Source organism: Crotalus tigris, unplaced genomic scaffold (genome assembly GCF_016545835.1).
Source record: "Crotalus tigris isolate CLP2741 ecotype Arizona unplaced genomic scaffold, ASM1654583v1 scf7180000018670.1062102, whole genome shotgun sequence".
Classification (NCBI taxonomy): domain Eukaryota; kingdom Metazoa; phylum Chordata; class Lepidosauria; order Squamata; family Viperidae; genus Crotalus; species Crotalus tigris.
In genome coordinates this window covers 427,014-571,192 of record NW_024097136.1, presented here as the reverse complement: position 1 = coordinate 571,192, position 144,179 = coordinate 427,014, and the positions used below count along the sequence as shown (strand labels likewise).

General features: G+C 41.0%; 2 protein-coding genes across 4 annotated transcripts; both read right to left on the bottom strand.

The window, feature by feature from the left end:
- Window positions 1-35,312: 35,312 nt before the first annotated feature.
- Window positions 35,313-138,501, bottom strand: SCAF11 (SR-related CTD associated factor 11). Of its 3 annotated transcripts, none has more exons than XM_039355310.1 (15): window positions 138,101-138,492; window positions 110,190-110,270; window positions 101,649-101,809; window positions 89,549-89,626; window positions 89,101-89,192; window positions 88,133-88,197; window positions 86,588-86,634; window positions 83,707-83,813; window positions 80,124-80,210; window positions 79,357-79,448; window positions 75,443-78,250; window positions 67,782-68,122; window positions 59,802-60,008; window positions 59,053-59,172; window positions 35,313-37,696 (listed from the first exon to the last, which is right to left on the bottom strand). In XM_039355310.1, the coding sequence occupies exons 2-15, from the start codon at window positions 110,248-110,250 to the stop codon at window positions 37,568-37,570; spliced, it is 4,395 nt and encodes a 1,464-aa protein (XP_039211244.1). In that variant the 5' UTR covers window positions 110,251-110,270; window positions 138,101-138,492; the 3' UTR covers window positions 35,313-37,567. The 3 variants fall into 3 exon arrangements, with proteins under 3 accessions (XP_039211244.1, XP_039211245.1, XP_039211246.1); XM_039355311.1 differs by lacking the exon at window positions 138,101-138,492 and adding an exon at window positions 111,084-112,081; XM_039355312.1 differs by lacking the exons at window positions 35,313-37,696; window positions 59,053-59,172; window positions 59,802-60,008; window positions 67,782-68,122 and having other exon boundaries at window positions 78,108-78,250; window positions 79,344-79,448; window positions 138,101-138,501.
- Window positions 104,239-108,757, bottom strand: LOC120313406. Its single transcript, XM_039355313.1, has 2 exons — window positions 108,028-108,757; window positions 104,239-105,137 (listed from the first exon to the last, which is right to left on the bottom strand). The coding sequence occupies exons 1-2, from the start codon at window positions 108,593-108,595 to the stop codon at window positions 104,854-104,856; spliced, it is 852 nt and encodes a 283-aa protein (XP_039211247.1). The 5' UTR covers window positions 108,596-108,757; the 3' UTR covers window positions 104,239-104,853.
- Window positions 138,502-144,179: the final 5,678 nt, after the last annotated feature.

The following is a 144,179-nucleotide window of genomic DNA, read 5'->3' as shown; positions in this document are numbered from 1 at the left end:
ATATTTTATGTTGTCATTTCTGATAACCCCTACTGGACCTTTACTGTTTAATAGGGAGGAATGAAGTTTTAGAGATGGGTTTATAGAAACTAGGGGAAGATATGGAATGAAGAATATTGTGTAATAATCTCTGCCTGTATAAGGATCTGCCTCAACTAGATCTCCCAAGAAAGCAGAACTCTTGAAACAGGTATCATTTCAAAAGAAACTTTTATTGAGAGTTAGTGATGGCTAGAAAGCAAAGCAAGGTCTAAAGATCTGGTGCGCAAAGAATTACATCAAAAAGGCAATTCAGAACTCACCCCAGTGTCCAACCTTCCACAGGTAACACAGTGTTATGAAAAGCTGGAGATTTAGCGCCCTTCTCAAGGTCTCTCTCAGTTTTACTTCCCAACGATCCCAGGCTCCGTTGTCTGGAGATAAGGCAGATGTTTTCATGTCACATTCTTCTCACCCAGAGGGAGGGCACCCCATGCAGAGCAGAGCAAGGCAAATCACAATCCCCCCATGCAAGCAGCACTCCCAACAGAAAGGCAGGCCCTGAAGCAAAAGCAAAAGCAGAAAAGAAATAAAGAGAAATGAATAAATGAGTATTTGAGGGGTTCTGACATACTTCCTCCCCCAATAGAAAAAGAAATCTACCTGCAAAACAAGAACAGGAAGGGGAAAAGAAAACAAATATGTCAATCAGGTTTATCAGGATAATGCTCATGAAAATGTTTGAGCAATCTAGGAGTGTGAACGTGTTTTTTATAAACCCATTCATTTTGTGAAGCAGGTAAATCTTTCCAGGCTACTAAATACTGTGTGGCCCCATGATGTTTGCATAAATCTAAAATACCTTTAATTTTGAAGTGTTGTTCACTTTCTACCATAATGGACTGAGGTGCAGGAGTCGTGGCAGGTCGTAGTTTAGATGTGACCTCAAACCTCACAAACTGCAGTGGAAAACTGGGTGGATTTGTCTCACACTCTTAGGGAGTTCTAGCTACACCATGACAGGATTGATAATGTGTTTAATGGGAAAAGGACCAATATACTTTAGCCCTAGCTTCTTCGATGGCTGTAGCAACTGTAAGAATCTAGTAGAAAAGTAAATCCTGTCTCCCACAAGGAAAGGTTTAGGCTCCATTCTTTTTTTTTATCAGCCTGTGCCTTTTAAGCTTCTCTGGCCTCATCTAAAGCTTATCTAAACACTGGCCAGATGTTCTGCAGCTGATGAACCCAGTCCTTAAGGGAGGGGATAGCAGGCTCATTGGCAGGTAATTCAGGCATAGGGATGAAGCTCTGGCCATTAGCCACTTGGAAAGGAGTGAACCCAGTACTGGAATGCACTGCCTTATAAGCCACTTCAGCAAAAGGCAGCAATTCAGTCCAATTGTTCTGTTGATAATTAATAAAACAATGGAGGTACTGTTCTAGAACTGAGTTCATTCGTTCTGTCCCCCCATTCGTTTCAGGATGATGACTAGATGACAGTCCCTGATCAGAACCTAAGAGGTCCAAAAAGGCATTCCAGAACTTAGAGGTGAATTGAATCCCCATATCCAATATTATGCATTTTGGGGCACTGTGGAGACAATAAATATGCTGCACAAACAACGTAGCCAAAGTTGCTGCAGTTGGGATCTTCTGACATGGGATAAAATGGGCTTGTTTAGAGAACAAATCAGTGACAACCCAAATGACAGTGTTTTCCACACTTTTGGTAGCTCCACAATAAAATCTATGGAGATCTCTCTCCAGGGTGCTGGAGGGCTCGCTACTGGCTGCAGGAGGACAGGTGTTTTTCCCTGCCTCCATTTGACAGCAGCACAAGCCAGGCAGCTGGCCACATAGCTTTCAATGTCCTTTAAGGATGGCCACCAAAATTGCTGCTTAAGCAAGAGTATTTACAAACCCAAGAAGAGTGAAGAGTCTTTACAAACCCAAAGTGTCCAGCTATTTTTGAATCGTAGCAGGCCTGCATGATTCTCAGTTACTTGCAGGCACATACAGCTTCCCCCCAACCCAAGCCAAACCATCTTTCATCGAGCAGAGATTTTTATATCCTTTGAACCACTCGTCCTTATCTAGCGCCTTTTTGAAATCCCTAACCACTGCATTGTCTAATGGCAGGGTTTTCTTAGCCTGTGCCTTCATAGTGACTGGGGCCACTGGTTGCTGTGGGTGAAAGGAGAGGCTTAACCACCTCTGCCTTCACACTGTTTTATTGTGGCATTCTTGACAAAGCATCTGTCAGAGGTTTTTTCCCCCTGGCAGGTAGTGGATGAAGAAGTTAAAATGATGGAAGTGTTGGGCCCAGCATGCCTGTTTCAGAGACAGCTGCCTGGTTTTTTTTAAAGCTTCAAGATTCTTATGATGAGTCCAGACCTGGAAAGGGATTTTACTTCCCTCCATGAAATGTCTCCAGGTTAAGATGGCCCATCTTACTGCATATGCTTCCTTCTCCCAAGCTGCCCACCATTGTTCAGTCTCAGACAGTTTCTTGGATGTGTAGGCACAAGATTGTAGCTGATCCTGCTGGTTTTTCTGCAGTAACACCGCCCCCACTGCCACATTGCTAGTGTCTGCCTGAATCACAAATGGCTGTTCCAGATCCAGGTGTTTCAGCACTGGTTCCACGGAAAAAAGCCTCTTAAGTTTCTCAAATGCTGCTTAGCATTCTTCTGTCCATTTTAATGACTGGCTAGGCTTCAGCTTACCCCCTCCCTTAGTCTTCAGTAAATTTGTGATAGGGAGTGCAATTTGAGCAAACGAGGGGATAAATTGCCAATAAAAGTTAGCAAACCCCAGAAAGCGCTCTAGCTGTTTCCTGGTGTGGAAAGGGGTCCACTCCATGGCAAGCCACACTTTTTCTGGGTCCATCTCCACCTCCTCATGGGAGATGCAGTAGCCAAGTAATCAATTCTATCTTTATGGAATTCACAGTTTGAGAGCTTGGCATACAGTTTGGCATTGCAGAGCTTCTTTAGGATCACCCTAACTAGTTTTACATGTTCAGCTTTGGTTTCAGTGTAAATCAAGATATCACCCAAATAAGCAGAACCCCCTTATACAGGTGCTCATGGAGGACCTCATTGATTAGTTGCATGAACACTTCTGGGCCTCCCTATATCCCGAATTGAAAGCACCCTAGGGGGCAATTGAAAACAGTTTTCCATTCACCCCCCTCAATCCTGACACGATAATATGCTTCTCATAGGTCTAACTTTGAGAAGATTTTTCCTTTCACTAGCATGTCCCTCATGAGAGGCAGGGGATACACATTTTCCATGTTTAAGCACCTATAATTCATGCAGAAACAAAGAGACCATCCTTCTTCTCTCAATAGAACAGGGGCTGCCACATGAGGTCTGGCTGGTTGGATGAACCTGGGGCTAAATTCTTGTTGATGAATTTGTGCAGCTCATCTAGTTCTCTAGGGGTCATCGAATAGAGTTTTGGCTTAGGTAACTTAGCCCCTGGGATGATCTCAATGGCACAGTCCATTGGTTGGTGAGAGGGAAGCTCATCTGACCTCTTTTCGCTGAAAACCTTGGCTAAATTGTGGCATTCTCTTGGAATGCTCTGAAGCTCTTGCTCATTCAGCACAGATGCTAATTCTTGCTTTGGACCCTCCACTCTATTATTAGGCAGCCCCTGGGGAGGAGCTCTCTTGTTTGGGAACTTTAGCTACCCCTCTCTCCAGTCGATTAGGAGATTCCATTTCTTTAAACAGGTTAGCTCAAGGACAAAGGACCATTCCGTGCCGGGAGACACAATGAAGGCCAAAGTCTCTGAATGGCATCCCATGGTGGGTCCCAGGGGTTTGATGACAAAGCTTGCTGGGATGCCCTTTACCACAGATGCATCGAGCTGAAAAAAGATGATGGATTTTTTGAGTTTCCTTAGGGGAACCCCTGTTTTCCCAACTAGGCTGGGGCTGATTAAGCATGGGGAGCACACCAAGTCCAGCAGTGTCATTAGGGTCATTCTCCTGCCTATGCCTGGTATTGACATCTCTATGGGCATAGTTATTGGGTTGATTGGCCCACTTACCAATGGGTTGTCATCATAATTGCTCTCCTACATCCCTGACTCGTCATCCAATGTGGTCAGAGCTCTCACCCTCTACCTTTGGGGCTTAGTAGAACTCCACAACCTCAGTAGATTTCAGGACTCTGTCTTTCGAGCACTAGGTAGATTAGCTTGGCTTCCCCCCAGAGGGGCAATCCAGTTTCCTAGCCGGAGTCTTGCTGTGGCACTCCATGGCCTGATGCCCTTATTTGCTGCATTTGAAGTAAGTGGTGGAACGCAGTTGATTTGCAGAGGTTTTGCTGACCTCTCCCCTTCTCTACGACTGGCTCCATCCCCTGGATTTCGTAGGATGATACAGGTTGTAGGTTTGGTCAATTTCCACTTCTTCAGCCAGGACACACCATTTGTAAAGGCGGGCTGGTGCTCCACGGACCACACAAGTGTTATACAGGTCGTTGTTTAGCCCATCTTGGAAACAGCTTATCAGGATGTCTTCAGGCCAGGACTTCCAGTTTGATGTTGTGGCAGAACAGGCACAGGAACACGGAGCCCCGTCTTTTGTGTTCAATTTCACCCCCATGGGGACCCTGGAAAGGGTTGAAAATTGCTCCATAGAGCCAACAAGCAAGGAGGGCACCCTCGTTGATTGCGGGAGGGCGATCCAAGGAAGCCCTCTAAACAGGTGGGGGAAAGACTGGCTACATTTGTGTAGCCAGTCAGAAGTTGCTGACAATGAAAGACAATAAGCACTAACAAGCAACCTTTCAGCAATGTGGATGAAACTGGGTGAGACCCTATCCTCTCTTTATGACTCTAATACTTCTTTCTGGAAAAAAATTCCCAAAGCACTCTCCCCAATGAGAGAGGGAAGGGGAATTTCCACTCCATTCCCTCAGGAAAAGAAAAGTGGTGAACTAATTACTTGGGGGAAACAGAGAAAATTATAAGACTAATTTGGAATTAATACACATATATGGCTTTGAAATTTGGGAACTAAAAGTGTTTTTGAGACTTTTTAAAAAAATAAAAGAGATTTGAAAAGTTCTATGTAACCCTAACTAGAGAGCATGTATCAGTATGTTAGAATATCTGGCAGTTATTGGGTTAAATGCTAGGTATGTTGATGAGTCAGTGGAAGGAGTCTCAAAAGGTCATTGGTCATTGGGAGACTTCCTGGACACTTCCAGATGGGAATGACTTTGTTCATCCAGCCTCATGTCTCCTAGCCACACAGCTTGGAGATCCTTTGCTTGTGAAGAAGAAGAGGGGAAAATTCAATATCAATTTACCTGTGGAATGAACCCAATATTGCAAAATATGTTTCTGGACGTATCTACATAACAGTGAGTTATTGTTTAGGATTCCTAGAAATAAAGCAATATTTTCTGTTTATTCTTCTGAGTTATCTATCTGTTTTGGATTGGACGGAAAGCAGTATGTTCTGTCTGGAACAGAATAATATATATCACTGAATTACTAATGGACCCAGACAGCACATTGTCTATTAACTATTTGATTGTAAAACTAGAAATTAATAAAATATTTATATATAAAAAAGGATGTCTTCAGGCCACTTGAGGTGCAAGCCAAGTCGTGAAACTCCTTCATGTGTTCAGCCGCTAGTCGACGCCCCTGTTTTACTATTTTTATCTGATCCCGAGCCTTCTTGTCTGCCAGGCGATCTTCAAATTGGCGTCTCAGTGCAGTCATGAACTGGTTAAAATTTTGGAGCTCGGAAACATTGCAGTTATATAAGGTACCATCCATCTGGCAGCAGTTCCTTTGAGGGTTAGGGTGATGACCCTGATCTTAGCTGTATCATTGGGTAGAGACCTTCCATACACTTGCATTTATGTGAGGATGTGAGCCAGGAAGAACCCCAGCTGTTGAGGATCCCCATTGAATTTAACTCCAAACAGAACTAGCTTTGGCTGATCAGGGAGAGTCCTCTCTTGGGATGGTTATGTGGTCCAAGTCCTCCAGGGGGTAGCTCGCTGTCATGCTGCCAGAGTAGCTGCCACCATTCTCTGTCGACCCTGCTGCCCTGCCTGCCTCCTCAGTGATTATGGTCCCTCCTTCATCGTGCTCACCCTCCTTAGATAGTTCTTCCTCCTTTTCTGGGCAGCCCAGGGATTTGGCTTTTAGGTCCTTGAAAGCCTCCACCATGTAATGCAAGGCTCACTTCAAGATCCCCTTCATCAGGTCCGACTGCCCGCCCTGTTCCTCATCATCGGAAAGCATTTCTGCCCTTTTCTTTTGAGTCTTTTTCTGACCTCCTTGGGTGAAAGTTACTCTTAGGGTTCTTTCCTTCCAATTCTCTTTCTTCCTGACATTGAGTGACCATCTCAGCCTTGAGGAGTCTTCTAAGGCAGGGCTTTTCAACCAGTGGTACTCATTCCAACAGTGGTACTTTAGCACCTGGCAGGTGGTATGCCACCCCTAGCCAAGTATAGCGGGGGAGGAAACCAGCTAAAGTGGTGCTTCACAGACTTGGAGGAGATCAGCTGGAGCTGCAGAGCTTGGCAGAAGCCCCAGGATCGGCGTGCACAGTGACATGGTAATTGGAGCTTCCGGCGCACACAGAAAAGGTGGAGGAGAGTGGAGAGAAGAGAAGCTATAAAGGGGGTGGGTTTTGGCGGGAGAGGGAGAGAAAGAATGAGAAGAGGCTTTTCTTACCAAAGCAGTGAGGACAGAGCGAGCGGCCTGTTTTTGGAGGAAGGGTGAGTGATCGAGTGGCCTGTTTAGCGAGTGGCATGTTTTGGGGGGAAGGGTGCGTGAGCGGCCTGTTTTCAGAGGAATGGCAAGCAAGCAAGTGACCTGTTTTCAGGGCAAGAGCAAGCGGCCTGTTTAGGGGAGAGGAGTGAGCAAGCGAGCAGCCTGTTTTGGGGGGAAGGGTGAGCGAGTGAGCGTCCTGTTTTCGGGGGAAGAGCAAGCGAGCAGCCTGTTTTCGGAAGAAGGGTGAGTGAGAGTGACAGAGAGAGCAGCCTGTTTTAGGGGGAAGAGTGAGCAAGCGAGCGGCCTGTTTTTGGAGGAAGAGTGAGCAGCCTGTTTTTGGAGAAAGAGTGAGCAGCCTGTTTTCAGAGGAAGAACAAGAGGTCTGTTTTCAGGGGAAGAGCAAGTGGCTTGCTTTTAGGGGAAGAGCAAGTGGCGAGAGAGTGAGCGGACCATTTTCAAGGGAAGGGTGTGAGAGAGAGAGAGGAGAAGGAGAGAGGAAGAAGGGCTGACCAGCCACCTGACCATCAAGGTAGTGGTGCATATTAATAAATATGGAGAAATACATCATATGTTCATCAGTGCAAAGGGAAAGTGATTCAGCAAAGGAACCATCACCGAAGAAATTAAAACTGGCACTAAATCGAAAATACAGTGATTATTTGAAGTTTGGATTTTATTTCCTGGAAGAAAACAATCAGCAGCTTCCTGTTTGTGTTATCTACAATGAAGTATTATTCAAGCATTCCATGAAGCCTTCTTTGCTCCAGAGACGTGTTACAACAAAACACAAAGAACACACCAAAAAGCCAGTAGCATTTTTTGTGACAAAGAGAGATGAATTTATAAAATGCTGTGCTGCTTTTGTGAAGTCCACAACCATCTCGAAAAAGTGTATGAAAGCATTTTATGAATTGTCCTTGACAGCAGTTAAACAAAATAAGCCTCACACAATCGTTGAAGAAGTCGTGGTTCCCTCTGCCATTGCAATGACTTTAATTCTTTTTGATGGAAAAATGGCTGATACTATTCATAATATTCCATATTCCAAAGACGAATACAAGCTATGGCCACAGATGTTATTCAACAAGTGGTGGAAAAACAGCAGCAGAAAAATTAGCATTTCAATTGGATGAAAGCACTGACATCGCTGGTGAAGTGCAATTAATTGTCTTTGTGCATGTTCCTGATTTGGACGATATACTGGAACACATATTATTTTGCCACCCACTACTTGGAAGAATGACTGGGGAAGAAATATTCACAATAGTCAACAATTTTTTTCAGTGAACATGGAATATTATGGGCTTGATGTGTAAGAATTTGTTCTGATGGTGCAGCAGTTATTACAGGAAGAGCTTCGGGGGTGATAGCAAGAAACAGTTCCATTGTTTCAAATCATTGCACCTTGTATAGACATGCACTTGCTTCTAAACAGACGAGCCCAGTGTTACATGAGATTTTTGGGGATGCTGCAAAAATAATAAATTTCATCAAAAACCAGCCATTGAATGGACATAATTCCAGCAATTATGCAAGGATTTGGATTCTGAGCACAGCATTCTTCTCTTTCATATAGAAATACATTGGTTGTCAAGAGGTGAAACATTATCAAGCTTATTTGAGCTATGAGATAAAATGCACCTGTTCCTGACAAATGTTTCATCACCCCTAGCAGAAAAGTTTGAAAATGACTTCTGGGTATTCTGCCTTGCTACTTGACTGACATATTTAAAAAGTTAAATGAACTTAATCGGTTGCTGCAGGGCTACAATCATAATGTGTTTGTGGACAAAGTTTGTGCCTTCCACAAAAAAAATCTCCCTGTGGATAGGACAAGTAAAAAACGGAAATATTGCATCATTTCCCAATGTATCAGACTTTATTGAACTAAATTCTATTGTTGACACTGAAGACATTGAAACTGCCATCAAAACTCATTTGAAAAAATTGCACACCGAGTTTGCATTGTATTTTCAATTCGTGTCAAGAGGATGTGATACTAGAATTTGTTGGGTTGCATCGCCCTTCATTATGGACAATGTTGTGAACTCTGACCTTTCCTCCTCAGAGCAAGAAACATTTCTGGAATTGACATCAAACTGCAATCTGAAGGAACTTTTTAATGAAAAAACACTGACCGAGTTCTGGAGCCAAGGTGCAAAACTTTAGCCGGAAGTGGGGGGGAAGCTATCGTAGCGCTGCTGCCATTTGGTTCCACATACTCATGTGAGAAGGCATTTTCTTTATCAATGTGTATAAAAACTAAGGAAAGGAATTGTCTTCAGCTGGAATCTGACTTAATTCAGTAAGCACTCTCCAGCCATGAGTGCAAAGATTAATGACAGAGAAACAGGCACAAGTTTCCCATTAAAAGTGTGGTAAATGTATATCATTTTTTTTCCTTTTTTTTGTTAGTCATTAAGTTTTTGACATCTTGCTAAGCCAATGGTGGTACTCAAATATTGTCATGTCCTAAAGGTGGTACAGTCTGTAAAAGGGTTGAAAAGCCCTGTTCTAAGGCAGCGGCTTCCTCCAGCCAGGTGGAGGTGCCTTCTCCGGGATAGATCTGGACGATTGACTCACTGCAGTCTTTGGTTCCAGCTTCTCCCGTTTTGCTGCCATGCAAAGACATGTTATACACACACACCTCGATAGGACAGATGCCTCTCCAAGTTGGGCACGGTTGCAGACCTTGCTTTATGTAAGGATCTGCTTCAACTAGATCTCCCAAGAAAGCAGAACTCTTGAAATAGACATCGTTTCAAAAGGAACTTTATTTGAGAGTTAATGATGGCTAGAAAGCAAAGCAAGGTCTAAAATTTGGTGCGCAAAGGATTACATCAAAGATGCAATTCAGAATTCCTCCCCCCCCCCAGTGTCCAACCGTCCAGTTGAAATCCAGCCAATCCACAGATGCCACAATGTTATGAAAAGCTGGAGATTTAGTGCCCTTCTCAAGTCTATCTCAGTTTAGCTTCCCAATGGTCCCAGGCTCCATTGTCTGGAGATAAGGCAGATGTTTTCATGTCACCCAGCAAAATGGCAGGCCCCAAAAATGAATGCATAAGTACAAGCAGAAAAGAAATAAAGAGAAATGAATAAATAAGTATTTGAGGGGTTCTGACAGCCTGATTGCCATACTCTCTTATAGAAAAGAAGTTAGGGCAGAACATTATCAGCTTCTTTAGAAACTCGTATGTGGCTATCAATTAAAATCTTACCTACAAGTAGGTTCATAATTAATTGGTAAATGATAATAAATATTACAATACTGGTTTTAAAGTAAATGGTGGAATAAAGCTAATAGTATAGCCTAAGATCTAAGGACAAAGTGAACATGAAAAGTTTAAAATCCATATTAGCCCAGGTCAAACATGTTTAAATGAGCAAAAATACTGTAAACTTCATATTATAAACTTAAGAGTTAGTAAATTTTAAAGAAGTGACAGTTGCAGAATGTGATCCAGAATTGGTCTTAAAGGCAATTTCTGGGAATTTGTTTAATTTTTCAATCGTACTTTTAAGGAATTAAGATTGAGAATCTAATTAATGGAAATTGATGATTGTAGTTTGACTTTGAAATGTTGATATTTCCATCTGAAACTTCACACAAGCAAAAACTGGCTAGTTTTTTAAAAGTATTTTGGGGGGAGCAGGAGTGAAGATGATGGGGACTCAAATAGATTATTCAGTAGAGATCAGAAAATGAAGAAATGCAGTCCTGTTGATCAGAATGCTCCACATGAATAGGAAGTGACCATTAATAATTGGTGTTGAATATATCGGTTCAGATTAAATAGGTTTACTGTGCAAGCAAGACATTAACTAGAGAATATGCAATCAGAATATAACATCAATGTAAGGAATAGGTTTAATACAGATAGTCCTTGATTTACAACCATTCTATCAACTTGCCATAGAAAAGGGGGAAGGGGTAGAAAGTGAAGGGGGGAAATGGAATTCCAAGCAGTCATTCACGGACCGTGAGAGCCTGCAAGAATGCCAAGGTCACTAACTAAGGTGCTTGATGGAAAAGTGGACTGTTCCCATAACAAAAAATATATTACTATTGGACAATGTGAACATCTGTCAAGGGAATATATTGTTTAACTAAGCAAGCTTTCGTGTGGGAAAACCAGAGCTGGTTTTGCTTCTTCAGTTCCGAGATGGTGTATCCAATATAATTTTACTTTTTGGGACTTAATTACCTTGCAGGATCCTTTCATTGGGTTTGCTAATTGGACTATTGACACATTCACTTAGCAACTGTTCGCAATTACAGCAGCACCCCAAAAATGACTTATAAAGGAGAATTGCTTATTTTTTTGCAGATGTTTCATTACCCAAATTAGGTAACATCATCAACATGATCTGTTGATGTTACCCAGTTTGGGTAATAAAGCGTCTGCAAGAACACAAGCAAGCTCGGAGAGCACCAAGGACCAAGGACTTATGACTGGTCCTCCCCTTATGATCATTGCAGCATACACACAGTCATGTATACCCACATATATTTACAATGGTTGCAGTGTTCCAAGGTCACATGATTGCCATTTATACCCTTTTCAGTTGGCTTCTAACAAATGTGACAGCAGAACAGGGTTTGCTTAATAACTATGTGATTCACTTAACAACCCCCTCACTTAGCAATGGAAATTCTGGTCCCAATTGCGGTCATGTGTCAATTTATTTATGCACAAGAGTACCTGAGATAATATAAAAACATAAAGGATACTGTGAAAACCAAAATAGAAAACATATCCCTGAATGTTCAAAGAAAAAATGTTCCAAGTGGCTTTCAGAACATACTATAACTATGGGAAGAAAAGTCTAAAGAATAAAGCTTTGGTTAGCTAGGACAAATGCCTGAATTCAGACTTCCCAAGAAAGCAACAAAAATTGATAACTGTGGCAGGAATACTCAATAATACACACCTGCTTGAGGCAAATGAGACTAAAGGAAGATGGAAGGACTACTCTGAAGCCCTTTCCAAATGGGGTTATAGAACTATAGAAGCATTTGTAGTGAGAAAATACATTCAGAAACTCATTCTGTTAGAAAGCGTAGCACAACAGCAATAGACCAGTTGTGAAAAGTGGGGTAAAAACTAGCCACAACAATCCAGATAAACTATTGGCTTATCATTTGCAAAAAGAGAAAGAGCTTATTACTTCTATTTTGAATAGTATCAGGTATGTTTGAACAAGGCAACAAATCAGTTTGTTAAAAAATAATACTAGATTATACAAGAAATATTGAACAAAAGTGTATTAACAATATGAAACTTATTGATCAGCAAAAGGAAACAGAAATTGAAATTGAATAAATCTCCAGGAGGAGGTGAGATGGCTCTGTAATACACTGTTAAGACTTTCCAAGAAATTTTAATTAAACTATTAACTAAGTGTCAGGTCCCCAAAGAAATGTATTAATATTCTTTCTAACCTATACATGTTTCTGTAACCATTGTTTGGGGCCTGCCATTCTGTTGGGAGGGGGGATTCCAATGTGGGGGTATACAATATGCTTTGCTTGCACATGCCACATTGCCCTTCCCCCAGGGGAAGGAATGCGTCAGAATACCATCACCCTTATCTGGAACAGTTGGCACTTGGAGCCGGAGGGAAACAAAACCAAGAGAGAACTTGAAGAGCACACCAACCAGCCAGTTACCAAAACAATATACCTGTAAGGACCCACCCCACTTTGCATCTTATATTTCATCTTTAATTATCAAATATAGAAACTCCCAATTCTGCCTTCTCTGGATTCTGCCATAAGAGGGAGAGAAGGGGGAGAGCAAAGGGGCTTTATGGCCCTCACTTCCTTCAGTACACTTCAAAGGGCTGAATGATGAATGTGTGTTTATTGTGACCTCTAAGCGTTAGCATATCAAAGAAGGGTAATTGCCTTTCATGTAGTTATCTGAAGTCTCCATCCAGACGGAAGAAAGAAGAAAAGGGGTGGAATTGTGATACTTGAAACTATCACTGGAAGGGGGTTTGATTGGGTGGGACTACTGTGGAACCCCTTAAAACCTTGAATGGGAGAGCTTGAACCCCAAGTCCTGTCTAGCATGCCTGCAACCACTTCTCTTAATAAAGGATTCCTGTTGGAAGAATTATTCCAAGAGTTCTGTCTTCTTAAGATGCAAAGTGGGGTGGGTCCTTACATTAGACAGGACTTGCAAAATTAATCCACCTGGAAGGGAGACCCTTGCCGGGGGATTTTGCAAAAATTTACCATGTCAGACAACGAAGCAAGAGAGGGGGAAAACTCCCTGGAAAGAGAGCCGCTGACCCAGTTGGAACCTTGCCAGATGTTGGGATCCGAGAGGCCAGATTCCTCAGGAGAAGAAGTGGTGGAGACACAGGACCACAAGCCTCGCTGGTCGATGGGCGTTGGAAAGAAAAGTGAGTGGGGAAAGGAATCAAGAAAGGTGACCCTGAGACGGGGGACCAAGCAACCAGAATGGAAGCAGGAGATGGAGAAATCCCTGCACGCAAGTGAAGAGGGAGGAAGCTGGGCACCGTACTCAGACTGGATCCTAGAGAAAGCTATTGACCTGATGAAGAGAACTCTCAGCTTCCTAGGAGAGGAGAATACTGAGCCCTACGGCCGCCCCAGTTCCTGGAGCCGCAAAGGGAGAGACACCGAGGGGGACATGGAACCTGCAACCCCAGGGACATCTACTGATCCAGGAGCCCCCACCCCCTACCGGACCACAGATGGTAATCTGGACGGAAGACACTACCACCCACAACGAAGGCACCGATCCATTCCAAGACGTCCACCGTTGGAGGTGAAATTCAAAGGGGAGCCAACACGCTTGGGGTTTTTCCTAACCCAAGTACTCAGCTACATGGAGGAATATGGGCAGGACATTCCCAGCAACAAAGCCCGCATCCGGATCGTGCAATCTGCCCTGGATGGACCAGCTGCAGATTGGGTAGTGAACTTGCATGACTCCAATGCCCCAGAACTCAGTAACTTCAACCGTTTCATGTCCTCTTTGAGAAGACGATTTGAAGACCCCCTGGCTGATCGCAAAGCCCGTGAAAGGATAACAACGATGAGGCAAGGCAAACGCCCAGTGGCTGAGTATACCCAAGAATTCCGGGCCATTGCCAGCAAACTGAATTGGCCAGAAGACATCCTCCTTGGCCATTTCAAAGACGGGCTAAACTATGATCTATATGATGCTTGCCTGCCCCGAGGGGACCCACATCAACTTGAGGAATGGTACGTCTTGGCAGAGGAAGCAGAGATCGACATATTGAAGAGGCACCGCCGAGGAAAACAATGGAGCCGCCCCCCGCCTGAGCTGACACACCAACCGGTGAAATCATCGGATACAGCCAAGAAGCAGATGGGGTGTTTCAAGTGCGGAAGAGAAGGGCATCGAGCTGTAGAATGCCGCTCAAAGGCCCCCCAGCACAACCCAGACAGATCCCCAATCAACAAACCGGAAAGTATTCAGCTAAGCCAAAAGAAACGGCCATGAAATGATGGAAATTGCAGAAACCCCACCTCTGCTCACCAAGGGGAAAGAACTCCAGCCTACACCACAGGGCCGGTGGATGCCTCAGATGACAGCTCGGAGGGCGAACCCCTGGTAAGTGGACGCATCACACCCATCTTCAAAACAGTGACTATATTAATCCCCCCCATGCCCGAAGCTGTGAAGGTGAAAGCCTTAATAGACTCTGGCTGCACCCGCTGCCTCATTAGCCCAACACTAGTGGGGAATCTGGGCATCCCATCCAGGAGACTGGAACAACCAATCTCATTTGGCCAGCTAGATGGATCCATAGCAGGGGGGGTGCCAGCTACCCTAGCCACTCTGCCAATACACCTCTCCCTGGGCAACCATGAAGAGGACATAACGTTTGTGGTGACCCCAGGTATGGAATGCCCAATGATTCTAGGGATGGAATGGTTGAAAAAATGGAACCCCTGGGTAAATTGGAGGACGACAGAAATCAAATTCCCGAAGGGGGACCCTATGGACTTAAAACCCCAAGGGAGGCTACCAGAATCAAGAATAGAAAAAGCATCCATAGGGGAGGAAAAAAGATTAACAGAAATACCAGAGGAATATAGGGACCTTGCTGAAGTCTTCAGTGAGGAGAGGGCGAATGAGCTCCCCCCCCACCGACCCACAGACTGTACCATTGAATTCAAGCCTGGGGCAAAACTCCCGAAGCCCAGATTATACTCCATGAGCCCAAAGGAGAAGGAGGAAATGGAAAGATTTATAAAAAAAACCTGGAGAGAGGTTTCATTGAGCCAGCCAAGCCTAAAGTGGCTGCCCCGGTCCTTTTTAGAGAGAAGAAGGATGGCTCTTTACGTTTATGCGTGGATTATAGGGCCCTGAATACAATCAGTGAAAGCAACCTATACCCGCTGCCCCTCATGAAAGACATGCTGTCACACCTATCGAAAGGGAAAATTTTTTCTAAACTAGACCTAAGGGAAGCTTACTATCGCGTGAGAATCAAGGAAGGGGACGAATGGAAGACTGCATTTAACTGCCCCATGGGGTGCTATCAATTCAAAGTCTTGCCATTTGGATTACAAGGGGGCCCTGCAGTCTTTATGCAATTAATCAATGACGTTCTAAGGGAGCACCTGTTTAAGGGGGTCCTTGTTTACTTGGACGACATTCTTATCTTTACCGAAACAAAAGAAGAACACGTCAAACTTGTCAGAGCGGTTTTAAAGAAGCTGCGAGCCGCTCACCTATATGCCAAACTCTCAAAATGCGAATTCCACCAGGAAAGGATAGACTACCTAGGCTATCGCATATCCCCACAGGGCATTGAAATGGACCCGGAGAAGGTCAAAGCAGTACTAGATTGGGCACCACCCCGCACAAGAAAGCAACTACAAAGTTTCCTGGGCTTTGCAAATTTTTACCGCCAATTCATCCCCTCATTTGCACAGATAGCCTTGCCCCTCACTAACTTACTAAAAACGAAGGGAACATCCTCAGTAAAACCTAGCCAGCCACTAACATGGACAATGGAGTGCCAAGCAGCGTTTGAGAGACTAAAGAGACTTTTTTCTGCCGAACCAGTACTAAGGCACCCAGACATGGACAAGCCCTTCATAATACAGGCAGATGCAAGTGATGTGGCAGTGGGGGCTGTGCTATTACAAGAAAATGATGATGCAGTATTGCAACCCTGTGCATATACATCCAAGAAACTCACGGAAACAGAACAGCGCTGGCCCGCATGGGAGAAGGAGGCTTATGGGATACGTTGGGCATTACTCACGTGGCGACAGTTCCTGGAAGGCAACAAAATCCCTTTCCAGGTGTGGACTGATCACAAAAATTTAGAAGCCCTGAAAACTTCCAGGAAACTCAATCCCAAACAAGCCCGCTGGTCCCAGCATTTTCACCAATTCCAATTTAAGCTCAAACATTTACCAGGAAGAAAGAACTTCCTGGCAGATGCACTATCTCGCATGCCCCAATATAACAGCGCACGAACCACAGACTCTAGACCAATAATGGCAGAGTCACAACTGGCAGCGCCAGTAACCACAAGAACCCAAGCCAAAATAAAACCACAACTGGACAGCCAAACTGGGATTGAATTCAGAAAAAGTTTGGAAACAGATGAATGGTTCCAGAAAAACAAAAATGTGTGCACAATGAGAGACGGGTTGCCTTGGGTAGGGGAAAAGTTATATATACCAACAACTCAAAGAGTAACTTTCATGCAGCTTTGCCATGACACAAAATCAGCAGGGCATTTTGGATTTGTAAAAACTTTACACTTAATTAAACGGCAATTTTGGTGGCCATCAATAAAAAAGGACATAGAAAGTTATGTTGCCAGCTGCCCAACCTGTGCATCGGCAAAGAGGTTGCAAGGGAAGTCGCCAGGGCTATTACAACCAGTGGCAAGTCCCTCAGCCCCCTGGAGGGAAATAGCCATGGATTTTATAGTGGAATTGCCAGAAAGCAATGGGAATACTGTTATCTGGACAGTCACGGACCTATTTTCCAAACAGGTGCACTTTATCCCTTGCCAGAAGATTCCCACTGCAAAGGCCTTAGCAAAACTTTTCATCCAGCACATTTACAGATTGCACGGGGCACCCCAACGCATCATCTCTGATAGGGGAGTGCAATTTACGTCTGCATTTTGGAAGGAATTTTTATCCCTCTTAGGGACCTTAGGGATCTGTTGATTGGCTGAGATTCAAATGGACAGTGGGACCCTGGGGTGAGGAGTAACGAATACTGCTTTGATTTCCTTGCTATACTAACTCTCAATAAAAAGTTCCTTTTGAGACAATGCCTGTTTCAAGAGTTCTGTTTTCTTCAGAGACCTAATTGAGGCAGGTCCTTACATAAAGTGAGGTCTGCATAGTGCCCAACCCAGAGAGGTGGGTGCCCTACAGAGGTGGGTTGCAATCGACCTGTCCCTTCCTGCCAGTGGAATGGAAGAGGCGGAAACAGAGACCTGGAGTGAAGCCATCACCCAGGCAAATCCCAGGAAAGGCACTGGGAGAAGCCAGACCCTCTGTGGAAAGTGATTGAGCTAGGTGGATGCTCAGGGTCAGAAAAAAGGAAGACTGGGAAGGAAGGGCTCAGAAAGTAACCATCACCCGAGGCAGTGGCAAGAAAAAAGGTGAAAAAGAAAAATCCAGAGCCTACTCCCAAGGAAGGGAAAGTGAATCCCAAATCTAAACTGGTGGAAGCAGTCCTGAATCTATGGAGTAGAGGGAGTCCTTTGAGGAGCTGAAAGGCCAGCTGCGGGGACACCCAGGGTTGGAGGAGGAAGCGGAGGAAAAAGCTGATAGAGAGGAGCCAGTTATGACTGACGCAGCAGTGCCGGCTGCCCTGCCATGGCAGCCCCACAGTGAGCACTCCTTCCCCAATGACCCAGAGAGAGGCCGCCCCAGCCTGTGGAGGTGAACCTGATACTGTTATGTCCTGAGCCTGCTGAAGCATTCAGCAGACTCAGAAATGTTGCAAAGGGTCCCAGGTAGACCCAAAGCTGCCCGGGACCAGACTGGCTATCTCCAGCCTTGTGTGCATACACAAGGCGGGAGACAGCCTCTGCAATCATTGGTTGACATTGTCCGGGTCTGGGACATTATAAAAGGCCTGCGTGCCATTTTGGTTGTTGTTGGTAGTAAGAAGAGAGTAATAAAAGAAGCTTGTTTACACAATGTGTCTCCGCTTAATGCCTCAACCCTGCAAACATAACACTGGCGACAAAGGTGGGATCGCTGCAGGCAAGAGGAAGATCTACCAAACAATTTAGGACTCACAGAAGGTCCTAAAGTCTGGGAAGTTGGCATCCAGCATAGCCAGTACAGCATCGCTGGAGGTGAGCTTGGCAAATAGACCCCTTCCCCCAAGACAGGCTTGCGGCAAAGGCATTAACGAGACTGTAAGACTTAAGATGTCTAAGATTGGCCAGTTATCTGATTTTGATATGTCCCACCCAGAGAGCTGGAACTCGCATGTGGCTCAGGTGGAAAACTATTTCAGGGTCAATCAGATAAGGGAAGACAGCCTTAAAGCAGCAACTCTGCTATGTGTCTGTGGACAGGAAACATTTGACATAGCAGAGAATCTGGTGGCCCCTACGCTTTTGGAGTCAGTAACTTATGCTGACTTGAAGAAAATGCTTAAAGATCATTTCCAGCTTAAACTTTCTGTAATTGCTTGGAGGCACCTGTTTGAGCAGAGAGACCAGAGGCCGGGTGAGTCTGCCACGGACTTTATTGCTGCCTTAAGACAAGTGGCCAGGCCTTGTGAATTCAAGGACCTGGAGGAGAGGCTGTGAGATCGTTTCGTGTGTGGCCTAAGGAGCAGGGAGCTGCAACAAAAGATCTTCGCCAAGGAAGAAGTTTCATTCCAAGATGCCTTGCGAGAAGTTGCAGCTGAAGAAGCAGCAGGCAGTGCTGTGAAAGCTTTGCGGCTTGCCAGAAACTCTCCAGTCACCATGACCGTCCATCAAGAGGTCGCTCGAGAAGATCCAGCAGAGAGAAGGCCGAAGGAGCATCCAGATAAGGCCCCAGCATCTCGTCAGTTCTTCGGATGTGGAGGATGCCACAAGCCCCGACTGCAGATTCCGCTCTGCCATTTGCCGGACATGTGGCAGGCAAGGCCACATTGCCTCCGTCTGTTTGGGTCACCAGAAGGTCTAACCTTGGGAAGAATTGCTTCAGAAAGGTACCAAGGTCCCCGGCCAACACAGGGTGGGTTTCTGTGCATCGCACAAGAGTATTCTGAGGACAGGGACACACAAGCCCCTTAAGAAAAAGCTTCGCATTGACATGAAGTTGCAAGGGGTTCCCTTGTCAATAGAGTTGGACACAGAGTCTGCTCTATTGATCATTTCACATGACATCTTCAAAAGGATTTGCAGCAGTAGTGGCCTTTGAGTAAACTCAGGCCATCGAACTTAATTCTCATTGACTTCCAGAATTCCAGAGTCAGCATGAAGGGGGATGCTATGCTCAAAGTGCAGCGTAAGGCTTTTGAAGGCCTACTAGATGTGGTGGTAGTTGGGGGTGATTATATGAGTCTCATTGGACTTGATTGGTTCAAGGCCCTTGGAATCCAAGTAACTGGGCTTCACAGCTTGCAAATGTTAGGCCTTGCAGAAGTCTGCAAGGAGTTTGCTGATGTGATTAGCACAGAGCTTGGTTCGTACAAAGGGTCTCCCATTGCCCTACGCTTAAACCCAGCTATTAAGCCTAGAAGGGTGCCTTTTGCTCTCAAAAGCAAAATTGATGCAGAGCTGGATAAGCTGCTCCAGCAGGGCATCTTAGAACCTGTGGACTCTAGCCCATGGGAAACCCCCATTGTAACACCTCTAAAGTCTAATGGAGAAGTCCGAATTTGCGCGGACTATAAATGTACATTGAACAAAGCGCTGCAACAGCATGCATATACAGTGCCTGTGGTAAGCCACATTCTGGCCTCCCTCAAGGGGGGGGGGGCGAATTTTCGCAAAGGTTGATTTGGCACAGGCCTACCAACAGTTACCTGTTGATGAGGAAACAGCTGAGGCTCAAACAATTGTAACACAGAGGAGACTTTAAGGTCAAAAGGCTGCAGAAAGGGATTGAGTTACTTGGCTATAAATTCACAGATTTTCTGGAGGAATATTTAAACTAAACAGTGGGGACAGTGAGCTAACTGATACAGAACATCCCTGTCCCCAGCAATCTAAAAATTATAGGGCTATCAGTGCATGTAACATAGATGTGTGTGTGGACAAGAATATCAACCTTGCTGTCAAGCAAAATCAAGCTCTTAATAGCCAGTGCCACACAAAGTGCACTAACCAAATATGTGGTAAGACATTAGGGGAACTCAGGCACCACACAGGTTATGTAGGAAATAAACACAGGGTCGGTCATAAAGGACTCAAATGTCTATACACAAATGCGCAGAGTATGAACAGCAAACAGGGTGAACTAGAAATTCAGGTTAATGAGGGCAGATATGATATTGTTGCCATAACAGAAACATGGTGGGACGAAACCCACCACACAGCTAGAGGGATTTAAATTATTTAAAAGAAACAGACCAAATAAAAGAGGAGGTGGAGTTGCTCTCTATATAAGAAATAACTACATCTCTACAGAAATAGAGCACAACAATGATGAAAACTGTCCTGAATGCATATGGATCAATATAAAAGGGGGGGAAAATGACATTGCCATAGGTGTATACTATAGGCCACCCAACCAAACACAGGAAATAGATGAACTTTGTGCTAGTCAGCTAACTAAGGTATGTAGGAAGCACATCACAATAGTAATGGGGGACTTCAACTACCCTGACATCAACTGGGAGACAAAATCTGCACCAAGTGGAAGATCAAACAGATTCCTGACAAACCTAGCAGACAACTTTGTCTCCCAAAAAGTAGAGAAGGGAACTAGGGGATTAGCCATTTTGGACCTAATTCTCACTAACAGAGATGAAATGATAGAAGGTGTTGAAGCCATAGGAATCTTGGGAGGAAGTGATCATGCAATATTGGAATTCAACATTATGGAAGCACAAGCAATAGAACAGAGTCAAACTAGAGTCTTGGACTTCAAGAGAGCTAATTTCAATAAACTTAGAGAGGGCTTGGGAAGGATTCCATGGATGAGAATCCTCAAGGGGAAAACAACTCAAGAAGCTTGGGAAATTTTGAAAAGTGAGATAATAAAAGCCCAGTCTAGCACAATACCAACAAAGAGGAAAAATAACAGCTCTCAAAAGAAACCAGCATGGCTGCATAAAGAACTCTCTGATCAATTGAAAGATAAAAAGGACAAGTATAGAAAGTGGAAAGAGGGACACATAACTAAGTCAGAATATCAGCACATCAGCCTGCAAAGATGAAGTGAGGAAAGCTAAGGCTCATAATGAACTAAGGCTTGCGACCAAAGTCAAAAATAACAAAAAAAAACTTTCAACAGGTAAAAAACAAGAAAAAAGTGAAGGAAACGGTTGGTCCATTAGTGGGTGAAAGTGGCAAGAAGGTGACAAGCAACAGGGAGAAAGCAGAACTATTTAACTCGTTTTTCGCATCTGTCTTTACACAAAGGGAAAAAACAGACCAACCTATCAAAAATAGTGCCATAAAAAACAAAATAGAAATACAAGTTAAGATAGGCAAAAAAATGGTAAGTGAAGACCTGTCCAGCCTAGACGAGTTCAAATCACCGGACCAGATGGATTACACCCCAAGGTTCTTAAAGAACTGGCAGGTGTGATCTCAGAACCACTGAACTATATTTTTCAGAGATCCTGGAGCATTGGGGAACTACCAGAGGACTGGAAAAGAGCTGATGTAATTCCCATCTTCAAAAAGGGGAAAAGAAGGACACAGGAAATTACAGACCTATCAGCCTGACCTCAATACCTGGGAAGATTCTGGAAAAGATAATCAAACAACGAATCAGCGAACACCTTCTGGCAAACAAAGTCATTACTAAAAGCCAACATGGGTTTGTCAAAAACAGATCATGCCAGACAAATCTTATTGCATTCTTTGACCAAGTGACAAAATTAGTGGACCAGAGGAATGCTGTGGATAAAATTTACTTGGACTTCAGTAAGGCATTTGACAAAGTAGACCACAACCTACTACTTGAGAAGATAGAAAAATGTGGGTTAGACAGCATCACCACCAGATGGATCCGTAGCTGGCTGACCGGCTGTACTCAGCATGTGGTCCTCAATGGAACCGCATCTACATGGAGGGAAGTGTGTAGTAGGGTGCCCCAGGGCTCTGTTCTAGGCCCAGTGCTCTTCAACATCTTCATCAACGATCTGGATGAGGGGCTAGATGGGGAACTCATCAAATTTCCAGGCGACACCAAGCTGGCAGGAATAGCCAACACTCCAAAAGACAGGCTTAGAATACAGGAGGATCTGGACAGACTTGAACACTGGGCGCTATCTAACAAAATGAAATTCAATGGTGAAAAAAGTAAAGTTCTACATTTAGGCAAGAAAAACCAAATGTACAGGTATAGTATAGGGGGTACCTTGCTCAATAATAGTAACTGTGAAAGGGATTTCGGAGTTCTAGTGGACAATCATTTAAATATGAGCCAGCAATGTGCTGCAGCTGCCAAAAAAGCCAACACAGTGCTAGGCTGCATTAACAGAGGGATAGAATCAAGATCACATGAAGTATTAATACCACTTTACAATGCCTTGGTAAGGCCACACTTGGAATACTGCATCCAGTTTTGGTCACCACGATGTAAAAAAGATGTTGAGACTCTAGAAAGAGAACAGAGAAGAGCAACAAAGATGATTAGGGGACTCGAGGCTAAAACATATAAGGAATGGTTGCTGGAATTGGGTATGTCTAGTTTAACAAAGAGAAGGACGAGGGGGAACATGATAGCAGTGTTCCAATATCTCAGGGGCTGCCACAAAGAAGAGGGAGTCAAGCTATTTTCCAAAGCGCCTGAAGGCAGGACAAGAGCAACGGGTGGAAGCTAACCAAAGAGAGAAGCAACCTAGAACTAAGGAGAAATTTCCTGACAGAACAATTAACCTGCCTCCAGAAGCGGTGAATGCGCCAACACTGGAAGTTTTTAAGAAGAAACTGGACAGCCATTTGTCTGAAATGATATAGGGTTTCCTGCCTGAGCAGGGGGTTGGACTAGATGACCTCCAAGGTCCCTTCCAACTTTATCATCATTATTATTATCATTATTTTAGTTTGGGGTTAACGTAGCCGCTGGCATATTCCAAAGTGTCATGGAGCGCACACTTCGTGGTATTCCTGGGGTCTGTCCTTACTTCAATGACATCCTCATTGCTGGGGAGTCATCTCTAAAGCTAGATGAAAAATTAAGGGCTGTCTTGCTTCATTTCTGCCAAGTGGGTCTGAAACTGAAGCAAGATAAATGCAAAATTTATCCTGCTGAATCCAAGCTTCAAGCAATTCAGCAGGCCCCAAGTCCCAAAGCGTGCTTCAGGCTTTCCTGGGACTCCTAAATTTCTATCACTCATTCCTACCTCACAAGGCTGCAGTGGGTGAACCGTTACACCTGCTTTTGGATAAGCAGGCTCCATGGCAGTGGACTAAGGTCTATGAAAGGAGTTTCAATGAGGTTAAGGCCTTACTCTCTTCAAATGCTGTATTAGCACATTTTAATGAGAAATTGCCTATATGCATCGCATATGATGCATCTCCTTATGTGGTGGGAGCAGTACTTAGCCATCTGAAGGCTGATGGAACCCAAGTCCCTGTGGCCTACTATTCAAGGACTCTGTCATCTGCAGAACGTAATTATGCTCAGATTGACAGAGAAGCCTTGGCCATAGTGGCTGGCATAAAGAAATTTCATGATTTCTTATATGGCCGCCACTTCACGGTCTACACAGACCATAAGCCTTTGCTGGGTTTGTTTACCACGAACAAACAAACACCACACATTATTTCCCCATGTATGCTGAGATGGTCTATTTTCCTGTCAGCATATGACTACACTTTAATTCACAAACCTGGAAAGGAAATGGGCCATGCAGGTGGCCACAGCAAATTACCTCTAAAACAGATAGAGGCAGATCCTGCTCCTGCAATTAACATTCTCTCCATTCAGGAGTTACCTGAATCTCCCCTCAATGCTAGGGACATGGCTGCAGAAACTGCCACTGATCACACGCTTACACGCGTGCTGACATGGGTGTTGTCAGGATGGCCTGACACGGGTCCAGATACTGAGTTTCAAAGCTTCTAGCAAAGGAAGCACGAACTTTCCACATTCAAAGGGTGCCCGTTATGGGGTAGTAGGGTAGTCATCCCAGGCTCATTGAGGTCTAGAATCTTGCTCTCTGCATGAGGGACAACCAGGCATAGTATGGATGAAAGCGCTTGCACGCAGCCATCTCTGGTGGCCTGGGCTCGATAAAGCCATTGAGGCCCAGGTGCACGGGTGCCAAGTGTGCCAACAGTCAAGGCCTGAAATGCCTCAGGCCCCAGTACATAGGTGGGAGGAAACACAAGCCCCTTGGACAAGGATACATATAGATTAAGCTGGGCCCTTTCAGGGTCAATTCTTCCTTCTCCTCGTTGACCGCCATTCCAAGTGGCTAGAGGTTGTTCCTGTTTCCTCCACTACTACTGCCAGGACCATCCAGGTGTTGAGAGGGATCTTTGCCTCACATGGACTTCCAGATGTCCTGGTTTCAGATAATGGCCCCCAATTTACCTCTTTTGAGTTCCAGGCTTTTGTTCAAGCCAACTTGATCCGGCATGCAACTTCTGCTCCATTCCACCCATCTTCCAACAGCCAGGCAGAGAGGATGGTGTCCACTACTAAAGATGCCCTCAAAAGACTAACTTACGGCAACTGGCATCACAGGTTAGCTGATTTCCTTCTTGCACACTGCACCACAGCTTGCACAGCCACAGGAACAACCCAGCAGAACACCGCTGGTGTCGCCGCCTCATTACGAAACTGGACAGGTTGCACCCAGACAGGGTGGCTTCACAGGTGTCACAGCCGCGGGCACCTAGGAGACTACAGGTGGGTGATCCAGTCTGGGCAAGGAACTATGGTCCTGGACATCTCTGGGTCACAGCAGTAGTATGCAAGTTCTCTGGGCTGCTGTCATACGAAGTGGCCTTGGACGATGGGCACGTCATTCGACGACACATAGACCAACTGCGCTGGAGGCTTTCCAGAAACCTTCCACTCCTGGCTCTGCTCTCAGGGGGGAGGACAACCATAACCCTAATTCTGGACTACAGTCTTCCAGCTCCAGCAGGAGTTCACATGCTACAGTACATATTCCAGTGTCAGAATGGGGACATTCACAGAATTCAGTTATTGCTCCAGATCAGGGGCCATCCAGGATTCCGCAAGTGCTCTAAACAGGAATTCTCCTGAAAGGGCGTTTGCCATGGAGGTGGCTCCAGACTTGGGCACCTCCGGCCAATGGGGTACGGGGGCACATCAGCCACTCAGGTCACTCCAGCTGCTGGTCTTAGGCTCGAGGGACAGTACTCCCGAGAGAAGTCCATTGTGGATTTGGGGAATTCCACCCCACCACTGGGCTTGGGGAATTCCACCCCCCCCCCAAGGAACCCTGGCTGGAATTCGGAGGATTCAACCAGTCAGCAGCTGGCTGGGGCATCAAAATCCTGGCCTGCCTAGCCTGGCAGGCAAGTTGGCATGCCAGGCACACTGACCGGCCATCAGAAGGTCACAGCGGGCCAAGGGCCCACCCAAACATCTTGAGGACTATGTGAGGTTTCTGTCAAGTCAAAGGGAACCTTACTAGTCCTTAAGACTAATGCGGAACGAACACTCAGCAAAAGGGGTGTTCTTCCCAGCATATTAGTTTGGTGCATTTCTTTTTCTTTGATAATTGTAAGGCAGAGTGCCCTGCCTGTGTGCAGGCATATTGCGCTTTACAATAACCTCCAATCCCTTGAATGCAAGTACCTGTGCTGTTACAGAGTAAGGTATTATTGTTTCATCCAGGGGGGAGGGGTGTTATGTCCTGAGCCTGCTGAATCTCAGAAATGTTGCAAAAGGTCCCGGGCAGACCCAAAGCTGCCTGGGACCAGACTGGCTGTCTCCTGCTGTGCGCATGCGCAAGGCGGGAGACAGCCTCTGCAATCATTGGTTGACATTGTCCGGGTCTGGGACATTATAAAAGGCCTGCGTGCAGTTTTGGTTGTTGTTGGTAGTAAGAAGAGAGTAATAAAAGAAGCTTGTTTACACAATGTGTCTCAACCCTGCAAACATAATAGATACCATTGGGGGTGAAGTTTGATGGAAATCCCAAGTAATTGGTGTTATGTATTGAATATATATAAAGTTGTGTTAATCCCCAGGATCCCAAAGTGCAGCACAGCTCCAACCGCAGCAGTACAGGCATTAACCAGGACCACAGGGGCCTCCCCAAAATGGCTAAATTGGGAAGGTTCAATGAGTTTGATATTACTCATCCGGAACAGTGGAGCTCATAAGTCTCCCGAGTAGACAACTATCTCCAGGCTAACCAGATCACAGACGATGGCCTGAAGGCGGCAAGCTTACTGTGTGTCTGCAGACAAGCCACATTTGATATCACTGAAAATCTGATAGCACCAGCAAGTATAGAGACTGTGGCCTATGCAGACCTCAAGAAAAAAATAAGGGAACATTTTGAGCCGAAACTCTTAGTAATCACCTGGTGACATGCATTCGAGCAATGTGAGCAGATATCCGGGGAATCTGCAGCAGAGTTTGTGGCAGCCTTTCGCCAAGATTCGCACCAATGCAAGTTCCCTGACCTGGAAGACCATCTCAGAGACAGGCTCATTTGCGGCCTGCATAATAGAGAATTACAGCAGCACCTATTTGCCATGGAGAAACTGACTTTCCAAGACTCATTGAAGGAAGTCATGGTGGAAGAGGCTGCCAGAGGGGCAATGAAGACTCTCTGGCCACCTAAAACACACACCAGCCCCACAGCAATCCACCAAGAGACCGCAGAAGGCTTGGGCGAGGCTAGTGAGACTGAAGAAATCAATCGTTTGCAGAGAGAGCCACCCAGATAGCCACGATCCACAGAGCAAGCAACTTCCCCACAGAGCTGCGCAAGCTGCAGGGGACAGCATGAAAGAGCAGAGTGCAGAGTCCGCACAGCAGTATGCCGTCCCTGTGGAAAGCAAGGGCACCTTGCCACAGTTTGCAGAGGTCATCAGCAGGAAATGAAACCTGCGACACAGCAGCACAAGTGGAAGTGGCCCCCAGGACAGAACAGAGTTGAATATTGCTCAAGAAGGCATAGCATCCAATGCACAGGAGCCCAACATTCCATCAAAGAAAAGATAAGACTCCAACTAAGACTGCAAGGGGTCCCATGCTCCATGGAGCTAGATACTGGATCGACCTTGTCCATTATCTCTTCCAGGACTTTCAATCACATTTCCAAATGTAGCCGATGGCAGGTCCCACTCCAATCATCGAGCTTAGTGCTAACGGACTTCCAGAATCGCTCTGTTCCTGTAAGGGGGGAAGCTGCCATTAAAGTACAATTCAGAGAGTTTGAGGGTCCCCTCAGGGTACTGGTCATAGAGGGACCGCGCACCAACCTCATAGGACTGGACTGATTCGAGGCCCTGGGCATCAGGGTAATGGGCATCCATCGAACACAAATAGCTAATCTAGCAGCAGTATGCCAACAATATGCTGACGTATTCAGCACAGAATTGGGACAATACAAAGGGGCATCCATTTCACTCAACCTCGATCCAACAATAACTCCAATCCAATTAAAACCGCGCAGGGTTTCTTTTGCATTGAAGCCAAAAATGATGCGGAACTAGACAAGCTGGTACAGTAGGGAGTGCTCCAACTGGTGGACTGTAGCCAGTGCGAGACTCCAATAGTGACCCCAGTTAAGCCTAATGGGGACGTCTGCATCTGTGCAGACTACAAGCGCACCATAAACAAGGCACTACACAAACATGCTTACCCTGTACCAGTAGTGAGCCACATCCTCACTTCGCTCCAGGGAGGCCGAATCTTCGCTAAATTAGACCTCTCCCAGGCTTACCAGCAGCGACTGGTAAATGACGCTACCACAGAAGCACAAACAATCGTCACATAGAGAGATGCATTCTGAGTGCGCCGCTTGCAGTTTGGGGTAAGCATAGCACCAGGGTTGTTCCAAAGTATTATGGAACAAACACTGAAGAACATTCCCAGCATCTGCCCATATTTTGATGACATCCTGATTACGGGAGAATCAGCGGCAGTCCTGGTGGAATGTCTCCGTGTAGTACTCCAACGTTTCTGCGAGGCAGGCCTAAAACTCAAGAAGGAAAAGTGCCAGATTGGCATGGAATCCACAGAATTCTAGGGTTTCTGCAGCAATGCTGCCGGAATCCACCCATCTGATGAAAAGCTAAAGGCAATTCAGCAAGCCCCCACACAGCATGAACAAACGAGATGATACGTCCTGCCTACTAGCCATTTGGAAACCCGTCCTTATTGACAAACGACTCCCTAACACAAAAAATGACACCAGACCCACAGTCACAAAAACCGCACAGGATGTCACCACCACACATCCATGCAAAAAGCAAACCCAAAGCCACACCACACGTCCACGCAAAAAGCAAACCCAAACCCACACCGATGATGAGGCACGACCACAAACCAGAAGCCAGACCACAGCTGCATCATTAGCCACTTTAAACCCCTCCAATCCATACATGAAGCAAACTGACACCCTCCATGAAGATGAGGCATGACCACGAACATGAAGCCAAAAAATAGCAAGGCAGCCCACCATCTTAAACCCCCCTGCAACTCAGACTAACCTGAGCACAACAAATCCCCCACCCAAACAGAACACTCCCCCAGCCAATCAGAGCACAGCCAATCCCCAAGCCAATCAGAGCATAGCCAAGCCCCTAACCAATCAGAACACACCTCCACCCAATCAGAACACAGCCAAGCTCCCACCCAATCAGTTCATACCCCCACTGGCAGTTAAAAGGAAGAAACAGCTAAGACCACACATTGCTCCTAGAAGCACGAAGCCGAAAGCACCAGCCTGAAGATGACGAATGAGATTTTGTTGAAACGTCACCAAGACACCTCCAATTTTACGTGGGAGAAAACCCGAATAACCAAAGACCTACACACACACACACGTCACCAAGACACCTCCAATTTTACGTGGGAGAAAACCCGAATAACCAAAGACCTACACACACACACACACACACACACATGCATATATATATATATATATATATATATATATATATATATATATATATATATATATATATATATATATATGTTTTCTGAGGTTTTCGTGGGTGTTTGTATGTAGGTCTTTGGTTATTCAGGTTTTCTCCTACGTCAAATTGGAAGTGTCTTGGCGACATTTCAATGAAGTCTCATTCGTCATCTTCAGGCTGGTGTTTTCAGCTTCGTGCTTCTAGGAGCAATGTATGATCGTAGCTGTTTCTTCCTTTTAACTGCCAGTGCGGGTATGAACTGATTGGATGAGAGCTTGGCTGTGTTCTGATTGGATGGAGGTGTGTTCTGATTTTTTAGGAGCTTGGCTGTTCTCTGATTGGATGGGGGGAGGTTGGCTGTGCTCTGATTGGTGGGGGAGTGTTCTGTTTGGGTGGGGGCTTTGTTGTGCTCAGGTTAGTCTGAGTTGCACGGTGAGATGGTGCGCTGCATTGCTATTGTTTGGCTTTGCGTTTGTGGTCGTCCCTCATCTTCATGATGGGTGTCAGTTTGCTTCATGTATGGATTGGAGGGGTTTAAAGTGGCTAATGATGCAGCTGTGGTCTGGCTTCCGGTTTGTGGTCGTGCCTCATCATTCAACTCTGCAGCCACCAAACGCATCCAGAAAAGAACAGAACTGGCCCTAATCAGAAATGAACTTCACACAAAAAGATTCCTCCTAGACCGAATCAACAAAGATCTCCTCACACTTCACCTCAAACTCAGCAACAAGATCCACCCCGCACTTTGGGACAAATACAAACAACTCGCCGTCTGGAGAGCCAAAACACAGACCACCCTCAAGACAGACACACACACCAACAAACTCCGAAGACTACAAGAACGCCAGAAACAAACCCCTCCTCCCTCACAGCCATACATGAAACAAACAGTGCATAACATCTCAGATAGGATCCTCACCAAAGCCGAAACCAATGTCCTTTCCAAAGGATTCAACTTTGTAGTTGCTCCCAAACACATCCCCACTGAAACCATTATATGCGGAGTTGAAACCAGCCTGACTTTAAAAAGACCAGAACTATCGCCAAAACTGAACACTTTAATAACAGAATAATCAGAGAAGCCATCGAGATAGAAAAATGCCCACACAGCATGAACAAACATGATGATACCTCCCACCTACCAGCCATTTGGAAACCCGCCCTTATTGACAAACGACTCCCTAACACAAAGAATGACACCAGACTCACAAAAGCCACACAGGATGTCACCACCACACGTCCACGCAAAAAGCAAACCCAAACCCACACCGATGATGAGGCATGACCACAAACCAGAAGCCAGACCACAGCTCATCATTAGCCACTTTAAACCCCTCCAATCCATACATGAAGCAAACTGACACCCACCATGAAGATGAGGCACGACCACGAACGCAAAGCCAAACAATAGCAATGCAGCGCACCATCTCACATCCCCGTGCAACTCAGACTAACCTGAGCACGACAAAGCCCCCACCCAAACAGAACACTCCCTCAACCAATCAGAGCCCAGCCAACCCCCCATCCAATCAGAGCACAGCCAACCCCCCATCCAATCAGAAGCACAGCCAAGCTCCTAACCAATCAGAACACACCTCCATCCAATCAGAACACAGCCAAGCTCTCCTCCAATCAGTTCATACCCCCACTGGCAGTTAAAAGGAAGAAATAGCTACGATCACACATTGCTCCTAGAAGCACGAAGCTGAAAACACCAGCCTGATAATGAATGAGACTTCGTCGAAATGTCGCCAAGACACTTCCAATTTGACGCGGGAGAAAACCCGAATAACCAAAGACCTACATACAAATACCCACAAAAACCTCAGAAAACAAATATTGTACCTCTACGGGGAGGATATCCACCATCTGACCAGGACCTATGAAAAACTCAAAGTCCAAAGAGCTTCCATTTTTTGTGACCTCGCATTCCTATGCAACTGCCGAGATCAAAATTTAATCCCCACAGGATTCCAATTGAAATTCCACTCCAACTCTGCAGCCACCAAACGCATCCTGAAAAGAACAGAACTGGCCCTAATCAGAAATGAACTTCACACAAAAAGATTCCTCCTAGACCGAATCAACAAAGATCTCCTCACACTTCACCTCAAACTCAGCAACAAGATCCCTCAGCAATTGGGACAAATCCAAACAACTCGCCGTCTGGAGAGCCAAAACATAGACCACCCTCAAGACAGACACACACACCAACAAACTCCGAAGACTACAAGAATGCCAGAAACAAACTTTGCAGTCGCTCCCAAACACATCCCCACTGAAACCATTATATGCGGAGTTGAAACCAGCCTGACCAAAATCAACCCCGACGACGCGAACAAAATCAGACTCGAAATCACCAACATCCTCTGCACCAGCAAGCCACCCAAAAGCAACTTACCCAAAGAGGAACAGACAGCACTACTTAACCTGAAAGAAGACACCAGCAGAATAATCTTACCAGCAGACAAGGGCAATGCCACGGTGGTTATGAACACATCTGACTACCAAACCAAATTAACCAACCTACTCCAAGACTCTACATACAAACCCCTAAACACAGATCCCACCACCTACCTGGAAAAAACCACCAGATCCAAAATAAAAGCCTCCCCCATTAGCGAAGAGATCCAGCAAAAAAATCATTCCCAGAGAGAAATCATCCAGATGCCCTAAGCTCTATGGTCTCCCCAAGATGTTGTTGTTCGTCCATCGATTTTGATGAAGACCTTGACATCTTGTGGGTTATGGGCCATCAACGATGTGTCCGTAGGTGGCTAATAAGACCAATTGTGTATCCCCAAGATACACATAGAAGGAACCCCACTTAGACCCATAGTCAGCTCCATAGGCTCACCTCTACAAAATCTAGCCAAATTTCTCGCTAAACAACTACAGCCCTATGCAGAATCCATCATCTCACACATAAAAAACTCATTCCATTTCTTAGAGATCATAAAGAAACTTACAGCCCAGCGACCTACTCGTGAGCTTCGATGTCATATCCCTCTTCACCCAAGTGCCTATCAAAGAAGCCTTGACAGCTATCCAAAACAAATATAACCCCCCCAAACACATCCTAGATCTGACCAACCACTGCCTATCCAACACATACTTCATCTCTTAACGGACAAAAATACAAACAAATAGAAGGAGCACCCATGGGATCATCCCTCTCACCTGTCATTGCAAACCTCCACATGGAACACTTTGAAACCCAAGCTCTAGAAAAATCTGATCACAAACCCAAACTCTGGCTCAGATACATAGATGACACCTTCATAATGTGGCCACATGGGAAAGAAAAACTAGACAACTTCCTCATACACCTCAACAGCCTACACCCCAAATTACAGTTCACCATGGAAACAGAAGCTAATAATCAACTTCCTTTCTGGATGTCTTAGTGTCAGAATCCAATTATATTTCATCTTTAATCATCAAGTATAGAAAACCCAATTCTGCCTTCTCTGGATTCTGCCATAAGAGGGAGAGAAGGGGGAGAACAAAGGGGCTTTATGGCCCTCACTTCCTTCAGCATACTTCTAAAGATTTGAATGTGTTTATTGCAACCTCAAAGAATGTAGTTAGCACCAAAGAACCTTACCATAACAAAGGGGCTATTTACCTTTCATGTAGTTTATCTGAAGTCTCCATCCAGACGGAAGAAAGGAGCAAAGGGGTGGAATTGTGATGCATGAAACTATCACTGGAAGGGGGGGTGATTGGGTGGGACTGCTGGGGAACCCCTTAAAATCTTGAATGGGAGAGCTTGGACCCCAAGTCCTGTCTAGCACGCCTGCAACCACTTCTTAATAAAGGATTCCTGTTGGAAGATTTATTCCAAGAGTTCTGTCTTCTTAAGATGCAAAGTGGGGTGGGTCCTTACACTTAGTTTACAAGAAATCCAATGGCTCCCTAGGTTATGCAGAGAAAACCCGTATAACCAAAGACCTACATACAAACACCCGCGAAAACTTCAGAAAACGTATGTATGTATGTATTTATATATGTATGTGTGTACATACATACATACATACACACACACACATATATATATATACATACACATATATATATTTCTAAAATTTGGATTGCTAGCAAAGAATTAAGGGAGAACTGGAATAGCTATTTCGAACTCTTTAGCTCTTTTCAACCAGACATACCCTTCTGAGATTCGAACCTGGGCTGTCTGCATGTTGGCTGTGCTCTGATTGGCTGGGGGGTTGGAGCACAGCCAACCCCCCAGCCAATCAGAGCACAACCAAGCTCCTAACCAATCAGAACACACCTCTATCCAATCAGAACACAGCCAAGCTCTCATCCAATCAGTTCATACCCCCACTGGCAGTTAAAAGGAGGAAACAGCTACAACCACACATTGCTCCTAGAAGCACGAAGCCGAAAGCACCAGCCTGAAGATGACGAATGAGACTTCGTCGAAACATCGCCAAGACACTTCCAATTTTACGTGGGAGAAAACCCGAATAACCAAAGACCTACATATGTGTGTGTGTGTGTGTGTGTGTGTGTGTATAGCCATCTTCAGCATCCATTGTTCTAAGCTGCAATTAGCAGACTTGGCAAAAGGCTAAATTTCCATCTATTGTTCCAGTAAGAGCACAAGTCCAAGAAGTTTGCAGGTCTACTTTCTAAGGAGGAATGCTAGTATATTGAGAGTTAAAAATTATATAAACTAAGAATCTGAATTAATAGTTTGGGTTGAGTCTGAATTTATTATTCCTCATCCAGGTTCTGATAGCCTCTAAATGCTGGATTAAAACTTCTACTGCATCCCCCATTCAGCCTAGTCAGAAATGTATAACCAGGTAACATTGGCAATACTGATAATATTGTACTTCAAACCAGTGGATGGCCTATGTTTCTGTGTAGCTTTTAAGTAGATTAGGGAATAAAGCCATGGATAAAGTCTGACCTGTCCCTCACGTGGTAACTGGAATCTCAGTAAGATAAGTAAAGCAGTACTTCCAACTCCCAGCTTCTCTCATATTTCATGAATTTGGGCCATGAAAGCCTAAAACAGGTTTTCAGTACTGCATGATTTAAAGAAAGTACGAGTAGCTATTGAAAGGCAGCATATTCTGAAGAGTATCTACAAGGCCATAAAAGCCTATACTGGACTACAAAAAAAGAAGATAAAACCAGGTAGTACTCAGAAGAGAATTGAGAGGCCTAGTCCAATAGAGAGAAGCTCTACACTGTAAAGAGATTGGGGCTGCCCTCAAAACTCTAAGGCTTTTATTACAAATGAGTTATGTACAAGCAAGAACCACCATAGAGCTAAGTACAGGTGGTTTTGACTTATGACTGGTCACATAGCAACTGCTTGAAGTTCTGATGGATCCTCCAAAAGGTTCCAATGGCTACCCTACTGTTAGAATCCAATTATATTTCATCTCTAGTTATCAACTATGGAAAACCCCATTCCTGCCTTCTCTGGATTCTGTCATACGATGAAGGGAAGGGGGTGAACAAAGGGGCTTTATGGCCCTCACTCCCTTCAGTACACTTCAAAGAGATGGATGTGGATACCATCAAAAGGACTAACCATAACAATGGGGCTATTAGCTTTCATGTACTCCTCTCTGAAGTCTACCTCCTGTCGGCAGTGAGAGAAAGGGGGTGGGAATGTAATGCCTGGGACTGTCGCTGGAAGAAGGGGATGATGGGGTGGGGCTACTGGGGAAACCCTTAAAACCTTGAATGGGAGAACTTGGACCCCGAGTCCTGTCTAGAATGCCTGCAATCAGTTTCTCTTAATAAAGATGCCTGTTGGAAGAAAGATTCCAAGAGTTCTGTCTTAAGATGCAAAGTGGGGTGGGTCCTTACACCTACAATCACATGACCTCATTTTGGGCCCTTAGCAACTGGCCTGCATTTAGGGCTCTTTGCTGCCTCCAAGTCACATGACCATATTTTATGCTTTTTCTGGAAGTGTTCATTGTGGCTGTAAGTCAATGTATTACTACATGTAACACATGTAGTAATATATTGCCATTAACACAGTACTATTAAAATAACCAATGTCATTCAATGTTAATTTTTGAAATGTTTCCCCATACTCCAAACCCCATGAAATAAGGTTTCCATGCTTGCTTCTTAGAAAAGGCAGTTTCCAAGGCACTGAATAGAGATGGGACAATACCTTAGTGTACACACTATTGGTTGGGATGTAGTGATTATAGTGATCCACTCAGTCATTGAATGTCAGGTGGGGTGCAAGATTATTAAATTATTATTAAGGGAGAAAACACAGTTTCTAAATAAGCACAATTTAAGAAGAGGCAGACTCGTTCCAGCTTAGTCAAAAGAATTTATTAGAAAATATTCTGAACTACATAAAACTCTTTAGAATATTGTTTTCAATAGATTTTGTTCCAGCCCTATGCTACAGACACCAGAGTCTGGAGTTACATCAGCCACTGTGATCCTGATTTTAATTTTCCTATATTTAAAATTATAAAACATTTAAGCCACATGCACAGCAGAAGATTGGAATGAGTGATCAGTGCACCACTTATCTCTCCCTCCATACAATTTCAAGGAATATCAATTATTATTTTTTAATAGCAATTAAAGCAGTTGGATTTGTTTTGTTATTACTGAAATTCTTGCAATATACTACTAAGAAATAATTTTTTCAGTCAATAGTCACAGGAATATAAAAATAACTTGGCTATTCGGACTAATCCTGTATATTCCAGTGCCCTAATGAATTAACCAATTGAATTTCCTCTCTCTGTGAGTAGGACTGAAATCTTATTATAATGAGGAAATGTTCTTAAGCTTGGTTACAAGCTTTCCCCGTATATTTGTGGTAAGGCCATTGTTGTTTTAATTAAAAAAAATAGTATAGATTGGCTAAATTCAGTCATATATATATATATATATACACACTTCATAAAGATGTCCAGCAAGAATCAGCATTTCAGTACTGACAAAATGATCAGAAAAGGGAAAAAAATGCTTGATGTAATCACTGCCCCAAGTGACCAGCCCCAGAAATACTTCAAGCAAAGCATGCTGACTTATGCTTGCAGTATTTAATCCAAAAATAGATGCATCTTGAAATAACAACTACAAATTACCTCCATTCACTGTCAGGTGAAGGGCTTGTCACAAGTCACAAACAAACAAACATCTTTCAATTCAGTGATGTGTGCCCGAACCATCATTAAAAGGCTGCATATTAGGGAATTTTAAAAAATATTTAAGGAAACCAACCAACAGCATGCTAGTCAATATCACTTTTAATTCAGTTTGGAAATTCAGTGAAGGTTTGCTACAAGTCTGCTGCTATTATACTGAAGAGATATGGGAATAAAACATTAAGCAAACTTCCTAATCCATCATCTCACCGGTAATAACAATAATAATGAAGATTGTCTCAACCTCAACAGGAATCTTCTTCCTCCTCTTATCAGCACTGAACTGGATCCCTATTATTTTTGCATCAAGAAGAAAATTAACTCCATGGTTAAACATAGATTTTTAAAGTCTGATCTGTGAATATTATATCTTATACAGACAAAAGAGATATATCAGCAAAGAAAAATTAAGAATGAGCACACAAGTCTGAGAAATTTCATGAATTTCTGAAGTAGACCTAAATTCAGAAACATTGAGAAAATAACACACATGCACCAAACCAACATATAATATATCTACTATCAATTCCCATCCCATCTTAAATGGTTGAGAAATACACGTAATTATAAAATGCAAATTGTGAGTTTAAACAAAATTGCATTCTACAGACTTTGTAAAGTGTCAGCAGCCAGTTTATACTGAAAATTAGCACATATGCTACTCTAACAAAAACTCTTTTCAGGAGACTAAACATAGCACTTGATTGTAAATAAAAACAATATCCACACTAATGAACCTGTAAGATAAATATTATCTTTAGTTATATAAACAATATAGGCAAAGAGTTCACCCTCTGAAATAGAATGTGAATTGATAACTGTGATAGTGCTCTGCTTTAACTTTCTGAGTGACCCCTTTGTCTTGGGTTTTTTGTGTAATATATTAACGGGTTGGTTCTCCAAAGGTGAAGCACTAGGTTAAAATCTACACTACACCTTTCAGAACTATATTGGGATTTAACACTCGCAAATCCTCAAGAGGAGAAATGAAAAGACAACATATAGACACTGAGACAATTTTAAAACATTTACTATGGTTTAAAAGAGTGGCAAGAAAATCAAAGAAAAATCTACTCCAGTCTTTTACTATCCTGCCCAAAATTCTGTATTCTTTCAGATTGTGTGAATCAAAAATGCTGTACATGTGGCATTCAACAAACTGTATTATTAATTGGGAATGGTGGGAGTGGGGGTGGTGTCTTTTATTCCTTTTATTTTCTTTTTACATAGCTTTTTTGCAAAAGAATAAAGTTGAAGCATTAATCTATATTTATTTATAAGAAAACATTATACACTATATTGAAAAATAATCTTATCAAAATCAGATTTCAGCACTATTTCTAATTAAAAGTTCAAGTCAAAATTGCACTTTGCAGTCATCCTGATGGCATTTTTTCATTCTGGATTTATTTTCTTTCCACAGAAAGCGTTTCATCTGGATTTTTCTTTCGCGAATGTTTGTATTTGTCCACATAAGCTTTTACCAGATTTGCTACTTTTGCAGAATTAACTTCCCCACTTTTGCTATGACAAACCTAAATGAAAAATTGAAAAAGAAAAGTTAAAAATATTATTTAATCTATGTTATTGTGGGTACAAATGAAGGTAGTAATTCCTAGTTTGATGGCCATTGCATGTCAGGCTCCAACAAAACCAAGAATGATGCTGGAAAAATTCTACATCAGAGTTCCCCAACCTTTCCAGTTTTATGAACTGGTGGGGAAGGGGGGGAATGATTCCGTGACAGCATCCAGCAAGCACACACACATGCAGCTCCATTTGCGTGAGTGGCAGGCAGGCACGCCTGCTACTTGTGCAAATGGAGTGTGCATGCATGCATTCACCCGCTGCTCGCGCAAGTGTAGCACATGATACTTCTGCGTCCTGGTTCTGAACAGCTTACGGCCAATAATGGGCTGCGGCCTGGAGGTTGGGGACACGTTCTATATAATTCTGAACAAATATAATCCAGAAAAAAAAAATCATGCTGGAAGGTTGGAATGAGATGAGATAACGCCAAATATGTAATTACACTATTCACAGATCCAAGAATGAATGAGAACGTTGATTTTGATGAGCATCTGCTTAGGAAAAAGTTTATTTCAAATACATGGGATATGTATGTGTGTGTTGCATGTACGTATACACACATGCACAAACACACACATATATACACACACGAACATATGCATATGTCGGAAATAAATGAATCAAAAGCACAACTGATCTGATTATTTATGACAGACACAGTATGAGACACAAATGTGGCAAGAGTCTCTTAATGTGAGATGGACAATCTTTGGTAGTCTCAAGATTGAATTATGGAGAAAAATAGACATGGAAGAAAAGAAAAAGTAAAACAAGAGTAGGAGCAGAATTAGGTTCAGGAAGAGAAATTATATAAAAAGCATTAGAAGATAAGAATGGACATAAATACAAATTATGAAATCTGCTTGGAAAAAATGATAAGAAATATGTTACAAATTGGGAAAGAAATCTTTCAGGTTACACTGAGCTTGGAAAAATGTATATAAGAGAATGCTGCAAAACTAAGGATGAGAGAAAATACAGCATAAAGATAAAATAGTTACAAAAAAGGAAGTCAAGGAGGAACAGGGTTAAGATTAAATGAGATGGAATTCAGAATCATTTTGATGATACAATTTTGAAGAACTATTTTGGAAGTGGCCAAGGAAAACTAAAAAAATTATTTCCAATAGTGAATACAATTAAAAAAATTGAATGAAACTGCAGTTAGGGAATGCTGGAAGTATATTTTAGAGATTTGTATAGAAATGAGAAATTATATATTAAACAGTGAAATTGAATGCTATAAATATTAGTATTTAAAAATATTATGAAAAGGAAAATAATATGTTGATAAATGGCAAGGATGCAGATGTACAGTAGATAGTGCAGTTGCTTATGGAGTGGCTGTCCAATTTGTTTAAAGATTATATATGTGACCTTTGGAAGAATGCTTCCCTTATAACTAAGTGAAAGACAGTAAATCTGCAAAACTGCAGAGGGATTAGTTTGTTTCAATTGCCTCGAAAAGTGCAGCCTAGCCATCTTTGCTTTCCTTAAAGCTTGCTGCCAGCTGCCATGGAAATGGTGTGGGTGTGTGTGTGTGGGGGGAAGCAATGGATATTTGGGAGGGGAAAACTAGAATTTCTGAGAAACGATGGGGAGGCCTGGACTTAGAGACACCAGCTTGGGTTGTTTAACATCTTCAAGGCCAACCATCCTGGGAAAGGCATGCATGTTGGAGCAGCGATGCACCTGGATCAGAGATGTTTGCAAAACATCTTCCTGGCCGATAACTGAATTCTAATTGCTTAGCTACTGAGGGGGTGGGCTCTGGGGTTAGTTTCAATTTGTCTCTTCACATACATTTTGCTTTAGACCTTGCTGGCTTTTGCTGAAATCACTTCTTTCCTAGTAAAATTACCTTTTCTCTGAATCTATGGAGTCAAGGGTTTTCTTTCCTAGGATTAATAAGAGGCAGCCCTGACACTGGCAAGGTCTGCTTTAAGTCAACCCGGAGACTGTAATCTACTGTGGGGACCGAGCATCTAAATGTCCAGCTATGAGAACGAATGGAGACTAGGGCCCTGGGCAGGACCCCTCCTAGACTGTGCCGTGTTCAAGATGAAGTGAAATGGCTGGAAGAGTTAGACATCGACGAGGAGCTTGTCAGGCCCAGATGGTTGTTGAGCATGGGGCAAAACGAAGATCAGAGGTTTCCAAAGGCAGGAGTGGTGTGAGGGGGACAGAGGTGAAGTCCTCCCTCTGGATGTGGACCCAGAGGATGCCATGCTGAGCCATGAGTCATGCCTTGTACCTGTTGCAAGAGACAATCAAGAATAGGAGAGCCCGGGAAACTCTCACTCATATGACCACTCAGGCTCCTTGAATTACCCCAAGCCAAGCTGTGGACGAAGCTGTTGTGCCAGTGGTCAGGGCAGCAGTTGCACCTGCTCCACCTGGACTGGCGCCAGTACCAGCAATGCCAGCACCAGCTGTTGCACAAGGCCTTCTCCCTGCAGGAGCTATCCCTAGGAGATGCCATGGCCCGAAGGTCCCAGCCCCAGGAATAAAGTACAGGGGAGACCCCAATCAACTAGAGTACTTTCTCGTGCAAGTCTGGAATTACATGCAGGAGTATGGGGCTGAATTGGGAACAGAGGCAGTGTAAGATGGGTGACCATGGCTCTTGAGGGTGCAGCCACCAAATGGATGGTCTCCCTCCACAATGATAACATCCCCCAGCTTTGGAACTACAACTTTATGACAGCCCTTCGCCAACAGTTCGAGGACCCATTGGCAGAATGCAAGGCTCGGACCTGGATAAAGACTATCATCCAAGGTCGGTGGCTGCGTACACCCAGGAGTTCCAAGAGTGGGTGTGCCGGCTAGCCATATGGCTTGAAGACATGCTGATCGTTTGCTTCAAAGATGGCCTCAAAAATGTCTATCACAGCTGCATCTCGTGTGGGGCCTCACACACCCTACAACACTGTTATGTGCTGGTGGATGAAGTAGAGATCCACCTAGTCCTAGCCTGGGACCTAGCCCAAGACTGACACTATGTTGGCTGCAGATGGCACAAATCCTCCTCCCCGGTCATAAGGAAACCCCGAAGTCAGCAAAGGGTGAATCCAGGCCAAGACCACAATCCATTGTGTGCTTCAAGTGTGGGAAGGAGGGGCACCAAGCCGTGGAGTGCCAATCCACTAAGCCCAGTCTCAAAGCAGCAGTGATCCTGGGGAGAAAGGCAGAGAAGCCAATTCCAAGACCTGTGAGACACCACTGAAAGGAAAGGAGGTCCTGATTATGAGGAGCTGGGAGTGAAACCGACTCCGATGATGACCCCTTAGTAAGTCGACACATAATCGCCATAACCATTCCTGTGGAACTAGTGGTGTCCTCATGAGGGACCCATGGGAGGAGGTTGGCTCTACTGGACTCAGGTTGCACCAGGTTTGTGGTTAGCCCTCAGGTGGTGGAAAAGTTGGAACTAAGACTCAAGCAGCTGAAGGTGTCAATCATTTTTTGCCAAGTGGATGGGATAGTAGCTGGGGGTGGGGGCAGATCATTTTATAACTGAGCCAGTGGAAATGAGAATGGGAAAGCACAAATTGAGTTTTATAGTTGCATAGTCCTGCTTGGACTGTTGGTTTCAGAAATGGAACCCTTATATGAACTGAAGGAGCGAGCTCTTAAAAATCTGGCATAGGGCGGCCAAAAAAGGAGAAGAGATTCCAATGCTTAGAGGCAAAAAAACCAAAGAACCAGGGGACAGTCGCACAAGAGCACCCAAAAACTGAGCCCAGAATCTCCAAGGAATACTGGGACCTACGTGATGTGTTTAGTGAGAAGTGCTCCGATGCGCTCCCGCCTCCTTGTATTGAAATCCTTCCTGGGACTAAACTCCCAAAACCTAAGCTTTACTCAACTCCATGAGAGCTTGAAGAGCTTTGCGCTTTCATAGATTAAAAACTTAAAATGGGAATTTATTCAACTGGCTAGACCGCGGATAGCAGCCCTGGTATTGTTCCAGGAGAAAAAAGATGGAACTCTTCATCTGTGCATTGACAATAGAGGATTAAACTCGGTGTTCGTAGAAAATGTTTACCCATTGCCCTTGATGAAGGATACGCTTGTATATCTAGCCAAAGGCAAAAATCTTCACTAGATTAGATCTGCAGGAGGCTTACTACTGGGTTCAGATCAAGGAGGGCGATAAATGGAAATTGCCTTCAACTGCCCTCTGGGATGTTTTCAGTTCCAAGTACTCCCCTTTAGTCTGCAGGGGGCCCCAGCTGTGTTCATGCAACTGATCAATGGGGAGTTGTATGACTACTTGTACAAGGGGAAGTTGGTGTATTTGGTGATATTTTAATATATACTGAGACTATGGAAGAACATGTGAAATTGGTCTGGGCAATCCTAAAAAGACTCTGAGCAACCGAATTGTATGCAAGGCTTTCTAAATGTAAATTTCACCAAGATAAGATTGATTACCTGAGTTATCATATATCTAATGAAGGAGTAGAAATGGACACAGAAAAGGGCAGTGTTAGAGTGGGCCCCTCCCCACACCAGGAAGCAATTAGAAGTTTCTAGGCTTTGCCAATTTCTACTGACAATTCATCCCTTCATTCACAAAAATCATGTTATCAATCACCAACCTTTTAAAAACTAAGGGCTGAAGCCTAGTCAGTCACTTAAGTGGACTGTGGAGTACCAAGTGGTGATCAAAAAACTCAATAGCTATTTGAAGCAGAGCCCATGCTAAAGCGCCCAGACCTAACTTCTCCCTTTGTAATTCAGGCAGACGCAAGTGATATAGCCATGGGGCTGTACTGTTTCAAGAGAATGCCCAGGGCCTGCAACAACCCTGAGAGTACACGTCTAAAAAACTTACTGAAACTGAACAGAGATGGGCAGTATGGGAGAAGGAGGCATATGCTTACTTGGCGGCATTTCCTAGAGGGGGCGAACAATGTTCGAAGGTGTGAACTGACCATAAAAATCTGGAGGCTCTGAAAACCCTGCGCAATTTATCCTCTAAACAAATCTGCTGGGCTCAATACTTTAATCGGTTCAAATTTAATCTGCGCTATATTCCAGGAGGAAAAAAATTATGGATGCTTTGTTTAGATTGCCTCAATACAATAGTATTAAAAGCCAAAGTGGTTCAACCGATCATCCCCTCAAAGCAGTTAGCTGCCACAGTGGATATCAGGAGAAAAAGGATCCTGAGATTTCAAATGAACTGTCTGAGAAGCTTAAAGAAATGCTAAAATTTGATGAGTGGCTCACTGCTCATAAAAATGATTGCACCATGTGTGATGGACTAGCTTAAGTTGGGACTAAACTGTATGTACCCTCAAGCTTGAGGAGCACTGTTTTAAAGGGGGCTCATGACTCTAAGTTGGCAGGACATTTTGGATTTGTAAAGATTCTACACTTGATCAAACAGCAGTTTTGGTGGCCTTCTTTGAAAAAATACATTGAAAGCTATATCGCCATCTGTCCAGTCTGTGAAGTAGCTAAGAGACATTAGGGAAGACAATGGGACTTTTGCAGACTGTGGCCAGCCCTCAGGCATCATGAAAAGGCGCAGGAAAGGCTGCCGGGTGAGCCAAGGCAGCCCAAGTCATCTCCAGCCGGAAAGGAAGCACTGCAAAACAGCTGATTATCAACTGCGTGCCAAGGCTGGGTGAGCCAGAACTTTCTTTCCTTTTCCTTGAATATGATAAATATTGAGCCCCTGATGGGAAAGAGCTGAAAACTAAAGACCCCCAGAAGGACAAACTTAAAGGCGGCAGGCAATTAACAAAAGGGGGAGAGTGTTCTTTTTAAGAATATCAGACATTGATAAATAAGCCAAGGAGGACATCTAATGGCAAAAGAAGAAACGACAGTATTAATAAATACTGAAAAAAGAGAAGGAAATGGAAAAAACATTTTCACAACAGTGACTTGAGGAGACAAATAACAAAGTGCCTTGTTGTGAGATTGTAAGGGAAAAGACTTTTAAAAGCTATTTTTGTTGACTTTGGCTAAACCCAAACAGATACTGTTTTGATTTTAGACTGTAAACTGTAAAACGAGTTCATCAAACATTACCAGACTTATGAAGAAAACCTCTTCTGCACCCTCTGTAGGACAATCTAGTCCAGGGGTGTCAAACTCAATTTCATTGAGGGCCGCATCAGCATTGCAGTTGTCCTCGTGGGGCCGGGTGTGTGTGGCCAGGGTGTGTGAGGCCTACTGGGTGGGTGTGCATGGAGTGGGTGTGGCCTACTGGGTGGGCATGGCCAGCTCTACATTGTTCGCATCAAGGGTGCCCGTGGGGGCCTGAGCAGGAGTGGGACAGATCTCAGGGTCTCTGGCAGAAGGGGGTGGAACCAGGGCAAGCGCCAAGGCATGATGCATTTCTTCATTCCTCACAAATGGTGACACCTCCCCAGCATGCACCCAGGGGGCTGGGCCAACACGGCAGGGGCTAGTTCCTTGCTGTTTCTAGACAGCCTTGTGGAGCTAAGACTGAATGCGTTTCAGCATAGATGGCCACCACAAAATTGTACATTGGCTCCCAGCCATCCAGCCTGGGCCAGGGCCAAGGCAGCAGGGGCCGTTCCCTCACTGTTTCCAGGATGGCTTTGTGGGCCACATGAAACCACTTCATGGGCCGTATCCGGCCCCCGGGCCTTGTGTTTGACACGTCTGATCTAGTCCAACAACACAGGGATCTATCGAGGCAATGCTGCAATGTGAGAAAAAAAGCACTGCTCAAAGTGAAACATAGACCTCATTAAAGCTGCTTCAAGAGATGATACAAAGGAGGTGCAGAAGCGTAAAGAGTTGGAAGATGAGATTAAATTAAAAGAAAAAGCTTTGATCTTAAACTCCACAGATGAGAAGATTAAGGAATCTATAAAATTGCTTAAATCACAATTTAATATGTTGTTGGCTGATCAAACCGCAACTAACTTATTGTATATGAAACAAAATACATTTTGTAATGCTAATAAACCAGCGAGATGATTGGCTTATCAACTGAGAAAGAAGCAGAGACAGAGAATTATAGACAAAATAAATTATAATGGTAAATTGGTATATCAGAAGGAGTTGATTAAGAAATCTTTTTTAGATTATTATCAAAAATTATACATGAGTACTAAAGTACAGGCTTTAGATATAGATAATTATTTAAAAGATGCTAAGTTTCCCAAATTAACAGAAGATCAGAAACAAGAAATTAATGGTTTGATTACCAGTGAGGAAATTGAGATAGTAATTAAAGAATTAAAATTAGGTAAAGCACCGGGTACTGACGGATTGACATCTATTTATTATAAAACTTTGGTACAAGAGTTGATTCAACCTTTGAGGGAGCTTTTTAATAATATATTACAGGGTTCAGAGACCCCCTTGTCATGGGGCAGAGCTTTTATATCTTTGATTCCAAAAGAAGATCAAGATCTCACTTTACCAAAGAATTATAGGCCTATATCCCTCTTAAATGTAGATTATAAGATTTTTTCGAAAATATTAGCCAATAGACTTATGAGGGTCTTGCATTATGTCATACATAAGGATCAAACGGGTTTTATAACTGGAAGGTATATGAAGAATAATGTTAGGCAAATTATTAATTTATTAGAATATTTAGATAAAAATAATCAAGTTTCTGCAGGATTGATATTTTTAGATGCTGAAAAAGCTGAATTGGCAATTCATGTTAAGACTAATTGAGAAAATGAATTTTGGAGAAAAAATTTTACAAGCTCTTCGAGCTATTTATCAAAAGCAAATGGCACAACTCATAGTTAACGGGGGTTTGTCAGAGGTGTTTTTAATTGAGAAGGGTTGTCCACTGTCACCATTGCTGTTTGTTTTAACTTTGGAAATTTTGTTGATTAAAATTCGAGAATCACAGCAAATAAAAGGAATAGAAGTTAATAAAAAAGAATATAAATTAAGGGTTTTTGCAGATGACTTGGTTGTTACTCTATCTCAACCAACTTACTCTGTAATAGAATTATTACATCTGATATATCAGTATGGACAGGTTTCAGGTTTTAAAATTAATAATAATAAGACTAAAATATTGCCTAAAAATATGACCAATTTGGATAAGGAGACCCTGGTTAGGTTGACAGATTTTGAGATTGTCAATAAGGTAAAATATCTGGGGGTTATATTATCTGTTTCTAACGCAAAACTGTATAAAAATAATTATGAAAGGCTGTGGGTCAAAATACAGAAAGATTTGGAAAATTGGGAGAAGCTGCAATTATCTCTTTTGGGGAGAATTGCAGCGATTAAAATGAATGTTTTGCCAAAGTTTCTTTTTTTATTTCAAATGATACCCATTTTAAAGAATGAAGTTAATCTAAATGAATGGCAGAAAGGTATCAACAGATTTATCTGGGCAGGGAAAAAACCAAGAGTAAAACTTAAAATTATACAAGACATTCGTGAGAGAGGTGGACTCAAGGTAACGAATTTGAAATTGTATTATGATGCTGCAGTATTAACATTAATTAGTGATTGGATTAATTTAACAAATGTAGAAGTACTCCTCTTGGAGGGTTGGGATTTACTTTTTGGATGGCATGCCTATTTAATTTTTAATAAAAAGGTTGATAGGGTTTTTAAATCTCATATTATAAGGACTTCTTTACTTCGGGTCTGGAAGAAATATTATAGAAGCAATTTTAAAATTCCATTATGGGCTATACCATGGCATGCGATAGAAAGGATAAGGAGAGGAGTCAAGATGGATAGTGTTTCTTATGCACAACTACTTAGATGGGATGGTAAAAATTGGCAATTAAAATCTTTGGAAGACTTAACACAGGAAAATATCATTTATTCTTGGTTTCAGTATAGGCAGATAATGGAGAGGTGGAAGATAGATTGTAATGTGGGTTTGCTTAGAGAAGATGAGAATTTGTTAAAACAAATAAAAGATCAAAGACGAACTCATATCAAAAGAATTTATGGGGTGTTAGTAGAATTGGATTCAGAAGCAGAATTAGTGAAAGAATGTATGGTTAAATGGGCACAAAATTTTGATGAACCGGTTTTATTAGATACTTGAGAGATTATTTGGGTGAGGAATGTTAAATTTACACAAGCCCAAAATTTAAGGGAGAATTTTTATAAAATGTTTTATAGATGGCACCTTGATCCACAAAAAATGTCTCGTACGTATCCTGACTTGCAGCCTAAATGTTGGAAATGTGGGTGTTTGGATGCTACTTATTATCATATTTGGTGGTTATGTAAAAATATAAAACTTTTGGGATTAAGATATGGTGGAATATTCAAAGAATTTTTAGAAGAAGGATAAAATTTACTCCACAATTGTTTTTGTTAGGTATTGTTTCTGATTGTGATAGTAAAGAGATTATATTAATGTTAAATTTAATCACAGCGGCTAGGTTGTTGGTAGGGCAATGTTGGAAGAAGGAATCTTTGCCTACTTTGCAAGAATGGTTTCTTAAAGTTTCTTATTTGGCGGAAATGGCAAAGATTTCGGCTTTTTTGAAAGATCAATTGCAAGAGAAGTATCTCTTGGTATGGAAAAGATGGATAGATTTTATACAATATAAGTTGGATATAAAAAATATTATTTAGTTTTTGAATAATATTTAAAGTTTAAGATTTTTGTTTCTTTTTTTTCTCTTCTTGTTTTTTTTATATTACTGTTGTCAATTATTTTATAATTTGTGTAATTAATGTATTCGGATATGTTCATGGAATATATGTTTTAAGATTTTTTTTTTTAATTTTAACTAAGCCTGTATTCAGCTCTGGGAAGGTTGGGGGAGGGTAGGGGAGGGTCGGGAGGATTCGGGGAAGGGAACTTTTTTTGTAAAATTTAAAAAAAATTCAATAAAAAAAAAAAGAGATGATGCAAAGGAACCAAGAGATGATGGAATGAAATTATGAACAGACACAAAAAAATCATGAAGAGACACAGAGTAAACTTGAGAAAGTAAGTCAAGAAATCCTGGATATAATGGAAAAATTTGAAGCTCAAAGTCAAATGATAATTAAAAATGAACAGAGAATACAGAAAGTTGAAGAAAAATCAGAGGACATTGATAAAAAGATGGAAATGTTTTTACAAGAAAATGAAAAATTAGAATAAACAAACCAAGACCTAGAGGGGGCAATTAGGATCCTAGAAATGGAAAAGGAGGAATATTATTTGAGATTTCAAAATATTCCCGAGGATAGAGAAGAAAACATAGCAGTGGTGATTATTGGTATTCTGGAAGAGGCTTTAAAGGCAGACTGAGGAGAAATCCAATTAGAGGTCGATGAGATATTCCGCATGAACTCAAGCTACGCAAGAAGAAATAAACTGCCAAGAGAAGTACATGTAAGGTTCATAAAGAAGACAATAAGAGATGAAGTATTGCGTAAAGTTAGAGATGAGCCAATACAATACAAAAATAAAGAAATTGTGGTTTTAAAGTAAGAGATACTCGAAGACATTATCATTTCTTGACTACAAAGCTGATTGCCAAAGGCATAAACTTCAGATGGCTGATGCCGGAAGGCATCTTAATAAATTGGAACAATACAAGATATCAATTGGGTTCAGTCTGGAAAGCAGAAGAATCTGAAGTAAGGAATAGAGCAATTTTAGATGAAGGAGTGAAACAAAGACAAGGGGAGAGTAAGGAGCAGAAGCAAACGTAAGAGATGACCCAAGGAGCAACTGCACAAACAAGAGAACAGAAAGATGACCAGGAGGGCAAAGGTGAAGGACTTTCTTTTGCTAGAGAACAGAGGATTACCAGATTGATTAGACCTAAATACAAATAATGGAAATGAAAATGGAGAAAGAAAATGGATTTTTTTCAGTAAATATAAATGGACTAAATTCCCCATCAAAAAGTAGTAAAGTTTTCAGGAAATTACTGAAATTGAATATAGATATAATTTGTCTACAAGAAACACATAAAAGAACAGCATTATAAACTATTGGAATATCCAAAAATTGGGAAACTTTACTATGCGCATCAGCACATCAGAAAAAAAGAGGGCTCGCTGTATATATTAGAGAGACAATAGGTTCTAAATTGGTATATTCAGATAAAGAAGGAAGAATCTTAATAGTAGAAATATTTCTGCACCAAAAGCAAACACTGCTAGTGGCAATTTATGCACCAAGTAACAATCAAGAAGAATTTTATAAAAACTTATACAGAAAAATAATAGAAATGGAATACCAAAATATTTGTTTAGTAGGAGATTTTAATGCAATAGTGGACGGAAAAATTGACTATAAAAGTAATAAAACAGGAAAAACTGGAAGAAGACTACCCAAGACATTTTTTGATATGGCGGAGGAAATTGGAATTCAAGATGTCTGGAGGGAGATTAACCCACAAAAATTGCAATACACCTTTTATTCAAACAGCCAAAAATCTTACTCAAGGATCGATATGATCTGGATGATGGCTGATGTGAGAATGAATATACAGGATATTGAGATAGAAATAGGCACATGGGCAGACCATACATAACCCTCTGAAAGTGACTTGGAAATGAATACAAAAAAAGACTAAGATGGACTTTAAATCAATCTATATTAAAAGAAAGATAATTCATAGAGTTAGCGAAAAAAGAAATGGAATTTTTCTTCAAAGAAAATAAAAAAGAAGATACAACATTACAAAATGTATGGGACACAGCTAAAGTATATTTTAGAGGCATAGCTATAACATATATGGCAAAGAAAAACAAACAGAAGACAACAAGAAAAATTTGGAAAGTTAGAATCAGAATTGCAAAAAGATCCACAAAAAAAGACTTTGAAAAGAGAAATAGACATAACAAGATATAAATTAAATCTGTTGGACTCAGAAAAAGTGGCAGGGCAGATAAAGAGAGAGAAACAGAACTTTTTGAAAATGCCAATAAACCAGGAAGATGGTTAGCTTATAAACTTAAAAAACAGAAAGAGAAGAAAACAATACATAAACTATTAGATGGGAAAGGTCATCTGCAATATAAAAATGAAGAAATAAAAAAGATAATCAAAGAATACTATAAGAAACTGTACGATAAGGAGGAAACCTCAAGAGAGAGAACTGTAAAATATCTGGAAGAAAATAATCTTCCAAAAATCTCCAGAGACATTCAAATCTATGCTAGATGAAAGAGTCACAATGACGGAAATATCAGAGGCCATAAAAAGACAAAAAAAATGGGAAAACACCGGGTCCAGATGGGCTTCCGGCGGAGTTATATAAGCGTCTCCAAGAGATACTAAGTGAACCATTGAAAGATGTTTGTAATGGACTTTTATTAGAAGCTAGACGCCCATCTACATGGATGAAAGCAAATATTACTCTAATACTCAAAGAACACTCCGATTTGACCCAGATTAAGAACTACAGATCGATTTCACTGCTCAATGTGGATTATAAAAATTTTACTTCAATAATAGCTGAGAGACTGAAAAAATACTTAGCTGAATTTATATATCCAGATCAAAATGGCTTCTTAACAAAGAGACAACTTAAAAACAATTTAAGAGTGATAATAGAATATTATGAGCTACATCCAGGGAAACAATTGGCACTAATATTCTTAGATGTCCAAAAGGCATTTGATAATGTCTCTGGGCAATTTATGATTCAGCAACTACAAATAATAGATTTTGGACAGAATTTCATAAACATGATAAAAACAATATATAATAAACAGACAGCCAAAGTGAAGGTGAATGGAGATTGTACTGAGAGCTTTGAGATAAAAAAGGCACAAGGCAAGGATGCCCATTATCTCCGTTATTCATCTTCACTTTGGAAGTCTTAAAAATAAATATTAGACAAGATATAGAAATTAAAGGGCTGGGGATAAAAGGTGAAATATATAAATTACAAGCATTTGCTGACGATTTAGTATTTGTTTTGGAAGAACCTCTGGAGATGATTCCTAAACTGTGGGGAAAGATAGAACAGCATGGAGAAATGGCGGGATTAAAAATAAATAGAGAAAAAACTAAGGTAATAGTTAAGAATCTTAAAGATAAGCAAAAAAAAAAAAATGAGTGTCAGAAACAATAGATGTACAGATAGTGAAAAAGGTTAAATATTTGGGTATATACCTATCAGCCAAATGCTCAACAATAAAAGAAGATAACTATATAAGGCTACTGAAACAAGTAAAATTAGACTTGGAAAAATGGAAGAATTTGCAATTGTCAATGCTGGGAAGAATTGCTATAGTCAAAATGAATATATTGCCGAAGATTTTATTTTTATTTCAAACAATTCCGATAAAACTTGAGAAAAGATTCTTTCAAGATTTAAATTTATTAATTTTGAAGTTTGTTTGGCAAGGAAAGAAAGCTAGAATAAAGATGAAAACACTACAAGATGCTAAGGAAAATGGAGGTTTTGGGTTACCTGAGTGGGCTTTGTATTATCAAGCATCTGTATTAACATGGGTGAAGGAATGGATAACTCTTAGAAACAAAAGGTTGTTATATTTGGAGGGACATGATTTACAACTGGGGTGGCACGCTTTTTTGTGGTATGGGAAAAATAACATTCATAAGTATTTCCAAAATCACTATATAAGAAATGCTTTGTTAACAGTATGGGAAAAAATTAAAACTAAAATATATGTAAAAATTCCAAGGTGGCTATCAATAATGGAAGCCCTTTTACATCCAAATTTGGTAGACTTTGAAAAAATCTGGACATATAGAGATATTCTAAATACTGATGGGACTTTAAGATCGAGACAAGAACTGGAAAATCAGGGTATCAACCTGTTGTGGTGGGCACATCTACAGATGCAAAATAGATATGAAAAAGACGTGAAATTGTATGGGTTTTATAAAGAACAAACTGTATTTGATAAGATATTGTTAATTTCTAATTAAGAAAATGTATAATTTTTTGTTAATTTTGGAGATGGAAAGTGAACAAGTTAAAGAAACGATGATAAGGTGGGCGGAAAACTTTGGTTATAACATAGAACTAGAAAAATGGCAAAAATTATGGGAGAGAAACTATAAATTGACAATGTCAACTTCGTATATAGAAAATGTATATAAAATGTTTTATAGATGGCACTTGCCTCCAGCAAGATTAGCAAAAATGTTTAAAAATATGTCAGATAGATGTTGGAAATGTAAACATAACTCAGGCATGTATTATCATATTTGATGGACATGAGGTAAAGCAAAGGCTTATTGGAAAAAGATACATGTTTGGTTAGAAAAAATGTTGGGAGAACATGTGGAATTTAAACCTGAACTTTTTCTAATAGGTATAACACCAGAAAAGACTAATAAACAAAGTTTATATTTGGCTTTACACATCATAACAGCAGCAAGAAGTCTTCGCGCAATATTGGAAAAATGAAGTAGTACCACCAGAGGAAGAAGTAATTACAAAAATATTGGAATGCACAGAGATGGACAGATTAACTATGAGATTAAAAAATAAAGAAGAAACAGAATACTACCAAATCTGGGAGTTATTCTACAAATGGCTAGAGGAAAGAACCAAAGATTAGGAATTTATTTATTTATGAGACTTATATACTGCTTTTAAGTGCAAGTACTCTCTAAGCAGTGTACACCAGTAAGCAATGTATGTATATATTTACATTGCCCCCAACAATCTGGGTCCTCATTTTACCTACCTCGGAAGGATGGAAGGCTGAGTCAACCTTGAGCCGGTGAGATTTGAACTGCTTACCTGCTGAACACAGTCAGCTAAAGTGGCCTGCAGTACTGCACTCTAACTGCTGCGCCACCTCGGCTCATTATGTATTAGCATTTTTGAATCCAGACAGCACGCTGGTTGAAAAATTAACACATATATGTAAGATAAAAACTAATAAAATCCTTATAAAAAAAAGATCAATGAACTTTATTGTGGAACTATCTAAAGTTGAGGGAGCACTGTTATTTGGGTTATTACTGATGTCTTTTTGAAACAGATGTATTTTGTCCCTTGCTCTGAAATCCCCTCTACAAAAATGTTATCCAAGCTTTTTGTGCAACACATGGTGCTCCTCAACGCATCATCTCAGAAGAGGGGGTGCGGTTCACATCACAGTTTTGGCAGAAATTTTTGAAGCTGTTAGGAACCGCCCAGGGCTTAAGTTCCTCCCATCATCCTCCAACTAACACTGTGTGTAAGAGGACTAATTTGGCCCAGGAACAGTATCTCAGATGCTACATTGATTATTAACAAGTCAATTGGGCTGACCTTTTACTATTTGCAAAGGTGGCATACAATATTTCAGCGCATACTGTGTTTTCCCAAAAGTAAGACCTATCCCGAAAATAAGCCCTTGCTTGATTTTTGGGGGTGGGCCTAATATAAGCCCTACCCCCAAAATAACCCCTAGTTTTGGGGTGAGGCGCACCTCCAAAAATCAAGCTAGGGCAGGAGTGAGGGGGTGGAGCTACCCCACACACCCTGCATCTGCCTACTATTGCAGCCAGGCCTCCCATGAATCAATACCTGCCTCGCCTTGCCGGCCCACTTCTTCTGCGGCGTCCTCTGATTTGCATTTTGCCATCAGAGACCTTCAGGAAATGCCTCTGCAGCTGAGAATGGAGCTCCAGATTCCCCCGGCTTGCAGAAGCCCTCCATTCTCAGCTGCAGAGACATTTTCTTCGTCTGCAGAAGAAGTGGGCCGGCTGGGCAGGGTTGTTGGTGCCGCGGTGGCGAGGTGAGACCATGGAAAAGAGCCCCTTGGAGGCAAAAAAAAAAAAAAAAAGACCGGGTCTTGTTTTTGGGAAAACATGGTAGTAGCACAGGGTTTATCCCATTTAAATCCTCTGATCAGAATTTTGTAGCTATGCCAGAGCTGCCTCAAGAAAAATCTCACATATCTTCCTTGGGAGAGTGAATAATACAACTCCAAAATACTTGGCCAGTAGCCAGTAAAACGCTGGAGGACACGTGTCAAGCACATAAGAAACAAGCTGGCAAAAAATGTGTGAAATCAAAATATTTAAAAGTTTGTGATAGAGTTTACCTTTTCACAAAATATCTACAGTCAACACAACAATCTAAGAAACTGTGTCCTAAGTATGTTGGACCATTCCCCATTGTTAAAATAATTAACCCAGTTACAGTACAACTGGAATTGCCTAAGAACCTTAAATGTATTCACCCGTGTTTTACTGCAGATTACTGAAACCTGAAACTGTTTCTCCACTTTGTCCTGCACCTGATGCCCCGCCAGTGCTCATCTTAATCGAAGGAGAGCAGTATTTTGAAGTTAAGGATATTCTAGATTCTAGGAAACATAAAGGGAAAGTCCAATATCTAGTTGCATGGAAGCATTTCACTCCCTTGCAATCTGAGTGGGTAGATGATAAAAATGTCTGGGTACCTAAACTCCTCCAAACCTTTCACAGAAAATACCCTGACAAACCCCCGATGGATTAGTGGTTTAACTTGGTTTACATTGCTTTACCTATGTGTATGTTGTTGTTTTTGTTTTACGGCTAACGCCTCTGTTATGGGGGGGCAAATGTCAACGTGGACATCTTCACTTTCCTTCAAGCTTGCTGCCAGATGCCATTGAAATGGTGTCTGTGTGTGGGGGAAAGCATGGGTATTTGGGAGGGGAAGCATGCACGAAGTGAAACTGGAATTTCTGAGAAGTGATGGGGAGGCTTGGATGACCAGCTTGGGTTGTTTAACACAGAGGTCCCCAACCTTTTGGGTACCACGGACCGGTTCCAAGGAGAGAGGTTTTTCTGCAGACTGGAGGGGGCATGGTTTTGTGTGCTGCCTGCATCCCGCAGACAGGGGTTTGCTTGTTTGTGTGGACTGGTTGCTAGCATGCCGTGGCCTGGTACCAGTTCACAGACTGGGGGTTGGGAACCCCTGGTTTAACATCTTCAAGGCCACCCATCCTGGGAAAGGCATGTATGAAGGAGGAGCAATGCACATGGATCAGAGATGTTCTCAAACAACTTCCTGGCCGATGATTGAACTTCCTGGCTACCAAGGGGTAGATTCTGAGGTTAGTTTCAATTTGTCTCATTGTGTATGTTTTACTTCAGACCTTGCCTAACTTTTGTTCTTTCCTAGTAAAACTACCTTTTCTCTGAATCTATGGAGTCAAGGGTTTTCTTTCCTAGGGATTGATCGGAGGCAGCCCTGACATCTTGGCAGAATTCTGATTGAAATGTTATGAAAAGTGACAATGAGCAAATTTTGGTAATGCAGTGTGGTTTTCAACTGAGCAGAGGATAAATGTACAGATTTTTGTTGTTTTCTACATCGCTGAGATAGCCATGGAGAAAGACACTATTATATATTTGTTGATTTAGCTAAATTTTATAATAAACCGAATTGTGTTTAATTATGGAAGGCTTTGAGCAAAAATGGAGTTGATAGTTGGAGGTTAAATGGAATAGGAGCTGCATATCAAGAAAGTAAAATGTGTGAGAATAAATTATTCAGCACTGAGGACAAGGTTCCTCCTTCCCTGATTCCCATGGCTCTCATTTTACAAGGGTTCTGCAAGTCTTTAAAGATGAGGCTTTGCTACCAGACATGGGGTTAAATCATTTGTTGAGCCCCTGGTGGGTTTTTTTTATAAGGTAATGGATTGTTTTGTCTGGACAGACATGTCCATTTCTCTTTTGTTTTTTCCTTTTTTCTAACCTATATAAGATGCCTAGATTCATTCTGTCAGGCAGCCTTCCAAATCAAATTAAATCAAAGAATGTTGGAAATGTGTTCATCAAGCACAGAAAAGCATACTGTATTTTTTATAGAGAAATGATGTTTTATTGACTGAAAAACCCAAAGATTTTTAGTGTTAGACTGCATGATAAAATGAGATGGCTCTTATAATTAATGTATCAAAAACCAAGATTGGTAAGAGAAATGGAGAAAACTATTGCAAGTTGCCCAAAATGGTAAAAAATGAGAACAAGTACAGTAGTGGCCAAAATTGTGGAAACCTTTTGAGAAAAGTATACATTTGAGGTTTGGTGGCTAATAACACCACTTTGTTTTGGAGTTAGTACCATAAAATTACATATCAATGTAAAATGGGCACAAAATATTCAAGAGCTGATTCTATTGGACACATGGGAGACAATTTGGATTAGAAATGTAAAATGTACCCAAGCTCAAAATTTAAGAGAAAATTTTTATAAAATGTTTTATAGGTGGCATTTGGATCCTCAAAAGCTGTCTTGTATGTATCCTAATTTATAGCCCAAATGTTGGAGATGTGGAAGCTTAGATGCAACTTATTTTCATATTTGGTGGACTTGTAGAAATATAAAAGCTTTTTGGATTAAGATTTGGTGGAACATTCAAAAGATTTTTAAGAGAAAGATAAAGTTTACGCCACAATTATTTTTGTTAAGTGTTATTGTAGATTTTGATGTTAAAGAAATTAATTTGATGTTGAATCTTATAACAGCTGCAAGATTATTGGTGGGGCAATATTGGAAGAAAGATTCTTTGCCTACTATGGAAGAATGGATACTCAATGGCAAAAATTTCCGCTTATTTGAAGGACTACTCATAAGAAAGATATATTTCGGTTTGGAGAAGATGGATAGATTATATTCAGAATAAATATGAGACTAAAAAGTATTATCTAGCTTATGAGTAAATTTTAGATTATTATTAATAGTTTAATATGGTAGAATTTATATTAGTCTTAGTTTTATGGTTTAATTATATTATTATTTTTGTATTTAATTTGTTAATATTTATTTTGAAAAGGAGTTAAAGTATGTTATGGATTTGATTGTTTGTATAGTTGGGTAATGTTAGTTAGATTATGATTGCTTATTTGTAACCCTATAATCAGCTCTGGGAAGTGGGGGAGGGGTGGGAGGGATTTGGGATATATATTGTATAAAATCTTTAAAACTTTTAATAAAAAAAATTACATATCAATGGAAAGATAATTTAATCAAGAATGTAATGCAATAACTTTTATGAAGGATTGCTATTAGAATAGCAGTTATAAAGAAGAAAAATGAAACACAGAAAAAATGAGATATACAAAAATTATCACCATAGAAAAAACGAGATATACAAAAATTATCACGTCAGTTAGTTGGGTAATCTTTAGCATGAATTACGGCCTTACAACGTCTTCCCATGGAGTGAACCAAGTCCTTTAGTTCTGCAGCTGTTATAATGTGAAACCAAGATTGAATGATTGCTTCTATTAACTGGGTTTTATTGCTGGGTTACTTCTGACTAACAAGTTTCTTTAGTCGGCTCCATAGATTTTCAATTGAGTTAAGGTCTGGGCTACTCCCAGGCCATTCCGGCAGTAGAATATGATTATCTTGAAACCACTTTTTGCACACAGCAGCAACATGACATGGAGCTGAATCCTGTTGAAATATAAATGCTTCATTGTCTTGGAAAAGATCATGTGCGGAAGGCTTCAGTTTGGGCTCAAGTATTTCATTAATGTATTTTTGGCCATTTATATTCCCATTAATCACACAAATTCTGCCCACAGATTTTGATGTCATACAACCCCAGATCATAACACTAACTGGATGTTTCACGGTACATGTAATGCAATCAGGATGCAAATCTTCTTCGATTCTTCTCCTTATATATTTTATGCCATCACTAGCAAATACGAGGTTTTGGTCTCATCACTCCAAATAACACTGTCCCATTGTTCCTCTGTCCAGGTAACATGGGTTTTAGCCCAGCTTAGTCTTTTCAACCTTTGTTGGAGAGATAAAAGAGGCTTTTTTCGTGGAATTCTAGATTTTAGGCCAAATTCCTGCAGTCTGCGCCGAATAGTCCTTGCACTCAACTTCACATTGCATTGCACCATTTCATCTTGTATACACCCAGATGATTTTCTTCTGTCACGTAGGCACAGTCTCTTAATTCTTCTATCATCACTTGCTGTTGTGCACCTTTTCCTGCCTTTACCAATGTGGTTTTGTAGTGACTTAGTCTCTTTATACCTCTTCAAAAACTTAGAAATGCTACCTTTGGCTAAGTTTCCACCAATTTTTCTTCTAATTTCTTTATGACTGTAGCCTTGTTCACTTAATAATACTATTTTACATTGCTTTCTGGGTGACTAGTCAACTCTTTGCATCATTACTTTAATTTTATTACGTTTTACAAGATCACTAAATGAAAGAACACAAAAAAACCCCAACTAACTTGATAGCGATCACATAACACACTGACAAATGTCCTCCTCTCAGCTTCAATACATATCAATAACTGAATCCTACTGTAATCTGATTGGCTCATTGCCAAAACAAGATGACAGCTAATTGGCTCTCTAAATACTCATGCTCACTGGCTACAATCAGATGAAGGAAAGCTACCTGATATCAACCTAAGCAAGTTGTGCTTCCTTTTTTTGGTTATTTGGCTAGAGCGTTTTCATAGAATTCAGATAACTGAACAAACTTTGTTGCATTATATTCCTGATTAAATTATCTTTCCATTGATATATAATTTTATGGTACTACTCCAAAAAAAGGAGTGTTATCAGCCATCAAACCTCAAATTTCCCAAAAAGTTTCCACAATTTTGGCCACTACTATAGATTATGTTGTGCACTTTAGTAGAATGTTTACTACAGGTGGGGAAATATTGGGACAAATGTTAAGAAATGCATATGTGGCAGAAAGTTAGTAGGTACTAGGTGACTTATTAGCAGAAATAAATGTCTGTTGAAAGCAGAGAAAAGGGCTGTGCATAAGAACAAAATTCTGCTCATTTGTTACATGGAAATGAAAAATGAGCATGTTAGAATTGGAGCAATGTGTTTGGGACTGGGTTCAAGAGGACTGGGTGGTAAGGCAAGTGAACAGACTCAAGAATGGCTGATAAATAAGGTGAACAATATAAATGTGAATGAAAACTTTGAAGAATAATGAAAAGCAATGTTGAATCAATTTGGTTATATAGGAGGATCAAATTTAAAAAAAAAATAAACAAGCACATGAAAGAAGAGAGAATGAGAGAAAGGGAAGACCAGGAAAATAGTGGTTCGATGGAGATAATAAGAGACAAAAGTTTAAGAACAAAAAAATTATGTACGAAACAGTGCACGGATGAGGTAAAAACAAGGATAATTCACAAGGATACAATTTTGCCTTCACACCTTATTTTGTACCACACTTTCTTATTTTACTATGCTCTAATTAATTATTCAGCCCCAAAATGAAGAACATGATCAGTGTAATGGTGTTTATATGTGAGAAACAACATCTGTTGTACTAAATGTCTGTAACAACTTTAGCTATATTAAAGAGCTGAAGCTATTATCTATGTCCAAAGTATTAATAAAACCAGACTGCTAATCATTGGTGAATATTATCCATGTTACTTACCTTATCTACTGCTTTTCTAACTATCTCTTTATACTCTTCTTTAGAAATATCTTTATTTTGATAGAAAGGCTTGATAGCAAGTTTTACTTCTTGTGCAGCTTTTTCTTGAATTAATAATTTCTAGAAAAAATTATTTAGGAAAAGAGCGCATATACACATCAACATTTTTAAAGTGATTAATACCAACTTCAAATACCATAAATGCTAATCTCCACAGCGTAATCCCTGACTACAAAGCACACATGCCCTTGTACTTTCTAAAATATAACATTAATATTAGAAGAGATATATGACAATCAACAAAAATATGTTACTCGGTGGGGAAATTTATTATGAATATTAGATTGTTCATGTCACCTCTAGCCATAAGTGGCTAAAGATTATTCAATAACTGACTGGAACAAAATATTTCTTTGTCTAAAGAAGGTTAACATGCTATTGCCTGCACAGGTACTGGTTCCAACATTTTAGTAAAACTTCTTTTACAGTACCTCCATCTTTTCCTCTTTTTAAAAAAACAAAACAAAAAACAAACAGCTAATATAGGTAGAAGAGTGGCTTGAGAACATAGTATCAAAGTAGATCTGATATGTATGTTTTGTATCAGGATACAAACTGTAAAATTCTTACATTCAATGAAAAAAATAACAGATTATAAAGATGACCGATGCAAACATTATTTTCAAGGCAATTTATCCCTATTTTTAATTATTCAAAATTATTCATGTTACTTTTTGCTTTGAACTTGCCTGGTCTTTTTTGGAACTATCTGCGCTGGCTTCCACTGTCACATTTATTTTTTTCTCCATCAATTTTACAGCCGCATTTGAGGATTTGATATTATTTGTTGATGCTGTGTTACCCGAACTCGGTCCTTGAATAGATTCCACAGTTACCAGAGCAGACAAGTGTGTTGTATTCATGCTGTTAACAACATGGGAAGTAGTTGGAGCAGCCTGTTTTAAAAAGTTAAGAGAATTTAGCGTCCAACTAGTTATATGCAGTACCATTGCACAGAATTCTAAACTGCAAATGAATTAAGGAGATGCCACTATCTCCAATATGTATACAACTTGCAGAATATACAATTAATGGGTAGGGGAAAACCCCTTATATTATTCAAGTTGAAAGAGCTCACAATGTGTTTCAAGAAGGGTGATGCTCAGCAAGTTGTAAATAGTAGAGGATCCTTTTTATATTATTTCCCCATTTTTCTTATTCCAATCATTTCAGAAATTTTTAATGGTGGCTTAATAAGTAATGGCCTTGTTTAGAGAGAAAATCAGTTATGTATGAGCACTATTATGGACAGTTATAAAGAAAGAAGAAATCCAATGATGAGGCTGATTCTTGATGTAATGGCAGCTAGTTGAACAGCTCATAAAACATCACAACAAGGCAATGTAATAAGCAGCAAATTTCATGAACATGGTTTTATACCCAGATCAGTTAACGAAGTTGGAAGAATGTTATTTTTTTGGTTTTACTGTCTTAGAATCCTTGACACATCAGCATTATGGCAAACATTTAGACCCCTTTCCCAAGATGGCTTAGATAGTCCCCCTCCCAAAAGTGTTTATGATGTGGCACAGTAAGCGCTGGCAAGCAGAAATAAGTTGTAGTGTAGGTCTGGGCAACTATGGCCCCTTGACAACCTGTGGACTTCCACTCCCAGAATTCCTGAGTCAGCCTGCTAGCTCAGGAATTCTGGGAGTGGAAGTCCACAGGTTGTCAAGGGGCCATAGTTGCCCAGACCTGCCGTAGTGGGTTGCTGTAGAGCAAAGCATTTCAACCGGTGGTACGCATACCACCAGTAGTACTTTGGCACCTGGCAGGTGGTACGTGACTGTCCTAGAGAAGTGGTAACAGGGCAGAGAGGAATGAGCTGCCACACAAGCCCAAAGGACAGAAAGCTGGAGCTGCGGGTCTGTCGGGGCTCGGCAGAAGCCCAAGGATTAGCAACTGGGCTCCACCTGACCGGCGCTTTCGGAAACTGGAGGTGCCCTGAAGAGAAAAGGAGGAGGAAGGGGTGAGAAAGGAGAGGCTATAAAAGGAGGTTATGGTGGGAAAGGGCCAGCGAGGGACTGCCCCCGCCCTGCCCCTTGAGCGTGTGAAGAGGAGGCGGCGAGTGCCCGGCTTCCCTGCTGACCGTCCCTGCTGACCACTAAGAAAGAAAAAAGACAAGAGAAGCGCTTCCCTTTCCCCCAGGATACCAGTGCTCGGGTGCTTGCCGCCTTTTCTGTGCACTCTCAGGGGGTGGGGCAGAGATGGTGGGGGGGGGCCTTGCTGGCTTCAGGGCTCCCTCTGGATGTAAGGTCGAGCGCATTCTGGCTTTGATGGCCACCAGTAGATCAGCGCCACGCCCGCTTGCTGACCTAGCCTCACAGCCACCAGGCTTCCCTTTCACTGAGATCGCCCCACCTGCGTAGGATAGCTACGGCGGGTGGCAGCATAGCCACCGGCAGCGCTGGCAATCTCTCCCCCTCCATCATCCCTTCCTGACTGCGGAGGAAGGAAACAGAAGGAAGGAAGGAAGGAAGGAAGGAAGGAAGGAAGGAAGGAAGGAAGGAAGGAAGGAAGGAAGGAAGGAAGGAAGGAAGGGAGGGAGGGGACTGCCTTTTGAGCACTTCTCAGGTTTATTTATTTTAGCTGCCCGAGGTTCCAGGCAGGAGATTTCCCATTCTGACCCTTCCCCCCATCGTTGCCTTTGCATGGCTCTCAGCTCAGCTCACCTCCTCCAGACCCTGCACGTGTGTGTGTGTGTGTGTGTGTGTGTGCATGCGCGTGAGGGGGGGTCTCACTCCTTGCAGCCCATGCTGTGACATTGGGGAGGAAAAGAATGGGAGAGATAAGAGAAGTTGTGATGGGAACTTCTTGCAGCCTTTCACAGAGCTGGGGGCGGGAACTGAGGGGGGCAGGGTGCAATGTGTCGGCAGGATGTTGAGAAAAAGAAACAAGTACTCCAAAAAACAAGTACTCCAAAAAACAAGCTTTCATTAATTTGCAGCCTGTCATCACAGGTCTCTGTTGAAGGTGCGGGGCTGCAAGGGGTGAGACCTTTGCTCGCGCCCCCCCCACACAAACATGTGTGCAGGTCTGGGAGAAGTGAGCTGAGAACCACACAGAGGCAACGACGGGGGAGTGGTCAAAATGTGAAGCCTATGCCCACCGCTATCTGCCTGTTGCACCTCTGTCCGGAGCCTTTGACAGTTTAAAAAAAAAAAAAGGAGAGGAAGGAAGGAAGGAAGGAAGGAAGGAAGGAAGGAAGGAAGGAAGGAAGGAAGGAAGGAAGGAAGGAAGGAAGGAGGCAAATTGGCTGGAAATGCCCCGTTTGAAGGAGAAAGCAATTTTGTGTGCTGTTTTGTCACAGACAGAACTTTGTTGTCAATCCAAGTTAACATTGATATTCTTGAATTGTGAGCTCTTCAGAAAGTATCCCCTCCTTGTGTGTTTCTAACAGCCATTTCCAGTGGGGAAAACAGGACAAAGCAGAGTGGGGAAAAATATTTTCATTTGCTTTATTTCCAGTCTGAATTAGACCGAGGCAGGGTCTACAAGAGAGCCCTTTTAAGGATTATGTATTAATAGAAAAGCAACTAAGCTACCTCTGTTCCTAAACGCTAAAGCTGTTGCACATAAAAAAAAGGAGGAGCTCTGATCAACTATCACAGCCACCATTTTGACAGTTTTGCTGTAATGTTATCTGTGTATGCCCCCATTAAATGCAACCACGGGATAAATATGAGCCTGGTTTGTTCTCAATCTTTAAAGTGGACACAAACTACTAGCAAAAGTGCATTTCATCACAAGGCAGGGAGGCATCGAGAAATATTTCCTCTTTTGTATTTGAGCATCCAAGAAGGGACAGGAAAGGAGAAAGGGAAAGAAGAAAGACAAAGAAAAAAGAAGGAAAGAGGGGAAGAGAGCAAGGAAGGAAAAGAAGGAAAGAGGGGAAGAAAAAGGAAAGGAAAATGAAGAGGGAGAAGGAAGGAAGAGGGAGGCAGGGTCTGAGGGAAGTCCTGCCATAGCACTTTGCCGTGACCAGCCCTGCTGCCCTTTTGCCATCCCCTTGTCCCCTCTTCCTGACTCTCCTGGTGGTCTCCATCCTATCGCTCAGGAGGCTTTGTCTCCTCGCATGGAGACCTTCTGACCCACACATTTTGCCCTCCCACACACACCATGAGCAACCTGGCCAAGGAGAGCGAGCCAAGCAGCAGCAGCAGCCTCGAGAAGGTAAGCGCAGCCAGAGGCCTCCTTGAAGAAGGCTGGGCTGAGTTGGAAGTCAATGCCTTTTATTTTTCCCTTCTCCCCCTCACTTTTTTCCTTCACCCTTCGCTCGCAAAAGCCCCCCTCTCTCTCACAAACATTCTCCCAGAAAGCCTTTCTTCTGTCTCTCTCACACACATTCTCCCAGAAAGCTTTTCCTCCATCTGTCTCACACATTCTCCCAGAAAGCCTTTCGTCCGTCTCTCTCATACACTTCTCCCAGAAAGCTGGGCTCCAGCTGACTGGTGCTTCTGGGGGGCTCAGCAGAAGCGCCACGATCAGCGACTGCTCAAGCTGATCGGCGCTTCTTCAGGGCTCAGCAGAAACGTCAGGATCAGTGCTGGGCTCCAGCTGATCGGCGCTTCTTGGGGGCTGAGCAGAAGCGCCTATCAGCTGTAGCTGCATGCACTGATCCTGGGGCTTCTGCCAAGCCCCCATAGCCCTGCAGAAGCATACGCTGATCCTGGGGCTCCTGCCCAGCTAACTTGCTTGCTCGCCCTTCCAAAAACACCCGCTCACTCGCCCTTCTGAAAATATGCCACTCGCTAGCTCACGTGCCCTTCCTGAAAACATGCCGCTCACTAAACAGGCCGCTTGCTCACGTGCCTGCCCGAAAACAGGCCGCTCGCTAAACCGGCCGCTCGCTCACATGCCCTTTGCCTGAAAACAGGCCGCTTGCTAAACAGGCCGCTCGCTCACGCGCCCTTCCCCGAAAACATGCTGCTTGCTCTGTCTCTCCTCACTGCTTTGGTAAGAAAAGCCTCTTCTCTTCTTGCTCTTTCTCTCCCTCTCCTGCCCAAACCTGCCCCTTTTATACTTCTCTTCTCTCCGCCCTGTGTGGTGAGTACTTGCCAGCCACTAGACCCGGCAGCTGAGTCTGGGTAATCAGAGGAGGAGGAGGAGGGGCCTGGAGAGCCATCAGAGTCAGAGGAAGGCTCTGATGAGCTCCAGGATTTACAATCTGATGAAGAGCCTGGCCCTTCCAGTCGTGCTCAGGCTAAGACTCAGCTGTGTGGGGAAGCTGAATCAGACTCTGAGGATTCACAGCTGGAACACATTAGAGATGCTCACAAACACAGATTGGCAACAAGAGCAGAACACAGGGAAGCAATGGGGCAACTCCAAGGGAGGAGGAGAAGGCATTGAGGAGCCACGCCTTAGGGCTGCATAATAAAAAGGGAAGGTATGGGCGGTGCTGATTGCTGAAGGCAACTGTATGCAAAGGACTCAAGTTTCATGGAATCCTGTTTTGTTTGCCTTGTTTGTGAACACTTCTCCATTTGAATCGTGTTTTGTTGGCCTTGGACAATTCTCCGTTTACATCGTGTTTTGTTTGCCTTTGCTTTTGGGATATTTTGCAGGTCTGTACCTAACTAATAAAAGGGGTTTGTTTTCCCTGCATTTCCAGCCTACTTGTTAAAAGAGGGGTTTGTCCTTGTGAATTAACAAGGACTCACATAGGCTGGGATAGAACACCCTCCTCCTCTTCTCTTCCAGGTGTGCCGGAAGCTCCATTACCATGTGGCCATGTGCACTGATCCTGGCGCTTCTGCCAAGCTCTGCAGCTCCTGCTGATCTCCTCTAGTCTGTGCAGCACCACTTTAGCTGGTTCACTCCCCCACTACACTTGACTAGGGGTCGTGTACCACCTGCCAGGTGCTAAATTACCAACGGTGGTACGTGTACCACCAGTTGAAAAGTCCTGCTGTAGAGAACCAGTCACAGCAGTTTCTATATGGTTTTGGGTCAATCACATGCCTTAGCCCAATCTACCTCTCAGGTTTACTGCTATGCAGATAAAACAGATGCATGCCACACTGCCTTGAATTCCTGAAGGCAAGTTGGGATTTTAACACATCGATTATAAGAACAATAACAAAATCACATACAACACCCAGCCTGGTATATCTCCTTTCCATTTCCATTCTTGAAAAGAAAATAGAACAATCTGGATGAAATCCACCCTGCACCGGGACTCTCCCTATTCCCCGACCACAACTCTCAAACTCTCATAACAGAAGAGGAGACAACAGGTGAATGGATATTTTTCCTTATTGTGCCTCCAGGTCAAGACTTAATAATTGTTGAAAGGTGACAAGATAGTATTGTCTTTTAATGTACAAGAATTAAATGTAAAAATGTTAATCCATTTTAGCAACTTCTTGAGAAATTATTCTGCAAATATAATGGCCAGGTTATCTCAAAAAAGTAGTTTATTTATTTACTGCTTGGGTGCACATGTTCAGTACAAAAATTCTATGTGGCCAGTATGACCTGGTTTAATGTTGCCTTGCTTATTGTTTTAATTCAAGAAAACTTATCATTAAGGCCAATTCTCTCACTAGTCATAGGAGTCTGGGAATTAGTAAATATGGGAAAGAATAAAACCCAGTCTTTGGGCTAACCAGTACTGAATATTTTGCTCGTGTTGGAAAACATGAGAGGAAGTACCTTGCAATTCAGAGGTTAATCTAGCCTCCTTAAGATCAAAATGATTTGATTGAATATACTGAAATTAAAGCTCCATTCATTTGAGTTCAGATATTCATCACTGAACCACATTTGCCACTATACTGAAGGTTTCCTACAGATTTTCTTCAGTCCGGAGATAGACTAGTTGCTTCCTTTGTCAGTTGCCTAATAGCAGGAGTGTCAAACTGCCGGCCCGCGGGCCAGACGCATCATCAGGAAACCGCGCCCACCCCATTGCCGGCAATGGAGAAAAAGCTCCGATATGTTGCACGATGTCACATGATGTCGTGAGTTTGACATGTCTGCCTAATAGGCAATGTAAGTGCCAATGTTTGTTACACTGCCTGTTAGAGGAATAATACTTTTTTTTGGAAGAGCTTGAAAGTTGCTCAAAGCTAGTCATGCTGCTTCAACTCAACAAAGTTTATGCTGCAGCTTCTTCTGCTCAAGATCCCTGAGCAAACTGGCCAAACAATGTATCTGAGGTTGGCTTTACAGTAAACCTGGTGTTCAAGGGTTCTTATTTCTGGTAAGGACTTTCAAAAGTCACCACTCCTATCACTTTTGATAGAATCATCTCTCATCTATAGGCTCTTTGGGCTATTAGCTTCAGAAAGGAGAGGAACATTCACTGCAGAGGCTGTAACTAGAATTCTGGTTATAGTATTAAAATTATCTAGGTCAGTGGTTCTCAACCTGTGGGTCGGGACCCCATTTGGGGTCAAACGACCATTTCATGGGGGTCGCCAAACCATGCTGTCCGCCATTTTTTTCCCTTTTCCCTAGCTGTCCTACTCCCTCTTATTGGTGGCCACACCCACTTGAGGGGTCACCACAACATGGGGAACTGTATTACGGGGTCACGGCATTAGAAAGGTTGAGAACCACTGATCTAGGTGATCATCTAGCCTTGGAAGATAGCAAGTCAAGAGATCAGATTCGGTAATCTGTAGAATTTATGTGATTAGTTGCTTGTTTCCTCTTCTTTGACAGATAGAACAGGCCTTTATGTTCCGACCTATAAACAGGACTTGTAAGTTGTACCCTACAGGAGGTCTTTATTGAACAGAAACTCCAAATTGTCAGGGATATGCACCACGATTCAGACATCCTTCCTCCATATGTTGAATTGGATCAACATATAGGGATAATATATATACTCAAGGACCAGCAAGGGGCTATGGTGATTACCATCATATTTGTACGTACCATGGGTGCAAGAGACAGGCCAAATGGAATATATTGGCAATCAGCACCTTTACATTTGAATCTCAAGAACTTTGCTTGTTGGGTGAACTGAAATGCAAAAAGTGTGGCCCAAAGATTAACTCCTCTAAGTTTAGTGAGCCTAACATCCTTTTTCTGGATATGTTCCACAATGGATTTCAGGGTTTCCATCTGGAACTTTCAATTCTTAAATGTTCACCTGCTCCAGATCAAAGATGGCACAACTATCTTTGTTCTTCTCAGGAAGAATGAAGAATACAGAGTACGAGCCTGAAAACTTTTCATATTGTGTGTTCATCTACATATTAAAGAAGCAATTTATGGCCTTCAATAATACTTGGTGCTTGGTTAGCTAGGAATGAAATGAATTTATCTTGGAGGAGCCATGTATCTGATGTAGTCCTGTGAATCATGTATTTGACATTATATGGATCCATAGGTTTTAACTTCAGGCTCAGAAACACCGTCTTGGCTCCACAATAGGAAGATATACTAAAAATAATTGCTTATTAAAATACATCTCCAGAAATTGATGCCCATATGTATATGCAAACAAATCAGCATATATACATATGTATGTTTATCCAGAGCTCAAGTATCTTAGAATACAAGCAAATATTTTTCAATGAGCTTCCAAATGAATAAACTTGGCTATTCCTAATATAATCACCGTATATACATACAAATATTTGGCGTTAAAAACAAGGTACCTACTTCTACACGTATTAACAGTTTGGAGGTTTTTAAACAACTAAAATAGGTACCTGCAACTGCTGTCCATCAAGTTGGGAAGCAATGAATTTAACTTGTTGAGATGGAGGAGGTGGTGGTGGCGGTGGAGGTGGTCCCTGAGTCACACTGGATGAAGCTGCTACCTGGACAAGAGGCAGTCCTGAATGAAGATGCATGGGCACTGGTGGAAGATTAAATGGATTGTGTTGAATGTTCATAATAGGAGTAGGAACACCCATTGTATACGGGAAAATACTCATTGGCTGATGCTGTGTATTTATTGGTGTCATTACATTCATCTGAGGTTGCAACACATTTACTGGTAGCTGAGAGGCATCACTTTGTTGGCTGGTTTGGTCTTTGAAGTTTGGATCTATCAGAGAGGAACAAACATTTTTTAAAAGTAGGTATACAAAACCATTATCCCTCCCCTCCCAAAAAGCAAAGCGATGTCCATGAACAGAAACTTATATCTGATCTGTCTCTTTCACTCACACTCCCCACATACTATTAAAATTACTGCCAATATATCAAGTGCTTTAGCACATTATGGTGAAATATTTTTCATGGCATTTATTGGAGATTCCACACCAAATCGCTTACTGGTAGTTCTCACTTAATAACCTCAATTGAGTTATTCTATCACCATGCATGGCAATCATTAAGTGAAACATCACATGATCATGACAAGCTTACAGTATCAGTTCCACTGTGATCATTAAGTGCATCACCTGTGAACATTAAGTGCAACATCGTATGACCATGACTTCAATTTTACTGCTACTTTCTCCATTGACTTTGCTTGTTGGAAGTAAGCTATGAAGCTTGCAAATGATTACGTGATCACGGGGATGCTGCAAAGGTCATAACTTCAAGGATTGGTTGTACAGCTACTTTTGAGCACTTTTGTAAGTCTGAATGGCTGCTACACAGGGCAGTCATTAACCAAGGACTACCTGTATTAAGCTTCAATCAATAATCTAGATTCACTTTGCTTTGCTTTGCTTGGGACAAATCCAGGATCGGTTAAAATCAGTGTCATTTAACCAAGATTCATTCAAATTTTATGCATATACATAGGCTTATAATGCATAAGGCTATCAAGTTTTTTAAAGTTGGTATTTGAATATACATATTGAAACTCTAAGAATCAAAACTAGTTTGGGGCAGGAGGTTAGGCAGCTTAAAGACTCAACTGGAAAGGGGCGTTGTCTTACTTGAACGCCTTTTCTCATCACGGAGATGGATAATCCACCAGTGGGTTGAGACTGTATTCCTGCCCAATCAGATCAGTCAGCCAAAGTTGCCACACCCGTCCTGGACCACGAGATCCCCAGTCTTGACACGAGCGAAGCCAATGATTGACAGCAAGATGTTTTGGCTCAAACTATCTGACCCTAAGCCCTCATGGTCTATAAGGGTGGGTGTGGATTATCCATCCCCGTGCTGAGAAAACGCGTTCAGGTAAGACAACGCCCCTTCTCCAGCACTGGAGATGGATAATCCACCAGTGGGACATACCAAAGCCTACTGTCCCTCAGGGTGGGAAATTGACTGGTCCTGTGTGGAACTTTGGTTTAAAACCTGCTGGAGAACCCTCCTGCTGAAGGAGGCATCTGCAGAGAAATATTTGTCGATTTTATAGTGACGAATGAAAGGGGAAGGTGATGCCCATGTGGCTGCTCTGCACACTTCTTCAATTGGGGCTTGCGTGGACCATGCTGCCGAAGTGGCCGCACTCCTTGTGGAGTGCACCGTGACGTGTCTGGGGACCAGCAAGGCCTCCACCTGGTATGCTCCAGCGATGCATGCCCTGATCCACCTACCCACAGTGGAAGAGGAGACCTTCCGACCCCTAGAGGAGGCATGAAAGGATATAAAGAGAGCCTCCAAACAGCGGAATTCCGCTGTCCGCGCGATGTAGTACCTTAGGGCCCTGCGGACGTCTAATGTATGCCATTGTCGTTCCAGGGCGTGTGTTGGATTTGAGCAAAAGTCCAGTAGGACTATTTCCTGCGACCTGTGAAATAGGAATTGACTTTTGGGATGAATGAAGGGTCTAGCCGTAGAACCACCCTGTCCCTGTGGAAGCAACACAGGTCCTTCCTTGTTGAGAGTGAGGCTAGCTCGGAGATACGACGAGCCGACGTAATTGCTACCAAGAATGCTACCTTGTGGGTTAGGTAGCGGATGTCACGTCTTTAGTGGTTCTAACAGTGCTCTGGTGAGAGCTTGCAATACCCGTGGTAGGTCCCATGAGGGATACCTGTGTACGGTGAGTGGCCTAATGTTCGCAGCCCCTTTGAGGAAGGAGCAAAGTAGGGGATGTTGACCCAGGGGTTCCCCCGAGTTCCTTGACAGTATTGTTGAGAGGGCGGCAACCTGTCTGCGCAGTGTGTTTGGCGCTAAGCCTCTCTCCAGGCCGCTTAGTAGGAATTCTAAAATGTTGGGAATCGTGAGTTCTCTGAAGGTCAGGCTCCGTTCGGAGCACCATGATTGGAAGTTTTTCCACGTGGCCTCATAAATACGGTTTGCGGAAGGGCGTCTGGAGGCCTGGATGACCCTGATCACTCCCTGGGAACAGAGTCCCTTTGCTAGGATCGACCGCTCAAGTGCCAGGCGGCTAGTTGTAGCCATTGTGGCTCTGGGTGGGAAATCACCCCCTGGCTGAGTGAAATCCTCTCCGGGGGGATCCGCCAGGGATCCGTGCGGGAGAGACTTCTCAAGTCTGTGAACCAAGGTCTCCTTGGCCAGTATGGGGCCACCAGAATTATCTCTGCTCGTTCCCGGAGTAGTTTGCATATTACGGCCGGGAGGAGAGGCAGTGGGGGAAAGGCGTATAGCAGGCCCTTTGGCCATGGGCTCCGCAATGCGTCTGCTCCACTCCCGCGGATGGAAATCGGGAGAAGAAGCGAATCAGCTGGGCATTGGATTGGGATGCGAATAGGTCTACTTGAGGACTGAAGCGATGGCAGATCTCCTTGAAGATTCTCGGGTGCAGGCGCCATTCCGAGTGATCCACTGTTGTTCTGCTCAATAGATCTGCCTGTGTGTTTGCTTCCCCTGATATGTGATTGGCCTTGATTGAGGCCAAGTTTTGTTCTGCCCAAGTCCCCAGTAGGCGGGCCTCGGACCATAGTGAGTGCCCCCCTGTCAATTTATGTGGGCTTTCGCTGTCACGTTGTCTGTAAGGACTAGTACGTGTTGGCGTTTTAGTACGCTGTGGAAGTGTCGTAGAGCCAGATGGATAGCTCGGAGTTCGAGCCAGTTTATGTTGTGTCGGAGTTCCACTGTGACCAGCGGCCCTGTGTCCACTTGATCCCGAGGTGTGCTCCCCAACCGAACAGGCTTGCGTCAATTGTGAGTACTAGTCTGTCCGGCTCCCTGAAGTGGGAGCCTCTGAGTAAGGCTGGTGATAGCCACCACGTGAGGGAACGTCGTACCCCTTGTGGCAGTTCTACCCTTTTCTGAGATGCACTGAGTTCCTGCCTCTGGGACGGAAGCATGAACCACTGCAGTTCCCGCAAGTGAAGCCTGGCCCATGGACCGATTGCTATGGTCGATATCATTTTCCCTAACAGTTGGGAGAGGCTGACCAGTGTTGCTGACTGCCATTGGCGCAGCTGGGTTATTGTCTCCCTTATGCTGTTTTGGCGTTCCTGGGAGAGATAAACCTTGTACTCTACTGTGTCTATTATGGCCCCGAGGTGAAGCAGTCTCGTTGAGGGGACCAGGTGGCTCTTGAGGAAATTCACCAAGAAACCGTGTTCCTGGAGCAGATCTACTACTAATTTGAGATCCGCCTGGGCGGAGCGGTTGGATGACGACTGGATTAATATGTCGTCCAGGTAGCACTGGACTCTGACCGGTATTGTCCTTAGATGAGCTGCCAGGACCGCTAGAATCTTGGTGAACACCCTGGGAGCCGAGGATAGGCCAAATGGGAGCGCCCTGTATTGGAAGTGGCGTCCCCTGTATGCGAACCGTAAGAACCGGCGGTGGGCCAGAGAGATGGAAATATGTAGATACGCCTCCGTGAGATCGACAGATGTCAGGAGGTCTCCTTTCCTTACGCTTCCTAGTATGGAGCGTAGTGTTTGCATCTTGAATTTGCGATACGCCAGATGGAAATTTAGACTCTTGAGATCTAGAATAGCCCTCCATCCCCCTGATGGTTTGGGAACAACAAACAGTATGGAGTAAAATCCCTGACCTCTCTGGTCCAGAGGCACCGGTTCTATGGCTCGGATACTCAGAAGATGTTGAACGGCCTCGTTCATGAGCTTTTTCTTTTTTTGGTTTCAGGGACAAGGGCAGGGGAGGAAGCGGTTTGGGGGGGGTTGGAGAGTAATTCTAGGAAGAGCCCGTGACGTATGGTGTTTCTGACCCATACGTCTGTGGTGGTTTCTTCCCACTGGTGGGCAAACTGGGCCAGTCTGCCCCCTATGGGAAGGGCTGATGGAGTCATCTGGAGCGGCGGAAGGGGCGGTTATTCCCCCGAAAGGGCCGCTTTCCCTGTGCTTGTTGCCTAGATCTTGGGTTTTGTCTGTCTGGTTGTCTTTCCTGCCTATCTTGTCTGGCCTGAAAGGACTGCGAAGACTGTGAGTAGATAAATCTGGTTTCTGAACCAAAGGACTGCTTCCTTCCATAGTGACCTGGGCGCCTCTCCTGTCTTTTGAGAAGGACCTTGCGTTTGTCCTTATTCTCTGTTAGGTAAGGCGTTAGTGCCTCGCCAAACAGTTTGGTCCCTTGATATGGGGCAGATGCTAGTTTCCATTTGGATTTAGCATCGGCTTGCCAGTGTTTTAACCACAGTAGCCGTCTGCCCATGATATTTGATGCTATGGCTCTGGCCGAGAATCTGGCTGCCTGGAGTGTTGCATCTGACGCATATTCGGTGGCTGCTACCATTTTGCTGAGTTCCTGATGGGTACGGATGTCCTCTGCTGGCACTCGGCTTTGTAATTGGTGGAGCCAACAGAGTGTGGCTCTGCTGAAAAAAGAAGCGGAGGTAGCGGCTCTCGTAGCCCAAGCTGCTGCCTGATGAGTTCTCCGGTAGGTGGACTCGCACTTGTGGTCCCGGCCTTAAGGGCCACGGAGAAGTCTCCTGATATGGCAGTGGCCGATACGAGGGGCCCTAAGGGCTCGTCCACCGTGGGTACCTCCAAAGCTTCCTCTAGTTCCTTGGCCACGCTGTACAACCTCTTGTCGGTATTCCCCGGAAGAGGTAGAGTAGCTGGTGAGATTCATCGCTTCCGGATCGCGTTAAGAAACAGGACTGGACAAGGAATACGGTGTTGTGTAGTTACCTTTTCAGTGAACCTGGGATCGGCCTCTGCGTCAGGGAGGGCGGGCTCTGTTGGAGTTCCCTGTCCGAGATGAGCCGTGGATTAGGCCTTACGCAGTAAGGTGACAAAAAGAGAAGGGTTAAAGAGACCATTGAATGAGGGCACCTCAGGTGGTCTGTCCTCGTCTTCGGACATTTGGACCTCCTGTGTTGCGCCTGGTTGGTCAAGATAGGAGTCCTCGGAAAGGGATGACACAGAAGGGGAGGATGGACATTGCTGGGCCTCCATTTCTTCCTGATGGCTGGTTCTGTGCCTTGAGACTGCTGGCCTGGGACCCTGGCCCCTGGCTTCTAGGGCTCGGTCTACTGCTTGCGCTATCAAGGCCGCTAGTCGGTCCTCTGATGGAATTAGATGGGCCGGGTTCGTTTGTGTCCCCGTTGCTGCGGGTATGAATGTGGCCTCGGGAATTCCCCGTGACCTCCGTGGCGACGAGGACTGGGATAGGGAGAACTCTCCAGTCCCGCCTCGTGCGGGAGACTGTGATGACTCCCCCGTTGACCAGACTCCCAGTGGGGATGATGGAACCCCCAGTGGTAATTCATGAACTAGGTCCCCGTTCTGATTCTTCTCGAGTCTGGCTCTATTCTGAGCCCTGGCAAATTCTTTTTCTAGGGCTTGGTGCCTCCTGCTTGCCTGCTTGTCTGCCTTCCTGGAAGCTTTTTTTGTAGACCTGGCCTTAGAGGCCGTTGTGTTGTCAGAACCCTCTGAACCGGGTGCACCTGACGTGGAAGGCAGGGCTCCTATAGAGGGGATGATCGCCTCTTCCATTCTCCCATAGCGCAGGGCCACGATAGGGGGACCCCGGTACTAGGAGAGTAAATACACTGGGTAAGGACAGGCGCACTACAGGGGGCGTCTGGAACCCAGGTACAGCCTGTGTGTCTAGGTTCGAATCAACGGCTGTGCACGGATAAGGACAGGCACACTAATGGGGATGCCTGGAATCCGGCCCGGTCTGCTATGGATAAGGACAGGCACACTATTTGGGGGGGGGGTGCCTGGAATCCACGCTATAGTGATCCGGATGCGTATAGGTCCACAAAGGGGGTCCTTAGGATCCGGAGGAGCCAGTTAATTAACTGACTAATTAATTTGTTACTTATTAATTAATTGAGTGTTAATTTATCAGAGGCGGGGAGGCGCCACGTCCTGGAAATGAAGTTGCTATTATGCTACTATCCTGTTACCTGAAGGACTTTTTTTGGGGGGGGGAATTTATTGATGGCTGTGAGTACTAGCTGTTCCGGTTTCTCCTGCTCCTCGTGAGACAGGAAACAGGCCGCTGCAACTGCTGATCCTCCCTACAACGGCCGCCTGAGTCTCCCTTTTAATCTGCGGCCAGTAGGAGCTACGAAGATCACACGTGCGCAACGGTGATCTCCGCGCATGCGCCTTGGCTCCCTTGCCTCAGCTTGCACCTAGGAGTCTGCTGTGCGTACGCAAAAATAGCCGCCGCGCATGCGCAGAAGCTTCTCTGGTCTACTCCATGTGCGTCGAGACAAAAGGGGGCCACACGTGTGCTGTGTGGCTGGTAATGGTGTCCGCTCAGCGTTTGGGAGCTCCCCGGTGAGGAGAAACAATGTTCCTCCTGGTTCCCGAGTCTATTAGGTGTTCTGCGCTGCTCCCGGCTTCTGGTGCGATTCCCTCCCCACATGCAACGCCGTCCCTCTTCTAACTTCCACCGACGGAGCTGCAGCTGCAAGCTCCGTTCGCATGAAACTGCCTCCCAGCTGAACAGACAGACCGATAGGGCGAGTGAGGGGTGGGGAAGGCAAGGGAATGGGAGAAAGGAGTTCTTCCTTCTCTACCAAGGATAATATCCCCAGGGGTAATCTCCCCCCCCCCGTGGGGATATTAGATTTAGGTTTCTTTCGAATTTAAATTTTTTTTAAGAAATTTTGTGGTAGTCCAATTAAACTAATTAAACTAAGCCTAATTATTTTCTACCAATTTTGCTACTGGAAGATAATCCACCAAAAAAATAGAGACTGTACCTGCCTAAGAGCCAAAGTTGAACGTCTGGTCACTGGGCGAGATCAGTCAAGACTGGGGATCTTGTGGTCCAGGACGGGCATGGCAACTTTGGCTGACTGATCTGATTGGGCAGGAATACAGTCTCAACCCACTGGTGGATTATCCATCTCCAGTGCTGGAGAATTAAGTATCTTAGGGACTTGACAATTCTGTTGCATCACAAAAGATAATTTAATTTAAAAAAACCAGCTTTTACAGCAAACATCAACAATATATGTGTATACTTACAAACAGGTGTTTGTAAAAATGGGACTTGGGGACTACATGTGAATTTCCACCAAGGAGTTAAGAGGCATAGGAGAAATAAGTACCTTGCTCAGATGCTACTTCTTCTTTTGCCCATATAGACTGTGGGCTTGAAGAATTTCTGCCTCTTCTTGAATAGTAATTCTGTACATCAGCTGGTAAAGTCTTTCTTATAGCCCAACTTGATGCAGATGTCCATCCAGATCTATCAGCAGGTGTATCAAAAGTGAAATCTTGTTCTGCTTTACGTTTGTATGGGTGATGTTCTGGAAATCTAGAAGTTTCATTGCCAGAACTATTTGCATTCCTTGAGTGGGCTTTCCTATTTTGCCAGTGACTTTCAGTTTGCTCTCCATATGTGAAAGCACCCCTGCCACGGCTGCCTCTGCCACGGCTGCCTCTGTCACGATTTGAATTCCAACCTGATCCATAATTTCCACTCCGTGAAGCCCCTGAATCATTGTGCCTATTTTCTTCCCATTGTTGATTTTTAAAATTCTCTCTTTCTCTATTCCTTGTTTCTGGAATTGAATTTATTCTTTCCATCACCCAGTCTGGATAATCCTTTCTGTACTGATCAGAAGAACTCTGCATATCTGCCTCTTTATTTACACTATCTCTTTCACTTTTCATACAGTCTGTTTGTTTCTGCTGTTCATTTCTTTTATATTTATCACTTCCTCTGGGGCTTCTCCAATTATCATTTGTCCATCTTTCCTTCCATCGAGGTGGTGAATAGCCATCCCTCTCATTTCTAGGGAATGAAGGTCCTTTACTTCTTGGCCTAGATCTGGACCTGGACCGAGATCTTGATCGTGACTGTGACCATCTCCTCCTACTTCTCCCTCTTTCATTATCTCTTCGAAATTCATTTTTATCATTAACTCTGTCACTACTGGGAGATCTACATTTGTGCCATGGAGGCGATTCCTTAGCTCGTGTCCAAGAGGAACTTATTCCATCTTTGATAGAATCCTTTTTTGGAGAGTTGGTTGGAGAATCCCTTCCTTCTCTTAAATGATCTTTTTTGGGAGAACTTAGCAGTGACTGTTTCTTTTCTTTCAGGTTATCTGTTCTGGGAGAACTGGATGGAGATATTATAGGATTTCTTTTAGGAGATTTGGATAAAGATCTCTGACTTTCTTTGAAAATATCCCTTTTGGGAGATCGAGACGTTCTACCTTCCCCCATAATTTCCCTGTTGGGAGATGGGGATTGAGATCTTTTCCCTTCTCGCTTGGACGGAGACCAAGTGGTTGATGGAGAATGAAACCGTGATCTTCTCGTTCGTGTCTTTTTATCTGTGAAACTTTCTTTTGCTTCTTTCTTATCAGGATTTGAAAATGATACAGAATGTTTACTATCATTTTGTAAGAAATTTGCTTTCTGCTCTATATTGTCATTTGCTAATGGATGGTCAAGCTGAGATGCATTCTGATCAATATTAAATAAATTATATTCTATAGATACTATCTCACTGTCATCTTTGTTAAACTGTTTAATATCTGCAGTACATATTTTGGTTGATGTATTAGTTTCAGTTTCTGGTTTATCATTTTCAAAAGATAGATTAAGTTTATTTTCTGAGGAAACATTTATTAATAAGTCAGTATTATTTAGATATTCATTGCTTACATACATATTTGGTTCTTTTTCTTCAATTTCAACATCTTCCACACCTAAAGAATGCAACAGTATTTCATTTGAGATATTATCTAGTGGCTCCTTGACTATTTCTTCTGTGAATTGAATTATGGGTTTCTCCAGGATTCCATCTATTGCTGAAGATTCTGGTTTTCTTAATTCATTTGTATGACAAGACACTGGTTTATTTGCTATTTCTTCAGATTCTAGTTTTTCCTGTAATTCATTTTTAGTACCAGTCAATAATTTATCTGCTACTGCCATAGATTCTGTTCCTCCTAGCAATTCATGTCTAGAAACAGCTGAAATATCACCTACTATTAACATGCATTCAGTTTTCCCTAATTCTTTCTCTGGACTTTCTATTATTTGATGTGTTACTGCCAGAGATTCCAATTTTGCTGGCAATTCAATGGTGGGGATACTTAGTTCTGGAGACTGATGAGTAAATGTAATATTATCATCACACAATTGTTCTCCAGAAATATTTAAATGCTGATCTTGCTCAGCGTTTTTATAATGTAACTTGTTTTCAGTTTCAATATCAACTTTTTCTTTATATTTTTCAGTGTTTCCCTCTAGAGTGAGCAAATACTCCTCATCACAAGAACCAGCAGTTTTTTCTAAGACAAGTGAAGGAGGATCTTGAACATATGAACCAGTCTCTAAGACATCTAATGTATTTTGCCCTTCACAGCAGTGTTCCTTAGGTTCCTTCTTATATGCTACATAAGAGTTTTCTAAACCATTAGAAGACTCAGTGTCAACATCATTTTTGTGAGTAAGGTCAAAGGTGCTATTTTCACTGTCTGCTAAATTGCCTTTGTCTAATAGCAAGCTTATCTCTGTCTCATCAGGTTCATCAAAATCTATATCACTAGTTGTTTTTCCATAACACCCAGAATTTCTTAGTTTCTTTTTAGCCAAAGGTTCCTGCTGTTTAACATTTCTTTTAGCTTTCCGTTTGGGAGTTAATTTCTCCAATTCTGTAAAAGAAACATTCACAAATGAGCTACCATCACCACTGGCCTCATATCCAGAGTTACTGGATTTTGGTGAGCTCTGAGACTGATATGAAGTTTCTGTTTTAATATTTCGGGCAGATCGTCTTCTGGGAGTAGTATCTGAAACCTTCCTTTTTGTTCCTCTTGTGCCAGTAGTACCGGAAGTCTGTTTTTTTTCTTCTCCTTCATGGACACATGTAACAACATGTCCTGATTTAGAAGATCCTAATATTTAAAATAAAAACTCTGTTGTGACAGGGTAAAAACAATTATTATTTTAGAAATACTAAAAAATTATTCAGAGAACAGATTCAATTATTTTATATTGCCGTAAGTTGGTTATTTTTTAGAAAAGTTATGTTACAGTTTAATGTACAGTCAACAAATTCACAGTTTAGCTGATGCTAACTCCTATCCTGTGAGCGCCTCTCATGTGTAGCAATAGCAATAACCAGCATACACTTTACAGCTCTCTTTGAGTGGTTCAGTCAGTATATTGCCCCCAACAATCTGGGTCCTCATTTTACTGACCTCGGAAGGATGGAAGGCGGAGTCAACCTTGAGTAGGTCAGGATCGAATTGCTGGCAGTCAGCAGAATTAGCCAGAAATACTGCATCCTAACTGCTGCACTACCACAGTATAAATCAATCACAAATGTAATTGTATAGAAGGTCTGCACTCATTTAGTATAAAGCTATCTGAGCAGCTAATGCTAAGTACTTTGCCCATTTATGGACTGTGTCAGGAGTATTCCTAATATCTGAGAACAGCAAAAACCCACAACTTGCTCCCAGGAATTACATGATTCTTCAAATACATTGTATTCGATTCACTCAAGAATCTATCCATTTCTCCTTTTATCCTTGTGGAAATTCTCATACTAGTTATTTGTTATACTTATCTTTTCAACTTCAATTTCAAAAGCTGTTTCTTTCATGCAGCCATTTATTCTCAAATCCCATGGAAAGAACCTCAAATATGTGAAAACACATTTATCTCTACCAATATTGTACTAAATGTATGGTATAGTTGCAAATGGTTTTTATTCTTAAAAAGTAGAATATTGTTATCCTCTAGATTCAAAGCTGTACATTCTGTCCTATCTACTTAAGTTTTCATTCTAATAAAGACTTATCCAGTTTTTTATATTAAAATGTTCACACACATGCAAAATCATTTAAACTATTTTTAAATACAAAATATACCATTACAACATACTGCCGAAACATTTTTATAATTTTGCAGCACAGCTATTAGGTGAAGGTGATTTAATTTTTACAATAGAACTTTGCTTTATATAAACTAAATAAAACTTACAAAAATAATTTACCAAAGTTTTCCAAAGGTGAAGTACTTATTGAAAAAAATGTTTCTAGAACAAGACAAGTTGCTATTTCTGCTTCAGAAGATATGGAAGAAATTCTGTAAAAAATGAATCCACAATAAAAACAAGCATTACATGAAGGGGGAAAAAATCTTTAAAGTTTTGCTATGCAGTCAAATTTTTTGCTGGTTTCAAATACTTTGGTATCTGTAAACACATAAGATTTGGGAAACATTTTCCCCAAATTAAGAAACCCCTATATTTTATATTCTGATAAATTATGCATTCTTTAGCAATCACTATCTAATCTCCAAAATACCTCTTAACATTGAGTTTATGAAATGTCCTTAAAAACTAGCACTTTGTAAATAGAATTCAATTCATGTAATTTCCTCTTGCTTCGGTTCTGAGTGATTTGCTATTTGCTATATGGTTATAAACCAAAAAGAAAACAAAACAGCACAGACCTCAGAGGATGAAAAGAAAAATGAAAAGGAACAAAAACAGTGTGTACATATATGGAAGAAATGCATATATAATTCTTGCTTCTTTTGAAATTAAAAAATGTTTGTTTCTTCTGAAATTAGTCCTAATTAATGTTAACCACGGCTGGTTTTTTTTTTTGGGGGGGGGAATGAATCAAACTTAATCAAAACCAAATTCCTAAAGCACTCAGTTAAGAATGGGAGAAACCCAAATATTACAGATGGTATAGATTTATTACTAACTCAAACATTTTTAATAAGAAGTTTCTAACCAGGTATAAATTTTACCTTGCCACTCTTGCTAATACAGAACAAGACAGTTCCAATTCTCTTCTCTTGTGTCTGATAACTGCGTCAATTTTGTTGATCTCTATACTGGAATAATTGGAAACATTTGAAAATAATTCAAATTATAATTCAAATAATTTAAAATAATTACAGGCACTTCATTTTAATACCACATATCAAAATTCAAGAAGACCTATAGTATTACTTTGTCAATAAACTCAAACAATATATTGAGAGCATTATATCTACCAACCATATACAAAGGTAACACTAAGGTAGAGATTCTCAAATTTTCTTAGTTCACAATATTTTAAGTGCCTCAGTATTTTTTTCATGGCCCTCCTAGGGGTTCCCAAACTGTGTGCTAGGGCAGCAAATGAACCATTCTACTTATTAAATACTAAAATAGCATTTACTGCTGTTGGATGTTCACTGGGGGCCTGACTTTGCACAATTTGAAAACCAGGGCACTAAGATTCAGTGTACATAAGGGCATATCATCCTTATGTCAATTGAACCTTTCAATTATTTAAAAAATAAAATATCAAAAATACAGATAGTTCTTGTTTAGAAACTGCATGTTCAGCAACTATTCAAAGGTGCTAAATGAGAAAACTTATGGCTGGTTCTTGAAATTGCAGCCAATTTGGGCTTTTGATAACTGCCTCTAAATATGACAGTCCTGCAATCACATGATCACAATCTGCAATCTTCTTTCAACAATTAAACAATTAAAATCAATGGGGAAGCAAACAGGAATCATGTGCGTGATTTGCTTAGCTAGAACTGCTGCTGTTAAGTTGGTGCTTTTTCACTTTATAACCATGTCTGTTAGTGATGGAGTTGCCAGTCTCAATTACAGTTGTTAATTGAGGATTACCTGTATCATACACTTAAAAGTTTGCAGATGAACTTTATATAAAATTAAATTTTGTAATAAATTTGCAATTTTATCTTTTAAATAATACCTTCACTTTTTTCAGATTCTCATTTCATTAAAAAAGGTTAGAAGGTACAAGTTAAATATTCTGGTTTAGAATACTTATTTTCTAAGTTTAAAAGACAATGTTGGGTAATTCATGTAACTGTTTATTATAAGTTTAATGTCCTTCTTCTGACTCTTTTGGAAGAATCTGGCCAGGCACTAATGAAGAGAGAATATTTCATTTCTTCATATGATTAAAAGGAATGTTATATTTTTTCCTCTCTAGTTACATATCCCTTCCATCATTAGCTGTGTCCACTTTTCCTAATCATGCCCACTTTTGAGTGCATGCTGTGTAAGACTAAATATATCTTACAGCCCAAAATTGGCTATTACCCCTAATTGAGAATATGCAATGACTTCTTCCTTTTTATACAGTGGGGCAAAAAAGTATTTAGTCAGCCACCAATTGTGTTTGAACTTGTTATCAGTATAAAAGAAACCTGTCCACAACCTCAAACAGTCACATTCCAAACTCCACTATGGTGAAGACCAAAGAGCTGTCGAAGGACACCAGAAACAAAATTGTAGACTTGTACCAGGCTGGGAAGACTGAATCTGCAATAGGCAAGCAGCTTGGTGTGAAGAAATCAACTGTGGGAGCAATAATTAGAAAATGGAAGACATACAAGACCACTGACAACCTCCCTCGATCTGGGGCTCCATGCAAGATCTCACCCGGTTGGGTCAACATGATCACAAGAACGGTGAGCAAAAATCCCAGAACCACACGGGGGGACCTAGTGAATGACCTGCAGACAGCTGGGACCAACGTAACAAAGGCAACCATCAGTAACACACTGCGCCGCCAGGGACTCAGATCCTGCAGTGCCAGACGTGTCCTCCTGCTTAAGCCAGTATATATCTGGGCCCATCTGAAGTTTACTAGAGAGCATTTGGATGATCCAGAAGAGGATTGGGAGAATGTCATATGGTCAGATGAAACCAAAGTAGAACTGTTTGGTAGAAACACAACTCGTCGTGTTTGGAGGAGAGAGAATGCTGAGTTGCATCCAAAGAACACCATACCTACTGTGAAGCATGAGGGTGGCAACATCATGCTTTGGGGCTGTTTCTCTGCAAAGGGACCAGGACGACTGATCTGTGTACAGGAAAGAATGAATGGGGCCATGTATCATGAGATTTTGAATGCAAACCTCCTCCCACCAGCAAGGGCATTGAAGATGAAACGTGGCTGGGTCTTTCAGCATGACAATGATCCCAAACACACCACCCGGGCAACGAAGGAGTAACTTCGTAAGAAGCATTTCAAAGTCCTGGAGTGACCTAGACAGTCTTCAGATCTCAACCCCCATAAAAAACCTTTGGAGGGAGTTGAAAGTCCGTGTTGCCCAGCGACAGCCCCAAAACATCACTGCTCTAGAGGAGATCTGCATGGAGGAATGGGCCAAGATACCAGCAACCTTGTGAAGACTTACAGAAAACGTGTGCCAACCTTGTGAAGACTTACAGAAAACGTTTGACCTCTGTCATTGCCAACAAAGGATATATAACCAAATATTGAGATGAACTTTTGATATTGACCACATACTTATTTTCCACCATAATTTGCAAATAAATTCTTTCCAAATCAGACAATGTGATTGTCTGGATTTGTTTTCTCATTTTGTCTCTAATAGTTGAGGTCTACCTATGATGACAATTACAGGTCTCTCTCATCTTTTTAAATGGGAGAACTTGCACAATTGGTGGCTGACTAAATACTTTTTTGCCCCACTGTATCTTATAGCTTCTTACTGACTGGTTCTGTCTACTAAAATCCCATTATGGTTTCACAAGCCTATATTTACAGACAGTTCTCACTTAACAACCACATCTGGACTGGCAACTTCGTTTCTAAACAATGTGGTTGTTAAGTGAAACATGTGATTGCACCTAATCACCCAATGTCAGTTCTTCTGCAGCTATTAAGTGAATCATCTGTGGTCTTAAGCACATCACATGACCACAACCTGTGACTTCCTATTGGTTTTCCCACTGACTTTGATTGATGGAAGTTAGCTGTGAAGGTTGCAAGTGGTGATCAGTCACCTGAAAACGCTGCAAACGTGCACCAGTTGCCAAGCACCCAAATCATGTACTCTAATATTAAAGTCCACATACCAAGTTTATTTTTCTAATCCAACAGAATGTTAGACAGCAAGCAGGATAATTATCTAAAGACTGAATAGAACAAATCTGACAGGGAGACAGGGAGACTAGACTAGTCTGGCAAAAGAAAAACTGAACCTGAAAATAGGCCAGGTCAAGAAATGGGTGTGTGTGGGGGGGGGAGGGAGCAGAAACTGAACACATTTTCCCAATGGAATTGGGCAGTGATCTGGAATGTTTCTAACTAAATTCCCTTCCTACTTGTTCTCGTGATCCAAAGCGGAATTATTATTAAGGGTTGGAAAGAATTCCAGAAACCACAATTTTTTTTATGTTGTTTGCTTTCTAATTACCTCTCTACGATAACATATAGCAGTTTGGGAGGAAAGCTAGTAACACAATTTCTCCCAAAAACCAAAACCCCCAAAACTATACTAGTATTTACAATACTATAAAATTTTGGATAAAAAATAGATTTATACTGACCTTTCATTTTGATAATTAGGAGATACATCAGAGAAACTACTATTAGAAGAAAATTTATTATACCAGTTACTTTTGAAGAATCTGTTCAAGCAGGTCTGTCTTTTAGGCTATAAAATAAAGTTATTTATGTTGGACATCCACCATAGTTTTTTTCCTCAAAATCTAATATACATACACACAAATCTTTCCAACTTGAGATGAAAAAGTATTTTCTTTATATTGTACTCATGAAAGTTTATTTGTTTATAAATTGCTCTAATCAAACCAATCTGAGTGGCACACAATTCCCCAAATCTTCACCTTTGTTTAAAAACAAGCACAGATAAATAATCAACAATTGAACTAAAAATCATAAATCCAAATTCACCATAGATAAAAACCAGAAACTGAACTATCAAAACCAAAATAACAATTCATCATGCAGAGGAAGAGTTGCAATAACCTCTTGTCAAGGATTAATAGAATAACCAAAAACCAGGAAGGAGGAGGCCATTCAAACATCAAAGGAAAGGAATAGTAACTGAAAAGGCATAGTTCTGTATCCCCTTATGGGTGGCAATTCAAGTAACATGAAGAGAAATTGTCCTATAAGATCATGTTGGGCAATCAGATATTCAGAAAATGCTGCAGGTCCTGACTTCAAAAGGTATTAAAAAACACAACTAAATCTTGCTCATCAGCTTCATGCAGATGTTAAATAGGAGCAAAACCATCCAGACACTATTGTTCTCCATATATAGACAATTCCCAACATACTCTACCTGCATGAGAGAGCACACATTTAGCACATAAAAAGTATGCACCCTATCCTATACATTTGGTGCAAGTGCTACTTGGAAATTCAGGAGCTGAAACATACTTTATAGTTTAGTTAGGCCATTTCAATTAGTATGGATTGGAAAAATGTTTTATCACACCACACTGATGATGAATAGTGATCACAGATATAGGTATTTTTAAATGTACTAAAACCCATGATAGTTTGAATTCTTCAGTTGCTTTAAATCTTGGTTACATGTATACACATCTCATTTCATGAATGTTAGTTTAATCTTCTCTTAAAGCTCTGAATATTTCAGAATTTGAGTTATATTTCTGAAATATTATTTATCTTTTTGTCACTAAGCATCTGCATAGATCTAACTTTTTTAATTATTAATTTTATAGATTATTAACATTATCAGGAAGATGCTGTGGCCTATACAATAACTACACGCAAGCTACAGATAAGATCTGGATTTAACTATCCCTCTTTCACTAACCAAAAAGCCCTCTCAAGGTAAAATGGCATGGACCTTGCTGAATGGCTTGGACTGTGAGTTCAAGATGCTGCTTTAACTTGATTTTTGTAGATTTCATTTCTTTCTTCATCACTGTCAAACTGTATGTCAGAATTATCCTGATCTTCTGTAATATATGTTCATCTAGATCTCAAGTTACCAAAGAAAAAGATTCACTGAACTTATGGGGCTTATTTCTGACCATGCATAAAACTGCAATATTATCAAATAATAGTTTTTTTAATGGCAGAATGATACATGACATTGGTTGTTGAACTACCAGTTATTAAGTTAATGATTAGACATTATCAGCACCAGAAGTTCTACAGCACTCAAACCTTCCAAAACAACTAATTTTAGGCCTCAGATTAAGCAAACAGAATCAATAGAGAGAAGAGTGTCTCAATGACATCTAGGCTCTGGGCCACCGAAAGTTTTGTTATTTGTTAACAAGTATCTTGAAGTGCAGTCAGAAACATATTGGTGTCAGTGCAGTTCCTGCAGCAATGGGATTATATAGAAGTATTTTCAGTAAGTATATGGACGATGCTCTTTGCAGCATTTGAAGCTTCTGAGTGGCCTCCACTCTGCGGTCTCCATGGGCTTGCCGATATCAAGCAAATTATACAAATCCATTAGGAAGATATGAAGGACATGTGTGATCACTTTTAGTATTTCCTGTTCCACATAATAGCATAATTGGTGCACCAACCAAACCTGGCCAAATCCTGCTGGCCATTGTTGTCTAGCAGGTAATGTGAGCCAAGGATGATCCCTAGATTGCAGGTCATCTCTCCATGGGGCCACACCATCCCACTGAGTGCCAAAGATGAAATAATCCCTGAATGAATAAGATTCTAAATGTAAAGCAACTCTGTTTTGCTTAGACTGATATTGATCAGGGATTCCACTATATCCTCCATTTATTCTAAGATAGAGATGTCTGAGTATCATCTGCATACTGATAAAAACATTAGGGAGATAGCATATGGTTTAAATGTCATAGTTAAAAAAATCTAAAAAATCTAAAAATCTTTTTTTAAATAAACCATTCAATAATCTAAATCATGACAAATCAGTTAGCATATAGGCACTTTGCATTATTTAAATAACAATTTAAAGCAGTTTTATGCAGATATGCTCTGGTTTTAGTGAGACTTCAATGAGACTTTCTTGTAATGTGTGTTATTTCAAATAGCAGTTTAAGAAATTGAAAATGTTTAACATATTTAATTTTAGTATGCTTAAAAATGACATGACTTTATAAAAACAAAACAAATATAATATACATTTAGTGTTTAAAACAAATTATAGATGTATTTATTTCAATTGCCCAATTCTACTTATATTGTATATTTTAATTAGCTCTAATTAATATTATCAAATAGCACATTTTTCAAAGTTAAGATTTCTAAACTCTTTCAAAAGTAGCATAAGTTAACTTCACAGTGATTAGTTTAAATGTCAACAAAACTAATCATGCAATTGCTCAAACATATGAAGGAGAAGAAAAACCTATCTAGGAGCATATTAAAAGTGAAGGATTTTAAAATGAAATAATTTGAAATCTTCATTATTTTAAATATATAATATGAACAAACCTTATTTTTCTTTACTGAATTTGTAACTTCTTCCTTGTTTGAAGGATCTTTATAATTAAAACAAAAAAGAAAATATTCAACTTTTAAGCCCTAAGGCAAATATAATCAATCCTAATAAATTTTAAAGAAATTCTGTTGCAAGTATTTAACTACTGAAAGAACTTAAAATTCAGGAAAAAAAACCTTATTCCAAGTCTCTTTGAAAGTTATTCAGAATAACACATAAAATATGTATTTCTTTCTTAACCGCTTTGTTAACTCAACAAGGAAGCTGCAATTCAGTAACACAGCAATTGCAAGGAAAGGTTTCTGCAAGGAAAACTTTCATGTCCTCATCACACAGCATTAAATGCCATAGCATTTAAAACCATAAGAATTATGCTGGATACCATATAAAACTAACCTAGTCCAACAACTTGTTCCCATATTACCAAGGCAGGTATCTATGGCATCTCTATATGTACAACTTCACATCCAAGTTCCTCAGCAACTGATATTAAGAGGATATTTTTTCAATACTAGAAATGTTACCATTGTGAATGCTAGCTATAGAGAGAGAGAGATATTTGGCATACATTGTTTAAATTTCTTTTAAAATCAACAGTGTTGGAGTAATTACATGAACTATGGAATCTAAAGAAGTGCCATTCGTTTTATAACCTCCAATAATTAAAGTTAATTGAATGACACCAGATGTCAAATTATGAAAGAAAAACTTTCCCCAAATATCAAATTATGAAAACTTTTCTCTATCCACATCTTACACATTATTCATAATCATACAGCATCTGTACAATAATTTTATACACACACACACACACACACACAATTATCCTCTATGCTTTGATTTTGTTTAATGCTATAAGCCATAGCTGAACTATAAAAGTTCAGATTAATTTTAATAGAATTAAACAACAAATTAAATGATGTTATGGTACATATTTGACCATTCATTTAAAGTTTATCATTAGATAAATATCTGATCCGCCTCCCATCTGACTCACTGGATTGAAACAAAAGATTTCCTGTTTCTTGAATTTTAATGCAGGAAACAGGTTACAATGCATATTGATAGTATTTTAAAAACCAAATAGGCTTTTTGAATCACATCTGTCTGCACTTAGATCTGTTAACTGAAGCACAAACACATGCATACATGCAAAAACAACATTAAAACACTTAAATATGAATATGAGCAGACTTGTGTGAACAAAGGCTTTTGATTTTGCAAAGGATTTTGTGCTTTGTGGAAATTTGCTTAAGATATGTACTAAACATGAAAGATTAAGCTATAACACAGTCAATTAACGTTTCTGTTAACTTTTTGCTTCAATAGGCTAATATAGGAAGACTTTTAGAACTGTTTCAGACAGTGAATTTGGTAAAAAGAAAACCAAAATATATTCAAAGCATTCCTCAGAATAGTTTAATTGCGCAAGATAGTTAATTTATTAGAATAACAAATATATTTGAAGAATAAATGACAAAGAACAAATGTCAAAATGTCAAAATAAGGCTAAGAAGTTGACCAAATGACTCACTTACTGTAGTTTGGGTTCCAGCTTTTATAGAGTATTGGTAAAAAATGTATGCCAGCATTTTCCTGTTTTCTGGAAAAAAAAACACATCAAAGATTACTTATAATTAAAGTTAATTTTATGTTTTTTAATAATGTATCTGAGTGCCTTTAAAAAAAATATCTGAAGGTATTTTAACAAAACTATAATCCAGAATAATCTAATAAAAAAAGAACAATCAATAACCCACTCTATTAACAAACAAGTAAATAAAACTAAATTTGTTCTTCTAAGCAACATGAAGGCTGATAGTACATATAATTAGGAATACAGATATTCCTCAATTAGCATCTGTTCAAAAGTACGACCCCCCCCCAAAGTCCTTATGATCTGGTCCCAAAGTTACATATGTTGCAGCACCATAGCAGTCATTCACCCTTATAACCAACCACAGAGACCCTGCAACATGCCCCCTGCCTATTTCCTCCCCATCCTGCCCTGTAGAGTCTCCACAGGCACCGGACCTGCTTTGCTATTCTCTGGATTCAATTTGCTCCTCCCCACCCCATTTCGCTTTACTTGCTTACTTTTCAAAGATCTCCAGAGTTCCAGAAGAGGCTGATCCATGTGGTAGAAAAGCCAAAGTAATTTCTTCAGATGCTGATGAAGCTGTAACAATGTGAGATATAAAGAAAACAGCTTTGCCAGCATCTGAATAAAAGACTTTGGCATTTCTGCCATGAAGCCAGTGTCCCTTCAGGTCCTGTTTGCTGCTGGCTGGCTGGTTTGAATGAGCTGCTTCAGGGATTGGGGTGTGAAGGCAGTGGCAGCAGCCAATCAACGTGGAGCTTGTTTCCTTTGCCTCATTGGGCTGAACTGCAAACTCCATGTTGATTGGCTGCTTCATATGCAAAAACATATTAAAATTGAAATATTTCAAATGTGAAAATAATGTTTTTTATATTGTAAAGATAGTTTACATGCGGTATTGCTAACCTTTTGCAAGTTTTCATAGTTATAGGGCAATTCTTGCCCTTATTACAACTGATGATGTCATCTTTTTTGCATATTTGTTGCTTTATTTCAACCTGCAAAGAAATTAATATTAAAATTAGTACAATAGTTTTCCAATAATTTGTTCTAATATTTATTCTTTAGAAATAAATTATTAATGAACCTATAACAATATTCACTTGTTTAAACATTATTTACAAATACTACTATATATTTTCTAAATGAACTTTGAGTCAAAGTAAGAATATATTGTCAATCTCAGAAAAAGAGTAAAGCATACTGACATACTGAGTTTCAAAGCAGAAGAGGAAAAAACAGGCGAGGTTTCATGTGAATTAAAACTATAGCTGCTACAACTGCTTTTGTTACTGAAAACGAACACTATAAAAACTAATTTTATGAAATAATGTCAATAAATCTTGGAACGTACCTTTACAGAATCTTCTGAAGTATTTAGTTTATATACAACCTTGAACTGTTTGCGGTCCACTGGGCACGAAGCCCTTATCTAAAAGATTTAAATTAATGTTCAAAATTTTAATCTGAATTTTTTAAAAATTATAAGTATATGTTTTTGTTATAATCCATGAGGGATATAAAACATAAACTTGCATCATATTACCCTGGCATCCACTTAAAGTTCTAAGTATTATCATTTATTTTTCACATTTCATTTTTACATTTTAATTTTTATATACTGTTTTTATATTTTGAAGTTTAATAGTACACCACCCAGTCTCTCCTTGATGAAAATGGATGGTTCACAAATGTAAAAAATAATCATTTACATATATTAACATGCAACTTTACATGAATAGACTCCTGCTTGAGTGTCCCAAAGGTGCTTTTTTAATGAGGCAACTAGTCTTTCTTGTTTTTCTTTGAAGATGTTTCGCTTCTCATCCAAGAAGCTTCTTCAGCTCATTCTTTTAGTGAGTCACTTAAGCCCCTGGAGGTTTATCTGTGTTGTCTGTGTTCTTGGAACTGTTGAAGGCTCCACACCCATTTGCACTACTCAGGTGACTCTGATGACACATATAAACCTCCAGGGGCTTCAACTCACTAAAAGAATGCAAATGACCAGCTATCTGCAAGGAATATAAATCCTGCCATTCCCCAATGTCCAGTCTGAGCTGAAGAAGCTTTTTGGATGAGAAGCAAAACTTCTTCAAACAAAACAGGAAAGTCCAGTTGCCTCATGAAAAAAGCACCTTTGGGACAACATGATCTGGATGACTGAGAATCTCCATAGATACTCCTGCTTGAGCAATGTGACTATTATTTCCTCACATAAATAACCACAAATGCTTGGAATTGATTTAACATTGAATGCGGAAAACTGACAATGATTCCATGAGCAAAATAACACTATAATTCCCTCGAATGTTCAGCAGTTACAAAATTTCTTTTGAGTGGGTGGAAGTCAATAGTTGTTCCATTTTTACAATTTTGGAAAGCTTAAGTAGCTCTTCCTTCTAGGGAAAATGGATTTCTTTTGTTAGATTTTTTCCTCATACATACAGCTATAATACATCTAGTAAATCTGGAAAGTTGATTAAATAAAATTTCACAGTCCTGTGAATTAGCACAATGTGAATCTGGGCATTGCAAATCTCTTTTAACTCAAGAAAATTTAAGACCAAGTAATTTCACAAAAGAAGCTGCTAGACACCACAGCGGGAGTCTCGGCAACTCCAGCTGATGTCACTGTGGCCGTAGGTGCAGCATCAAGGGGATCTGCCAGAGTAGCCGCCCTGGCAGGGACTGGCCCAGTGAAGGTAAAAAGTCACCCCTTTGTGTGAAGTTTGATGGGGACCCCCAGCAATTGAGGTTCTTCCTGGCCCATGTCTTGACTTACATGCAGGAGTATGGTCCAAGAGTTATGAACTGATCATAAAAATCTTGAAGCACTGAAAATCCCGCGGAAGCTGTTGCTCAAGCAAGTCTGATGGGCACAGTACTTTAATTGCTTTGATTTTACGTTATGCTACCTTCTGGGGGAGGAAGAACTTCCTAGCAGATGCCTTATTGTGAATACCTCAATATAATTGCTCTAAAGCAGATATAATTAAATGGTTGATCCCATCTTGCCAGTTGGCTGCTCTAGTAACCACCTGAGCACAGGCTAAGGAACTGCAACCTGTAGACAATGAAGTGACTGCAGCCTTAAAGGTGCGCTGCAGGAAGACAACTGTTTTCAATGCCACAAAAATGAGTGCTCAGTTTGACATGGATTGGTTTGGGTGGGAGCTAAGCTATACATGCCAGAGAGCCAAAGACTGATGGTTTGGGGGAAGAGTCATGACTCCAAAGTTGCCAGACATTTTGGGTTTGTTAAAACTTTATACCGTGTTAAAGGGCAGTTTTGGTGGCCAACGCTGAAAAAGGACGTTGACAGCTATTGGCAAGTTGTCTCATATGTGCTTCAGCCAAGCAGCGGCAAGGGATAACTCCAGGATTCTTTCAAACCATGGTGGAACCATCAGCACCATGGAGAGATCTCAATGGATTTCATAGTAGAACTCCCCGAAAGTTCAGGGAATATGGTTATATGGATAATAACTGATTTGTTCTCAAAAGAGGTGCATTTTGTCCCATGTCAAAAGATCCCATTGGCATGTGCACTAGCCAAACTGTTTGTACAGCATGTGTACCAACTACACAGTGCCTTCCAACACATCATTTCAGACTAGGGGGATACAGTTCACTTTCAAGTTTAGGTGAGCATTTTTAAACCTCCTTGGTACCAACCAGGGGCTTAGCTCTAGTCACCACCCACAAATGAACAGGGGGTGCGAATGTGTGAACTCAATATTGGAACAATATTTGAGGTGCTACATTAACTATCTACAAGGTAATTGGACTACCTACTGCCTTTTGCAGAGATAGTGTCATGCCTCTGTCTGAGCCTGAATCTGTGGAGGAAAATGAACTGGAACGGGACCCTATGGAGACCGAGGGAGAGATGTCTGTGGCTTCAGAGAAATGTGGGGAAGAGCAGGCCGAGGCAGGACAGGGCCCTTCAGGATTGGAACAGGAGGAACAGGAGAGGCAGAATTCAGACGATGAGCAAGGACCTCCCCCACCTGATCCTAGAGCATGGAGACTGGAGAGAAGGAGGAAACAAGCAGGCAGTCTCAATTACTTGGGAGAAGACAAGGAACACCCAGAGATTGAGATTTAAGGAGACACTGTGGAGAGGGGCATTTGTCGGGAACAAACGCTGATTCTTGGAGTGTTGTGTATCGTTGCTGATCTCTTGTTCTGTGACTTCTGTTTGGAAACCTGGAAACCCGAACTATTGGATTGACTGACCACGTTAAAGTGGGAAGCTGGAAAAATACTGATTGTCTGACAGAAATTGTGGGTGAAAGGGAGGTTTTCCTGTTCCCCAGACCACACTTAAATTTAGAAATGCCAGACTAGCCTGATATCCTGTTTTTAACTCTGCACATGATATATTGCAAACTGCTAAAAGCATTCCTATGTTGAAAAGAGGAACTATAGATTATAACCATGTCTAGTAACTTTCCTATGTTAGAATAAGGAACTATAGAATGTAACCATGTATGGAATATGTCTTGATCAGGAAATACCTACGTATTGGGGGTTATAAATATGATCATCTATGCCCCGGTCGGGTGTTCAGACCCTTTAAGCTGTGAATAGCCCTCTGAACCTGCGCAAATAAACTTTTCTTCCACAAAAGAGCTGACTCAAGTCTCTCACTTCTACAACAGTTTTGGGAAACTTGAGTGAGGCGATGTTTCGCTGAGGGCGGCTTGACCCTTCGGACCTGCTGGGAAGCCATCTCTGAACAATTCTCCAGGCGCCACGGGGGTCATTCCTCCAGGAGACAGCTGTGGCTTGTCAGCAGAGCCGACAGTGCTGAGAGCCAGTCCAAGAACCCTTTGGGAAAGGAAAGGAGGTCTGAACCAGCTCCTGGCCAGGACGAGTGTAACAACAAGGCAGGCGAGTATGTGTTTAAACTAATTGTACCTTCTCACTTGAAGATAGAAGAGGGGGCCTGATCACCCCCTGGACTCGGGGCAGTGGTCCTAAAGAAGTCTGTGTTAAGCTGTGTGGGTGGTTAAGCCAGTGCATTTCCTATTAGTGACCGTTGGAACGTCCGGCACTGTAGGTCATTGGCAGTGTGTTAGGATGGGGGGGTGTAGCAGTGTTCCCAGCACACCGCTGGAATGCATGTTAAAAGGATTTGATAAGTACTTTAATCATACCCAGTATAAGGTTCCCTATCCAAAGATAACTAGGGATAGGCTACAGTTTTTATGTGAGCATCAATGGCCTCACATGGGTGTGGGGTGGCCCCCGGAGGGAACTTTTAAGAATCAAATCATTGATGATCTCACTTCTCTGATAACAGCCAATGAGGAAAACTATCCTAACCAATTTCAGTATATAGATCAGTGGGGGGATGCAGTAGCAGGGCAGGCAGATGAGTTATTGCAATGTCAGGCTGAAATGGTTCGTTTGTGTGTGGCTAGACCTAAAGGGAAAAGGCTTCAGGTTGAGACTAAAGGAGTGAAGGATGTGAAGATTTTAGAGACTAAGGTATCAGATGTAAAAAAAGAGATAAAGGTGGAAGTAGAGGAAGTAATCCTTAGACCCCCTCCCTATGTGCCGCGCCTCTCCCCCATGCCCCCAGTGCCGGCTGCAGCAGCTGCTGTGCCTGGGGATGGGCTGACTGTTTCTGCTGTGCCCAGGGACATGCAACTAGCTGTGAGACAGAAACAAAGGGGGAGGCTGTCGGCCCCCAAGAGGAAGGGGATTTGGAAGGTCTCTCTGTAAATGTGAGGGGAGAAGTAAGTGAAGAGGACGTGGCAGGATGTACAGCAATTGTTGAATACTTTGTTGACTCCGGAGGAAAGGGAAAAGTGGAAGGCTGCTGATAGGTAGTGCTTGAGAGATAGATTGCCAGCTGTACAGGATATACAGCCAGAGTTGGAAACAAGGGCACCAGAGAAGGATCCAGAACGGAATGCACAGGATCCACCACAGATGAGATTGCTGAAGGAATATCAGAATTTAATAGTAGAGGCTCTTTGCAAGGCTGAAAAGCCTCTGGTGAATATGTCAAAGCCATCTTTTGTGATGCAGGAAGCAGATGAAAGTCTGGAGAGTTTCCTGCAGAGATTGATTGAGGCTTATAAGCTCTATACTCAGGGTGATCCAAGGAGTGCTGATAATGTGAGGATGTTGAATGAGAGGTTCATAGCAGAGAGCTATGATGACATAAGGAAGAAGTTGCAGAGGCTGGAGGGAGCATTAGGGAAGAATACTACAGAGTTGTTGGAAGTAGCAAGGAAAGTGTTTGTTAATAGGGATAAGGTGGAAAAGAAGGAGAGGCGAGGATGCATAAAAAGAGTTGTTGTCTGTGGTGTTGCAAGGAGGGACCGTGCTGGGACCTAATCAGTGTGCTAATTGCAGAGAGGAAGAGATTGGAGAGGAAGAATAGGTAGAAGACGTGGGGGTGTTGAAGGTGGACCCACCACTAGGCTTCCCTTTAGGGGAAGGGGACAGAGAGAAACCCGAGGGTATAAAGGAGATTGGGATAGAGAGAGGGAAGTTGAAGGGATTGGATTGGCAGGGACTGGATGGATGGATTGAGCAAGGACATAGGGCTTTAGGCTGGGAAAGAAAGCAAGCAGTGTTAGCTATTGCCGAACCCCTAAATAGGCGACAGTTAAGGGATTTTTTAGGTTTGGTAGGATTTTGTCAAATATGGATACCAAATTATGCCTTATTAGCAGCACCTCTTTATTTGGCTACAAAAGGGGGTGATACAGAGCCCTTCGATTGGGAGGGAGAACAAAGGAGAGCTTTTAGGGAAGTGAAGGAAGCCCTCACATCGGCACCAGCCTTGGCTTTGCCTAACTTAGAAAAGCCTTTCAACCTATATGTAGACACTAAAAAGAATATTGCATTGGGGGTGTTGACACAACAATTGGGGCAGTGACAGCGCCTGGTGGCATTCTTATCTAAGCAATTGGATTGGTTGGCCACATTGTTCGAAGGTTCTTGCTGCTATAGCAGTCCTTTTACAGCATTGCAATAAATTGACCTTCTCATGTCCCATAAGTGTCCACACTCCTCATGCAATCCATTCTATTTTGGACAGATAGTAAATATGCTTTTTTGACTTTACATGCTCATGGTGCTGTGTACAAAGAGAGAGGATTTAGGGATTCTGCGGGCAAATATGTGTTACATGGACACTTGATAAAGCGTCTTCATGATGCAGTACAAAAGCCAGCAAAGGTTTCAGTTATGCATTGGAAGGGGCCATCAGGGGGGAGTGTAGACTCTGGAAATGGTGCAGGAACTGAATAAGCAGGTGGAAAAACTCAGAAACTACGTTATTGAACAAACACCACCTAAGTTGATAACTAGATGTCATCCTTTTGAACCTGGAGATAAAGTGTGGGTGAAACATTGGAAACATGAACAACTGGAAGGGAAATGGAGAGAGCCTTATGAGGTAATAATGGCTTCTCCTTTAGCTATAAAGATTGCAGAATCTAAGTCCTGGATCCACTGGACCAGAGTCAAGGTGGCAGCAGAACCCCTGTGGACAGTGACCAGAGACCTAAAGGTTTCTACAAAGCTTACTCTTAAATGTGTTTAATGAATATTTTATTATTTGTATAACAGATATTATAGTAGTACAAGTGTATCCTGCGCATATATCTACGGCTGTTCGGCTGGAATTCAACCCCCTACTAAGCCACTCCGGAAGCTGGCTTTCTATGCACGGGAGAAGAAAGGATGGAAGGATTATTATTGCTTTTATATAATACTATTGTTGCATGTAATAATGTTTGTCTCTTTAATCTAGGCCAATGGAGCAAGCCAGAAGAGCTCCCAGTATTGTTCAGTCTTATGCTATAGGCACTGGCACTTGTGATGGTCACCCCTCTATTGGTTTTTCATCAAAATGCTGGAATGGTATCTTGTCTCATCCTTGTCAATTTCCACTAGTGTTTGACAGAATAGTTAAAGAAACTTGCATCACTAGACAACCTGTCAACCCAGAAGCCTGTCAATATGAGGGATATATTCTTAGGAAAGGCATATGTGTTAGGGCTCCTTATAAGAAGCCTCCTCTTCCTGTAACCTTGGAATGTGGGCCTCCTTTATTTTGGGGTTGGGAGCAGGTTACCCTAGTCTCGCAGTTAAAAACGGGATGGAAGGGGACTTATATTGTACGTGTAATTCCAGTGGAGTTTGGAGTCACTATCCGGAAACCCCAAAGGAAGCACCCAGAGAGAAAATGAAATAAAAGGTCCAACCAGAATAAGGATATGCCCCATCCATTGGAGTCAAGGATGCAATATAATTTGTGGGTCCAGTTGGCTAAAATAGCCAACACAACAGATTTTTGCCTTTCTGAAGCATATGACATGGAGAATTTACTGTCCACATGTTTAATACCAGTGTGTGTTCCAGTCACAGTGGCCAAGGAGTTTGGTCACTATGTGTTTAAAGGGCATATAAGGCTATGAAACACTGTACAGCTGGGGTCACATTTCTAAGTTTCTGCCACCCGATGCTCTAGCTTTACATACTCCTAACGTAGCCATTCCAGAAGATTTACAATGTGCACATATTACAGGTTGTGAGCAAAGTACACCTCTACCTCATTGCCTGAAGGTGAGCCAAGAAAAGCTGAATTGCACATCTTTCCAATCAGTGTCCTTTGGTTATGCCAACATATGGTTGCCCGAGGGGGGGGGTGTTCTTCACTTGTGGAAAAGACACTTTTAACTACATTCCTGCCAATCTAAGCACAACATATTGCTGTCTAAGCAGACTGACTACCTTTCTACCAGATAGGTCACTTTTTACCTCCTTCAATGTCGCACGTTACAAAGGGCAGAAGTTTTAGATGAGGAGTGTGACTCCTCTCGTACTCTTCTGAATGCTGCTGAATAAAATGCCTTGGCTATCTCATTAGTGGGAGTTCCTGCACTGGCTATAAGAGCTCATGTCAGTATAAACTCTGTGGCCTGTAATTTGGCTAAAACTATAAATGCTACTTCAATAGCCTTGTCTGCTATCAATCAAGAAATGGTAGAACTAGGCAAGGCGATTTTACAAAATAGGGCAGCCATAGACTATCTCCTGCTCCACCAACATATGGGATGTGAGGCCTTTGAGGGGATGTGCTGTTTTAATCTATCAGACCAATCCCCAGTTATAAACAAGCAGATTAAAGTGCTCCATAAAATGGCATTGGATTTGCAAGTAGATTCCCTGGGAGGTTGGTGGAGTAACTTATGGTCTTGGCTCCCAATGGGTCTTATTGGTACTATCATAAGAGCAGTAGTCATTTTTATTGCTATTCTGATTAGTAGTTGTTGTCTCATGCAATGTGCCTTTTCATTTATGCGTAACATTACACTGCCAAAATGTATGTCACTACTTGCAGAACGAAAAGCAACTGCTCAAGTTATGGTATGTGGGAATTCCAGAACCAGGAGTATAATAACATACATACATCAGACCCAAGTGTTACAGGTTGAAACTTATCTGCAAGGTTGAGATAAGTCTCAATAGGGGGGAGTAAAGTGGGAAGCTGAAAAAATACTGATTGTCTGACAGAAATTGTGGGTGAAAAGGAGGTTTTCCTGTTCCCCAGACCACACTTAAATTTAGAAATGCCAGACTAGTCTGATATCCTGTTTTTAACTCTGCACATGATATATTGCAAACTGCTAAAAGCATTCCTATGTTGAAAAGAGGAACTATAGATTATAACCATGTCTAGTAACTTTCCTATGTTAGAATAAGGAACTATAGAATGTAACCATGTATGGAATATGTCTTGATCAGGAAATACCTACGTATTGGAGGTTATAAATATGATCATCTATGCCCCGGTCGGGTGTTCAGACCCTTTAAGCTATGAATAGCTCTCTGAACCTGCGCAAATAAACTTTTCTTCCACAAAAGAGCTGACTCAAGTCTCTCACTTCTACAACAACGTTACTTGAATATTTAAAGACTTCGGACTGTATTTTGGATTCTCTCTTTTGAAAACTGCTCAGGCAAGCTACGATTCAAACAGACTCGTTAAGTTTATGTTTTCTTCCTTGTTATCTCTGTGGCCTTGAGTACTTTCTTATGCTAATCAGACTGTATTTGAACCTACTTTCAGCCAATCGGCTGAAGATGTGTGTGTGTGCTTTTGTTGGAGGCTTGCCAGCAAAAGTGGGAGCATTTGAGGAAAATTTGGAGCAATAAAAGAACTGTTTGAATTGCTAGCTGACTGCATTGCCTCTGTGCTGTGCCCTGAGTCATCACAGGTGGCACATAATAATTTGGTTCATAGTAGCACCAGATTCACTCTTTTCAGAGTGGCTATAGGACAAGACTTCAGCCCAATGCCCAAACTACCACCAAGTGACCCCCTGTGTCCTTGAAGGAATGGGTCACTCAACTGCACCATATGTGGCCTGTTGCAAGGAAATCTCTAGAGACGGCTCATGACATGTATAAAAAGCAAACTGACAAAAACACCTGGAACCTAAAGCCTTCAACATTGGAGATTGTGTTTATATGTCCATAGTATTTTGGATTCCCGTAAACACAGGTGGAATTTTCAATACCTAATTATCTTGAAAGAATTTTCCCAAGTCCCAAAACAAGTGGGTTGATTACCGCCATGTTAGGGCTTCTAAACTTCTTAAATGCTTTCATAACCAATACCTTGATAAACTAAGTGAAATATTTGTCCTAACTTTCTTCACTCCCTGTCTATTTTTGTTCTCTTCTGCAGGACTAATGTTACTGTTCAGGGGGACAGCATGTCAGGTCCACCTTCCTGTCCTGCTATTCTGTTGGCGGGGTGGGGGACGTTGACATATTTGGAATACTTTCATTTTGCTGTAATGCTTGGGAATTAGGGAGGGGGATTGTCTTTGGAGACAAAGCAGACTTCCTCCCAGCCAGTTCCAGCCTGATTCCAAGGCTGTCATGCCCTGAGAATGACCTGTCATCTGCCTAGCACCTCAGTATTTTCAAAACATCTTCATAGCATCATATTGGCTGCCAGTGAACTGGTCAGGGGTTGGGATTTGGGGAAAACGAAAGACTAGCTTTGTGCTTTGTGCGGGAACTTCAGATTCTGCCTGACTTTCCTACAACCACTTTCTCCCAGTAAAAGTTCTTTTGATTCAACCATCTGGATTCAAGAGTCTTACTTTCCTGAGGGACAAGTTGGGGAGGATCCTTACAGTATATTTTTATTGTATGTACATGTATTAATTTCCTTCGTTTTTTCTATTGCTTTTCAAATTAGTAAAAAAAAAATTAAAAGAGAATATGCAGATAACCACAAACACAGGTTATTTATTTGAGTGTGATGGTACTCAATTCCAGGCTAACTATGAGATCCAGCATAGATTGCAGCATCAATTTGGCTGCAATTAATTGTAAAGAATAAGGGAAAGCAACTTGACAGAGTTATACAGGAACAGTTACATAAGCAAAGAGGGCTTTGGAGAGCCCAAGAGCATCGGAAAGCAACTCAAGCAGACTCCTTTCTAATTCACTGTGGCCTAAAGGGTATGTGTGTGTGTAAAACAGAACCACATTTGTAAGAGATTCTGTTATTTTAGCTTGTTTCAATAAAATATAATCTTCCTATAGAGTGTACGTAGTGGGATTGAAAAAAATAGATGCTTGCTTAAAAATAAACTTGAATTTATTAAACAGAACAGAAATGTTTTTACGGTAGTATTGAAAGAGAAACACTTGATGTTTTCTGGATAAATTATGCAAATGATAACTAAAGAATAACTGCTCTTGCTGGTGTTACAGAATGCTTAGACTGAAGCTTTTTGCTAAGAAGTAAAGATTATTATTTGTTCTATACAAATGAAAGTATTACTCTGGTATCCTATTTAATTTGTAGATTAATCCAAAACATTATAAAGAACATTATGATCCAATGTAATTTTTAATGGGATGATAAACCTGTAACTAGCTGTTTTTTTTGGCAATGAAGAGGATGTGTGTCACATGGCTCATTATTTTTCCATTATATCAATCCTCTGTACAAGCTAGATATCAGCTATGTATCTGCTATAGTTCTGTTTGGAACAACATTTAAAATAATTACAAAAACTCAGGATTTTAATCTCCAATTACGAAGAAGAAAAACTATTTCTTTAGTCCTATACAGCAAAAGAAAGGAACGAGTTTGATGTTTATGTTTACAGTAAGTATTAATTAATATTTAATATTCATGAGACCAGAGCACCTTCACCAGATGAGCAGCCATGTAAATATTTTAAATTAATGAATAAAAAATACAAAAGCAAGCTGCAGGGACAAGAAATTGTACAATCCTATGAATATTTATTCAGAATTAAATCCTACTAATAATAGACTATGAAAAAAGGAAATTATGACGTAATCTTGGACAGAGAGCATAAAATATAAATGCATTTATAACCTTCTGTTAAGAAGATTGGAAGCTATTTCTTTATTTTTTTTCTTTTGCCTGTTTTATTTTCTAATTTTCTCTAATTGTCTTATTTTTTCACTATTTATTTTATTTTCTAAAATTTGTATTATTTTTGTCTTATTAAAATATCTTTAATAAAAATATATGCATAAAACAGAATCAATATGAGCTTATTCTAAGTGATGGAAAACAAAAGTGATAAGGGATCAGTAAAAGTTATAATATCTTTTAGAATAGAGGAAGATAATTGATACTACCATTTACAAGAATTGCTTTAAGAAATGAAGGTCCTTTCATAGCTGTATGTATAGAGTCTTTAACTATTTACATTTAGGCTACTCTTCAAAGAGCTACTTTAAGAATATTGGGTACAACAGTGAAGCTGTTTTAAAAACTGCCCTTGATCTATCGATCACTGTCTATATTGCTTTTGAAATTCTTTTTATATTTCAAAGCAGCCATTCAAGATATATAAAATGTAATGCTTACAAAATACAGACCCAAAGGTATTCATGAGTACAGGTGGTCCTCAATTTACAACCACAATTAGGACTAGAACATCTGTTGCTAACCAATATAGTCATTAAGTGAGTCACCTGGATTTTATGATAATTTACTGTGGTTGTTAAGTGAACTACTGCAATTGTTAAGTGAAGAATCTGGCTGCCCCCATAGACTTTGCTTGTTGGAAGCCCCCTGGTAAGGTTCCAAATGGTGATCATGTGACCTTAGGACACTGTTACCATCATAAATATATGATGGGTTGGAATTTTGGCAATTGATCAAATTTTGATCATGTGATTGCAGGGACTCTATGACAGTCCTAAATGCAAAGACTGGGCATAACTCATTTTTTTCAGTGCTGTTGTAACTTCAAATGGTTATTAAATAAATAGTTGTAAGTTCAGGAGTGCCTGTAAAGGAGTTGTTATTTGTATAATAACCAAAACAAAAAGAACGTGTACTATATTTTATTATGAAAAAAGTTCAAAGTTAAGTAAACTATTTTACAAATTTGATTGCAACTGCTAAGACTTACTTCAGCCCATTTAAGAATGCAGGTCAAGCAGAAGATGTGATTGCAATTTTCAGGAAAGCCAACTTCCTGCTCTACCAAACAATTTAGACAAATTGGGCAGCGAGCATCTTCATTAGATAAAAAGTCAGTGGAGCAAGAACTGTTTTCTTCATTCTCTTCACCTGTTATGAAATGCACATAAGTAGATTGAAATTACTGATGTACAACTAAACAATAAAAAATAAGGAAAATAAAGAAAATTTTAAGCTAAATTATGTTACTTTAAGCAGCTAATCTGAAACTGATTTTATATATATATGTGTGTGTTTGTGTTTGTGTGTGTGTGTGTGTGTGTGTGTGTTTTCTGAGGTTTTCGCGGCTGTTTGTATGTAGGTCTTTGGTTGTTCGGGTTTTCTACCGCGTAAAATTGGAAGTGTCTTGGCGACGTTTCGACGAAGTCCCATTCGTCGAAGCACGAAGCTGAAAACACCAGCCTGAAGATGATGAATGGGACTTCGTTGAAACGTCGCCAAGACACTTCCAATTTTACGCGGGAGAAAACCCGAACAACCAAAGACCTACATACAAATACCCGCGAAAACCTCAGAAAACATACATACATATATATATTGATGAATAAAAAGACCATATACATACATATAAAAGTTCCTCGCCCCTGTCCTGCGAAGAGCGCTATTCGGGCGTTCCTGCTCCCCGCCTCCTCCCCCACCTCGTTCCAGGTCGCTTCTGCGCGTCTATCTCTAGCTCACGGCCAGAGATAGTTGGTCCATCACCTCCTCCCATGGAAGTAATTGCCACCTGTAGCCCTATCGCCCCAATCCTGCAAAGGGCTATCCCATTGTTTCCATTCCTGGTCTCCCTCCCCTTTTGCCGGGTCATCTTCTCTGGGGATTGCCGCTGCCTCATTTATAATTCTATCGCCCCGATCCTACCAAAGACGGGCTGGATGTCTCCTCCGTGGATCGCAGCGCTGTCCCTCCCACCTTCTAAGGGTCTGATAAGCCGGTAGGAGGTCTATATGCCGGTTGATGGAGTTCTCATCGGAGAGCCAGGCTTCTTTGAGTAAGCAGCCACCCTTGGTGGTCTCATGGGATATAGCCTCCGCATCGGCCAGATCGAACGTATGGCCAAGGATGGCCATATGGGCCCACACTTGTGAGTGCTGCTCCTGCCTTTTAATTGCCAATTCATGTTCAGGGACCCTAGTCCTAAGTCTTTTAGTTGTTTCCCCAAGGGTGGCTGCTTACTCAAAGAAGCCTGGCTCTCCGATATATATAATATATAATCATATTTTGTGTGTACATTTGTACCTCTCTAATATACACTATTTGAAATTACACTCTGCTCAACTGGTCAGAATTTGATTTTTTTAGATAACAGTACACGAGTACATGGAAGATAAATTACAGAAAATTTAAGGAAGAACCAATTATTTTGATTAATATCTACTATGTATTTTTACTGAATCATTTCCTAGTAGCACATAGCCCTTTTCAATTGTGAATCTGGGATAAAAAGAGCGTTGGCTTACCTGAACGCAAGTTCTCAGCATGATGATGAAGAATACACCAATGGGTTATTTCAGTCCTCCTGCCCAATCAGACTAAGTTGTCAAGTTGTCACGCCTCCTCATTATCTAGCTCCTCCCAGTTTCATCGAGGGCATAGCCAATGACAACAGTTGGACGTGATGACTCTCAAGCAGATATTCATAAAAAAAGGAAAAAAGAAACAGGCCCCCAACCCCTAACTAACTAACAACTTGAAGGGAGGGCGTGGATTCTTCATCATCATGCTGAGAACTTGCGTTCAGGTAAGCCAATGCTCTTTCTCCAGCATGATGACTGAAGAATCCACCAATGGGGCGTACCAAAGCTCCTGAAGTCCCTACGGGTGGGAAATAGTTGGGGCCTGTGAACCTGATGGTGTCACCACCTGCTGCAAAATACGTCTACCGAAGGCGGCCTCAGCCGAAGCAAACTTGTCCAAGCGATAATGCCTAATAAATGGGGAAGGTGTGGACCATGTCGCTGCTCTACAAATGTCTTCAATAAGCACTTGAGTAGCCCATGCAGCGGTTGTGGCAGTGCTGCGTGTGGAATGAGCCGTCACATGACTGGGAATGGGTAGGGAAAGAGGCGCGTAAGCTGCTGCAATACAAGCCCTAATCCACCTACCTATAGTGGAAGCCGAAACCTTTTATTTATTTATTTATGAGACTTATATACTGCTTTAAGTGCAAGCACTCTCTAAGCCAGTGATTCTCAACCTTTCTAATGCCGTGACCCCATAATACAGTTCCCCATGTTGTGGTGACCCCCAAGTGGGTGTGGCCACCAATAAGAGGGAGTAGGACAGCTAGGGAAAAGGGAAAAAAATGGCGGATAGAATGGTTTGGCGACCCCCATGAAATGGTCATTTGACCCCAAATGGGGTCCCGACCCACAGGTTGAGAACCACTGCTCTAAGTGGTGTATACCAGTAAGCAATGTATATATATATATTTATATAGCCCCCAACAATCTGGGTCCTCATTTTACCTACCTTGGAAGGATGGAAGGCTGAGTCAACCTTGAGCCGGTGAGATTTGAACCGCTGACCTGGTGAACACAGTCAGCTAAAGTGGCCTGCAGTACTGCACTCTAACTGCTGCGCCACCTCGGCTCATATATTTTGGCCCATTGAGGAAGGCTGGAAGGATATAAACAGGGCTTCTGATTTACAGAAAGATGCTGTGCGTTTGATATAACAGAGCAAAGCTCTCCGCACATCTAAAGAGTGCCACTGCCGTTCCAAGTCATGTGACGGGTGGGGACAGAAGTCTGGGAGAATAACCTCTTGTGTCCTATGGAACACCGTGTTTATTTTTGGAATAAACAAGGGATCTAATCGAAGAATCATCCTGTCCTCATGTAACAAGCACAGGTCCTTCCTGATCAACAAGGCAGCTAATTCCGATATACGTCTGGCAGAAGTTATGGCTATCAGAAATGAAACCTTCAGCGACAGGTACCGCAAGGAACATGATCTAAGGGGTTCAAAGGGGGAAGAGATTAGAGCTTGTAAGACTTTGGGTAGATCCCAAGAGGGATACCTATGAATCACAGGGAGTTTGCTATTGGTAACTCCCTTTAGGAAAGATCTGATTGTAGGGTGTCTAGACAAGGATTCTGAAGAGTCCCAAGAAAACACTGTGGAAAGGGCTATTAGCTGTCTATGGATAGTGTTGGTGACAACCCCTTGTTGACACCCTCCAGCAAGTATTCTAACACCTTGGGGATGGTTACTTGTGACAGACTCACGTGATTCCTGTCGCACCAATGACAGAAGTTCTTCCACGTATGGTTGTAAATACGGTTAGTCGATGGTCTCCTGGCAGCCTGAATCATATCCATCACCCCTGACAAATAGGACTCTTGAGTCAAGGTGTGGCGTTCAAGTGCCAGACGGTCAACTGAAGCCATTGGGGATCTGGATGTTGAAGATCTCCCTGTGTCAACAGAATGCGATGGTCTGGAATCCTCCACGGAGCAGAGACGGAGAGGCTCACCAGATCTGCAAACCATGGCCTTCTGGGCCAGTGAGGAGCAATAAATATTACCTCCGCCTACTCCGCCAGGATCTTCCTGATAGCTGCTGGTAACAGAGGCAGTGGGGGAAAGGCATACAAGAGGCCTCACGGCCATTGGCTGTGTAGGGCATCCGCCCCCTCCGCCCCCCGAGAGGGGAACCGGGAGAAAAACCTGGGTAGTTGGGTGTTCTCTGGCGAGGCGAACAGGTCCACTATCGGACGACCAAATCTGTCCGTGATCTCCCTGAAGACATCCGGATATAACTTCCACTCCAAATGGTCCACTATTGACTTGCTGAGAAAATCTGCCTGCCAATTCGCCTCCCTCGAAATGCGCTCTGCCCTGATGGAGAGTAGATGTTTCTCCGCCCAGGAGCTCAATGCCCGAGCTTCTGCCATGAGGGACTTTGATCGGGTACCGTCGATTGACGTGGGCCTTCGCCGCCACGTTGTCTGTCAGGACCAGCACATGTTGCCCCCTGACTACTGAGTGCAAATGTCTGAGAGCTAGGTGGATCGCTCTGAGCTCCAACCAATTTATGCTGTGCCTCCGGTCTGTCTGTGACCACTGACCCTGAGCCATCCGTGTTTGGAGATAAGCGCCCCAACTGAAAAGACTCGCGTCCGTGGTCATACTGATGCGAGTGGGCTCTTTGAATAGGGTCTCCTTGCATATGGCCGAGGAAGCCCATCAGTTGAGAGACAGACGAACCTGATGAGGAACACGCACCAGCTGGTTGGAGGTATTTGTATGTTGTCTTTGATATGGAAGCAGAAACCACTATAGGGCTCGAGCATGTAGTTGGGCCCACGGCACTATCGCTATGCAGGATATCAACTTCCCCAGTAATTGGGAAAGGAGAGCTAATGTTACTGTCCTGTTCTTGCATACCTTGAGTGCCAGGTCTCTGATGCGCCTTTCCTCCTATAGGTACACATGACAATTGTCTGTGTCGATCACCGCCCCCAGGTGTAACAGACGGGTTGATGGTGTTGTCTGGCTCTTTTTGAAATTTATTAAGAACCCATGGTTCTGAATAGTCCTGATTGTGAGATCCAGATCTGACTGGGCGGATGTTGCTGACAGCGATTGGATCAGAATGTCGTCCAGATAACACTGGACGCGCACCGGAACCAACCTCAAATGGGCCGCCAAAACTGCCAGTATTTTGGTGAAGACCCTGGGGGCAGAGGAAAGACTGAATGGTAGGGCCCTGTATTGAAAATGACGGTTGAGGTAACAAAACCGCAGGTATTTGCGATGTGCCGGGTGGATAGGGATATGCAAATATGCCTCCTTGAGGTCTATTGATGTTAGAAGATCTCCCATCCTGATACTGCCTAGGATGGAGTGCAACGTCTGCATCTTGAACCTCCTGTATTGTAGGTGGAGGTTCAGTCCCTTGAGGTCTAGGATTCCTCTCCATCCTCCTGAGGATTTTGGAACTACAAAGAGGATGGAGTAATACCCCGATCCCCGTTGGGACAAGGGAACCTCCTCTATGGCTTTGATGCTGAGGAGATATTGGATGGCATCTTCCATGAGACCTCTTTTTATGTGATTTCTCATGGCTGGGCAAGAGGCAAAGTGATCTATTGGATGGGATTTGAACTCCAGAGACAGGCCTTCCCTTATGGTGCTCAGAACCCAGGAGTCCGTGGTGGTGCTTTCCCATTGGTGGATGAAAAGGGTTAGCCTGCCGCCAATGGGGGGGTCCCCTCTGAGTCACTTGGAGCGGCGGAAGGGGCGGCCCCCTCTGCCACGGAAGGAAGGTTTGGTCTGGGATTGGTATCGGGATCTGTCCCTATACCCCGCTCTGTCAAAGGGGCGGTCAGCCTTCGGAGCTGGAGGTCTGTAAGGTTGTCCCTGTTCTGATGTGGATGCAGTCCGAAAGGTAATGCCTGTTGGATTTCCAAACTAAGTGAGAGATGACCTTTTGTTTCTGTTTATTCTCAATAAGGTATGGGGTCAATGCTTCCCCAAACAGTCGGCTACCCGTGAAGGGGGCAATGGCCGCACACCACTTGTGCTTGCTTTCAGCTCTCCAGTTCTTGAGCCAAAGTAGCCTCCTGACGACTACGCCGGAAGTCATTGCCCTGGCTGAATGCTTGGCTGAGTACATAGAGACATCTGCCATATACTCAGATGTGGCTATAAGCTTAGTAAGGTCCTGATGGATCCTAACCTCCTCCAGGGGGATCCTGTCTTGCAATTGTCTGAGCCAGGGAATTGAAATCCTTGCAAAAAAGGAAATGGAAGTTGCCGCCTTTGTAGCCCAAGCGGATGCTAAGTGAACCTTGCGTAAGGCCAGTTCAGACTTTTTATCTTCGGCCTTAAGGGCATCTGAGACATCCGCCGGAAGGCTGGCTGTAGAAAACAGTAGGGTTAAGGATTCATCCACCTTAGGCACCTCTAAAAGGTCAGTAAGATTCTTTGCCATGTCCACAATCTTGCGCTCAGACGCTCCTTGGGAAGGTTGAGCAGCTGGAGATTCCCATTGTCCTGAATGTTCTTCAGGAATAGGGGGGGACATGGAATATGGAGGTACTAGTCTACCGGTTCGGCAAATAGAGGATTTGAGTCCTGATCTGTGGAAGGCTGAGGGGCCGGAGAAGAGACGGAGGAAAGTTTGCTCGCTGCACAAGCCCTGTACAGCAATGACGAAAAGAGCGAGGCATTGAATAGCTCTGCCATGGGCTGAGACTCATGGGTCGGCTCCTCGCACTCAGACCAGCGGTCCCCTTCCTTCGTCATAATCCGAGACATTGGAAGACTCGGAGTCCGGAGATCAGGATGGGGAAACCCTACCTGAACGATCCGCTGTGGGTCGAGATGAGGAAGCTGGTGCAGAGGAAGGACCAGGAACTGGTGACGCCTGGTGGATACCCGATGATGCCATGGCCTGGATCACCGCCTGTGATATCCATGACTGGAGCTGTGTTGAAAAAGATGGCTCTAGCAGAGGTCGTGACCCCGCAGCCGTTGGAATTAATGTAGCAGTGGGCACAGATGATGGGCCGGGCAAATCAAGGTCCTCCCCAAGCATGGGTGGACCCACCTGACCAAAGGTCTGATCAGAGACCTGCTGGATTGCACTCAAAGGCGACCATACTCCCGATGTGAATGGTACATGTGTCTCAGGTGGGGATGCACCAGGAGGTATGTAATCCTGTTCAGTTGACAAGCGTTGGGCCTGGGAGAATTGCTTCTCCAGGGCTCTATGTGTTCTGTCAGCCATCTTATCGCTTGTCTTACCAGCCTTCCTGCCGTATTTAGATTTTGCTTTGGCCTTACCTGTAGGCACTTCAGAAATCGGCTTGGCTTGGACCATGGTGTTGCCTGTGTCCAAAGGCTGTGGCTCAGTGGGTTCTGTCATGTCAATGTAATACCCCCAAGCAGGACTCAGAAATTGAGTGACCCTGCAGTAGACATCAGGAGCCCTCAGCGGAACTGACTGCACGTGGAGAAAAAAGCGTGAACCGCCCCGGCAACCTGGGCTCACACTGGGCGCTGTGGAGCGCTCGTCACCTATGTGCTGGACGCACTTTCAACCAGATCAGAATGGTGACGAAACCACACGTGTCTCGCTAGTGGCAATGGTCAGGATCCTGTAGGCAACCACTAGGTTCAGGGTGGCAGAACTCAGGCAGGGAATAGCGAGCAAGGCCCGCTGGACCTCCGTTGCAATGATAATTGCCCCAAATTTGCTGCTAATTGCAATGAATAGTGGATTCTGAAACAGAACCTTAATCGCAAATTCGGATGAAAATAAATATGAGAAAGGCAATATTAATTAAATTGTGAGGTAATTATAAACAACCAACTCCAAAAATGGTGTCCCTGGGCATTTCCCAATGAGACAGTAGTTGGCAAAATGGCAGACGCTTCGATTCAGAAGAAAGAACTACCTTCGCTAGATAGGAGTAGGAACGGACCTCAGTTGAATTCCAAAAGGACTATGTCAGTAAATAGTAAAAGGAGCAAAAATGAGCCTTTTTTTAAAAGTGTCCACGAGTCTTCGCTGCCCCAGCAATGACACTTCGCCTCCTTTAGCGGCAGCCGAATAAATGGCTCTAGAAACAATAATGACTTTGTTTTAAACCAATTTTGCATAATGAGCAAAGAGGAAGCTTGCTAACAGTCCGATTGCAACAATTAACTTTAACTTTGGGAATTCAAAATGGCCACCGCTAGGACTCTGACCGATCCCAGTCAGAGAAGGCTCCACATGGCCTCAAAATGGCAGCCGCCACAAGGAACTGGTTGTAGTTCCAAAATACTGATCAAAAACAATCTCCTTAGCTAGTGAGAGGAAGGGAACAACCCCCCCCCCACCTTGATGTTACCCTGGAAATTAACGCAGCTAACTGAATAGTTAGGAAAACATAGGCAGAACCCCCCCCCCCAGCCAGGAGAGGGATAAGCTCTGCTCCCAGGTAATAGAAGGAAAGAGAAAGAAAGGAAGGCAAACAAAATTACCAAAACTCCTCAGAGAAAGAAACCAATCTAACACTACTATACTCCAGGAAAAATCCACCAATGAATTAAATATCTAGCCTGACCTGTTTTTCATGAAGAGAGTCAAATTATTATGTCCTCATGGGCGAATGACTAAGATGAAACTGGGAGGAGCTAGATAATGAGGAGGCGTGACAACTTGGCAACTTAGTCTGATTGGGCAGGAGGACTGAAATAACCCATTGGTGGATTCTTCAGTCATCATGCTGGAGAAGCAACATTTGTAATATTTTGGGAAGCAGGAAACTTCTCAACTAGAATCTGACTGAGATAGTATCTCCAGCTCCTATCAACATTGTCAATTATAACATGGGATTTGTAGGAAGTAAATAGCTAAATCCAGAGGTTTCAAAAAGATGTTAATATCTATAAAATAATGCATAGATCTAGAAATATAGTGGAACATTTTCAAGTCTCATTTCTTTCAGAAATTCAAATAATAAGTTAGCTACCTTTTGTAGCCTCATGTTTGTCATCTTCTGCATTTTGAACAGATTGCTTTTTATTCTTCATTTCTGCTTAAGAAATATTACCTGCAAAATAGGGCCACCAAAGGTTAAATACTTCCTAATAAGAGGTTTAATAGACCAATATTATATATTAAATTATAATTATAAAGTCAACTTCAAATTATATTCAACACCATATGCTATATCATTTCTGTATCAAACTATTAAGTATTTATAATATGAAGAAATATTGTATTTTAACACTAACACTGTTCCTATACATTTAGGAATATGTGTACACAAAGTCCATATAAATTTACAACTACCAAGGTATAATAATGCTTCAGATTCTCTCTTAAAGTGTAATTTGCTAAGACTAGTCACCTGATAAATTTGCTTTTAGTATAAGTGCTATTGTGTAATTTTCCTACAAAATATAATGACTATTATATTTTATCCTGCCTTTTTTATATGTAACTCAAGGCAGCGAGAATACCTAATACTGCTTCCTATTTTCCCCACAATAACCTTGTGAGGTGAGTGGGCTAAGAGAAAGTGACTGGCTCAAAATCATCCAGCTGGCTTTAATGCCTAAAAATGTCATTACTGTGCTGTTCTACAAAGAAAAATACAATAGGAATGAATACAAAAATTACAGGTTACTTGTTAAACTTGAGAAACCTGGAAAGAAGTTAGGTGGAAAGCATATTGAAAGGGCAGCAGGGAGACAATGAATATAAATTGAGAAATACCTTGTGTGTCTCAGGGGTAAGCAGGGATTGTTACAGATTGGATACTTTAGCATGCCATTGAGAAATGTATAAACATGAGAAAACCTATATATTTTATTTAGAAAATAAATAGTTGTTAAGCAAAACATGTGAACACTTCACTTACTAATGACAATCCTAGTTGTAGCCATTAAGAAAATCACTCAGAGTTATTAAGTGAAACATCATGTGACTGTGACTTGCAATCTCCTTCTGGCTCCTCTATTGACTTTGCTTGTTAGAAGCTGTTTAGGAAGATCACAAATGATAATCAAATGAGCACAGGATGCTGTGATTGTCATAAATGACCTAATAGGCAATTAATGAATTGATGTAGGGACATTTTGTAGCACGAGGAAGCCAGCATAACGGGATTTTTATCTATTATTTTGCTGACTATTGCGCTTTTTTTTTTTTACTGCATGTTGTTTAACCTGAAATGGAACAGAATTCTGTGTATGTAACTATGTGAATGAGACCAGCATAAAATAGGTAATGTTCAATAGGGCCATAGTTTCATGGTGCCACTGGATTCAAGTTTCACTTCTAGATTTAAAAAAAAAAACAATAACTTTGCCGACTATGGTATGGCAAGAAAGCAAATTTGGGGATATTACTCTATGCTTTCTTTCTTCAAATGTGTGTGATTCAAAATAGAAAATTTTTTGAGGGGGGGGGAAGGACAATAAGAGAACCAATCTATTGGAAGCCTAAGTATGATGACAGTTACGTATCTTTTAATAAACAACGTATTTCATAACCCTAACCCCAATAATTAGCTTTATTCATAAGGCAATGGACACATTTATTTTTCATTTCAGGGATTCATAGTACTGCAAAATTTGGGACACCCTGTGATAGGATACTTATTGCTATCCAACTACCACGACAGTAGGCATTGCCTTATTTGTTTTCTGCTGTTAAGAGGCATTTGATTAAGTCTTCTCCATAGCATTAGGCATCAGAATCCTGCCCCTCTCATGGTGTTTAAAACAGAATCAGACCTTCCTGGATGATCATACGCAGTGTTTTCTGTTGGCCTGAGCCATCTATTATAATTTTTTAGCTGTCTCAAAGATGCTTTTTTTCTTCAAAAGCAACTGGACTGTTTTTTTCTTGAGGAACAAAACGTTCCTTTTTTTATTCAAGAAGCTTCATCAATTCTGATGGTGGAAGGATGGAAGGACAGGTACTGACAGTTGAGACTGGATGATAGGATAGATTCTGATAGGATGGTGGTGGTGGTGGTGAGATAAAATAATAGTATTTCTTTGTGTATTTGGATGGAAGAATTCTATTTTTTATTGTATTTGGATGGAAGGATTCTATTTCTTTGGCCCATTGTAGCCAATCTCTACAGGGAAGAAGTAGATGTCAAAGCCATAAACTCTTTCAAAAGATTTCCCATGTGGGTGGTATAGCTATGTGGATGATAGTTGGGCCAAGATTAAAATATAGGAAGTGGAACCTTTATCTTTTTTTTATTAAAAAGTTTTATAAAAATTACAATATAACCCACCCCAAACCCCACCCTCTCCCTCCCGAACTTCCCAGAGCTGAGTACAGGGTTACAAATATAATAATCATAATCTAACTAACATTAACCAACTATATAATTAACCAAGTCCATAATACACTTTAACTCCCCTTTAACATAAATATAAACAAATTAAAAATAAACATAATAATGAAAACAAACAAATTAATATCCTGATTATTAAACAATACAATCTCGAAATTGTTAAACAATACTAATACTACTACTAATAATAATATCATAATAATATTCTAAAATTCACTCATAGGCTAAATGAAACTTTTTAGTCCCATATTTATTCTGAATATAGTTTATCCATCTTCTCCAAACTGAAATATATCTTTCTTGTGGATGATCCTTCAAATAAGCAGAAATCTTAGCCATTTCTGCTAAATTTGACACTTTAAGCATCCATTCTTCTATAGTAAACAAGCAATCCTTCTTCCAATATTGCCCTACTAATAACCTTGCAGCTATTAGCAAATTCAACATCAAATTAATTTCTTTAACATCACAATCTATAATAACACCCAATAAAAATAATGGTGGGGTAAACTTTATCTTTCTCTTGAAAATCTGTTGAATGTTCCACCAAATCCTAATCCAAAAGGCTTTTATATTTCTACAAGTCCACTATATATGAAAATAAGTGGCATCCAAACTACCACATCTCCAACATTTGGGCTGTAAATTAGGATACATACAAGACAACTTTTTAGGATCCAGATGCCATCTATAAAACATTTTATAAAAATTTTCTCTTAAATTTTGTGCCTGGGTAAATTTTACATTTCTAACCCAAATTACCTCCCATGTATCCAATGGAATCGGTTCTTGAATATTTTGAGCCCACTTTACCATACAATCTTTAACTAATTCCATTTCCGAATCCATTTCTATAAAAACATTATAAATTCTCTTTATATGCGCTCAGTTTTGATCTTTAATCTGTTTTACCAAATTCTCATCCATTAAAGTGATACCAACCTTTTGATCTAACTTCCACCTAAGCAACGATTATACTGAAACCAAGACTGTACAATATTTTCTTGCTTTAACTCAGCTAACGATTTTAAATTCCAATCATTCCCTACCAAGCTAAGTAAATCCTTATAAGAAATCCTATCCAAATTCACACCCCTAGATACCCCCTCTATTGCGTGTCCTGGAATCCCCCAAATTGGCATTTTATAATTTAACCTATAATAATACTTCTTCCAGAAACGCAATAAAGCACTTCTTAAAATATGGGATTTAAAAACCTGATCCACCTTTTTATCATAAATTAAATATGCATGCCATCCATATAGTAAATCCCATCCCTCAAGAGAAAGTATATTTTTATTTGTTAAATTAAGCCAGTCACTAATCAATGTTAAAGCCACCGCATCATAATATAACTTCAGATTAGGCGCCTTAAGTCCACCTCTTTCCCGTACATCTTGTATAATCTTGAACTTAACTCTTGGTTTTTTGCCCGCCCAAATAAATTTATTAATACCCTTCTGCCATTCCTCCAAGTTGGCATCTTTTTTCAAAATAGGTATCATTTGAAACAAAAAAAGAAACTTTGGAAGAACATTCATTTTAACCGCTGAGATTCTCCCCAGCAAAGATAACTGTAGTTTTTTCCAACCATTTAAATCCTTTTGCACTTTTACCCATAATGTCTCATAATTATTTTTGTACAATTTAACATTAGAAGTTGTAATGTATACTCCCAAGTATTTAACCTTTTTCACTATTTCAAAACCTGTTAATTTAGCTAACATAAACTTTTCCTTCATAGACATATTTTTCAGTAGTATTTTAGTCTTATTGTTATTTACCTTAAAACCAGAGATAATGTCACAATCAAATCATCAGCAAAAGCTCTCAACCTATAATCATTCTTATTTATTTTTATTCCCTTTATTGTAGGTGATTCACGAATTTTAATAAGTAAAATCTCCATTGTTAAAATGAATAACAATGGGGATAATGGACATCCCTGTCTTGTACCCTTTTCAATTTTAAATGCTTCTGTTAATCCCCCATTAATTATAATTTGTGCCGATTGTTGTTGATATATAGCCTTAAAAGCATACAAAAATTTATCCCCAAAATTCATTTTCTCTACAACTCTCAATAAAAATTGCCAATTTAACTGATTAAAAGCTTTTTCAGCATCCAAAAATATCAAAGCCGCAGGGATTTGATTGTTCTTGTCCAAATACTCAATTAGGTTAACAATTTGTCTTACATTATATTTCATATATCTCCCAATTATAAATCCAGATTGATCACTATGGATCAATTGCTTCAAAACATGCATTAATCTATTTGCCAATATTTTCGAGAAAATCTTATAATCTGTATTCAAACGAGATATAGGTCTATAATTTTTAGGCTGGGTAAGATTTTGATCCTCCTTTGGGATCAACGATATAAAAGCCCTTCTCCAAGACGGAGGTTCCTCTGCTCCCAACAAAATACTATTAAAAAGTTCCTTTAATGGTTCTATCATTTCTTTTCCTCAGAAGTAATTAAACAATTCATCTCATCTCATCTCATTAATCATTTGAAAGTCTAGGAAAATGTGCTGCCTGTAGATGCTTTTCTATATCTGAAACTTGTATGCTTTCACTAGCATATAACTTTGAATAAAAATCTAAAAAACTCCTTTTAATCAAATTTTGTTGATATACCTCTTTACCTTTATAATCTATTTTCTCTATAATCCTTGACTTTGTTTCTTCCGTAATTGATAAGCCAACCACCTACCAGGCTTATTTGCATTGCAAAATGTGTTATATTGCATATAACGCAAGTTAGTTGCAATCTGATCTGCCATTAACATATTAAATTGCTCCCTAAGCATAGTTATAGAAGCCTTTAAACTGTTATCCAATGGATTTAAAATAAAAACCTTCTCTTTCAGTTTAATCTCTTCTTCCAACTCTTTACATTTTTGCATCTGTTTACGCCTATGCGCATTATTCATATGAATCAGAACCCCTCTCATGTAAGCTTTACTAGCGTCCCATACCATTGCCATCGAGGTACCCTTATGCATATTCAAAAGAAAAAATTCCTTCAAATATTCTCTGCATTTCTGTAAAATCCCCTCATATCTATATAAATTTTCATTCAACCTCCAGGTCCTTCTGTTCCCGTCTTCAACAGATAACTCCAACCATACAGGACTATGGTCTGACAATATTCTGGGGGAAATCTTGGCATTCTTGACTCTGGAAAAAAGATCAGTAGTAATTAAAAAAAAGTCAATTCTGGAATACGATTGATGCCTGTCCGGAAAAAAAAAAAGTCTCTGTCTTCGATGTTCCGTTCTCGCCAGATATCTCTAAGTTCGAAATCGTCCTTCAAATCAAAGAAAACTTTAGGTAATTTAGTGTGATTAGAAGATTTTAAAAAAACCCTTCTTATCCTTACTTGAGTCTAAAACACCATTCCAATCACCCATCATAATAACAGATTTATAATCTATTTGAGTTAGCTTCTGGTGTAACAGCTTATAAAACTGTTTTTGTTGTTGATTGGGGGCGTATAATCCAATAATAAGGAATTTCTTGCCTTGTAGTACTAATTCAATAATAACGTATCTTCCTTGTGCATCAATCAATTAATTTAGCCGATAAGTCTTTTCTTACATAAATAACTGCATCTCCTTTTTTTTCCGGAGCAGAAGCTGTAAAATGTGATCCCAACTGGGAGTTAATCAAATACTTTTGATCCTTTAAAGCAATATGAGTCTTCTGCAAGCAAACAACATCACTCTTATGTTGATTCAAATAATGAAACTTTCTTTCTTTTCTGTGGTGAATTCAAGCCATTAACATTCCATGTCAGAAACTTTGCCATCCTTAATGGCTTGAAGCCTCTGGAACACTGCCTGAAGATCAGCTGTAGATTATCTCTTCAGTCTTGTCCCTCCCACAGGCTCTGTAGTAATCGAACCTTGTATTATGGATCCAACAGCAGCCTTCTGTTGTTCCTTTTCTTTACGTCTATGTGCAGCACGAGTCATCCTCTGTTCCTTTGAATCATCTTTTACCTCCAGACACTGTTCCATAGGTCCAGCCTGTAAATATCTCCTGCAGCCAATAACATTGCACCTTCAGTTTGTTCTTCCGGCCTTTCTTCTGTTCTCTTAGATTGTGGAGATGGTGGCAAACCTGCTTTCAGGACAGAAGTATAAAAATCTTTTGCTTTAAAATTGTATTGAGTCTATAACGTGTCCCAGCGTAGTTCACCACTATTCCAACAGGTATCTCCCAACTGAACTGAATCTGTCAATTTTTAAGCTCCTCAGCCAGAAAAGCAAAATCCTTTCTTTTTCTAAGGATTTTTGGAGGTATTTCTTTTAAAATTATAACATCTTGGGCTGCAATTTGAAATCTCTGCTTAAAAAAAGCCTGTATAATTTCATTACGAAGTGATCTCCTAGAGAAATAAATAACCACATCTCTAGATAAATTTCTCTGCCTCGCAATCCATGAATTGACTCCAAATATTCTATCAATCTCTCTCAATATTTCCTCAGGTTCACATTCCAAAATAGGAGCAATATCTCTTGCCACCTCCTCTCTCAGATCCTCTAGTGGATTCTCCTTCAATCCTCTTATTCGCAAAGCAAATTCCATGTCTCTATATTGTGACATGATAACTTCATCCTGTGTTATATCAATCTTATCTTCAACTTTACCAAGTTTGTTTTCTAATTTCGCAGTATTTTCCACAACTTCATCCACCCTGTCATCTATATGTTCAATATGGGCGGCAAGCCCTTGGAATGCAAGCACAATGTCTTCCCTCATCTCCCTGTTCTTATTCTCAAAAAGCTCTGCCACCTCATTTTTAATCTCTTGCGCTGTTTTTTTCAAAGCATCTTGTAAATCTTTAAGTGTAAATGCTGGTGGTGGAGGAGTGGGGGTGACTTAGGCTTAGTTGTCTGAGTTACCAGAGAGGAGATTGAATCTTTAGGAAGCACAGGGATTCCGAGACGCTCTGAAGCCATTTTCTGTCTATTTAAAACCACTTTTTTATTAAAAGTTTTACAAATTACAATATAAACCCACCCATCACCTCCCCCTTCCCCCACTTCCCAGAGCTGATTACAGGGTAACAAATAAACAAACATACTCTAGCTAACATAAACCAACTAAACTATCAATCAAAACCATAATACACTTTAACTCCTTCTCAAAACAAATATCAACAAATTAAGACAAAAATAATACCATTAATACTATTAATAATTATCTAAAATCTATTCAAAAGCAAGATAATACTTTTCAGTTTCATACTTCTTCTGAATATAATCAATCCATCTTCTCCAAACCATAATATATCTTTCTTGTGAATGATCCTTCAAATAGGTGGAGATTTTCGCCATTTCTGCTAAATTAGACACTTTAAGTATCCATTCTTCCAAAGTAGGCAATAAGTTTTTCTTCCAATATTGCCCCACCAATAATCTTGCAGCAGTTATGAAATTCAATATCAAATTAGTTTCTTTAACATCCAAATCTACAATAATACCCAACAAAAATAATTGCGGAGTAAACTTTATCTTTTTCCTAAAAATCTTTTGAATATTCCACCAAATCTTAATCCAAAAAGCTTTAATATCTTTACAAGTCCACCAAATATGAAAATAAGTTGCATCTAAATTTCCACATCTCCAACATTTGGGCTGTAATTTCGGATACATGCGGGACAACTTTTGGGGATCCAAATGCCATCTATAAAACATTTTATAAAAATTTTCTCTAAAATTTTGTGCTTGAGTAAATTTTACATTTCTAACTCAAATTGTCTCCCATGTATCCAATAAAATTGGTTCTTGGATATTTTGCGCCCATTTAATCATACAATCTTTAACTAACTCAATTTCAGAGTCCAATTCTATTAAAGCATTATAAATTCTTTTTATATGAAATCGACTTTGATCTTTAATCTGTTTTACCAAATTCACATCCTCTAAAATAATACCAAACTTTTTATCTATATTCCACCTCAATAACAATTGATTATAATGAAACCAAGAATATACAATATTTTCTTGCTTCAACTCAGTTAAAGGCTTTAATTGCCAATGCTGCCCAACCAAACTAAGTAATTCCTTATAAGAAATCCTATCCAAATTCACACCCCTAGATACCCCCTCTATCATGTGTCCTGGAACCCCCCAAATTGGGATTTTATAATTTAACCTATAGTAATACTTTTTCCAGACACGCAGCAAGGCACTTCTCAAAATATGGGAAAACCTGATCCACTTTTTTATCATAAATTAAATATGCGTGCCATCCATATAATAAATCCCATCATCAATAGATAGGATATTCTTATTTGTTGAGCCAATCACTAATCAAGGTTAAAGCCAGTGCATCATAATACAATTTTAAATTCGGTGCCTTTAATCCTCCTCTTTCCCGTGTATCCTGCATAATTTTAAATTTAACTCTCGGCTTTTTCCCTGCCCAAATAAATGTATTAACCCCCTTCTGCCATTATTCCAAATTGGCATCTTTTTTCAAAATAGGTATCATCTGAAATAAAAAAAGAAACTTTGGAAGTATATTCATTTTAACTGCCGAAATTCTCCCCAACAAAGGTAATTGTAATTTTTTCCAATCATTTAAATCCTTTTGCACTTTTACCCATAATATCTCATAATTATTTTTATACAATTTAACATTAGAGGACGTTAAATAAATTCCTAAATATTTGACCTTTCTCACTATTTCAAAACCTGTCAATTTAACTATAATATCCTTTTCCTTCATAGACATATTTTTCGATAATATTTTAGTCTTATTATTATTTACCTTAAACCCAGAAACCTTCCCATACTGACGTAAAATTTCAACCAAATCCCTAACTGAATCTGTCGGTTGAGATAATGTCACAACCAAGTCATCGGCAAAAGCTCTCAACCTATAATCATTCTTATTTATTTTTATTCCCTTTATTCTAGGTGACTCTTGAATTTTAATAAGTAAAATCTCCATGGTTAAAACAAATAACAATAGGGATAAAGGACATCCCTGTCTTGTACCCTTTTCAATTTTAAACCCCCATTAACTATAATTTGTGCAGATTGCTGTTGATATATTGCCTTAAGGGCAAATAAAAATTTATCCCCAAAATTCATTTCCTCTACTACTCTGAGTAAAAACTGCCAATTTAATTGATTAAAGGCTTTTTCAGCATCTAAAAAAATCAAAGCCGCAGGGATTTGATTGTTCTTGTCCAAATACTCAATCAGATTAACAATTTGTCTAACATTATATTTCATATATCTTCCAGATATAAATCCAGATTGATCAGTATGAACCAGTTGCTTCAAAACTCGCATTAATCTATTTGCCAATATTTTTGAGAAAATTTTATAATCTATATTCAAAAGAGATATAGGCCTATAATTTTTGATCCTCCTTCGGAATCAATGACATGAAAGCCCTTCTCCACGATGGAGGTACCTCTGCTCCCAACAGAATATTATTAAAAAGTTCCTTCAATGGTTCTATCATTTCTTCAGATAACATTTTATAATAAATTGCTGTTAATCCATCTGTACCTGGAGCCTTACCAACTTTCAATTGTTTAATTGCCCAAATAATCTCATCAGAAGTAATTAAACCATTAATCTCATCTCTTTGATCAGAAGTAAGTTTAGGGAAATGTGATTCCTGTAAATACTTTTCTATATCTAAAACATGTATGTTTTCACTGGCATATAACTTTGAATAAAAGTCTAAAAAACTCCTTTTAATCAAATTTTGTTGATAAACTTCTTTACCTTTATAATTTATTTTTTCTATAATCCTTGATTTTTGTTTCTTTCGTAGTTGGTAAGCCAACCACCTACCAGGTTTGTTCACATTGCAAAATATGTTATGTTTCATATACTTCAAATTAATTGCAATCTGATCAGCTATTAACATATTAAATTGCTCCTTAAGCAAACTAATAGAAACCTTTAAATTGTTATCCAATGGATTTAAGATAAGAGCCTTTTCCTTAGTTTTAATCTCTGATTCCAACTCTTTACGTTTCTGCACCTGTTTACGTCTATACCAGTGTTTCTCAACCTTGACAATTTTAAGGCATGTGGACTTCAACTCCCAGAATTCCACAGCCAGCGTCCTATACCATTAGCATCGAAGTACCCTTATGCATATTCAAAAGAAAAAAATCCTTTAAATAATCTCTGCATCTCCCTCAAATCTGAATAAATTTTCATTCAATCTCCAAGTCCTTCTATTCCCGTCTTCAGTAGATAACTCCATCCATACAGGACTATGATCTGACAATATTCTTGGGAATATCTTAGCATTCTTCACCCTAGAAAAAAGATCATTAGTAATTAAAAAAAAGTCAATTCTGGAATACGACTGATGCCTGTCCGAAAAGAAGGTAAAGTCTCTTTCTTCCATACTCCGTTCACACCAAATATCTCGAAGTTCCAAATCATCCTTCAAGTCAAAAAAAGCTTTAGGTAATTTTGCATGATTAGGAGATTTAAAAGAACCCTTCTTGTCTTTCTTGAATCTAAAACGCCATTCCAGTCTCCCATCATAATTACTGATTTAAAATCCAATTGAGTTATTTTCTGATGTAACATCTTATAAAAATATTTTTGTTGTTGATTAGGAGCATATAGTCCAATGACAAGACTTCTCTTGCCATTTAATAATAAGTCAATAATAACATATCTTCCTAGTGAGTCAGAATCAATTAACTTTGGTGATAAGTCTTTCCTCACATAAATAACTACACCTGCTTTTTTCTGTGGAGCAGAGGCTGTGAAATGTACTCCCAACCGGGAGTTAATCAATTATTTTTCGTCTTTTAAAGCAATATGAGTCTCTTGCAAACATATAACATCATTCTTATGTTGTTTCAAATAGTAAAATACTTTCTTTCTTTTCTGTGGTGAATTCAAGCCGTTAACATTCCATGCCAGAAACTTTGCTATGTCTCATGGCTTGAAGCCTTTGGAACACTGCATCTAAATCTGCAGTTGAAGACCTCTTCGGTCTTGTTCCTCCCACTGGCTCAGAGGTAGCCATCTGTGTTGTAACACCAGAATCTACCTTTTGTTGTTCTTTTACTCTATGTTTATGAGCTGCACGAGTCATTCTCTGTTCTCTTGGGTCTTCTCTTATCTCCAAACACTGTTGCATAGTTCAACCAACAACTCTTCTCCTGTTGGTGACCTAGCTCCTGCAGCTAACTGTCCTTCAAACTTACTTTCATTTCTTCTAGATCTTGGAGATGGTGGTGCACCTGCTTTCAGCACAGAAACAAAAAAATCTCTTGCTTTTAAAATTGTATTTAATCTATAACGTGTTCCAACATAGTTCACCACTATGTCAATAGGTACATCCCATCTGAATTGAATTTGCCGCTTCTTGAGCTCCTCAGCCAAAAAAGCAAAATCCTTTCTTCTTCTAAGAATTTTGGGAGGTATTTCTTTTAAAATTATGACATCTTGAGCTGCAATTTGAAATCTTTGGTTATAAAAGGCTTGTATAATTTCATTACGAAGTGATCTCCTAGAAAAATAGATAACCACATCTCTTGGTAAATTTCTCTGCTTCGCAATCCACGAATTAACTCTAAAGATTTTTTCAATATCTCTCAACATTTCTTCAATTCCACATCCTAAAATGGATGCCAGTTCTGCAGCAATCTCTTCTTTCAAATTCTTTCACATTCTCCTTCAACCCTCTTATTCTCAAAGCAAACTCCATGTCTCTATATTGTGACATTACAATTTCATTCTGTGCTACATCCACATTATTTTCAACTCTTTCAATTCTTCCTTCCAATCTTTCAACATTTCCAACCACCTCATCCACTCTACCATCCAGCCTTTCTACATGGGCAGCAAGCCCCTTAAGAGCCAACAGAATATCTTCCCTCATCTCATGATTTTTCTCCTCCAAAAGCTCTTCTGTCTCAGATCTGATCTTTTCTACAGCTTTTTCCAAAGAGTCCTGAACCACATTCTGTATATCTTTAAGTGTAAATGCTGGAGGTAGGGAAGGTGGTGGTGGTGGTGGTGGCTTAGATTGCTGTGTAATCTGTGTTACTGGAGAGGAAATTGAAACTTTAGGCAAAGAAGAAATTGCAGGACGTTTTGAAGCCATTTAAAAAAAAGAAAAAGAAAAAAAAAGAAAAAAAGAAATGAAGAATAAAGAAAAGAAAAAAGCCAATTCTTATAACAAGACGAATTAGGAATAATAAAAACAATTCCCCCATTTAAAAAAAAGCAGAGTCAATTATTTTAGCAACTTTGTTGCCAAATAAAAGTGAAAGTTCTTAGACAAAGAAGCAAAATTCCTCCGCAGCAATTCCTCAGCCATTTTTTTCCTTTCACTTTCTTTGTTAACATAATTAACTGGAGAAGGTATTAATTCTTTCTTGAGTTAAAGTAGAAATTCAGTATCACAAATCAAGTCCTCCTGGACAACTCTGTCTGCTTTAAAAGTTACTCACAATTCTCTTTAAGCAGCAGATGTGGAGGCTGCGTCTGGCTTCGTTCCCGGAGAACAAAGGCTTCCTGGAATGCAGAGACTATCCAGACTCCGAAAGAACTTCACCCTTCGTCTCCCCCCCAAAAAAGCTTTGGGAGAATAGAGGAGTTCAATTTCTATCTGGAAATACTCACCTTCCTCCCTTTGCCTGGGAGGAAGGTTCCAAGCCACAAAACAGCTGGTCGTCACTGTCTTGCCAGCTTTTACACATTTCCAAGACAGGAGGCTAAGAAAAAAGCCTCATCGATGCAGCAATACCACAGGAAGTCCTATTTAAAACCACTTCTTATAAAATCAACAATTTCACAGAAAGGGGAAAAAAAGGGGAAAAAGGGAAAGTGACGGCTAATTCCAAAAAAGAAAGATTCTTGGTTTTTAAATAGATAGCCAAAATCTATTACATATTTAAACTTTGTTGCCAAATGTAAGTCTTTGTTAACTCTGTCTTTTCAATCAAAGAAACAAAACTCCAGCGCCATTTTTTCACTTTTACTTTCGATGAAATCGAAAGGGGGAGAATCATTTAACTCTTTTCCTGAGTTAAAGTCCCAAACATTAACAATTCTAATCTCTCCTGGTCAGCTCCGTCTGCTTTTAATGAACTCACAGGTCTCTTTAAGATGCAGATGTGGAAGTGGCATCTTGGTTTGTTCCTGAAAAACAGGACAAAGGCGTCCTGGAATGTGGAGAAAAAAAAGCCTCAGGCTCCGAGAGAGCTCTCACCCTGCAACCTCCAAATAATTAAGGAGGTGCAGGGGAGCTCTAGCTCTACCCGTGCAAGAAGCTCTCCTCCTCCTCCTCTTCTCCAGAGGAAAGAGGTTTCAAGCCACGGAACAGCTGATATTCGCCGTCTCCGCGCGCTTTCACGCGATCCCAAGGCTGACGGCTAAGGAAAAGCCGCCATCGGTGCAGCAGTCGCCACCAGAAGCGAAGTGGAAGCCTTTATCAAACACATCAACTCCAAAACTTCCGGTGGTTAAAGTGGCGATGATGGCGGCTACTTTGTAGCCGTCCTTCTGAGATGGTGTCAGATCCGCGGAGCACAGCGCTCATCAGCTGGCTCGCGGTTCGAAATCCCCTTCCCGGGCGAAGGGAAGGGGTAGAGACTGCATGAATAGAGGTAGAACCTCTTAACCTTCCCTGGATTTTTTTTTAGGGGGGTAGAAAGAGTGCTCCCTCGGAGTTCATTGCCTTCTCCGCCTCTCAGCTGTCTTTGCTTCTTCGGAAGCAAAGCGAAACGCCGCTACCATCTCCGCACTCAAAGCTGCTTGGTGAGTGACTTTTAAAGCGGACAGAACTGTTTAAAGGATTTTACTTAGAATTAGAGATTTATTTTCCTTAATTTTTTCTTTTTAGTATAAGCTGACTTTTCTTTTCTTTTTTTTCACTTTCTTTTTTTTTGGGCGGAAAGTGAGAGTGAAAGTAAAATGGCGTTTTGAAAGTTTTTTTTTCCTATCTCCGGAAAGAAAAGACGGACTGATTGAACCGTATGCTTAACATTGTTTTTTTTCTTAAGCCCTTCTTTTTCTTTTAAAGTGCCTTGGGAGTTTTTATTTTTATTGTATTTTTCCTGGTCTTTTTATTTGTAAGGATTTAAGTACTTTTATTCCCTTTTTTAAGAAGAAAGAAAGATAGTTTAAAATGGCTTCAAAGAGACAACCAGCTTCTATAGTTTCCAAGGTGATTTCTTCTCCTGTTACTGCAACTGTTCAACAACAACTTAAAGTAACACCACCGGTGCAACAACCTAAGGCTATATCTCCACCTTCTCCTCCCCCATCAGGTACATCTGCACAAGATTTTAAGGATATAATGGGAAAGGCTGTGTCTCAATTTAGGGAGGAAGTGAAGCAACTTCTGGAACAGAGCAAATCTGAAACTAAGGAAGAATTGAAGAAGGAAATGAAGGAGCTTTATGTACAGAATAATACTATTTTGAGGGAAGATATAGTCTCAGCTTTATCTGGATTGGCTTCTGTGGTTGTGAAGCTGGACTCCAGAGTGGAAGAAGTCGAAGAAAAAGTAGAATTTTTGGATTATAAATTTCAAGATATGGAAAAAAAAGTGGAAACCTCACAAGATGATATTCTTATGTTTCAGTACAGACAGATGGAACATGCCTTGAGAATCAGAGGCCTTAAAGAAGATAAGAATCAAGATCTGATGGAAATGGTGATCAATGATTTGGCTGTTGTTCTGAATATAGATAAAGATGAATTACGTGGAGAAGTGGAAAAAATCTACAGAGTTAATTCTTGGATTGCGAAACAGAAGAATTTGCCTAGAGATGTGGTGATCTACTTTGCTAAGAAGTCTCTGCGTAATCAGATTTTACAAGCTTTTTATAACAAAAGATTCCCGATTGCTGCTCAAGATATTATTATTTTAAAGGAAATCCCATCCAAAATCTTAAGAAGCAGAAAAGATTTTGCTTTTTTAGCAAATGAACTCAAAGCAAGACTGATTTCATTTAGATGGGAGATTCCGATGGGTATTGTTTTGAGCCATGCGGGGACATGTTATAGACTTAATACAGTTGCTAAAGCTAAAGAATTTTATAATACGGTCCTGGGTGCAGGCTCATCCTCATCTACTCAGAGAGCCTTGAGTGATAAAGAGGTGGAACAGCAGTCTGAGGGATCAGGCTTGATGGCTGCTGGGCAGGCGGAATGGATGCGTCAAGCAGAGGTTAAAGAACAGAGAATGACCAGTGCAGCATATAAACGTAAGGGAAAGGAGCAACAGAAGAAAGAAGCTAAAGAATCTGCTCATCAGATTGTTTCAATGCCGGTGGGAGGAGCAAGACCCAAAAGTTCTGCAACACATTCTTCAGTAGCAGATCTTGAGGGAATCTTCTCCAGGCTCCTGGTTGAGGGAGATGGCAAAGTTCCTGACCTGGAATGTTAACAGTTTAAACATCCCCCAGAAGAGGAAGAAAATCTTTCATTATTTAAAGCAACACAACAATGACATTATTTGTTTGCAGGAAACTCATATTTTACTTAAAGATCAAAAATACTTAGCTAACCTTCGCTTGGGATCTCATTTTATATCTCCTGCCCCTGGGAAAAAAGGGGGGTGTGGTAATTTATGTTAAGCAAAATTTATCAGCTTGTTTGGTAGAATCAGATCCCCAAGGAAGATATGTTATGGTTGAACTTGGTTTATATGGTAAGAAAATACTTATTGTGGGACTGTATGCACCAAACCAGCAACAGGAACAATTTTATAAGTTGTTACATCAGAAAATAACTTTGTTGGACTATAGGTCTGTGATATTAATGGGAGACTGGAATGGTGTTTTAGATACACAAAAGGACAAAAAAGGTTCTTCTATTTTTTTCAAACAGGCTAAACTACCTAAAGCCTTTTTTGAATTGAAAGAAGATTGGGAACTGAGAGACTATTGGCGTGAACGTAATCAAGAGGAAAGAGACTTTACCTTTTTTTCAGACAGACACAAATCCTTTTCAAGGATTGACTTTTTTTTATTACAACAGATTTATATAACAGGGTGAAGAATATTAAAATCTTTCCTAGGACATTGACAGATCATAGCCCAGTTTGGATGGAATTGGTCGCTGAGAAAGAAGAGAGGAGATCCTGGAGGTTGAATGAGAATTTATTTAAACAAGAAAAAAATGTTCAAAAACTAAAGGAATGTTTAAAGGAATATTTTGCTTTAAATATGAATAAGGGAACATCAATGTCAATGGTATGGGATGCAAGTAAAGCCTTTATGCGTGGGATTTTGATAAAAATGAACAATTTTCATACACAGAAGCAGACTCAGAAACGTAAAGAATTAGAAGATGAGATTAAATTAAAAGAGAAGCTTTTAATTTCAAATCCTTCAGATGAAAAGGTGAAAGGAGCTATAGAATTGTTAAAAACACAATTTAATATGTTGATGGCTGATCAAGCTGCAACCAACTTATTGTTCATGAAACAAAATACATTTTGTAATGCTAACAAACCAGGAAGATGGTTGGCTTATCAATTAAGAAAGAAACAGAGACAGAGAATTATAGACAAAATAAATTATAATGGCAAATTGGTTTATCAGAAAGAATTGATAAAGAAATCTTTCTTAGATTATCAAAAATTATATAAGAGTACTAATGTACAAACTACAGATATAAACAATTACTTAAGTAAAGCTAATTTTCCTAAATTAACAGAAGATCAGAAAAAAGAGATTAATGGTTTAATTACCAATGAGGAAGTTGTGACAGTTATTAAGCAATTGAAATTAGGCAAGGCGCCGGGTACGGATGGTTTGACGTCTATTTATTATAAAACTTTAGTAGAAGAGATGACCCAACCGTTATGTGAGCTTTTTAATAATATATTACGGGGCTTAGAGATCCCTCCGTCATGGCGTAATGCTTTTATATCTTTGATTCCAAAAGAGGACCAAGATCTCACCTTGCCTAAGAACTATAGGCCTATATCTCTTTTAAATGTGGATTATAAAATTTTTGCAAAAATTATAGCCAATAGGTTCATGGGGGTTTGGCAGCAGCTTATACATAAGGACCAATCGGGTTTTATAACTGGAAGGTATATGAAAAATAATGTTAGACAAATTATTAATTTATTAGAATATTTAGATAAAAACAACCAAGTCCCTGCAGGGCTGATATTTTTGGATGCTGAAAAAGCCTTTGACCAGTTGAATTGGCAGTTTATGTTATGTTTAATTAAGGAGATGAATTTTGGACAAAATATATTACAAGTTTTATCTAATATATATCAAAAACAGACTGCTCAACTTATTGTAAATGGGGGTTTATCAGAGGTTTTTACAATAGAAAAAGGTACAAGACAGGGATGTCCATTATCTCCGTTATTGTTTGTCTTAACATTGGAAATTTTGTTAATTAAAATTCGGGAGTCTCAAGAAATAAAAGGAATAGAAATTAATAAAAAAGAATATAAGTTAAGAGCTTTTGCAGATGACTTGGTTGTTACTTTGTATCAACCTACTTATCCGGTAGTTAAATTATTACAACTGATTCAGCAATATGGGTGCGTTTCGGGCTTTAAAATTAATAATAATAAGACCAAAATATTACCAAAAAATATGACTAATTGTGATAAACAGACTTTGGTCAATTTAACAGATTTTGAAGTTGTTGACAAGGTAAAATATTTGGGGGTTACACTATCTGCTTCTAATGCAAAACTGTATAAAAATAATTATGAAAAGTTGTGGATTGGGGTACAGAAGGATTTAATGAATTGGAATAATTTACAGTTATCTCTTATGGGTAGAATTGCAGTTATTAAAATGAATGTTCTGCCAAAGTTTCTTTTTTTGTTTCAAATGTTACCCATTTTAAAGAATGAACTTAACCTAAATGAATGGCAGAAAGGTATTAACAAATTTATTTGGGCAGGGAAAAAACCAAGGGTAAACTTAAAATTATGCAAGATTTCCGTGAGAGAGGTGGACTCAAGGTACCAAATTTGAAATTGTATTATGATGCGGTGGTACTAACATTGATTAGTGATTGGGTGAATTTAACAAATGTAGAAATACTCCATTTGGAAGGCTGGGATTTACTTTTTGGATGGCATGCCTATTTAATTTTTAATAAAAAAATGGACCGGGTTTTTAAATCTCATATTATAAGAATTTCTTTGCTTAGGGTGTGGAGGAAATATTATAGAAGTGATTTTAAAATACCATTATGGGCCATACCTTGGCATGCGATAGAGGGAATAAAGAAAGGAGTCAAGATGGATACGGTTTCTTATATACAATTACTTAGATGGGATGGTCAAAATTGGCAGTTAAAATCTTTGGAAGATTTAACACATGAAAATCTTACTTATTCATGGTTTCAATATAGACAAATAGTGGATAGATGGAAGACGGATTGTAATATGGGATGGCTTAGAGAAGATGAAAATCTCATCAAACAAGTAAGGGATCAAAGACCAACCCATATCAAGAGGGTTTATGGGGTTTTAGTGGAAATGGATTCAGAATCTGAATTAATTAAAGATTGTATGATTAAATGGGCACAAAATATTGGTGAATCAATTTCACTGGATACTTGGGAATTTATTTGGGTGAGGAATGTTAAATTCACACAAGCACAGAACTTAAGAGAGAATTTTTATAAAATGTTTTATAGATGGCACCTTGATCCAAAGAAAATGTCCATTATGTACCCTGATCTACAGCCTAAATGTTGGAGATGTGGTTGTTTGGACGCTACTTATTTTCATATTTGGTGGTCGTGCAAAAATATAAAAGCCTTTTGGATTAAGATATGGTGGAATATTCAAAGAATTTTTAGAAGGAGGGTAAAATTTACTCCGCAATTATTTTTATTAGGTATTATTACTGACTGTGATGCTAAGGAAGTTATACTGATGCTAAATTTGATCACAGCCACTAGGCTGTTACTTGGACAATATTGGAAGAAGGATTCTTTGCCTACCTTACAAGAGTGGTTTTATAAAGTTTCGTATTTGGCAGAAATGGCAAAGATTACGGCTTTCTTAAAGGAGCAATCTCAAGAGAAATTTTTTGTTGTATGGGAAAAATGGATAAATTTTATTCAACACAATTTGAATATGTAAAATTATCTAGCTTTTTCATAATTTGTATTAATTGCTTTTTTCTTTTTTTTTCTTTTGTTTCCGTCTTATGAACTTTTATTTTTTTTATTTTTTCTTCTTTCTTTTTTTCTCTTTCCTTTTTCTTTTTTCTCTCTTTTTTAAGTATTTTTTCTTTTTTTTCTTAATGCTTATATCATATATATATTATTATTAATTATTTTATAAGTTGTAAATGTTGTTTAAGTTTTTTTAAAAAAATTTTTTTTAAATAAGCCTATATTCAGTTCTGGGAAGTTCGGGGAGGGGGGAGGGAGGGGTGGGTTTGGGAGGGATTGGGTGAGGGTTGTTATTTGTAAAACTTTTAAAAAATTTTCAATAAAAAAAACACATCAACTCTGTGGACAAATACATTAAGTTCACACGGGAAGATGCTAAGGAAAACAATCTGGCTTTCCTGGACTGTGCAGTACACATTAAGAAAGACAGAAGCCTTAACACTGAAGTTTATGGGAAATCTCCACACAGCAATCAGTATTTACATTTTGATTCTCACCATCCACTTTAGCAAAAAATGGGAGTGATCAGAACCTTATACCACCAGGCTGAAAGCTTACCTATCAGTAAAGAGGAAAAAGAAAAAGAACTAAACACATCAAGGAATCCTTCAGAAGTTGTAGTTATCTTAATTGGGCCTTCATCAAATCCCCCCCCCCAAAAAAGAGTTCCTGCGTTACAGACAAGAAGAGAACAAATGTAGCAAAGTTGTCATTCCATACATTGCAGGAATATCTGAAAAGCTCAGGAGGACTTTCAACCAACACAACATACATGTGTAAGGACCCACCCCACTTTGCATCTTAAGAAGACAGAACTCTTGGAATAATTCTTCCAACAGGAATCCTTTATTAAGAGAAAATGGTTGCAGGCGTTCTAGACAGGACTTGGGGTCTAAGCTCTCCAATTCAAGGTTTCAAGGGTTTCCCCAGTAGCCCCACCCAATCAACCCCCTCTTTCAGCGATAGTCTCAGGCATTACACTTCCACCCCCTTTTCATTACTGCCTGGCTGGATGGAGACTTCAAAGAAACTACATGAAAGGAAAACGGCCCCATTCTTATGGTTAGTTCTTTTGCAATACAGACATTCAGTTCCTTAGAAGTATACTGAAGGAAGTGAGGGCCATAAAGCCCCTTTGTTCTCCCCCTTCTCTCCCTCTTATGGCAGAATCCAGAGAAGGCAGAATTGGGGTTTTCTATATTTCATAACTAAAGATGAAATATAATTGGATTCTGACATCCGGCTTGGGTTCTTGTGGTTAGTGGTGCTGCCAGTTGTGACTCTGCCATTATTGGTCTAGAGTCTGTGGTTCGTGCGCTGTTATATTGAGGCATGCGAAGTTCTTTCTTCCTGGTAAATGTTTGAGCTTAAATTGGAACTGGTGAAAATGCTGGGACCAGCGGGCTTGTTTGGGATTGAGTTTCCTGGATGGTTTCAGGGCTTCCAAATTTTTGTGATCAGTCCACACCTGGAAGTAGATTTTGTTGCCTTTCAGGAACTGTCGCCACGTGAGTAATGCCCAACGTATCCCATAAGCCTCCTTCTCCCATACAGGCCAGCGCTGTTCTGTTTCCGTGAGTTTCTTGGAGGTATATGCACAGGGTTGCAATACTCCATCATCATTTTCTTGTAATAGAACAGCCCCCACTGCCACATCACTTGCATCTGCCTGTATTACGAAGGGCTTGTCCATGTCTGGGTGCCTTAGTACTGGTTCGGCAGAAAAAAGTCTCTTTAGTCTCTCAAACGCTCCTTGGCACTCCATTGTCCATGTTAGTGGCTGGCTAGGTTTTACTGAGGATGCTCCCTTCGTTTTCAGTAAGTTAGTGAGGGGCAAGGCTATCTGGGCAAATGAGGGGATGAATTGGCGGTAAAAGTTTGCAAAGCCCAGGAAACTTTGTAGTTGCTTTCTTGTGCGGGGTGGTGCCCAATCTAATACTGCTTTGACCTTCTCTGGGTCCATTTCAATGCCCTGGGGGGATATGCGATAACCTAGGTAGTCTATCCTTTCCTGGTGGAATTCGCATTTTGAGAGTTTGGCATATAGGTGGGCGGCTCACAGCTTCTTTAAAACCACTCTGACAAGGTTGACATGTTCCTCTTTTGTTTCAGTGAAGATAAGAATGTCGTCCAAGTAAACAAGGACCCCCTTAAATAGGTGCTCCTTTAGAACGTTATTGATTAATTGCATAAAGACTGCAGGGCCCCCTTGTAATCCAAATGGCAAGACTTTGAATTGATAGCACCCCATGGGGCAGTTAAATGCAGTCTTCCATTCATCCCCTTCCTTAATTCTCACACGATAGTAAGCTTCCCTTAGGTCTAGTTTAGAAAAAATTTCCCTTTCGATAGGTGTGACAGCATGTCTTTCATGAGGGGCAGAGGGTATAGGTTGCTTTCACTGATTGTATTCAGGGCCCTATAATCCACGCATAAACGTAAAGAGCCATCCTTCTTCTCTCTAAAAAGGACCGGGGCAGCCACTTTAGGCTTGGCTGGCTCAATGAAACCTCTCTCTAAGTTTTTTTTTTATGAATCTTTCCATTTCCTCCTTCTCCTTTGGGCTCATGGAGTATAATCTGGGCTTCGGGAGTTTTGCCCCAGGTTTGAATTCAATGGTACAGTCTTTGGGTCAATGGAGGGGGAGCTCATTCGCCCTCTCCTCACTGAAAACTTCAGCAAGGTCTCTATATTCCTCTGGTATTTCTGTTAATCTTTTTTCCTCTCCTATGGATGCTTTTTCTATTCTTGATTCTGGTAGCCCCCCTTGGGATTTTAAGTCCATAGGGTCCCCCTTCGGGAATTTGATTTCTCTCATCCTCCAATTTACCCGGGGTTCCATTTTTTTAACCATTCCAGCCCTAGGATCATTGGGCATTCCATGCCTGGGGTCACCACAAACGTTTTGTCCTCCTCATGTTTGCCCAGGGAGAGGTGTATTGGTAGAGTGGCTAGGGTAGCTGGCACCCCCCCTGCTATGGATCCATCTAACTGGCCAAATGAGATTGGTTGTTCCAGTTTCCTCGATGGGATGCCCAGATTACCCACTAGTGTTGGGCTAATGAGGCAGCGGGTACAGCCAGAGTCTATTAAGGTTTTCACCTTCACAGCTTCGGGCATGGGGGGGATTAATAGTCACTGTCTTGAGGATGGGTGTAATGTGTCCACTTACCAGGGGTTCGCCCTCCGAGCTGTCATCTGAGGCATCCACCGGCCCTGTGGTGTAGGCTGGAGTTCTTTCCCCTTGGTGAGCAGAAGTGGGGGGTTCCGCAATTTCCATCATTCTCATGGCAGTTTCTTTTGGCTTAGCTGAAGACTTTCCGGATTTGTTGATTGGGGATCTGTCTGGGTTGTGCTGGGGGGCCTTTGAGCGGCATTCTACAGCTCGATGCCCTTCTCTTCTGCACTTGAAACACCCAATTTGCTTCTTGGCTGTAGCCGATGATTTCACCAGTTCGTGTGTCAGCTCAGGCGGGGGGCGGCTCCATTGTTTTCCTCGGCGGTGTCTCTTCAATATGTCGATCTCTGCTTCCTCTGTCAAGATGTACCATTCCTCAAGTTGGTGTGGGTCCCCTCGGGGCAGGCAGGCGTCATATAGATCATAATTTAGTCCGTCTTTGAAATGGCTAAGGAGGATGTATTCTGGCCAATTCAGTTTCCTGGCAATGGCCCGGAAATCTTGTGTATATTCAGCCACCGGGTGTTTGCCTTGCCTCATCGTTTTTATCCTTTCACGGGCTTTGTGATCAGCCAGGGGGGCTTGAAATCGTCTTCTCAGAGAGGACATGAAACGGTTGAAGTTACTGAGTTCTGGGGCATTGGAGTCATGCAAGTTCACTACCCAATCCGCAGCCGGTCCATCCAGGGCAGATTGCACGATACGGATGCGGGCTTTGTCGCTGGGAATGTCCTGCCCGTATTCCTCCATGTAGCTGAGGACTTGGGTTAGGAAAAACCCCAAGCGTGTTGGCTCCCCTTTGAATTTCACCTCCAACGGCGGACGTCTTGGAATGGATCGGTGCCTCCGTTGTTGGTGGTAGTGTCTTCCATCCAGATTGCCATCTGTGGTCCGGTAGGGGGTGGGGACTACTGGATCAGTAGATGTCCCCGGGGTTGCAGGTTCCACGTCCCCTTGGTGTCACTCCCTTTGCGGCTCCAGGAGCTGGGGTGGCCGTAGGGCTCAGGATTCTCCTCTCTTAGGGAGCTGAGAGTTCTCTTCATCAGGTCAATAGCTTTCTCTAGGATCCAGTCCGAGTACGGTGCCCAGCTTTCTCCCTCTTCACCTGCATGCAGGGATTTCTCCATCTCCTGCTTCCATTCTGGTTGCTTGGTCCCCCGTCTCAGGGTCATCTTTCTTGATTCCTTTCCCCACTCACTTTTCTTTCCAACGCCCATTGACCAGCGAGGCTTGTGGTCCCGTGTCTCCACCACTTCTTCTCCTGAGGAATCTGACCTCTCGGATCCCAACATCTGTCAAGGTTCCAATTTGGTCAGCAGCTCTCTTTCCAGGGAGTTTTCCCCCTCTCTTGCTCCATTGTCTGAAATGGTAAATTTTTGCAAAATCCCCCGGCAAGGGTCTCCCTTCCAGGTGGATTAATTTTGCAAGTCCTGTCTAATGTAAGGACCCACCCCACTTTGCATCTTAAGAAGACAGAACTCTTGGAATAATTCTTCCAACAGGAATCCTTTATTAAGAGAAAATGGTTGCAGGCGTTCTAGACAGGACTTGGGGTCCAAGCTCTCCAATTCAAGGTTTTAAGGGTTTCCCCAGTAGCCCCACCCAATCAACCCCCTCTTTCAGCGACAGTCTCAGGCATTACACTTCCACCCCCTTTTCATTACTGCCCGGCTGGATGGAGACTTCAAAGAAACTACATGAAAGGAAAACGGCCCCATTCTTATGGTTAGTTCTTTTGCAATACAGACATTCAGTTCCTTAGAAGTATACTGAAGGAAGTGAGGGCCATAAAGCCCCTTTGTTCTCTCCCTTCTCTCCCTCTTATGGCAGAATCCAGAGAAGGCAGAATTGGGGTTTTCTATATTTGATAACTAAAGATGAAATATAATTGGATTCTGACACATGTATACTTTAAACCCACAATACACTAAGGCAGAAGCTTGTCCATCCCAAGGATAAACATCCAGGTATAAACTGAGCAATGTGATATATGAAATACAATGCAGTGAGACACGTGCAGATCTGTACATTGATGAAATAAATCAACCACTTCACAAATGCATGGCACAACATAGATCAAACCCATTAGGATAAGATTCAGCGGTCCATCTGCATTTGAAAGACAAAAATCACTCTTTTGAAGATAGCAAAGTCCATATTTTGGATAGAGAAGACCATTGATTTGAAAGAGGGGTAAAAGAATCCATCTATGTTAGAAATGAACACCCCTCCCTCAACAGAGGGACAGGAATAAGACATCACCTATTTCCAGTTTACAACATAGCCCTTGCAGCAGTTCCAAGATTCCACAACCAATTGCACTGATTCAGGTGATTCAGGTAACCCTAAGGGCACAGACAAATCTCCAAGTGGCCTCAGCAGCTCTCAGAAAGTACTAACGACCATATGATTGCAAAGAAATACAATCATTCCATCCTGCCCCTACCATCTTATCAGAACCTATCCTTCCATCCCCCCACCATCCAGTCTAAAACTGTCAGTATCTGTCCTTCCATCCCCCATCAGAAATGCTGAAACTTCTTGGATGAAAAAAGAAACGTTTTCTTCTTCTTCCTCAAAGAAAAAAGTCCAGTTGCATTTTGAAGAAAAAAGCATCATAGAGACAACCGTGACCTGGATGACTGAGAATCTCCACAGACATATAACTTTTTAGTGATTTCATTGGGTTGCATCCAGGAATCTGTGAACATAAGACAGTATATGGATACTGGTGACAAATATACTGAGCCAAAGATAAAAGTTTGGTATAACACATAGCAAAAATTACAAACAAACTATTATGTGCCAGACCCAACCAGCATGTTGCTGAAAATATTATTGGATGCATAAAGACTGACCAAAACAGAAGGGTTTCCCTTCTGAGAATCACCCTAACTCAGTGAAATGGCTTCTATCACTGAATAAACCAGTGGTTCTCAACCTGTGGGTCGGGACCCCATTTGGGGTCAAATGACCATTTCACGGGGGTCACCAAACCATGCTGTCCGCCATTTTTTTCCCTTTTCCCTAGCTGTCCTACTCCCTCTTATTGGTGGCCACACCCACTTGGGGGTCACCACAACATGGGGAGCTGTATTATGGGGTCACGGCATTAGAAAGGTTGAGAATCACTGATCTAAACACTGGCCAATTTTCCTTGATCTTCTACAGGTAGTCCTTGACATAAAACAGTTCATTTAGTGACCATTCAAAGTTATAACGGCACTAAAAAAAGTGATTTATGAGTATTTTCACACTTATGACCTTCGCAGCATCCCTATGTACGGATGCTTGGCAAGTGGTTCATATTTATGATCGTTGCTGTGTCCCAAGGTCACATGATCACCTTTTGCAACCTTTTGACAAGCAAAATCAATGCGGAAGCCAGATTCACTTAACAAAGTCTGGTACTAACTTATCAACTGCAGTAATTCACTTAACAACTGAGGCAAGAAAGGTCGTAAAATGGGGCAAAACTCATTTAACAAATGTGTAAATGAGGTCAAGAGACAAAATAGTGCACCAAGAAGCCTGTATGCAAATTTGAAGGGTTCCTCTTCTCCATATTTTGAAGTTCACTTATTCCTACCACTGTTATGTGGCTACCATAGTTAGAAGAATTCATAACAATATTTGCTTTGTTGCTGATATTCAGATAAGAATATAATTAGAACAGCTCTGGAAATACTATGGATGTTGAGAGATATAAATCAAATATATCAAACTGGGAAATTCTGCAAGAGTAATTCCTATCACATAAATTACCATTGTGTAAATGTCTATCTGTACATGTTTAGAAATCACTCTGAACAGGAAGATTTATACCATTAATCTGTACTCATCCAAGAAACGCGTGAAAATTTAATTTCATTATTTGAACTAGACAATTAGACTTCAAGTGGCTTACAATGCTTGCATGCTTACAGCATACAAATTAACTGAGCAAACCACGATTCTCTGCTGCCCTTATCTGAACCTGAAAGACTCAAAATATCTGAACTGACATCTTTCATATATAATCTTCAATACAGCAAGATCAATAATGTCACTGTGTTGTGTTCTAAATTTCCTATAATAAAAACACTTGGATTGTCATGCAAATCACATCCTATACATCAGGGAATCTATGCTTATATATGCTAAATATTTACATTAATTGAGAATCAGTTCTCTGTAACAGAAATATTTCAAGAAAAAGAAACTGAAAGTTCACTATCACTTTTCTTATACCCTTTTACAGTCAAAACTACTGAATGTCATTCTTTAATATTATTATCTCCTGGATCTTCCTCTCAGGCTTACTGGCTTACTTTGTCCCATCAAATAATGGAAACACTATCCAGCAATTCTTTAGATGAAGGTAAAGAATATATTCTGCATTCTCTAAAGCGTAACATTCATTATCCTTTCAAAACAGAGATCATTTCTTGTGAATTGAATAACTGCTATCCATGCTGATAGGGATAAAATACGGATACAGCATTTCTCTCTCCAGATTTGAAATTAAGACTTGAAGGATCTGCATAACCTTTCTCTTTTAGTCTCAAAGGTGCTTTTTCAAAGGTAACTGGCCTATTTTTCCTTGAGAAAGAACACATTTTGCTTCTCATCCAAGAAACTTCATCAGTTGTGACTGTTCTAATGAAGGTTCTTGGATGACAAGCAAAACGTCTTAGGCCAGTTGCCTTTTGAAAAAACACCTTTGAGACAACTATAACCTGGATGACTGAGAATTTCCATAGCCTTTCTCCTTTAGCCACCTCATAGAACCCATTTTCAGAACTCAATCTTCGCAAACATACTACTGTTGTACAAAATCAGGGTGACTGCATGCAACCAGTAGTAAACAAAAGGCTATCTTAAACACTTCACTAGAACCAGTTACCACCGTCGCTCTCAAATACTCTCAAGTATCCAAGGTCAGTCTCGCATCTGATTGAACCCATCCGCCCCGGCAGTCTGCGCGTAACCTTCGTCAAACGAACAAAATCTTCGCCGACAGTGTCGATGGGATAAGACTGTTACCAACAACGCCGTTTTCCAGAAATGGCGCTTTTCAAAGATCTGAACGAGACTATCTGACGACTCTCCACGCCTCGGAGACTCTCCGGATCGAGCTGAGGCCTAGTTTCCCCCAAGTCTGTCCACCAGAAACGGCGAAGTCGCAGGCTTCGGGACATAGCCTTTGTCTCCCTTTCACTGCAGCACACGAATACACTCACCGCCCCCCCCCCATCGAGCCTTTACCTCTCTCCGTCACGAACACGGAAGCCGTCTCACTAGACGGCACCTCTGAACGAGCGAAGCAAACGGCCAGTCTTCGTTAGTGCGGCATCGACGTAAGAGATTCTGGGCCGCGGTGGTCTCCTTGGCGCCCTACGATCTCCGGGAAAAAGACCTCGCGCGGCAGCAGGAAAGAAAGCAGGCCGCTCCCCCAGCGCGTTCGCTACAGATCCCGCTCCCGTAGTCACATGTCCGTCGGCTGCAACTGTAAGCCGAGAGCAAAACCTCCCACTGCTCTGGAAAAAAGACAGATCAGCGATACCACCCAATCAGATTTCGAAGGAGAAGAACAACGTGACCGGCTGGCAGGCGCGCGACGCTACCTGCCAACCAGACAGACAACCGGCCCCTGTTGCCCAGAGGCATTCTGGGAAGGTCCTCCAGGCGCCTGGCGGCGATGAGGCGGAAGACTTGGGCAGCGGCAACCGCAGAGCGTACTCTCCAGCGCCCCCAGCGGCAAGAAAGGAGGACTGTGTCCCCTAAATCCCGGGTTAACCATGTCTTCAGCAAGTGGCCCGGCGCTCATCCGACCTCAGTTGATCTCGAAAAACGTAGCGGGATCAGTGGAATCCGGGGTGAAGGTTAGGTTACCGACTTCGAAGCAGCAGCAAACAACTTTCTGTCCCGCGGCCTTAAAAACGGCGCGGGCAGGTCTCCCTAATCCCCCAGGGGTTGATTCCAAATTGAAGATGTTATTTTCTCATCTGACTGGTTACTGAACGGGTCTTCCCCAATCTTGAGTTAGTTTGGGCTCTGATTCGTATCATTGCCACGTAGCTTGAACCATCGGCGGGAAAACGCTGCTCCGAAGCTTTAACCAACGTTTAATGCCTTGTTTCAATTGATTTGAAAGAGATAGTTCCGTCAGTTTAAGATAGTGAGAGAGATTGAGCTGAAAGGGAGTGACCGGTGAACCCTTGGCGGAGGAGCGAATTTGCATTTGGGTCTCCCGTGTCTATGTGTGATGCTATCCCTTAATTAACATCACACTTTTATTGAGAAGTCATTGCCAACCTTCCTTCTCTCCCAAGTTCTTAGGGAGAGAAGAAAATACTAGCTGCTGTCGTAACATGATTTCATGTCCCATGTGTTTTTACCCAGGAAAGACTGATGTTTTTGTTTTTGTCAAGAAGGGTAATGTGCCCAGCTAGCTTTAAGGACAGCAAGGCTTCTATTGTTGCTGGCGCTTCCAGTTACAAAATACCAAAATAGGGAGCTGATGAACTGAAAAACTAGTTCAAACAGAGATCTGACAATCCCAACAAAAGAATCTGCTGCTTAGATTGTGATGTATTATTAAACTGTGATTTGTTTGGCCATAGATTGCTGAACAAGGCTCAATGGTTGGATTCACACTTTATGCTTATTATTGCATTGTGAGATGTAATTCAATTTACTGATTACAGAAAATAAAAGAGTTGAAAAAAATCCTATAACCAATTTATAATAATCTATACTAGTAGAAATTCTAAAAAAATATCTGATGACACATTTAATAAATGTGCAGGCAAGTATTTGCAGAGGATATCCTGGCTAGGTTTTCATATGGTCTTCTTTTTGTTTTGGCTTAATATGAAGGATGAACCCAATTACTTGTCAAAATCAAGATTAGTGATGTAATACAATGTGTGAACACAGCAACTATGGTAAGCAAATCTGGATTCATTAACTATGTCAATTTACTTTAGAAGATTGTTATTAATCAGTGAAAATTAATACTAGATAGTGCAATCCTATAGAAAGCTTACTGCTTTTGTCAAAATCACACCATCAGCTCCAGCTCTTTTATAAGTAAACATCTGTGATCAGAATGATGCAACAACAGCACAACATTGCTTTGCTATCTCTTGACCCTTGCCCTCCTCCACTGACAGTCCTGTAAAGATGTATGAAATACATGTTTAGATGTACAGGTGCTATTGAATTGAGCAAGTCTTATTCTTAGAGAAATATTTTTTCTTTTCTTTCAAGAAATCCCACTATGTTCAAAGAAATTATTCTAAATTAGCAAGTTTCAGACCGAGATGTTGAAGTATAATTCTGTATTTACTTGGAATGTATCCCATTTAGCTCAATAGTATTCACTAATTTGTAAAAGTACCAAAGAATGCAACCTTAGGTGACGTAGCATTTTTCTGGGCATATATTTCACAGTGCTTAATGGGACTGCTACATAGCAAGCTGTTGGTTTGCCTTGTCAGACAGGAAATCATTAGGTAGTCTTTTATTACAGTATCTACTGCTGCTCTAAAATCAGTTGGTTTTGCATAATTTGAACAAATCAAGCTCTTTGAAGCAGAATTAAGCAAAGGAAAGTTACTCAATATGAATCATGACAATTGTGGAAGTTACTTAAAATAATTTGACTCCAGCTGTTTGGACTATTATCTGGCCAGAACTCAGGATTTGTAAGTGGGAAATGCACATGCGCACACCCACATATAGATATTTCTTGTCCTTTTAAACCAAAAAAATTCTACATTCTGATATGTTTAAAAAGTACAGCATGTACTATATACATAGTCTTTTGTATAAAATCTTGTAATTTAAAAAAACTATTAGTATTTATCCATATTCTCCCTTTTTAACAATTTAAAGTGCTTCAAGTTTTAAAAATATTTCATTCCCCCATTTTAATGCTGGAGAAATTGCTCCATAATTTATCTGACAAATTGCTGTGTGCCTTGAAAATGAATGTATGACACCATACCATGATTTCAGTCAAACTAACAATTCTCATTCCAGTAGTTATGAGAGAACTCATACCAGTGGTGGGGTTCAAATATGTGAACAACTGGTTCTCTGTGTGGATGCCACTTCTGGAAGTCCATTCTGGGCCTGGACAACAAAAAATTAGCTACTGGTTCTGCCGAACTGGTGCGAACCAGCTGAATCCTACCACTGATTCATACTACTATACACCTGACATCTTCCCTAACATCTTTGCAAATGGCTATGGAATTAAAATGATCATTTGAACACAAAACACAACAATTGCTCTGAATATCACGTTCTGAGTTTCATGTTTTACTACTGCATGTTTTACAAGCTGTTTTGAAAATTATTTGTAAGTCAGAGAGGAGAAATTCGTGGCTTAGGCTAGATCCATGTCTTAGGCTAGATGCTCCCTTGTGATTCAATGTATTTATTCAAACTATGAAAGGCTTAAAATATTGTAGGAAGATGTATCATGCTTTATGTAAACTAATCTTTCCCCAGCCATAAAAGTTGGATGAAAGTTTCATTATTGTTTCAGTCATATCCTTTAAAATTATCCCAATTTAAAAAACATGCAAGTAAAAACATGCAAGTAAAAGCTTCCCACTCTTGTGGTAGGCTAATATTTATTTTGAATTTTATTTTATTTATTTATATTCCATTTTTATTATTGTTTATAAAAAAAACTCAAGGCAGTTATCTCAGTGGATAAACTTTACAAACACTAGATGTATTAAACAGATGAGTCCTTGAGAACAAAGCACTTTGTTATTAAGAAGCATGGGACTTAGTTGGAAAGGCATTCTTGTCTTTAGGGCGATAGAGAAAGACCTGAAATAAAACAAATATGTAATAAGCATCCATGTTGACTGACTATGAAAAAATGAGGTGTAGTAAATTTTCAGATACTATTGCCTAATTAATGCAAAATTAAGATTTCATTTTGTAATTTGGCATTAATGTACACCATCCTAAATGTACGGACTCTATGTCCTTGGAGAAGGAAAATGTATAACTGAACAGCCCCATATTCCATTTGGGCAAAGAGAGGAAAACTTACTGCAGTCCAGTGGCTGTTCTACCATATGCATCCACTGAGTACAGTTGGAGAGAAAGGACTACACACCATTCAGAACATAGCAAACCAACAACCATATTGCCAATATACTTAGAAGTTCTGCCCATTCAGACCAATCAGGGCTTGCAGGCCATCAAAACATAAAAAGAGCCAATGAACCCATGTTGACACTATAATGCAGGCAGTTCTTCAGGTTGAGATTTAAGTCAGTACTGTATAAGCTTAAGGGAGCAGCCACTTTTTTCTTTTGTCTGTAGAATTCATGAAAGGAATTAGAATGGAATGATGTCAGAATCCATTTATATTCCATTCTATCTATCTCCTCTGATCTAAAACCAAATCTCACCTTCCCCTGGATTCTGCCATACTCCCAAGGGGGAGGGGGGATATGCCTGCGGGGTTATGACTTTCACTTCCTCTATTTGCTACAATGAAACCTTTTGTTTATTGCCGCTGGGTCTCTGCCAATTACAATGTAACAAATTGCCTCCTGCACTATGCATCTCTCTGAACTTTCTTCTCCCTAACCTGGCAGTTAGGAAAAGAGGGGGGAAAGAAATACAAACATCCGGAACCTGGCTTATTTCTCTGGTCTCAAAAGGAGGTGTGAAGAGCTGTGGAACATCATACTACAAACAGAGCCGAACTGATGTTATCTTCCCTTTCCCACTATGGACTTAACACCTGGAGATTGGCCGGTCTGAACCGTCCAGATGAACTGTGGGGTGGGGTTTGCTTAGGGACCCTTTAAAGTATCAATCTGTAAAGAATCCCTCAGATCCTGTCTATTGTGCCTGCTATCAACTACTCTTAATAAACGTTCCTGTTGGAAGAAATTGTTTCCAAGAGTTCTGCTTTCTTAAGATGTGGGATTGAAGTGGGTCCTTGCGAATGGAATGGAATGGAATGGAATAGAATAGAATAGATTAGAATAGAATAGAACTAGGAGGTCTTCTGGTCCAACCCCCTGCCCAGGCAGGAAACCCTATACCAGTGGTTCTCAACCTTTCTAATGCCGCGACCCCTTAATACAGTTCCTCATGTTGTGACCCCCAACCATAAAATTATTTTCGTTGTTATTTCATAACTGTAATTTTGCTACTGTTATGAATCATAATGTAAATATCTGATATGCAGGATGTATTTTCATTGTTACAAATCGAACATAATTAAAGCATAGTGATTAATCACAAAAACAATATGTAATTATATATTGTTAAATATTTATTTCTAATTACAAATAAATGTAACAGTCTTAATATAACAACAGTAAACTACATTGCTACATTTTTCAACAGTATGCGTAAGAAGCCAACGTCAGTGCGAAGGTTGAGATTGCTTCTTTCTCACCAGATCAGAAATTCTCGGGGCAGTCTTTGCAAGAGCACAATGAAGATCATCTTCCACAACAAGTCTACTTCTGTATTTAGACTTGATAACCAACAAGCTGGAAAACCCTGTTTCACAAAGATATGTTGTTGGAAATGGAAGAAAAGGGGCAACACAGTCTCAGACAGAACAGGAGATGACTGCAAACATTTGATCCAGAATTTTGTAACTGGCTGTCAGAATCCAATTATATTTCATTTCTAGTTATCGACTATGGAAAATCCCATTTCTGCCCTCTCTGGATTCTGTTATACTATGAAGGGGAAGGGGGATGAGCAAAGGGGTTTTATGGCTCTCATGTCCTTCATTAAAACTTCAAAGGGACTGAATGTGGATCTCACCCAGAGGACTGACCATAACAATACGGCCCATTAGCTTTCATCTACTACTCTCTGAAGTCTCCCTTCTGCCGGTCGAGAGGAAAAGGGGGTGGAAATGTGACGCCTGGGATTGTCGCTGGAAGGACGGTGGGGTGGGGGCTGCTTGGGAACACTTAAAACCTTGAATGGTAGGGCTTGGGCCCCAGATCCTGTCTAGAACGCCTGCAACCATCTTATCTTAATAAAGATGCCTGTTGGAAGAGATATTCCAAGAGTTCTGTCTTCTTAAGATGTAGAGTGGGGTGGATCCTTACATTGGCATTGTAGAGAAATCAGTTCTCGCTGCATTGCTGTTAAGTTCAATGAATTCCTCTTGTGCTGTCTCAGGAACATTTTCAACTTTGACTGTGAATGGGCTTCTGGCAAGTGCAAATGGGGTGTCAGGTAGATTTGGAAAGTACGATGAAATTTCATCTGTAAGCATGTGAAAGTGCTCTTTCACAGAAGTTATCATCGTAATCCTTTTGTCTGGTTCAAT

What these genes read in the sequence shown, in the direction of transcription:
- LOC120313406 (XM_039355313.1), bottom strand. Translation starts at nt 108,595, where the DNA reads ATGACAGAACCCACTGAGCCACAGCCTTTGGACACAGGCAACACCATG. An exon ending in ACCCACAGCGGATCGTTCAG is followed by an intron (nt 105,138 to 108,027) that starts GTAGGGTTTCCC and finishes CTGTTGACACAG; the next exon opens with GGAGATCTTCAACATCCAGA.
- SCAF11 (XM_039355310.1), bottom strand. Translation starts at nt 110,250, where the DNA reads ATGAAGAATAAAAAGCAATCTGTTCAAAATGCAGAAGATGACAAACAT. An exon ending in AAGCTGGAACCCAAACTACA is followed by an intron (nt 86,635 to 88,132) that starts GTAAGTGAGTCA and finishes TTAATTATAAAG; the next exon opens with ATCCTTCAAACAAGGAAGAA. An exon ending in ATAGTTCCAAAAAAGACCAG is followed by an intron (nt 59,173 to 59,801) that starts GCAAGTTCAAAG and finishes AATTTTTTCTAG; the next exon opens with AAATTATTAATTCAAGAAAA.